Raw genomic sequence first — 144179 nt, 5'->3', positions numbered from 1 at the left:
GATGAGCAGTGATGTGTGTTGTTGTGTGAAATTAAATGTGTTACATGAACTATCAAACTTCATTTAGAAAAAAAGTCATTACTAACTGCTGATTTTGCCTAAACATAGCACTTGGAGGGAAATACATACCTTGCAAATTCAGAAGCTTTAGCCTTTCAATCGACGCACACCTGAACTTGAGAAATCAGAGAGAAAAACGATACAAAACCGTCAGATCCTCCATCTAACAACTACGAACTAGGATTTCGGTGGAAAAGATAGAATCGACTCACACACCTGAGATAATAGATATGATCGGCCTGTTCGAGAAACACAGGGAAACGTTCGATCTTTGCACTCCAAAGCACGAACTAAGGTTTTGGTAAAATCACCTCACACACAAATCGGTCACAGAACAGAGACGGACGAAAGCAAATACAACGGAGATTGCAAAGAAAAACCTTGTACGATCATGGATTTATCAATCTTGAAGCAAATCGACAACACCCAACCTTCGTTTCAAAGGAATCGCCCCTCAGTCGCCTCCAGAGTGCAAAGACGAAGAAAGAGAAATATTCTGCAGAAATGAGCTAGGGTTTCTAAAATTAGGTCGTATATGTGATCTGCCGCTACAGTATAACTTGATTGGTTTGGACAGGCTGTTTTTGGTTTCGCCTTTTGGTATGGCCGCTACAGTGTTGAAAACACCCAATATCACCATTTTGGTGATATGGGTTTTGCCCTAAATTTGAAAATGATATGGACCTGTTCAAAAACATATCAGCCCACACTAAACGAGATATGGGCCCAAAACCGAAACCAAAACACCAAAACCAAAAACATTTTGGCCTTCCGAACAGGCCCTAAGTCTTGTACTCCTGTAATTATTTATAAATGACTACCCTAGCCATTATAATCATGTACACAAACCCAAGCGCACGTTAGCATAGTTGAAACTGAACATGCTATTTCACAACATTTTTTTTTTACCGTACATCCTAATAAGTAATAACCAAATCTGAAATCCCCTAAACCCCACACAGACCGCACAGTGCGCGCGCGCACGCACACACAAAAAGACACTGTGGAGCACGTTATCATGAAGATTTGGAAATAAAGAGAACAGAAAAGTAGAATGAATATACAAAAGCATATATGTATATGCATTTATATACCTGTTGTTGGAGAGTAAAGATATGACTAACACAACCATAAACAGGGTCTCTAACCCTAGCGAGAGCCTCATAACAGAGCGTGACAACAGCGTCGAGATGCTTGTGAGCCGGTGTTCTAAGAAGCAGCTTGGAAGCATTGCTCGCCCCAAACACCTTGTGCATTGCAGCGAAGTGAGCCGTGCCTTCGTCCAGGTCAAAATATGGTGCAAACATGCACCCTTTCACACACTTACGCCTAAGGAACTCACATGCGCCACAAGGTCACCTCCATTATCATTACCATTCATCTCACTCTACACACAGAGATTACATCTTAATAGTCCGTTTGAGAGAGAGACGAGTATTTAGAAAGGGATAGGGGTTTTGTGAATTATTACCTCCGTCCCATAATAGAAATCCATATTTAGAAATTGGCGTTTTTAAGAAGACATGCAATTAATGTCAAATTGTCCTTTTTAATTTAAATATATATAATTATAAAATTTGAAGAACTCTATTAGTAAAGAATGTTTATATAGAAAGAATTGGAGGACAAGCAACGCGAGTCCTACCATAATTTTACAATCTTTTGTATATAAATAGAGGCTTAGACCTCCAATAAAGGGATTAAGCAATTCTACACTTCGACATATATTGTTCTTGTTTATTTTTACTATTGATTGAGTGAGTTGTTTTATTTTTCTTAATCATTATTGGTTGAACGAAATTTTGCACCTACACTTTTGGCGACCACAGTGGGAGAAGGAAGCATTGATCAGGGTCATTCGTTGCAATTCGGATGTCTTTGCCTGGGATCACTCGGACATGGTAGGGATCAATTCTACGGTCTCATGCCATAGTTTGAGGGTTAATCCAGAATTCAGGCCAATCAAGCAGAGGCACCGACGGTTCGCACCTGAACGGAATCGCATAATAGCCGAGTAAGTAAATAAACTATTACAAACAGGATTCATTCGAGAGGTGCAATACCCACAATGGCTCTAAAATGTAGTAGTCGTTCAAAAGAAGAATGGAAAATGGAGGGTATGCGTAGATTATACCAACCTTAACAAAGCTTGTCCAAAAGATAGCTTCCCTCTGCACAATATTGATCAAATGGTGGATGCTACAACAGGTTATGAGAGGCTCACATTCCTCGATGCATACTCCGGCTATAATCAGATTCCCATGAATCCTGAAGATGAGGAGAAAACCGCTTTCATCACAGAGACTAACACTTACTGCTACAGAGTGATGCCCTTCGGTCTAAAGAATGCCGGAGCCACCTACCAGCGACTTGTCAATAAAATTTTCAATAATCTACTGGGGAATACAGTTGAAGCCTATATCGATGACATGGTGGTCAAAAGTATACGGAAAGAGGATCACCCGAAGCACCTCCAGGAGGTCTTTGATACTCTCAAAAGGTACAATATGAAGCTGAACCCCACCAAGTGCTCCTTCGCCGTCTCTTCAGGACAGTTCCTCGGGCACATTGTAAATAAAAGAGGAATAGAAGTAAGCCCAGCTCAGGCAAAGGCACTCATACAGAACCAAGAGCCAAAAACTCGCAGGGAAGTGCAAGTTCTAACTGGCCGAGTTGCGGCCCTCAGCCGGTTCATATCCCGATTATCTGATAAGTATAAACCTTTCTTTGATGCTATTCGATCCAAAAACAAAGATATGTGGGGACCTCAGTAGCAGGAAGCTCTCAATCAATTGAAAAGCTACATGACAAAACCCCCAATCCTTTCTGCTCCAACGCCCGGAGACTCTCTCATCCTGCACTTGGCAGTATCAGCTGTAGCAACAAGCGCAGTGTTGATCAAAAAAGGAGGCAAGATTCAGCATCCAATCTTTTACCCAAGCAAAACGATGACGGATGCCGAGACGCGGTACAGCAGGACGGAAAAGATAATCCTGGCGTTAATTTATGCCAAGAGGAAACTTCGACATTATTTCGAATCTCACAGCATAGTGGTACTTACAAATCACCCTATACGGGCTATCCTAGCTAAACCAGACTTGTCTGGTCGAATTACAAAGTGGGCTATTGAACTTAGCTCTTTTGATATCACCTATGCACCAAAGGTATCTCACAAGGGGCAGTCAGTAGCGGATTTCCTACTGGAGTATGAAGATCAATCTGAGGAGTCGACACTTCAAGAGCCATACTGGGAGTTACGAGTTGATGGCTCTTCCAACCAGAAAAGGGCAGGGGCCGGGATTGACATCACAACACCCGAGGGTACCAAGCTGCAGCAGTCAATTTGGCTAGATTTCCCAGCTACTAATAACAAGGCCGAGTATGAGGCGTTACTTGCCGGACTTCGGCTAGCTAAACAGCTACAGGTACGGTGCTTAAAAGTTTTTAGTGACTCACAACTTGTAATCAATCAAGTGACAGGGCACTATTATCCCAAGGAGGAACGTATGAAGTCATACAAAGATGCTGTAGAGAATGCCATCCGGGAGTTCGATCAAATCGAATTCCATCAGGTACCACGAGATGAAAATGCCGAAGCAGATCGATTGGCGGCAACCGCATCATCTTCAGACGAAGAGTTGATTCGGCTTGTTCCAATCGATGTCCTCGAAGAACCTAGCATTAATCCCCGGCAAGAGGTGATGGTGATCCCGGAAGTTCCACGCGAGCCATGCTGGATTGATCCAATCAAGGCCTACCTTAAGGAGGGAGTTCTCCCAAATCAAAAAGCTGAGGCAAGGAAGCTTAGGCTTACCGCAGCTAAATACTCAATCATCAATAACCAGTTTTACCGAAGGTCATTCTCCGGTCCTTATCTCAAGTGTTTAACCCCTACTGAGGCTCTCACAATTTTAAAACAAATTCATGAAGGAGATTGTGGAACTCACTCGGGAGGAAGATCCCTTGCACACAAAATTCTAACCCAAGGCTATTTTTGGCCATACTTGGCTCGGAATGCCGAAGAATACTCAAGAAGATGTGACAAGTGTCAGCGCCATGGTCCAATAAAGCATCAACCTGCCGAAGGTTTGCACGCCATGGCCAATCCATGGCCGTTCGCCCAATGGGGGATTGATGTAGTAGGACCGTTACCCAAAACCGTGAGAAAAAAGGAACATGTGCTTCTGGCTACGGATTACTTCACCAAGTGGGTAGAAGCTGAAGCCTTTTCTAGCGTCACCCACGAAGAAGTAAATCATTTCATTTGGAGCAACATTATTTGCCGGTTTGGGGTACCAAAAGTCATCGTAATGGACAATGGTAAGAACCTCGATAACAGAAGTACAAGAAAGTTCTTTAACGAACATGGAATCCTGCAAAAATTGGCTGCAGTTAGTCATCCACAAGGCAATGGGCAAGCTGAAATAACTAATCGCACGATATTTGGGTGCTTAAAGAAAAAATTGGAGAAATTAAAGACAAAATGGTACGAGAATCTCCCTCAAGTGCTCTGGGCCTATCGAACCACTCCAAGACGACCCACGGGAGAAAGCCCATTTGCTATGGCATATGGATCCGAAGCTGTCATTCCTACCGAGTCCATAATCCCAACCCTTCGGACATCCTTGGTACTGGAAGGGAACAATGAGCAACAACTCGAACATAGCCTTGATCTTGTGGATGAAAGGAGAGATGCAGCAGCAATTCGGCTCGCGGCATACCAACAGCAGGTGTGTAACAGTTATAACAAACGCGTCAGATTCAGGAGCTTTGTGGTAGGCGATTGGGTTTTGAAGTAAGAGACAGCTCATGTAAAGAAACTGGAACCTAATTGGACCGGACCCTACAGGGTTACCGAAGTAGTGGGGAAATGAGCATATCGTTTGGCCGAAGTTGACGGACGTCCCATTGCGCGTCCTTGGAACGCAATACACCTTAAAAGGTATTTCCATTTGATAAGTTTGTCAATTTTGTTACAAATTCTTCACAAATAAGGCTGAGTATGTCCACAGTCAGCTAAAATTTTCTTTATTTTGCTTCTATATTCAGTACAATTCTACTCTATTTATTTCTTTCTATAAAAATGGGGGCCATACTACTCTATGATTATGCAACTTTTATGCATGCGTCGCATTAGGCAATTTTTATGTATGCCAAGTCGCACTATGCAATTTTTATGCATGCAACTTTTATGCATGCGTCGCATTAGGCAATTTTTATGCATGCCAAGTTGCACTATGCAATTTTTATGCAAAGCAATGTTAGAAGCAAGTTGTTAAAAAGCATTAGTCACAATGATTTTTAAGGAAAAAAACATGAGTTATGGCTTATGGTTAAAACTTTCTATTCCACATCGACAAAAAAGTATGTGCTACATTCTGTTATATATGGGAATATTCAAATAGTTAATTGCGGTGTAATGAGGGTCCACTGGTATTTAAGGCTGTCAAGCTCAATACCAGAGGTATTCCTTACACCGACCTTTTTGACAAAATTTAGTCTATATCCCACATCGGATAGAAATAGAAAAGAAATGCGGTTAATATATGCGTAGTCCACTACATTTGGTTGTTGTGGAGGGAAAAAAACTCCCTCCAATAAGAAGCGTACACGTCATCACTACACATATCTACATTCTAAGGACATATAAGGCCCGTCATGCTCAAGCCCAAATTGAGTGTATTTTTAGCCCAAGACCATTGTTATTTGTCTTTCAACCTCCATCAAGGCCGAATCAAGAGGTCATCAGCCCAACTTGTTAATATTGAACATCCGGTCCGTTACTCAAGCCCAGCCGGATCAAAGTATGTTCAGCCCAGTTATTCAAGAATGCACAAGTCCTACCAGTTGAAGGATTTACCGTAGAAGGAAAATTCTGAGATAGGAAGTTCTGTACAAGGCAAGTTCTATGTATGGAAAATTAGACAATGGAAAGAGCTCTATTAGTAAAGAATGTTTATATAGAAAGAATTGGAGGACAAGCAACGCGAGTCCTACCACAATTTTACAATCTTTTGTATATAAATAGAGGCTTAGACCTCCAATAAAGGGATCAAGCAATTCTACGCTTCGACATATATTGTTCTTGTTTATTTTTACTATTGATTGAGTGAGTTGTTTTATTTTTCTTAATCATTATTGGTTGAGCGAAATTTTGCACCTACACTTTGGCGCCGTCTGTGGGAAACGTATAAAAATATACTCCCACTTGTTCTTCAAATCAAATCCTTAGTCGTATCTAGAATGTCAAACGGAGAGTCAGCCATGAATCAACAGATAGAATTGATGCAAAAGATGCGAGAGGAGTTCTTGCACCAATTTGAGACACTCCGGCAAGCAAACAATACGAGTGTCACCCAGATAGCTGCGCTTCAGCAGCAAACTCATACGCTGCACACGGCAATGGCCAGGCTAACGCCACAACCACCACCAGGCGATGCTGCAGCACCACCCCCCACCCAGAATTTACCTCCAGTTCACGAGCCTCCGGCCAACGGGACACCACCCAACGGGGCTCGAGCTAATGAGGTTCAGCAACAGCAAGGGACGAGGTCCGAGGCGGTTGCTTCGGATAATCTCCCTTGTCGCACACAGGACGAACAGGCTGAGTCCAGCCATAGGCTTACGGTATGGTCCAATGGCGTTCCAGATGGCGCATGCGTACAAGATGCCTTCGACGAAAAGAAGCTATTAAGAGTTCAGACACCAGTCGAGATGGCTAGAGAGCACAAGAACTCCTTAGTCAAGACCCCCTTTATTGACGATGTGTACCTTTTGGAAAGACCAAGGAAGTTCACTATGCCATCCTTCACCCAGTTCGATGGGGTAGGAGACCCCTCTCGGCATCTCGATCATTATGCGCAAAAAATGGCACTGGACGATCATAACGATCCGTGGATGTGTAAGGTTTTTCCTACCAGTTTAACCGGAACAGCGTTAGAATGGTTCAGGAATAGGCCACACAAGTCTATTCCTGATTATGAGACCTTGTGCACTATGTTCTTAGCCCAGTATTGCGGAAATAAGAAGTAGAAGAAAAGTATCGCCAGCCTTTTCACCATAAGGCAAAGGAAGGGAGAAACTCTGCAAGATTTCTTATCCAGGTTTAACATGGAAGCCTCGGAGATAGCAGATTGCCACCCTGCCACGGCAATCGAAACATTTAAGTTGGCAATGATCCAGGGAACCAAGTTTCACACATCCTTGATCAAATATTCCCTCCCGGATATGCAGACTTTGAACGCTAGGGCACAAATCTACATTCGGTTGGAGGAAAACGTAGCCCACCGTGCACAGCATGCTACCCTCGTCACAGTGGAAAACAAGTCTCGAGAGAAAGCTGCAAGCACAAGGATGCAGAAGGTTTCTCATGCCGCCACACAAGTCACCCAAGCACCTGAGAAGAGGCAAAGGACAGAGGACAGGCTTACCCCTCTCCGTACTACCTTAGCGCGCCTATTCCAAGAGAATAAGACGAGGTTCGCAACTTCTCAGCCCATAAAACAACCCTTGGAGCAGAGGGACAAAAGCAAACATTGTGCCTACCATAGAGACTATGGGCATACCACCAATGACTGCAGGTCCCTTCAGCGACAGGTAGAAAGTATGATAGCGAGAGGAGAGTTGGTGGGGTATCTCGCCACGAAGGAGTACGTAAAACCTCGGGAGGTTAACCCTCGACGGGTAGAGGGCGGTCAGGTAAAGGTTATCCATGCCATACACGAAAGATCAGAGGATGATGAAGAGTCTGAAGAGTTGTACAGATCCAGGCTGAGAGAGGCTCATAAGTTACGAAGATTGTCTTCGGTAAACACGGTTGTACCAGGCAGCATCAACATTGGATTCGGTAACAATGATCTGTCTAGAGTCCAGCGCCAGCATGAGGACCCCTTGGTCATTAGCCTCCTAGTAGCGAATTATATGATCAGGAGGGTGCTGATAGATCCGGGAAATAGCGCCAACATCATTACAAAAGCAGCCTTCGATCAGCTGGGGGTTTCACCATCGTCCATCAGGCCAACTTCCAGCCCCCTAATGGGGTTTGATGGTACTAAGGTGAATCCGCTTGGGGTGATCGATCTATCCGTTACTGCAGCAAAGAGGACTCTAAAGGAGAACTTTGTCGTGACGGAGATTCATCCATCTTATAACCTCATTATGGGGAGAGGTTGGATCCATCGTATGAACGGAGTCCCCTCTACCCTTCATCAAGTAATGAGGTGTTTATCCCCAGATGGCAGGGAGGTCATCGACCTCTGGGGAGACCAAGTTGCTGCAAAAGAATGTTACATGCTAACGTTATATGAAGCAAAGAAGGCGTCGAAATCACCTCAGTCAGAGGCGAATCCCAAAGACGCAATCAAATAGCAGTTACAGTATCCTCTGACCAAGTATCTCAAGGCAGAGGAAGAAGCCGAGGCTGAAGCACCTACCGAGGAGTCCCTCGAAGCTATAGAGGTAGTCCTCGGAGACCCTCAGAAGGTCACCTACATTGGCTCATCTTGCACAGCCGAAGAGAAGGAAGCATTGATCAGGGTCATTCGGTGCAATTCAGATGTCTTTGCCTGGGATCACTCGGACATGGTAGGGATCGATTCTACGGTCACATGCCATAGTTTGAGGGTTAATCCAGAATTCAGGCCAGTTAAGCAGAGGCACCGACGGTTCGCACCTGAACGGAATCGCATAATAGCCGAGGAAGTAAATAAACTATTACAAGCAGAATTCATTCGAGAGGTGCAATACCCACAATGGCTCTCAAATGTAGTAGTCGTTCAAAAGAAGAATGAAAAATGGAGGGTATGCGTAGATTATACCAACCTTAACAAAGCTTGCCCAAAAGATAGCTTCCCTCTGCCCAAAATTGATCAAATGGTGGATGCTACGACAGGTTATGAGAGGCTCACATTCCTCGATGCATACTCCGGCTATAATCAGATTCCCATAAATCCTGAAGATGAGGAGAAAACCGCTTTCATCACAGAGACGGGCACTTACTGCTATAGAGTGATGCCCTTCGGTCTAAAGAATGCCGGAGCCACCTACTAGCGACTTGTCAATAAAATTTTCAATAATCTACTGGGGAATACAGTTGAAGCCTATATCGATGACATGGTGGTCAAAAGTATACGGAAAGAGGATCACCCGAAGCACCTCCAGGAGGTCTTTGATACTCTCAAGAGGTACAATATGAAGCTGAACCCCACCAAGTGCTCTTTCGCCGTCTTTTCAGGACAGTTCCTCGGGCACATTGTAAATAAAAGAGGAATAGAAGTAAGCCCAGCTCAGGCAAAGGCACTCATATAGAACCAAGAGCCAAAAACCCGTAGGGAAGTGCAAGTTCTAACTGGCCGAGTTACGGCCCTCAACCGGTTCATATCCCGATTATCTGATAAGTATAAACCTTTCTTTGATGCTATTCGATCCAAAAACAAAGATATGTGGGGACCTCAGCAGCAGGAAGCTCTCAATCAATTGAAAAGCTGCATGACAAAACCCCCAATCCTTTCTGCTCCAACGCCCGGAGACACTCTCATCCTGCACTTGGCAGTATCAGCTGTAGCAACAAGCGCAGTGTTGATCAAAAAAGGAGGCAAGATTCAGCATCCAATCTTTTACACAAGCAAAACGATGACGGATGCCGAGACACGGTACAGCAGGACGGAAAAGATAATCCTGGCGTTAATTTATGCCAAGAGGAAACTTCGACATTACTTCGAATCTCATAGCATAGTGGTACTTACAAATCACCCTATACGGCCTATCCTAGCTAAACCAGACTTGTCTGGTCGAATTACAAAGTGGGCTATTGAACTTAGCTCTTTTGATATCACCTATGCACCAAAGGTATCTCACAAGGGGTAGTCAGTAGCGGATTTCCTACTGGAGTATGAAGATCAATCTGAGGAGCCGACACTTCAAGAGCCGTACTGGGAGTTACGAGTTGATGGCTCTTCCAACCAGAAAAGGGCAGGGGCCGGGATTGACATCACAACACCCGAAGGTACCAAGCTGTAGCAGTCAATTTGGCTAGATTTCCTAGCTACTAATAACGAGGCCGAGTATGAGGCGTTGCTTGCCGGACTTCGGCTAGCTAAACAGCTACAAGTACGGTGCTTAAAAGTTTTTAGTGACTCACAGCTTGTGATCAATCAAGTGACAGGGCACTATTATCCCAAGGAGGAACGTATGAAGTCATACAAAGATGCTGTAGAGAATGCCATCCGGGAGTTCGATCAAATCGAATTCCATCAGGTACCACGAGATGAAAATGCCGAAGCAGATCGATTGGCCGCAGCCGCATCATCTTCAGACGAAGAGTTGATTCGGCTTGTTCCAATCGATGTCCTCGAAGAACCTAGCATTAATCCCCGGCAAGAGGTGATGGTGATCCCGGAAGTTCCACGCGAGCCATGCTGGATTGATCCAATCAAGGCCTACCTTAAGGAGGGAGTTCTCCCAAATCAAAAAGCTGAGGCAAGGAAGCTTAGGCTTACCGCGGCTAAATACTCAATCATCAATAACCAGTTATACCGAAGGTCATTCTCCGGTCCTTATCTCAAGTGTTTAACCCCTACTGAGGCTCTCACAATTTTAAAACAAATTAATGAAGGAGATTGTGGAAATCACTCGGGAGGAAGATCCCTTGCACACAAAATTCTAACCCAAGGCTATTTTTGGCCATACTTGGCTCAGAATGCCGAAGAATACTCAAGAAGATGTGACAAGTGTCAGCGCCATGGTCCAATAAAGCATCAACCTGCCGAAGGTTTGCACGCCATGGCCAATCCATGGCCGTTCGCCCAATGGGGGATTGATGTAGTAGGATCGTTACCCAAAACCGTGGGAAAAAAGGAACATGTGCTTCTGGCTACGGATTACTTCACCAAGTGGGTAGAAGCTGAAGCCTTCTCTAGCGTCACCCACGAAGAAGTAAATCATTTCATTTGGAGCAACATTATTTGCCGGTTTGGGGTACCAAAAGTCATCGTAATGGACAATGGTAAGAACCTCGATAATAGAAGTACAAGAAAGTTCTTTAACGAACATGGAATCCTGCAAAAATTGGCTGCAGTTAGTCATCGACAAGGCAATGGGCAAGCTGAAATAACTAATCGCACGATATTTGGGTGCTTAAAAAAAAATTGGAGAAATTAAAGACAAAATGGTACGAGAATCTCACTCAAGTGCTCTGGGCCTATCGAACCACTCCAAGACGACCCACGGGAGAAAGCCCATTTGCTATGGCATATGGATCCGAAGCTGTCATTCCTACCGAGTCCATAATCCCAACCCTTCGGACATCCTTGGTACTGGAAGGGAACAATGAGCAACAACTCGAACATAGCCTTGATCTTGTGGACGAAAGGAGAGATGCAGCAGCAATTCGGCTCGCGGCATACCAACAGCAGGTTGTAACAGTTATAACAAACGCGTCAGATTCGGGAGCTTTGTGGTAGGCGATTGGGTTTTGAAGTAAGAGACAGCTCATGTAAAGAAACTGGAACCTAATTGGACCGGACCCTACAGGGTTACCGAAGTAGTGGGGAAAGGAGCATATCGTTTGGCCGAAGCTGACGGACGTCCCATTGCGCGTCCTTGGAACGCAATACACCTTAAAAGGTATTTCCATTTGATAAGTTTGTCAATTTTGCTACAAATTCTTCACAAATAAGGCTGAGTATGTCCACAGTCAGCTAAACTTTTCTTTATTTTGCTTTTATATTCAGTACAATTCTACTCTATTTATTTCAAAAGCATCCACTACAGTAGGACTTGGGGTAGGAGGAATTGAAGCCGCAGGGGCAGAAGAGCTAGGAGTACCCTTCAGGTGCGCCTTCACCATCTCGGTAAAGCGGATTTCAGCTACAAAGCCTGTGGCCCTTCATCATATGGGAAGTGCACCCCCACCTGCTTGTCAAAAGCGTCCGGATCCATCGTCCTAGGGCCTGAGCCCTGATTATAGCTAGACCAGAACGCTTTAGCACTAGCCAGGTGTGCCAGACAGGAGTAGCGCCCCTGCATTTGCTTCCCGGCCTTGAAGCAAGTAGTAAGAGCCTCGGTCAGGAGTTGAATTTCGGCCTGAAGAGAATCCACCTTAGCCTCAGAGGCAGCCAACTGCCTCTTTTAGACATCCTTGGCTTCAGTAGCTATCTTCAGATTGGTAGAGGTAGTGGTGGCTCTCTTCTCTGCATTTTCAAGATCCTTTTCCAGCTTCTTGATAGAGAGGGATTGGGCTTCAGCAGTGGCGCAGAGGGCCATGGTGTGGTATTGACTCTATATAACAGAGGAACAAATATGAGCATAAATGGAAACATAAGTAAGCAAGAGTAACATAATTCTGAAGGAGTAATGCGAACCTCTATGGCCCGGACCGGGGCAGAGGGGAGTAGTTGTTCCAACCCCATTTGGCTGATGGCTTCCTCGTCCTTTGGGAGCCACATCCCTCGGGCCACAGCCAGTGCAGCTGAAGGGTCTGTGATCACAGAATCCCCTGAATGCAGGACTAACTTGTCAGCCCTGGTGAAAGAAGGAGTCCAAGGAGCCCCAGTTTCAGCCAAAACAAATGCCCTGACTTCATCTTCAGGTTCGGCCTCTCCAGCCTTTTTCCCTATGTTTTTAGAAGGGACCTTGCCCTTGCCAGAGGATGGAGGGTTGAGGCGAGATTTCTTCATTGGTGGTTCCTCAGCCTCCACCTCACCCTTAGTAGATCTAATAACAACCAAGGGTTGGGCATCTTCGGCTTTCTTTTTTAAAGCCTCAGCCCTCTGTATCTCCTCCTCAGTTATGGGGAAACTGTCAAAGGATGGTAGAGACAGATCCATGAGGTCTGCAGCAACAGCACTGGAGGCAATATCCTTGAGGTTTGAAGAAGTTAGCAGGTCCTCGATAGGCGAGGGGTCACTCTAGACTCGTTCCTCAAGAAAAGAAAGTCTGTTCCTTGCTGCGGAGGATGGGAATGTAGCTGAAAAAACACCAAGAAACTCATAAGTACGGCGAAACATTAAGACTTGGCAAGGAAAACAGCCAGAACACTTGGTATGAAGGGAGGTTAAGTATTCTATACCTAATTTCCCAAACTTGCGCGGGATGGGGAGCGTAATTGATTGGGGCACGAACCATTTTCCTTTAACTATAACCATCCTTTCTTTCCACTTCTTCTCGGATGAAGGAAGGTTCGTGCATATCCTCTGATGAAGGGGAGAGGTAAAAAAAGAAGCGATCAGGCTCGGTCCCATGCTTAGATATATTGTAAGTAAGCAGAAGGTCGGCAAAGGTCAAATCCAGAGCCTCTAATTTCCGGCGCACCAACAGTGCCGAAAGGATGCGAAAGAAATTAGGATTTACCTGAAGGGGGGCAAGACCTAATTTGTTGAAAACTAAATGATAGAAGGGGTGAAGAGGGAACCGGAGGGCACTAAGATGCCCTACCGAAAGAAGCAACTCACTCTCTTCAATTCCCTCGCCGGAGGTAAAATCGGCACCCTCGGGATATTTTACAATTTCTACTCCCTCAGGAATATCAAATTCTTCCATTACCGAAGCAATAGAGAACTTGATACGGCGAATAGAGATGATTGATTTCCTCTCTTCATGAGTAAGAACATTATCAGAGCCTGAGGTGGATGTCTCGGCTGGAAGGGGGGAAGTACCTAATTGATTCAACGAAAGACGATCTGTAGAAACCCTAGGAGGGGGAGCCCTAATGCGAACGGGGGAAGACGAAGGTATGGATTCAGAATCCCCAATGTCTATATGTTCGGGAGCAGATGAAGTACTCATAATGAAAGATTGAAGAGAAAGATGCGAAAAAAAACTAACCTGACAAGGCGATGGGATGAAGAACGCAGGAGTGCAGCTAGGGCGAATGTAACTCTTGCAGAATCTTGTACGACGGAGTAATAATAAAAGTCCTTGAACCGTCTCTGAAGCGAAGTAAAAAATTGGTTTCAATTCCCTCTTTAATGGGAGCCGTCACTCAATTAAAAATGAAATTTGGGGCAAAGTGTGGAGGGAAAAAAAACTCCCTCCAATAAGAAGCGTACACGTCATCACTACACATATCTACATTCCAAGGACATATAAGGCCCGTCATGCTCAAGCCCAAATTGAGTGTATTTTTAACCCAAGACCATTGTTATTTGTCTTCCAACCTCCATCAAGGCCGAATCAAGAGGTCATCAGCCCAACTTATTAATATTGAACATCCGGTCCGTTACTCAAGCCCAGCCGGATCAAAGTATGTTCAGCCTAGTTATTCAAGAATGCACAAGTCCTACCAGTTGAAGGATTTACCGTAGAAGGAAAATTCTGAGATAGGAAGTTCTGTACAAGGCAAGTTCTATGTATGGAAAATTAGACAATGGAAAGAACTCTATTAGTAAAGAATGTTTATATAGAAAGAATTGGAGGACAAGTAACGCGAGTCCTACCATAATTTTACAATCTTTTGTATATAAATAGAGGCTTAGACCTCCAATAAAGGGATCAAGCAATTCTACGCTTCGACATATATTGTTCTTGTTTATTTTTACTATTGATTGAGTGAGTTGTTTTATTTTTCTTAATCATTATTGGTTGAGCGAAATTTTGCACCTACAGTGCCCTTAATCATAAGATATGGATCATTCAAGGCAAATTAGCAAGGTGTTCTGTTCAAATCCAAATTTGAAACTAAACTTCTCTTCATGATGATAGATGGTTGAAAGTTAATGTAGATCTGACTTTTGATTCACTCCATCCGACTTCCAAATACTGTGGAATGAAAAGAACGTGGAAGAAAGGAGGGGTAGTGTGGGAAACTAACGAATTACGAGGTTGTTTTGGTAAAAGCATATGCAGAGGTTGAGAACAAAATTAGCGAATTTGAATCTTTGTCGTCGGAAAAGCTGCAACCGAACACAAATTAATTTCATCAATTAGGTGACAAATTAGGGTTAATTACAGTAAGTTGAGCGTATTAATGTGAAAAGTGTTAAATGTACGTTGGCGATGAGGAATTCGTTGATGAAAGGACGGTGGACGTTGTAGGTGTCGAGGAAGGTGACGCCGGAGTTAATGGGGGTGTTGGATGAGGGCGATCATGTCGGACTTCATCCTCCTCACTCTCTCTATCTACTCTCCTGTATAATATATATATATATATATATATATATATATATATATCGATATAGTGGTATTTATAAAGAGAGAGAGAGTGAAATTGTGAGAGACTTTATAAAAATTGGTAGGAGAAGGCGGACATAAAAGAGTAAAAAAGTTGGGAGTTTTAGAGGGAGCTCCACGGTAAGCTTCTGGTGAGACTCAAAGCGAATGAAAAGACACGTGGAAGAAAGGAGGGGTACTATAGGAAACTGAAGAATTACGAGGATGTTTTGGTAAAAGCAAATGCAGAGGTTTAGGGCAAAATGGGAAATAAAAAAATTTGAACCATTCCTCAAATTGTGCGTGTCATCCTTGCTCAGGGGCTGTGCTAATCTTCTCTGTAAGGTTCCAATTCTCTGTAATCTTCTCTGTCGTCTGAATTCGTTTATTATTTTAAGTTTAATACAATTTTGTTATTTCACTAGTAAGAAAATACTGTAATTTTTGAATTAGGGAAAACATTGTATATTCTAATTGACACATCTAGTTTATTTATTTATTTATTTTACAAACAAATGCATAATATTGGTATTTTAATTCGTCATATTCAATCTGAATTTTGAAAGGATGTCATGTGTTACTGTTCTTTGTATACAACACTTATCATGAAAATGTCCGAAGCATTTGAAAAGTGTTAATCATGAAATTACTCTATTTATGCAAGAAATTAAATAAGAGAATATTATTATTAACTCTAACGAATTGGCTCTAGTGACTAAGTCTTGGGAGTTAGTGTCTCGGAAAATATAAAATTTAAGTTTCGAATCCTTTTGAATGCGATCAATTCTTTAAGTGTCACAATCGCAGATACAATCTGAGATTTATTTAAATCAATGAAAAAGGTTAGTTTGAGAATGTTACAAATAATTATTAAATCAAATCAATGTAAAATTTTAGTTTGAGAATGTTATTGTATTGATAAGAATAAATTTTTAAAATTATTTTTATTAAAAAACAAATAAATACTTTGTAATTAATGCACAATACACTTGTTAAATCAAATTAATGTAAAAATTAGTTTGAGAATGTTACAAATAATTGTACATTATTTTTAGAATGAAACGTTTATTTTGGGACATTTCAAAATAAATATATGAACAAAAAATTTAGGACGGAGACATTAATTTTTTGTTTCACGATGTGTCATTACATGATTAAATAATTCACGTCCGAGTCATAATACACATTGGTCAATGTAGAATTAATGGACCGGAAATATTAGTCAAGCCCCCACTGCCTAGCAAGAGAAATGTTGTTAGACCAATGAGTAATGACCATGTGTATGTATCCGTTGAGACACGTGGCCTATAAATACCTCATTTAAAATTTAATTTTTTAACATTATTATTTTAACCTTCTAGCATAACAAAAAATAATAAAACTCAAACAGATTTTCAAAATGAATGTTTAATTAGGTAACAAAAAATAATAAAACTCAACAGATTTTCAAAATGAATGTTTAATTAGGGAGTTGGGACGAAAAGGTACAAGCTTAAAATGTCTTGTGTAAGGACTGAAATCCAAGAACAATTTAGAAAGTTAAAATTTGGACATCTCAAAATGAAAATTGAACACTTTTGATTCAGGGAAATTTTTTTTGAACACTTTGGGACATTCAATAAAGAAAAACAGTCACAATATAAAAAATTTACAGGAGCAATTTAGAAACATTTAAATTTCTAACATTATTCATTTAGGTATGGACTATAACATGTAAAAAATTTGGCCCCAGCAGAGATCGATTATTCATTTATATTTTTTTCTAAAATGGCGAGACTAAAAAAATAAAAACACATTAACGCACAATATGATATCTCATGAAGTCGGTCTCTATTAGATCTAAATTTTTTATATGTTATGATCCATATGTAAATGAATAATTTTAAAAAAGTTCTTACAAATATTTTGAATATTTTATCTTTTAAAAATAAAATAAAATTGGTGAAACAAATTATTCAAATGTGTAAAATTTATTAAACGTTATATTTTATTTAATTAATTTTTAGGATATTGCCTAAAATTTATTGAACGTTATCCTTTATTTAATTAATTTTTTATCCTAATAATTAAATGGTTCCACTAACTATTAACGCTCTAAACGGAAGAAGTTAGCAATATATAAGCAATAATTAATGCCAACGGCGCAAAATTGTACGTACTTTGAAAACTGAAGCGTAACAGTGCGCCGATGTCCAGTCCGTTGCCCAACCAATCAAAAAATATTGAAGTGATGGCATTGCCCTCCCTTATATATATATATATATATATATATATATATGACTATATAGTATATACTTAGCTTCCCTTTGAAGTTAATTTTTGAAATAAATTAAAAAATTATATTATATTATTATTGTAATAATTTTTATATCATATATATCATTATTTTACTATTTTATCACGAGAGTATTCATATAATTTCAAGATTACTAGGTAGACTTCTGTTAGAATATTCGCGAAGTGTTCGAAAAGTATCAGTGAAGTGTTGGCGAAGTATCTGAAATAATAAAATTAATTTTTATTTATGAACACATATATGAAGTGTCGAACACGTATTCAAAGAGTGTCTGACATCGATATAACACGAGTATGTCTCCTTCATAGAAATGTTTGTCCTTCTTAACTTTTGAGTATTTGCCCAAGAACTTTATGCTACTTGATTTCATGTATAGAAAATAAGAATATTAAGATATATGATTGAAGTACGTGGTTGCAAAAGAAAAAAAATTAAAGTAAATGGGAGAGATAGAATACAAATGAAAGTGCCTCAAAAAAAATTGAGAGCAAGGCATTGAGAAAATTAAAAGAGATATACGATGAAAATATATATGAAGGAGAGGTCACTTTTTATTATTATTATTATTTTTAATACGTCTAAATATTATTGCTTGTAAATAAATTCCATCGTTTTTCTAAAATTTATAAAATAAAAAAATTTAAGTTGTGCCCTTCTTCAAAGGGAATCGGGGTTCGAGTTTCGGTGAAAGTATGGAATATGAATTTGCTTAATTCTCAAAAAAATAAAAAATAAAAACACACACACAGAATAAAAACATTTGCTTAAACAATAAAAGGTTACATACATGTACCGTAAAAAATAACAAAATAAATTTGAAAGTTTTTTTTTTTTTTTTTTTCCTAAATAAATTTGAAAGTTGACATGGTAAGAAACATGAATCTTTCAGGCCTGTAGGTCCTACAACAAATGGGCTAAGCCCAATATCCAACAAACCCAAATCTACAAAACCAACTAGAACATTACAGATCCAATAATCCAATTACAATTTATACTATTTCATTTAATTACAAAAGGCTTCATATACATATGCGCCAATTTGTATAAAATAATGAGACTATATATATATATATATTTTGACACCAACGAAAAACCATCATACTACCATAGCATTAAGTAATATTTCCCCTGTTCCATATTAGTTGTCAACTCCAAAATTTTGACTCATAATTTTAGTATATAAGTATATTAAAGGAATATGACTAAAAATAACATCAAAAATAAAAGGTGGTAATGAATCAAAGTTTTTCAAATTAACAACTATTATGAGATGGAGATAATATGACAAATATAATTAGAAAGAAAAACGTCAAACAACCACGGACCAAACACTTTGCTCATAATCACAACATTCCGTTACGAGGCTCATTTTGCTCAACAAGTGAGCTACCTTAACGAGATTATGGGTCAATCTATGTGCACATAATATCAATACTAGAATAAGATTTTTATTATTATCATTTTTTTTATATGTTTTTTTAGGAAAAAGTTACATTTTTTTTTTCTTTAATGATAAACTATAAGTCGACCTACCTCCAACTTTCTCTAAAAATAAAAAAGAAAACTCATATTGTGCATGCGCACTCTATCTTTATTCATTGTAATAAATAATAAATTATTAATGTAACATTGCTATTTTACAAATTAAATAATTTGCAATTTTCACATTATAAGTTATATTTTATTTAAAATTAATAGGATTAGTACAATCACATGCAAATGTATTAACTTGTTAACTTTGTCTATAAAAACCCATACCGCCACCTAGAGAGACGTTGATAAGAGAATTCAAAATTAAAAAAAAAATGAAGAAATCAAAAATAGAGAGAAGAAAAAGTGATGGAGATCAAGCTGAGTCTTCTACGTGTATCCCTCGCTAGGACAGAAGCAATGGAGAATGTTACGAGCAATGGAACATTTTAGTCCCATTGCAGTGTTCGAATGCTGCTTAGATCGTCTTCTTGCTAAATTATTGTTTTCTTTTGTTACCTATTACCAAGTTATGTTTTAGCTTTCACCATATCCCATAAATACAGAGCTTGGACTTGGTTTCTTGGTGAGTAGCAGAATCACCTCCCACCCTTATTTATAGGCAAAGATATTTACAAGCTTCACAAATCCAATGGTTTCCAAAAATCCAGAATTCTAAAATACTCCAAAGGATGTTTAAGATATTTTGAAGACTATTTGCATAATTCTAAAATATTTTAGATAATAGTAGACAAGTCTAGGCTACACACTCTTACGTAATTCTTTATTAGTGTATAATATTCTATAATGGTGGAGTTATAGAAACTAATAACTACTATGTCATTGAGGTTGACATAGATCTAAGCATTGTGGTTAATCTCTTTATTCATTAACTCACTTAAGAGGTCGAGTGTGTTCAGGATAGAATTAAAGCTTAGGTGGCCAGACAAGGTCAACATGGGAATATAAAATTTTCTTAGGAACACTCTAAAAAATTATGGGCTTCGTTTGGGTGAATTAATGAAATGGGGTAGCATGGTAATTTGACTCATACAGTGAAAGGTTATTTTCGACCACAAATTGAACAGTGAAAGTTCATGTCCATGTTATTAATTTAGTCAACTTTATTTTCTCAAAATTATAGGACTTTTAATATTGTAAGTATAGGTCCATAAAGTCCATTTATATGTAAAAATTTCTTTTTTTTTATTATTAAAAATACCAATCATTCGTAGTCAACGCTTGGGAAGCGGTCAACTTTCGATCTCCTTCCAAAAATAAACTTTTTTTCTCTCACATTCTAGCTTTTTTTCTCCCTTTAGAGATCGGAAAAAAAAATTCTGATTTTGAAACCAAAACTATTTTCCCTATTTTTGCTCTCCCTCCCTCACCAATAATTTCCCTCAACAATACTGAAAGAAGTTTTGGATTGTTTTCAATCTCTTGCTGCAGAAACACAGAAAAAAAGCTGATTTTTTTTAAAGGAAGAAGTTGGCCACTGCTGACCTGTTTGAAAGAAATGGTTAACCACGTCTGACATGGATGCCCTTTATAGCCAATAAATATATATAAACATAAACTCAGGTTTTGAATTATAACAAGACTATTAACTCAAAACGAAATATATATTGTTCAGGAAGGACTCTCATAAAAGCAGTCATTCTTTGTGGAATCAAAGGCCAGCCAATAAACAAATATTTTCGGTTATCAAAATTCGAGACAACCAAATCTTTTAGTTATAAACAAATATAATTTTAGATTATACAACAATTTCTTCACAATGTCATTACTAAGAAAATTTAGCATACTATATCATCATGGTATGCCAAATTAATGGACATATCACTAACGTTACTATGTTTTATTAATTGAACTCTAAACCCCCTCAACTTTCTTCTCTCATTCAAAAAAAGTTTAATCTCCTAAACTATTCAAATTGTTACAAAATGTTATTTTTGGAATCATTTTAAATGGTATGTGTTATATGCAAAGGAAGGGTTCAAATTCATTATCGTACCCATTTGTTGTCTATGTGTCGGGAACCAAATTTGTGGAATTATGATCAAATTCTAATGATACAAAGCAAATTCAATACAATCACCCAAAACCAACAAAGTAATGAACAAACAAACAAACAGCAATTAAGGCAAACAATAATAATAATAATAATCTAACAGCAATTAGTAAGTGGTAAAGCAGCTCTCATCTTGTATTGAGAGAGTATAGGCAAGAACACGAGATGGTATGGAGCATCTGCATGCGATGGCTAACAATTCCAGTGTATATGCTTTTCAATTGAATGAAATCTGTATGACTGTCTATTGCACAAGGGTGGATGTAGGGATGGGCTCTCGTGGGTTTGAGGTCACTCCAATTTTTTTTTACTATACTAATTTTTGCCCAACCAAAAAAAAAATTATTAATAAAATTAGTCCACCCAATCAAGCCAAAGTCAACTCAGCCATTATACTAAAATAAAAGGCCCAAACCAAATATACCCAAGGCCGATCATGACCCAAGGCGACAAAGATGGTCGTCTAAGGCTTCAAAATTTATAGGCCCATGGATGATAAGTGGTGAGAGAGGAGAGAATATGGTACAGCAACGTTTAGTTTGCTCACTGCAAGGAAAATGCAATTTGAGATTTTTTTTTTTTTTTTTTTTTATTATTATAAATAAAAAAAGAAAAGAAAAAAAGAAGCAACTTTCAATAAGAAACAGAACAAGAAATACACTCAAGCTGAGACAACAACTCTTTTTATATCATCCAGCAAAACTTGAGTCCCAACATCCACTGCCAGGCTGAGGCCAGTGGTTTTTGTTTTGTTGTTTTTGTTTCTCTTGTTGCTTTGGTTAAAAAATAATAATAATAATAAATAAATAATTAAATAAAAAAAAACATCCACTGCCAGGCATCAATCACATAACAGCTTAACATCAAATCCCCGCCGCTACAATAGTTTGGTAGAAAAGTAAAAGCTTGTACCTTTAGTAGATTTCCCTCCCTTTCTCGATCCAACGGTTGAAGGGCACATCTTCAATACAATCAGACTGGTGGTATATGGTGGTTGGGCGATGCAATGAGACCTCTAGTGGCTTTGTAGTACACAATTCGGATTGAATTGATTTAAAAGTATTTTAAAGTCGAACTCTTCTTAGCAGTTTTAAAAAAATTAGAACCAAATCGAACCACGAAATCAATGGAACCAAACAGAACAAAATAATGAAAAAATGATTCGGTTCGGTTCGATTCGGTCCATGATTTTACTTTTTCCTATAATTCAATCTACTACAGTATATAATATAAACTTTCAAATATATATTATAATTTTATGTTATAATATTATTGTTTATTATATAATATGTAATATATTTGAGTGCTTAAAAGTAAAAGACAAATCTTATTAATTTATAAAACAGTTCGATTCGATTGGGACTAGTCTTGTAAAATCTCAAATCGTAATAAACCCGTTTATAAACGATTCCACATTTTCAAAACCGTAACCAAATCAAGCCTTACAAAAACAAAATCAAACCAAATCTACCAATTCGATTTAGTTCGATTTGATTTATCAGTGCAACCAATTTTTTGTGCGGCTACACGGAAGAGTTGATTGGATTTTTTTTAGATTGGGCCATTGGTCCTTCTTAAAGCCTGTTTGGCTGGCCCTTTGTCTAGACCAGTTTGTAAATTCCTTTTTTTCTATTCAAATGTTTTTTTTTTTGTTTTTTTTTTGATGATCCAGAACTCCCTGAAACAAGGCCCTTTAGGGACTCCACCCCATGGCGCCAAACTGGGGGTAATGTAGCACAGCCTCATAGTCACACACCGGATGAGTCGAGAACATAGGAGGCTTGAGAGGTTCGAACACTGGCCTGTGGAGTGCAAGCGCCGAACTTCTACCTGCTATGTCCCGGGGGCCTATTCAAATGTTGTTCCGCATTAATGTTTATTACATTTTTTTTTTTTTCCTTACACAATATTTATTATATAGTGCTTTAGTTTTTGGAAGAGATTTTACCTATAAATTGTGAAGATTAATAGTTCAACTCTCACGTTTTAGTATAACAAGGTATAACAAGGAAAAATTAAAAAGATATTAATTAAACTAAGAAGACAACAAATACTGAAAAATAATCATACTTACAAGAACAAATTAAAAAGTTATTAATTAACAAAGTTATGAGTTAATGATCGGGATTGTCATGTATATGAATTTGAGACTATTGATTTCAGGCAACCATTGACATGTAATAAAAAGTGAAACAAAACTGAATAAATTTTACACGTTCATTTACGTGTCAATTGATGATTTTTCTAATCTATTCTTCAGTACTGCCAAACTAATTAATGAATAGTTTTTCTAAAAAAGAAAAGGCATTAATTTATTTTTCTTTATGCTCATAATATTGTTGAAACAAACCAAATGCGATAGCTTTCCATATTAATTTTTTTTTCTTTTACGCAAGAAAAAGAACTAAAGAGAAAGAGATATAATTTGTTTCCTATTTTAGAATTCCGTTAATGGGACAAAGAGACTGTACATGGCAATAGGATGGGTAATTTTTTTTTTTAATAATTTTGATAATAAATATATAGGAAATAAAAAAATAAGAGAAGAAGAAGTTGGACTAAAATAGAATACCTAGAAAGTGGAATTCATTCGGAATTAGGAAACAAATAAAAGTAGGATTTCCTCGTATTGCTCTCTCTATATAAATAACTAGCACATCTCAAATCTTCTGGTTAGGGTTAGGGTTAGGGTTAGGGTTAGGGTTAGGGTTAGGGTTAGGGTTAGGGTTAATTCGTTTCTCTCAAATCTTCTGTTTGGGCTAGGGTGAATTCGTTTCTCTGAAATGTTGAGGTAGGATTGATGAGGCCACATATGGCTAAGAAAAATATTAAACAAGATTATTGTTGGTCCGACCTACCAGAAGAACTGGTGGAGTTGATCATGGCACGTGTGAACCCAAGCTTGGATCTTCTGCGATGTCGTGGTGTATGTCATTCATGGCGTTCTGCTGCAGTGAAGCTAGGTACTATCCCAATCCCATGGTAAAAATATTATTCCATTACTACTCCTTTACCATAAGGGTGACGCATACACAGATGATAGCCATGATAGCAGACTCTTGTGTCTAGGTGAAAACACCACCACCACCAAGGAGTATACGTACCCTCCACCAAACATCATTAAGTCCTGCCATCTGGACAGTTCCTTTTACAACGAGTCTACTCCCGCCGACTTCATAAAGAAGCAAAATATGTTGCACGGCCATCCGGACGGTTCCTTTGACAACGAGTCTACTCTTGCCGACTTCATGAAGAAACAAAGGATGTTGCACGGCCACCACCGCCATTTTGGTGGTGGCAGTGGTGTTGGTGCTCCCAGGTTTATTGGGACCTGTCATAGATGGCTACTATTTTATCTCTTTTTCAAAGAGTCACTCTATTTCTTCAATCCCCTTTTAAGAATGGTTGTCGAGCTTCCACCACCGCCATTTTGGAAACCACTGCTATTTTTATGGAAAATGTCCCCGTCCATCCTTACCGATCCCACTTGTAAGGTCTACTTGTATACCTATAGTGAGATTGCTGTTTATAGACTTAGTGACAGGAAATGGACACAAGCTTTCAAAACAACAAACTTCATACGGGGTAATTTCTACTCAGTTGATGCAGATGGTGTCCTTCGACGTTGTTTGTTGGATGATAATTATTCCAGCTGCACAGAAGAAGTAATATTGGATAGTATTAAAGTAAAATTTCCTTGCAGTGAATTCAAGTACTTGGTGGAGTATGGTCCGGTGAATTGTTGATGGTGGTGAAGATTTTAGAAACATATCCTGATTTGGATAGCAATCTGAGAGTAAAAACCAAGTCTTTTGAGATTTTTAAGGTAAATTGGAGGAACTCTGAATGGGAAAAAGTGAGTAATTTCGGTGATCATGTCTTATTTTTGGCATTTTTGGTTAAGAACAGTTCAATGTTTGTATGTATTGGACAAAATTCTAAATACAAACACAACTTGATCTATTTCATTAATGAAGTTAAAGGACTTATTAACCCATGGTATGAAGATTTTGGAGTTTATAATTTAAAAAATGGGAAGATTAAGCCATTAAATCTATCTAAGAGACAGATAAGGTATTCATATAATGGATGGTTTCAACCAGTCCTATAGAGTAAATTGATGATTTTTCTTATTTTCAATTTAAATTTTGGCATGTTTAATTAACAAATATTTTGTGTAATCATCTATAACAACAAGAGTATTGGTTTAATTATTATGTTTGGTTCTGATATTAATGTTAAAAGGTTTATTTTATTTTTCAAATGATTAATTATTGACTGCCTGTGTTTTTTTCTTTAAGCACCAGAAATTTTGTTTGGACATGGGATTTTTGTTACTCCATTTGAGACCGGAGCTGTTATTAATCAAAGTTTATGTTTGATACATATGAAAAAAAGTAAAATATTGGCTTTTAGCGTGGAAAAGGACTGCTTTGAAGCAATTGGTGCAATAGTGAGGATTATTTTACTTTGCTTTGACCGCTGGCATGGCTTCCCATTGAAGTAGCCCATTTTAAATGGTCGAGTATGGCCAACATTCTAATATATTTTTAAGAGCAAACTGATTTATTCATTTAGTTATTTATTTTAGGGTTAAATGTAAAAAAATTTCCCTAAACTATTGGGATATTGCAAAAAACCCCTCTGAACTACAAAAAAAAAAACCTTGAATTATTATTTTATTACAGTTTACCCCAATAAGCTACAGGTAGTCCGCATCTTCACAGACATGTCTATTTCACCGAGCCTCTCTCCAGTAGCTTACCGGAAAGAGTAAAAGACTATTTGACCCTTGTTATAAAACGACGTAGTTTCAATCCATAACCTCTTAAACCTCACAGACCAATCAGAGCTTGACAAGTCACCAACACCAAACACAGACCCACTGTCTACAACAACGCATACATACACATACAAATATATGTATATATACACAAGGTATATATCTAAAATTTGGAGGAAAATGGAGGTGATGGTGATGTTGTCGGCGGCGACGGGGGTTGAAGTCAGAGGAGGAGATGGATCTAGTGGTGGTGGTGGTGTAGCGGCAACTTAACGGGTTGAGGTCAGGGGAGGAGAAGGATCACCATGGATAGGAGGTGGCGGTGTTGTTGTGGCGGCGGCGACGGGGGTTGAGGTCGGAGGATGAGACAGATCACCATAGATAGGAGGTGGTGGTGCTGTTGTGGCGGCGGCAACGGTGGTGGTGCTATATCTGTTACAGATCTGACGAACAGGCAGTGCAAGGACAGCGGCGTCTCGCGATCACGATTCTGGAAGAGGCAAGGAAGGAACCCACCGGCGTCGAATAAACATGGTGATGAAGTAGTGTGTAGCGACGACGAGAAGTGATTTTGATCGGTGCGAGGGCGGAACTTCAGTGGTGGCGCTAAAATGGCGGCAATTTGGTTATGTGCTTAGGTTGCAATACTGGGTTGGGCTACAGAACCTTTTTTTTTTAAAAAAAAAAAAAAAATTAATTCCATTTAATTAATGGGTTTTGTTTATATGATTAGATTATTGGATGGTTTTGAACGAAATTCAAATTTTGTGTCACAATTCGTCCTATGGTTCACAGATTTTGAGGTATATGCAATTGATGTTCACAGGATTTCTTTTTTCAATCATTAAGATGATGAAATCGAGATTCCTTGTGAGTTCTTTAAGAAATTTCCTATCACAAACTCTGGTTAGTTATATATATCCTAATTAGAATTCTCATGAATTCGGATTTCATATTAGCTGAATTGTTAGAAATAGAGAACCACTTGAATTGAGGAATAATATTATTGAATTGAATTACTATTCTATAAATCTTCAGAACTGTTCATTTATTGAATTGAAAAACCAAAAAATACATATTATACAGATAGAGGGAGGGAGAGAGAGGGGTTTAGGTCACAGTAAGAGAAAGATGAACAGTAACCAGAAAGGGCGTGTTTGGGCGTAACAGGGTTCCATAAGAGAGATAAGCATTTATACACAACACATATATCATATATGTATACAAAATCGCACGACATATATATATATATATATACATATATATATATATATATATATATATATATATATCAACACAAAGCACAACTAACCCAAATAGAGAGGGGTTCATTTCGAAAAGTTTTTTATTTATTTATTTATCAGAATGGATGCCTTGTGAAAAAGATGAACAGTGCATATATATGTATGTATGTGTGTGTGTATAGAGTTGTTTGGGTGCAAGATCTGTTTGCTTGTAATAGTCACAACAGGGGCAATAAAGTATTTTTGCCCTTATAAGGCATTATAGTCATTAAATCAAATATTGTGTCTCCCGTGAGCGCACGTGGCATTTTAACGGCGAGTTTCCACCGGTGCCGTCACCAGATGGGGTCATCTGCAACAAAAATAATAGTTTAGGGGTTTTTTTTGCAATTTTTGTAGTTTACGGGGGTTTGTTGCTAATTAGCCAATAGTTCAGAGGGACTTTTTGCATTTAACCCTTTATTCTATGAAAAACTTAACTAATGATTTCATATAATATGTGTATAATATCTTACCTTCATACATGTCTAGTCACAAAATAAAATAATATAAATTTAAAGAATTTTCAAAATAAATTAGAGAATTTACAATTATTCATACATATTTTTACAAACTTTTATCCATATAAAATAAAAAACTATAATAATAAGATTATCCAAAATAATAATTTTCTTTTTTAAAAAAAGGGGTCATAACGGGTTGACCCGGCTCATTTTCATACAACCCATATTTGACCTTACCAAAATCCGACCCAACCCGTCCGTTTGTCACCCCTAAACTCAACCCTATATTAACTAGGTTAAAAAAAAATATGAAACAATATTTTTTTCCTTTTAAATATTTATCATGCATAAAGGAAAAGGGATATTTTTAAATAAATTAGAGAGCACCTTAAAACCCAATAACATTCTCCATCCTTAAAGAAGAGCAGAGTGGGTTCAAGTCTAGGTGGTAGCAAAAAAAAAAAAAAATCTGACCTTGACTACCATAATTTCTCTTATAGAATATTTGTTTCACTGCTACTTACAAAGTATCGTGGGAAATATTTCATATTACAATTGGCTTGACATATTGCTGGTATCAATTTGCTTGATCTGAAAGGACCAAATTAGACCTGGGCCGAGCCAGCAAGATCAATGGGGTACTGGGCCTATAATGGCCCAGTAAATATTGTCCTGCGCCCAATTAAGAGGTCCAGTGGTCTCATTATGCTGAAACCAGTCCAACCCGCTCAGCCAAGGATGAGGCCTGGCAACCCCTTGACCCAGCTGCGTACACAAGGGTATACCTCCAACCGAATGGACCCAAAGGATAGAATCCGGCCCATCACTCCACAACTTGAGCACCAAGGGAGAGGCTTGGGGCAAAATGTGAACTTCTATAAATAGAAGTTAGAGGGAGAAGGAGAGGCAGGTTGTTTGGAGTGTAAGAAAATCCTTTCTTAATATAAAAGAAACGTTTTCTTGCATCTTCAAAAGTCACTAATTTACCTTTCTTTTCTTTTCTTTTCAATTCATCACTGCAAACAAAGTCTCATTTTTATCCAAAGGAAAGAGGAGATGCAATTAAAGCTAATCCTTGTGGTGGTATAAGACACTTGACAAATACCAATCGAACAAAGTCTTATGTCGCTACGGTTGTTCTTGAGAGCCTGGTTTCAAGTCATAACCATGGATGTTAAAGCATCTTGGCCAAAAAGATCTGATTGGTTCACCTATTCTCAGCTCACTGCTGGAAAATGAAATACTACTGTGCAGAGAGAAACTCAAAATATGGCAAAACAAAATCCACGAGCCTTAAAAACAGAACTAACCGCCACTACAATTGTTTAATAGTAAAGTAAAAGCTTGTACCATTAATAAATTTCTAGCTGCAGAAAAAAAAGCTATGTCCATCCCAATATGATCAAATGTAAATTTTTGCTCTCCCTCCCTCAACAATAAATTTGTACAAGTTTATGCCCCCATCAAAAAATAGACCCCTATGTCCATCCCAATATGATCAAATGTAAATGTCAGTCCCAATATGATCAAATGTAAATGTCAGTTGGGTGATATTGTTTGAGCGGAGCACCCACACTCTCCTGGTGTAGATAGCCCATACCCCAGCCGAAACATGGTCCAAGACGGTCATAATCAGTACCCTGAAATTTAAAATCAATAAATATATAAATTTATGTATTAAAAGTAAAAATTAACGAAACTTAAATCCATTATTAATATAAACCCGCTCGAACTTGTACAGTGGCTCAGTAGGAATTATGAGCAATAAGTCATCAGTGGTCACTTAGTTTCCTCTAATATCCTAATATCTTATTATAAAAATCCTATTATAAAAATGTAATAATTTTCTAACATCCCAAATTCCTAAATGATTGTTGCGTACCTTTAGAGTGGTTATATAAATGGTGGCCGCATATAAGTGATGGCAAATTGTATGATTTGTCATGCAGCATATCTAAAAATGAAAAATAAATGATACACGGGACATGTGGTTTATGCTGGGTCACAAAATAGGGAACAATTTGACTTAAGTTTTTGCACACTTTTGGGCAAATTGTATGATTTGTCATGCAGCATATCTAAAAATGAAAAATAAATGATACACGGGACATGTGGTTTATGCTGGGTCACAAAATAGGGAACAATTTGACTTAAGTTTTTGCACACTTTTGGAGTTGCATGTAGCAGACTTGTGTTGAAATTTTTTTTGTTGAAGAATGCTAGAGGACTCTTATTAGGGTTTTCACTCCTTTCCAAACTTGATGAATTGGAGAAATTGATCTTAAATTGCTTCGTGATTTGCATTTTTGTAGCGCTATATACAACTTCTAAACTCCTAATTAATTAGTATTATAAATACACGAGAAAAAAAAAAAAAATTTAAAAAGCCTAAAAATTCATATCATTTTATTGGGGGAGAAAATGTGTTGAAAATTGGCAGTGAATTCAACAATATGGAAAACAAAATGGCACTTTAATAGCTTGTCATTTGTATATGTTGATAAATTTGGAGTTGCAAAATTGGAATTTAAATTGGTTCAAAATATATTATCTCTTACATCATCAAACTTTGCATATGTCATCGCTTACATCAAGCTTTACTTATATCATCGCTTACATCATCAGGTTTTGCTTACATATCGCTTACATCTGCAAAGGGAGATTTGTTGGCTATAAATAGCCCTTGTATCTCATAGTTTCAAGTGTGGATCGATTCGGATCAAGAAGAGAGAGAGTTTGAGTGAGCAAAGAGAGTTTGGAGAAAATAGTATTTATTTTCTCATTTGTGAGCTTTTTGTAACCCTTTGAGTTTTGATATTAGTACATTAATCTTGAGCTCCTGTGGACATAGCCACATTGCCGAGCCACGTAAATCTTTGTCTTTCTTTTATATGTTTGTTTTCTCTTATTTATTATTTTATGAGTGCATTTTTCTTATGTGTGTGAACACAATTATCATTATTTATTTGTTGAGCCCCGCACAACAGTATAATGACATGAAAGGCAATGTGGGAGATACATAAGAATGAGGGCCATACTTGGTCATGGAAGCGAAGAAAGAAGTTGCAATAATAAAATAATTGATATTTGACCAAATCAGCAAATCCTAAAAGTTCGTGGCTTCATTCAAACCATCCAGCACCACACCAACAACAATAGTAAAATTCAATCACAATGTCAATTGTTCTTCAATTGTATTTAACCTAGGATTTGCATCATTAGTTTCTTCTGTTTAGTCTCCAATGGCTATTTCTTTTTTAGTTATTTAATTTTTCATTGCAATTTATTTTCAACTCATAGCAATTTCTTATGCAAGCAGTTTCTTTTTATATTGTTTCCATCACAACTCATTTATTTCGCATCCATATCCTTTATTAATGTATTGGCATAGCAATTATTTATTTTTATTTTTTTTACTTTTAAAAGTCCTTGTATCAAGACACTGAGAACACTTCATAAAAGTTTTATATTCTCACTTTTTTAATAGCCTAATTTTATTAACTTTTAAAAGGATAGTTGTGTTCGACTTTTCTCTTGATTTTGTAACAATTTCGGATACGCTAAACGACGTCATACATTAATCGGCTCGGCCGTGTCCATTAATTAAACGACCAGAAATAAATCTATTAGTGGATCAAATTTTGATTTGAATTCAATCTAAATTCAAACCAATAATTCAAATATAGATTAAAATATTCAATTCGATACTCTCTTAGCGATCTAAATTGACAATTCTTTAGCTAAACAACACACGTATATGAATTATGATTAATTTAATAGAATAATAATATGATCTGATATATGATATACTATAAATATATTATTTCATTGAAGGCAAAATGGTCATTTAATGTCGTTATATCCATTGTTAGGTCTATTACGTCCCATTAGTTAATAATAAGATCAATTAACAAAGCTGCGTTGAAGTACTAGGAATTCCACTGTCCAGCCTGAAAGTGGAAGAGAAAGAGAGTAGAAAAAAAATTTGAAGCAACGACTGGTCGCAGGACTGGACGTGTCGTGGTTAGTGTCCTGCGACTCCAAACTCCTTTAAATTTTCAGGTCCCTTTATACAATTTTTTTTTTTTTTTTGCTTCCTAAAGCTATCTAACTAATTAATTAATGACAATCAAAAGCTACTTTGCTATATGTAAAGGCGACATTGTCTAATTTTAAATTTAGCAAACAATTACACTCATAATTAATATATATATATTATTTTACGATTCTTGGGTGTTGGTGCTTCTAGGTTTATTGCGCCCTGTCATGGATGGCTACTATTTTATCTCTTTTCCGAAGACTCACTCTATTTCTTCAATCCCCTTTCAAGAATGGTTGTCGAGCTTCCACCACCGCCATTTTGGAAAATGATCTCCCCTCCATGGCAAATTAGATTGATCACATCATCCATCATTACTGATCCCACTTGTAAGGTCTTCTTGTATACCTTAGATTGTTGTTTATAGACTTAGTGACAGGAAATAGACTCAGGCTTTCAAAACAAACTTCACGGATTTCTATGATATTTTCCAAGGGTAATTTCTACTCAGTTGATGAGCTTGGTGTTCTTCGACGTTCTTTGTTTGATGATAATTATTCCAACTACATGGAAGAAGTAGCATGGGATAGTATTAAGATCAAATTTCCTTTATGTGGATTCAAGTACTTGGTGGAGTCATGGTCCGATGAATTGTTGATGGTGGTGAAGAGCTTAGAAAATTATCAAGGTTTGGATAGCAAGCATCCGAGAATGAGAACAAAGTCTTTTGAGATTTTTAAGGTAAATTGGAGCAACTGTGAATGGGAAAAAGTGAGTAATTTCGGTGATCACACCATATTCTTGACTAAGAACGGTTCTATGTTTGTATGTGTTTGAATTCTGAATACAAATACAACTCAATCTATTTTGTTAATGATATTAAAGGAATTATTAACCCATGCTATGAAGATTTGGGGGTGTTTAATTTTAAAAATGGAAAGATTAAGTCATTAAATTTATCTGAGAGACAGATGAAGTATTCATATAATTGATGGTTTCGACCAGTCCTATAGGGTAAATTTTGGCATGTTTAATAAGTATTATGTATAATCATCTATAACAAGAAGCTAGATTGGTTTGATTACTATGTTTGGTTCTGATATTAATGTTAAGAGCTTTATTTATTTTTCAAATGATTAATTATTGACTGTCTGTGTTTCTTTTTTTAAGTAGCATGAAAAAATTTTATTTGGACCTGGGATTTTTGTGCAATATTATTCCTCAAGGTTGTCATTTTATTTTGCTTTGACCCTCACCCGCAGGCATGGCTTCACATTGAAGTAGCCCATATGACAGACACTAATTTGACCATTCACTTTAAAAATTATTTGCTTTATAAATTATTAATAAATTTTTAAAGAGTCCTGTTATTTAGTGGGACAAATAAAAACTAGTACTTTATATAATTATTTATCTGTCAAATATAATAAAGTCTTTCATATGGAAGGTAATTAATTATTTAGAAAGTTGCAATCCTTTTTTTAGGTTTTATAAGGTAATTAACTATTATCTTTTGGATTGATGCGAAAATTGTAGAGTATTGGAGAGAGAGTCGGAAGATTCTACAATGTCGAAGACTTTGTAAAATTTCTAAATATGTGTAGAATTTAGAAAAGATTCTAAAAGTGCACCCTAGAGCCTATAAATAGGTATCCTAAGGGTGCAAACACACAGCAGAGAAAGAAACAAGTTGTGCCTATGGGGTAATTAGTTATACAAAATGACTGACTCAAATAGACAATACTAACTAACAAATAATTCAACATTTGCAATTCAAATAGCACAAAAAGGATTTTCCTAAAAATGTCATACAAAGTAATTCAAAATATTTATTTAATTTATATTAAAATAAAAACACAAAAATAAAATACTTACCAAACAAGTACTTAGAGAATAAGTTTGGAGTACCCTTTTAATTTGTGTAGAGTCACTAGTTATTAGTTATTACGCTTTTTTTTGGTAAAGAAAATGTGTTTGAACCCCTCCAATTCAATTTACAAAAAAGCCCATTGGGATTTGGAATTCTGAAAAATAAATAAAAATAAATTGGGATTTGGGATGACTTCAAATGTAGTGATGTGAGCGGAGACATGAAAACATCTTTATTCACATATTAAAGGATCTTCACTTTTTTTTTTTTGCAGACACGATTTTTGACCAAGATAAAGTTATTTATTTAATTAAAATTATTACAGTAGTAGATAACATTATAATGATGTTAATTATATAAATTTAGTCCAATAGCTTTTCGAGATGGACTGATTATAAATTAATAAGATTTTTTTTTCTTTAAAATTTAGATAAAGTCATATTATAGTCACTAAAAAAAAACCGACAGTTATAGTCGTAGGAAAAAACTAAAATGTTATCCATTCACAAAGTGAATATTTTGGGCTCTCGCTATATTTCGTCTGAATCAAAATTCAATCAAGTTGAACAATAAATTCAATTATTGAATTTGTAACAAAAGTACTTAGTTTATCAAAATCAAAGTAAAATAAGAAGAATAGAGTTTTCTGATCTCAAAAGTTGTAGATAATTATTTTTATTTTGCTCATCTATACTACAGACGAGTATTCTTTTATGAAGATAAAGAACGAATTATTTCTTTCATGTTGGTCTCTTTTATATATATATATATATATAATACACAACCAAAATTATCATTTACTCGTAATTGTTTTTTTAACTAAAAGATAAAGACGATCCACTTTATTAAAAAAATATAAATAAATAATTTAAAGATGAAAGACAAATTGGTAAATTTAAAAATAAAATACACAAAGCTAAGATACTATAATTTTTTTATTTTTTATGTATTTGAGTTTTATCAAATAAAAATAACTTATACCAGTACGTTAATTACTTCAATTTTTTACGAAATTATAATAATTTGTTTTTTTCCCCTCCAATCCCCTGTACAGTTTACATACATCTAATCCACTTGCTTAACCTTCTGCAGAAAAGAAAATAAGTAAGTAAATAAAAAAATTTTAAAAAAAATGCGGTACTTAAAGTCCTTGGAGATTTCACTTTTGGAAGTAAGAAAATAATAATAATAATAATAATTATTGTTATTATTATTATTATTATTATCAACCAACCATAACTTTTTGTTAATTTTTGACCTCGTTCTTTTTTTTTTAAAGAAAAGAAAAGAAAGTTAACAATAACCTTTATTCTTGTTTTGAAAACATAAAAGAAAGAAAAGAAAAGAAATGTTAAGAATTAAATTACCATCATAACATTTTATAAAATGTTATAAGATAGAGTCAAATGTTATAAGATGGTAGTTTTGGTATAAAAATACTACTTACTCATTTTCCTTTCTTTCTAAATCTTTTCATTTTTTTTAGAGGATAGCACATAAGGGATTTGAAGGTATAACCTCCAAATGTTTTCTTTTTTCTTCATTAGAAGCTATCCAAACATCACTTTAGAATTCTTTCTTTTCTTCCAAAATCCTTCCAAATCACTTAATCCAAACAAAGCTTAATAAGAGATTTGTATAAATGAGGTATAACTTTTCAAAAAGGCGTTGGGCCAAAACAATCCAGCCCAATATGAGAGGCATGGCCACTAGGTTAGATAGAGATTCTCTATCTAAAAAGAAACTTAAATTAAATTCTAAGTAAATTTTGTAATTATATATCGAAACTGATTATAGCTATCAGAATAAACAAAGTCTTTTTATTTATAATAAATAATTCAGTACCTATAACCCTATATAATGGTTATAAAATCTATATACGTCAATTACAATACTAGTTGAGAAAAAAAAAAAAAAAAAAAAAAAAATTACAATACTAGTTATTCAGATAATTAATGAATGGCTGTTGGTTGGACCGTTGGAGTGGACTAAATCTAAAATAAAAAAATTCTTAGAATTCATGATTAATAAGCTTGGTATGAGGACTCCAAACTCCTCCTTTAATTTTTCAGGTCCCTTTATATAATTTTTTTTTTTCGCTTCTTAAAGCTATGTAACTAATTAATTAATGACGATCAAAAGCTACTTTGCTACGTGTAAAGGCGACATCGTCTAATTTTAAATTTAGCAAACAATTAAACTCATATATATATATATATATATTATTTTATGATTTTTGGGATTTGATTATCATGGGAGAAGTGAAAAAAATCCGTAGGTGTCACTCCTACGAATGAGTGGTCTTTTTCAATTTTTCATAAAAACTCCATATATGCCGCTTTTATTTTTGATTTTATAAAAATTTCAACCGTCCATTTTTCACATTTGAAGATGAAAAAAGACTACTAAATTACAAATGACATGCCTTCATATCCTAAATAATAATACCTTCATATATTAAAAAATAAATACTATGCACCAACCAACAGTTATAACTTAGTATTATTTTCTCACCTTCAAAGTAGAAAGTTAGTATCAATATTATAATAATAATAATTGTTATTTTTTTTTTTTTTGGGTAAATCAAAATTTATTGGGCGAATTGCAAATAACCCCCCTCGACTCTCACCTGTTAGCAATAAACCCCCCTTATGAATTATTTTTGCAAGAAACCCCCCTCAACTATCATGAGGGGGGTATTCTAACTGACCCCGTCTAAGTAATTTTTAAGGCAATTTTTTGGACCAGATTACCCCTTAATGTTCACTGTTGAAGAAATAGCCGAAGCTCATCTTGTTCGAAAGAACCGAACAAATATATTTCTTCAAATGTTCACCGTTGAAGAAGTTGATTAAGCAAAGGTCTCCATCAGCCGCTCTCTCCACGAACCCGACCTTCTCCCCCGACCGCTCTCTCCACGGCCTAGCCCGTCCTCACCACCGTCCGACCTCACCGTTCCGAGCAAAGTCGCAAGTCAGCAGACTTCTCCTTACCCGCCGGTGCAGCACCGCAAATGTGATACCCCTAATTTCTAAAAGGATATAATTGGGATTTAATTAATTGTTTTTGGTGCATTTTAATTACTTAATTGATTATTTGTTTTATTTGCATTTAAATGTGATTATCTGGCTATGTGGTTAGTTGTAATTGTTTATTTATTTTTATTTATTTTAAATTACTTGTTTAATTATTTTTATTTAATTTAAATATTTGATTAATGATGTTTTAATTGACGAGTCTTTGGTAGATTATATTTGGTAGCTTTTATAATTTGTTTGTGTTGTAGGGTTTTATAGTTTTGCATAAGTAGGTCGCCGACTTATATTAGGGTTTAATTAAAGCCTATAGATATACGGTTATATCAGACTTAAGATTGAAATGCCTATATATATTTTCTGATAGTCTGCTAGGGTTGAAAAACCTTACTCACGCAATAGTCTGGAGAGGGGAAAAACAGAGGCTCTGGAATAGTTTTGAGAAATAAACAGAGAGGGTCTTGAGATTAATTAAGGGAGTTGCTTGTGGGTTGAGCCAAGAGACAACAGAGGAGGAGAACAGTGAGCAAATGAGGAGAACTGTCATGGGCTTTGCCGGAACTTAGAGACGGTGGTTTAAGTTTCAAAACCTAAACCTAAAGGCAAGTTTCATTCTATCTCTTTCCTGTAAACCTGTGTTATGTGCATGCCTAGCTAGACTCCAGAGTTTAAATACATGCTAAAATTGATTAACCATGCATGTTTCACTGGTTTAAAACAGAGGGTATATGTTTTAAGTTTCATATTTTTATTTTGAATAATTGTGGAAGTGTTGATGCATAATTGAAGTTTAGGTTTAATTCTTGCATGTTAAAACACTTAAAATAACTTAGAATGGACGTATAGGGCTTAGGTTGAAGCTTAGAGGCCTTAACAATGGAGTTTTAGGGTTTACAGAGGCTGAACCGACGGAGAAGACGGTGTCAGCACGAACTCAGCCGACTGAGTTAAGAACTCAGTCGACAGAATAGGGGACTCAGGCGACTGAGTTAAGAACTCAGCCGACTGAGTAAGTGACTCAGCCGACTGAGTTGGCAATTCAGCCGGCTCAGTTGGACTGCGACCTATATTTTAATTTTAAACGCCCAGTTTTGCGTATGGTTGGTTTTTTGGTTGTGTTTGGACTGTATAAAGCTTTGTACTTCAGTTAAACTATTTTAAGTAATGTATATAATGTTCACAGACCTGTAAAACAATAGGAAAACATAAACTCATAACTGGACTGGAATAGAGGTTGTTTAGTGGGGTTTTATATCACTGATATATATTATATTTAAAGCCTAGGAAGTTGGTTTTTACTGTATTATTAGACTTCATGAAATTTTAAGTAATAATTTACATGTTGTCTCGGAATATGGAAGGTTTAATGCTAGTGGTTGTTTTAGCAAATTAAACGGACTAATAGGAGTGTGGTTATGGAATCTGAGTGTAGGTGCTCAGTTTATATATCTATATATCATTATATCATACTCCGGATTATAATTGGGGATTAAATAGATGCCATGAGATTTAAATACTAATTTGCATGTCGACAAAGATTGAGGAGGATTTAAATGCTAGTCTTCATTTTAACAATATAAATGAACTAGTATGGATGTATTGGTTGGGAATTCTAATATTTGATTTCGATTATGTCGGACTCTGGATATACTTGATGTTTCTAATGAATATGCATCACTTGTGGATTGATTGCATTGTATGTACCGGTATGGGACGATGACATATCAGGGATGGATTAGATCAAAAAGTTAAGTCATACCCCTTCATATATACGGAATGGATTAACTAAAATAGTTAATAGTTAATTCCTACATGGATGCATGTCCTGTCAACTTAAACAGTTTAACGATATAACGGATGGTTGCTTTACTTTTCTGTATTATAAAGGATTAAAATATATATTTATGGTGCTGTGATACGAGCTTGAGTCTTCTGATCACGATTAGGGTGCGTATATCGCATTGGATGGAAAACTGGACCTAATGACGTTCCCTGGTAGGTCTAGGTGCATTGACTACGCTACGTGCATTTTGCATATTACCTTCTACTCAGGTGTGATGACTATAGGTTAGTGGGCATCCTATAATGTGTATCTATATCTATATAGACTACCTTAGCTATTGTTGAGCTATCTAGGATGTATCTGTGTATTGGGTTTATGTATAGATTATGGTAGTATGGAACTTGCATGTGGGCCTGACGCACTCTTATTTTTCAGGTGATCGTCAGTACCAGGCTTAGAGCTTGATCGTGGGGATGTAGATACAATCATTCACTCTACCGAATAAATAGGATTTTTCTTTCTATTTTTAGTTTTGGTTATTGATTCTGTAATTTTTATCATTTAGGATCATTAGGGGTCCACTAGTTGGATTCCCGAGTTATACGGATTGGAAAGTTTAAATATCGTTAAAGTTTATCAAAGGAGGTTTTACATTTAGATTTCTGTTCTGCGTATTAATTTATTTTAAATTCTTTTATACTCTTGCTTGTTTACATATTAATTATTTGGTATCCTTGGGTCTGTGCCCGGACTTGATCACATGTGGCTCTACAATCGAGGGGTATTACAGCAAGCACTGCCGATTCAATTCCAAGCTTGCCGGATGTTCCTCTCACCGTCGAGCTCCCTTTTGCTTGCCGCCGATTCATTTCAGCCGAGCCTTCCATAAAGAGATATAGATATAAAGAGAGAGAGAGAGTCTGTCAAATCGAGTGACGAAGGGTTGGGTTTCTTCTTTTTATTTTATGGTCGCGAAAAGGGTTTCAAAGAAAAGAGAAACAACAAAAACAAAACCCGAGAGAGAGAACCAAAAACCTAAGTTGAGATACATACAGATACAGCAGGCTAAAGCTCAGACTTCAAAGAAAAATTCTCTCTTTCTTTGTCTACTTCTCTCTCTCTGTGTATCTATATCTCATCATCTGCTACCGTCAAATCTTTTAATTCTTGATAGTTTCTTTTAAAATCATTATTTTTTTTGTTAATTTCGTGGCACGCTAGATTTCTCGAGATCTAAATTGATTGTTTTGAAGACATGCAGAGTTTTGCAACAACTTCTTCAAGTACAATGGTTTCGGATCCGGCGGGGCGTCAATCACTGAAACAGGATTCCAAGAGTAGACACCTATAAATAGGTTTCCAGAAGTGGTTTCATAAATAATCTAGCAAGTAACAGGCACAATAGTCATTTCATATATAACCCTGCATAGCAACAGGCAAGGACCAAGTTTGGTTAGAATATTATGTAAGCCAAAATAACTCCATCCCAAACCGTGAAGGCTTGAAAGAATTCATGATAGACAGATCGAGATGACACTCTTGCACCAAGGCATATATGCCTTTATTGCGTGGTTAGCTCAACCTAAGTTGAGATACATACAGATATAGTAAGCCAAAGCTCAAACTTCGAAGGAAAATTCTCTCTTTCTCTGTCGGCTTCTTCAACAGTGAACATTTGAAGAAATATATTTGTTCGGTTATTTCAAACAAGACGAGCTTCGACTATTTCTTCAATAGTGAACATTTAAGGGTAATCTGATCCAAAAAATTGCTTCAAAAATTACTTGGACGGAGGTCAGTTAGAATACCCCCCTCATGATAGTTAGGGGGGTTTCTTTCTAAAACAATTCATAAGGGGGGTTTATTGCTAATAGGTGAGAGTCGAGGGGGGTTATTTGCAGTTCGCCCAAATTTATTCAAATAAAAAACAAACAATACAAGGCTGCCCAAAAAGGCAGCCCAAAACAATCAACAAAACAACGTATGATACCCCTCGGATCCGAGACACGGGTTGATCAGGTCCAGGCCCAAACCCGAGGGAATATCAAACAATTAAAGTATTTTAAAACGAACACAGATGACAAAATGAAATAATAAAGATGGAATAACACTGAAAGAAACATTAATTATAAAACCCTTCATGCATAACTGAAATAATAAAACTCCAATCCTCCTAAAACTTCAAGGTTACAACTTGGGAATCCACTGATGGACCCCTAACCAAAAGTTCAACTGAAACTGAAAACTGAAAATAGATAATGCTAGAAACATCGAGAAAAGTCCTACGTAATCAGATGAAGGTGAGACTGTTGTAATACTCCTAATTTTAAAAAGGATATTCCTGATATTTAATGGAATTTAATTTATTATTTAAGTGCATTTTATTTGATTATCTGCCATTATTTTTTTTATTAGGTGCTTAATTGTTTTTTTGGTGGTGATTTAATTTATTTCTTTTGTGGTGATTTAATTTATTTAAATGATATTCATTTTTAGTTATTTGATTGGAATTACTTGTTAGTGTTTTAACTATTTAATTGGTATTGATGATTTAAGTGTATTTGGTTTAGTTATTTGATTGGAATTACTTGTTAGTATTTTAATTATTTAATTGGCATTAATGGTTTAAGTGTAATTAGTTTAATTATTTTATGTGTGTCTTATTTTATGTGTGTCTTATTTGGTTTAATTGGGTTTACTAATTATTATTTGGTTCAATTAGATTATTTGTTAAGTATTTAATGGTGAATAGGGTAATTAGGTAAATACATCTAACTAGGGTTTTAATTACAGTATAAATTAGGGTTTTATATTATAGCCGTCGTAGGTTTCTACGTTAATTGGATGGGCCGGTTAGGATTGTGAGTTGGACTTAAATGAACCTAGGGTTTAGGAAAACTCTATAAGTATAAGGTAGACGTCTGTGTAGGGTTTTTTTTAAACAAAGCACACGTTTTGTGGAAGTGGAGAAGGAAAAACGCAGTTTTTCACATTCTGCCAAGGTTTGATCAAAGCTCCGATCCCGCTTCGTCCGTGGTCCGATCGAGCTGAATTTTGGAGGAGAGGTTCATGACTCAGTGATGCACAATCTGAATGGTGGAGATCAGAGTTTGACCTCGGGAACAGTGATTCGTACTCGTGAACAGTAACTGGGTCGCACAGGTTTTTTTCCATTCTGCCCAGATTTCATCAAACATCCGATCCCGCTTCGTCCGTGGTCCGATCGAGCTGAAATTTGGAGGATAGGTTCATGACTCAGTGTCGCACAATCTGAACGGTGGAGATCAGATTTTGAGTTCGGGAATAGTGTTTTGTACCCATGAACAGTAACCGGGTTTTAAAACTCGCCGGGATTTTTTAAGAATACGACGTTGAAACTTTGAACAAAAGTTTCTGAGGCAAGATTCTATCCTTACTCTTTCCCTTAGGCTTCATACTCTTTGCACTCTTAAATGATTTCAGGATTAATGAAGATTAAACCAAACTAAAATGATATCTGTTTTGCTATGAAACTGGTAGTTACAGTAGTGTTGTATGCTTGTTCAACCTAGACTAAGCATGTTTGTGGATGTATTGTGGTTTTGTGGTTCACGTTTTTCCTTACCACTGCTAGTATAAATTATTGGAAGGATGGGTCTAGATGATAGCTATCTTAACTTCTGTAATAGCAACTGTTGGAACTTAAATACTAGGAGGATTTGAGTTTAATACTAGATCGGTTTTGTGGAACACTATAATTTGAGCATATCTACATACATACTGTGAATATTGTTTTGATGCTTACATTATCATAGTTAGTATCAACTGTGGAGGTTAGGATTTTGTGATACATACCCTACATATCTGTATGTCATTTGTAAGGTGTTAAATGGAAGTTTTAATTAATTCTGTCTTTATATTAGACTAAAGGGAACAACTTAAGTTGGGCATGTATATGTTGTTGTTGTGACCCTGTTTATCAATGCTTATTTTATCACTGCTAACATTGAATGTTGGATGTTGGAATTTAGTTGATATATACTTGATTTATTGGTATTATTGACTACTGGAGGATTGGAAAGTAGGCACCGGTATGGGACGGTGGCATACTAAGGATGGGTTTGGTTTTTAAAACAATATCATTACCCACCTACTTGGAATAAGGATGGGATTAACTAAAAGTTAAGTCCCGTGGATTTGTATTGTCATGGCAACTACTTGTTGAGCGGCAATACCAGGGATTTTGGATGGATTTTATATATGTACTGTTATGGTGCCTCAGTATGAGCTTGAGCCTCAGGACCGATGGCTAGGGAGCGTATATGCATCGGGATGTGTAGCTGGCTACGATGGTTGGAGGTGTACCCTGTTTAGGTATAGGTACATATGCCCACTTCGTGTGCGTTTTAGCATGTTACTTCTATTCAGGTTGAGACCAGCCTGTAGTCCAGTGAGAGTCCTTTAGTGTGACTATATATATATTTACGGACTATTAGCTATTGTTGAATTGATTAGGATGTACATGCGTATCGGGCCTCTATTTGGATTGTAGTAGTATAAAACTTGCGCGTGGGCCTGACCCACTTCTATTTTTCAGGTACACGACAGTTCCAGGCTTAGACGTATTCGTGCTGAGCAGAGGTCTCTATTCACTCTTCCGACGATGTAGGGCTCTCTCTATAGTTTTATTTCTGGACATTTATTACAGTTGTTCTATCTTCCGTTTGGATGTTTAATAGGGGTCCACTAGAGATGGATTCCCAAGTTGTAAACTGATGGAGTTTTGGAGTTTGGGTTTGAGGGATTTTAATAATTATAATATTTTGCGGATTCTATTTTTAGTTCCTTCCAACTTTAATTTCATTTCTTAATTTATTTTGTATTCCGTGTTCATTATAAAATATTAATTGTTTGATATTTCCTCGGGTTTGGGCCTGGGCCTGATCAACCCGTGTCTCGGATCCGAGGGGTATCTCAACTGTCCTCAACAAGCACGATCAAGCTCTAAGGCTGGAACCGTCCTGTACCTGAAAAGAATAATGAAGGAGTGGGTCAGACCCACGAGCAAGTTCTAATCTAACTGCAATCCATACAGTGACCCGATACGCAGATACACCGTAAACACCTCACAATATCTATCTAGTCCATACGTATAAATATATCCACACTAAGGGACATTCACTAGTCTATAATAGGGGTCTCAACCTGAATAGAAGGCAACATGCGAATACGCACCCAAAGGTGGGCATAAGTACCTAGACCTAACAGGGTATACCTCAACCTATTATAACCAGCTACGCATCCACTGCATATACGAACCCTAACCAATAAGTCTGAGACTCAACCTCAACTCGTGGTACCATAAACATATATATAAAGTCCATCCAAATCCAAGATATGTAGTTCAAATATTTAATAAATTGACATACAACAAACCAACTGGTTAGTCACTCAACTTATCCAGTTGATGTGACTTAACCACCGTCCATTAATCCAGGAAGCCACTCAACTTAGTTGCAGTTGATATGTCTTAACCAAAATCAGGATTCAATATTTATAAATCCATTCCTTTAATCCGTTAGGTTACGTTTAGGCATTTTGAGCTAAACCGTTCCTAGTATGTCACCGTCCCATACCGGTACATACCATCCTCCATATCCAGGTAAATTACAATGTATACATAATAAATAAGTAATCTACAGTCCAAAACCACTACCCAAATAATTGCAGAAAAGTATTTAAAGTTTTAGCAATTTAAATCCAAGAATTTAACCATATAGTTGCAGGAAAACAATTTCATAATTTAGCAACTAGCCTCCCGAGCATGCATAGATCAAACTTAATAATTAAATGACCTTATCATGCATTTGAATGTATTTTAAAACAAATTTAATAAACACATTACATTCCATCAAATTGCTGAAATTTATTTCAACAATTAATTTAACTTCCATTTGTTAACAACATAGGAAGTGTCTTAATTTTAACACTGTTTGTCCCGACAATTTAGAATTAAACTTTAATCAATTTAGGGTCTTAATAACACTCAAAATTCATTCCTTAATCCCTCTGTAGAGTTCCAAATTCACTCAAATAGTCTCCATGCTCCAACAGTGAACACAGTACGTAGAAAATAAAAAAAAAAAAAACTTAAAATAAATCAGAAAATAAAAAGGGAGCCTGCTCCAAAATTTGGAGCAGGCTCTTTTTCAGCCTAGAGCCGGCTCTAGGACTCCCTAGAGCCGGCTCTACTTGTTGTGGGAGCCGGCTCCCACATCCATGGAGCCGGCTCTCACCTCCTTTGAGAGCCTCTGTCCCCGTTGCTTCGTTTCAGTCCATCCGCTCCTTCTCTGATCAGTTCCTACCACTCTGTTGGTTTCTAAAAACTAATCTTAGGAACCTTAATTTAGTCTAGAAGCATTCCCCAAGATTGTTTACAATAATTTTGGAAACAATTACAGAGTTTAATCAAGCCATTTAAACTAGCATTATTGAAGAACAACACTGAAACTAAATTGAAACATCAGTTTCATCCCAACCCCTCTGCTCTTCCTCTAATTTAAATTTGAAGTCTTAAATTACATCTAATATCCAATCAGACCTTGGGTGATTTCAGTAAGATTCAAAATTAAAATTAGAACAGTGGGACGTTATGCCAACACAGAGTCAGGAAAAACATACGTGTTATAATTGTTTTGTAAATAAATTTTTCACAGATAAAACGATCAAGTAAAACATATATAAAACATGCATGGTTCAGTTTAAAGCCAATTAATCTCCTAGAGACTGTCTAGGTGCACAGAACACAAGCCAAAGGGAAGGAAGAAGATAAGAACTTGCCTTTGAGTTTCAGACTTGAAACTCTAAATTCCCAATTTCTGTAGTCTTCCTTGAACTGCTCTGCCAAATCCCCAGTTTCACGCTCTGTTTCTTAGCAGCCCTTGGTGATACAGATGTAACTTTATGTTTTCTAAAACCCTAAACCCCAGTATGTATATGTATATATAGGCTTCAATTTACTCAACCCTATTCCAAGTCTGACTATAAGTCGGCCAACAATAAATCCTAAAACCCTAACTTTAGATAAATAAAATAATTACCCCGTGAAAAAATTAAACATTTAAATTAAACCAATTAAGTTAAATAAATTAAATTAAGTCAATTAATCAATTCTAACAACACCAAAACCAATTAAAATAACAATTAAATAAAATCACAATTAATTCAAACATTCCAGCAAGCAAATAATCAATTAAATAAAATAAAATGCAATTAAACAAATAAATAAATACCAATTAAATACAATTAAATACATGTCACATAGGTAAACAATTAAATAAAATAATTAAACCAAATAATCACGCAAAAATACAATAAAAATAACAAATAAATGCCGAGACTATCCTTTTTAAAATTAGGGGTATTACACGACGGCACTAAGGCCCAAACATAAGCCTAGAGGCAACAAGAAGCTCCATACAAGGAAACAGAGGCAACCAAAACACAGGGAGACAAGCAAGACGTAGAGCTCACTCAGTAGCATTATTGTTATCAATGACCACACTAGGCAGTCTCCAATCAGCAGCCACTCTCCGAGAAATCTTGGAGTCTTTGAATCTCAGGGAAAGAAGACGATTACGAATGCAGTCTTTAATGAGCTTCTAGATAACTTGTGGAGATGAAGATTTCCCAGCATAGGTACATTTGTTTCTTTTTTTCCAAATGAAATAAATAGCAGCAGTAAAACATAGCCTAGCTGTTGTCACATCCATAAAATTACACTTATCATTCCATACATTGTCAATCCATCTAGCAATGAATATAAGGCTACGCTCACCACAGTAGAATCCACAAGTATGTTGAACCATATCCCAAATAAAAGACGAGAAGCTACACTTAAAAAACAAATGTTCATGAGTCTCAGGCTCACTCATATATAGAATACATAAGTGAGAATCTCCCCTTTGACCTGTGAAGAACCTGTCTTTAGTATAAAGTCTGGTGTGAAGAGCAAGCCAAGTGACAAAGGCATGTCTCGGAATGTGTTTGGAAAACCATATAATGGTGGTCCAATTAGACAAAGGTGCAGGAGGCAGAAGAGCATTACAAGCATGCTTTAGACTAAATTTACCTGTAAGAAATAGGTCCAAACAACACAATCTATACTATTAGCATTGATAGCTGGAGGATCTTCAACCAATAGAGGTAATCTCCACTGGCCATGTCTGATAAAACCCTTAACCTTAGAGTTAAAATCCCACATAGAATTGGAAATAACCTCACTACCAACACTAAGGTTGAGCGGGCCAGAAGGCAACCAATAGTCAAACCACAGAAATGTAGCAGAGCCATCACCCACCTGATGGTTGATAAATTACCTAGCTAAACCCCTCAACTTAAGGAGCATTCTCCAGTTCCAAGAACCCAGTTGATTGGTTTTAATGTTCCAAAAGCTTTTTTTTCCTTAATAAGTATAGTGTGAGCCCACTGATACCACAAAGATTGGCCACAGTCATTGAAAATATTCCATATATGCTGTAGGATTGCAATTCTATTCAGTGCAGCAAGGTTAGGTAATCCAAGACCACCATACTCCTTAGGTTTGCAGACAGCATACCAATTAATTTTGGTATCAGAATCCTTCAACTCCTTCCTAGTCCATAAGAATTTCCTTAACACTGCATTCACTTGGTTAGTAACCTGCAAAGGGAGGATGAAATGTCGACCCCAATAGGCATGAATGTTGACAAGGGTAGCTTTGATAAGTTGGAGTCTACCCGCATAAGATAGGAATCTAGAAGTCCAGCTAGATATCCTAGCAATGATTCTTTCCACCAAGACTTTACAATTAGCAGAAGTAAGTTTTGAAGCAGTGATGGGAAGACCAAGATATCTAAATGGAAGTTGGCCAACTCCAAATCCAGAGATGCTGAGCATATTATTCTGAATGTCTTCACTCACCCCAGCAGTAAAAATGCTACTCTTAGCCAAATTAGGCTTCAAACCAGAGAGGTTAGAGAATAAATCAAGGCTCTTTATGAGAACAGACAGAGAGTAGGGGTCCCCATGGTAAAACATAATAACATCATCAGCAAAACATAAGTGACAAACTTGGTTTGCTCTACACCTCCAGTGGTAGGAGAACTAAGAGTTATCATCAATGAGTTTACTAATATTGGAGGATAGTACATCCATAAGAAGAACAAAAAGGAGGGGAGAGATTGTGTCCCCTTGCTTTATACCTTGAGTTCCTTTAAAGAAGCCCACCATTTCACCATTAATGGACACAGAGAAGGCAGGAGTGGTAATACAAGCAGCAATCCATTGAATGAATGAAGGTGGAAAATTAAGGATTTTGAGACAGTTAATCAAAAACTCCCAACAGACAGTGTCATAGGCTTTATGGAGATCAACTTTAAGGGTGCATCTGGGGGTGGGAACATGAGCTATGTACCCTTTCACGAGCTCCTGAACAATAAATACACCATCCCCAATTCTTCTATGCTTAATAAAAGCAGTTTGGTATTTGTCAACAAGATGAGGAAGGATAGGTTGGATTTTTTTTGCTAACAACTTGGAAATAACTTTATAAATAGTGTTACAGCATAAGATAGGCCTGAAGTCCTGCATGGAAAATAGATTAGGGACCTTTGGGACTAAGGTTATATAAGTAGAATTGATTTCCTTCAACAACTGGCCATTAACAAAAAAAACTCTCTGACAGCCAAGGCTACATTATTACCAATCATAGGCCAAGCTTTCTTAAAAAACACTACATTAAAACCATCAGGTCCAGGAGCTTTTTTGTCACTAAGGGCAAAGAAGCAACTTCTAATCTCCTCCACAGTTGGAATGGTGGACAAAGAATCAATGGATTGGTCAGGAACAACTTTATTAAACACATTCCTCAAGGCTTGAATACCAGGATAGCTATGAGTAGTACCTCCCAAAATATTCTGAAAATGCCTTACAGCATCCTCTTTAATAATAGAAGGCACCTCAGAAGTCTCACCTGAAGCAAGTTTGAGCCTAATGACCCTTGTTCTGTTACATGTAGCATTAAAAGCCTTCATAAAATAGCTAGTGTTCTTGTCCCCTTCATTAAGCAACTTAACTCTTAACTTTTGCATATAAAATTGCTCCTCAGCCAAAGACAAGTCATGGAAGTTTTGAAGTAGGGTCTTCTCTTTGTTCCTGAGCTCCACATTAGCAGGATCACCGTCAAGAGATCTTTGGACAGTACACAAACCATCCTTAACTTCAATAACTCTTTTAGAGATTTTACTATACTCTTTTTTATTCAGAGCCTTCAGCTTGGTTTTGAGCATTTTTAGCTTGTTAACCACCTGAAACATGAGAGTACCATGCATATTTTGCTCCCACACAAAAGCCATAGTAGTCAAAAAGTCCTTATGATTTGCCAAAAAATTGAAAAATCTAAAAGGAACATTTTTCTTAGGAGGTTCAATCCCTGAGTTAATAACCATTGGGGAATGGTCAGACACCCCATGAGGAAGAAACTCACAACTGGAAAGAGGAAGCTTGGACAACCAACTGTCATTCACCAACACTCTATCAAGTTTCCTAGAGATATTAGTGTGACTAGGACTCATATTAGTCCAAGTAAAGTAAATACCACTGTATCTCAACTCATACAGCTCAGCATCAAAAATACAGTTATTTATATCAATAATTCCTGAGTTCCACTTACTAGAGCCACCAGCATTTTCATCTGGATGTCTAATAATATTGAAGTCACTACATATGACCCAAAGACAGGGAGAGAAACTTACAGCTTGGGACCTTATGTCATTCCACAGGGAGTTCCTTTGCATAACAGTGTTGAAAGCATAGATGACAGAAACAAAAAAATGATTATGGTCCTCAATAGTGGTGATGCTGCAATGGATGGCTTGGGCATTGGAGGACATCATCTGAACCTTGAGTTTTGTGGGATCCAATAGGATTAAAATCCTACCAAGATTAGAATAGGGATAGTTGTGAAGAAGTTGCCAAGAAGTGGCAATGTATCTATGTATGTCAATAATATTAGGTTCTTGGACCTTAGTTTTTAAAATAGTAATAAACTGTGAGTTAGAGTCAGCAATAAAATGCTTAACTTCCTTCTGTTTTTCAGGGGAATTAAAACCCCTGATATTCCATGCTGTAAGAATCATTAAGAAAGGGTTTGGAGTATTACCCCTGGAAACCCTGAAACAGGTACAATAGAGTATTCACCTCCCTTCTTCTTCTTTTTCTTAGTTTTCTCCTGTGAAACCTCAGAGTGCTCATTGCCATTACATTGGTTAGAGCTTGAAGAGCAGGTGGAGTTGGAAGTGGAGTTGGAGCAACTAGGAGAAACATGAGCTATAGGAACCTCCAAAGGAAGCACCTCAGGTAACACAGACTCCATCCCACCTTCAACCTTCATCCCATTAACATGATCATCTTCACATGTCTTTAGATCCTCTGATCTTACCACCTCCTCAGTGGTCACTTCTTGCTCAACACTCCCTTGAGCTTGAATGGACACATCTTGTGTGGGCTAGCTCTACACCATTGACATCAGTATTACCATCAACAACACCATTAGTTGGGTGGTCCTCATGGCTGCCATCATCCAAGGCAGTTGGTTGAGTGTTCTTCTAGACAGTTTGCCAGACATTCTCTTGACTTGAGTTCTCCTTAACTAGCTTGTCAAGACTTTGCTTTGTGGGGCATGTAGTGGATAGATGACCAAAACAACAACAAAAAGAGCACACCATAGGTTTCCACTGAAATTCAGCCTTGATATCAAAGTAGCTTCCATCATCTACCTTGAACTGGAAAGCTTCAACAAAAGGTTTAGTGGTATCTACTTTAACACATAACCTAGCATAGCTGAGCCTTGTTTTACTTTCAGTGAGCTTATCAGCAAAGAGTGGCTTCCCCACAGCACTAATCGCATGACTAAATCCCTTAGCTGTCCAGTACTCATGAGGAATATTATAAAATCTAACCCACAGGGGTATCAATCTACAAGATTCCTTAGTAAGTTCCATGCCTTTGTGCCACTTTTTCATAAACAAGGGTTTTCCCATCACCATACAAGGGCCATTAGCAAGTATGTTATTGCATTCCATCTCTGTGGAGAATTTGAACATAAAGAAGCCCTTGTCATCAGCCAAAACCTCTTCAAGACCATCATCACTACCCCACATTTTGGTAACTGCATCTTTAACAAGGGAGAAGGGTAACTTCTTTTTGGATAAAATAACCAACAATATTATAAGTTTTCTTGATTTCTCTCTTCTATGAATCTTATGCCTACCTAATCCAATTGATATCTAGGTCATTATTTACCTTCATAGGATTAGCTTGCTTAAGGACTTCTAAATACAGAGTGAAAATATCCATTTTGGATCCAAATAATCTCTCACATTGAACTTTAATGTAATATGAATAAACTATATATATGAAAAGGCTAAATTATCTTAGCACTCTATCAACTTTTCAACTTTCACTTTGCTTAAACAATTTACAATCCCAGATTCTGAACTCACTATTATTCTATTGAAGAATTTATTGGAAATTAAATCGAAAATTTTTAATTTTTTTGTTATCACAAATTGTATATTTTGTTTGTGAGTTGTAGTCATTTTTATTTATAGGTTGAATATGTCTATCATAAAGTATAACTTGGAATATAAAAAAAAAAATTGAAAAAAAAAAAAGAATAGATAAACTTATTCAATCTCAAAATAGAGTTACTGAAAAATTTGTAACAATTAATAATCAGAACATTAAAAATCAACAAATGAACAACCAAATTCAATTTTTATTTTTATTTTTGCCTAAGGCTTCAAATTATATTGAGCCGCCCCTGTATATTTGTTATTTTTCTCCTTTCTCTCCTTCTATATCTCTATTAATTTGTTTTCTCCACATCTTACACCCTCACCCTCTAACTATGGCCATCTCCACCTCTTACACTTCCACCCTCTAGCAATAGCCATTACGCACCCCTCCCCTCTCAACCTCCTACCACGACCTCCCTATCCACCAACCACCATACGTACATATCTTGGTAAAACTATACACCTAAACTTATATGTATAAATCTAATTTAAACAAGAACCAATATATCCATGATACACCCGTGATCAATCAAATATATATATATATATATATATATATATATATATATAATATCACACATTCTTCTTCTCTATTAAAAATCTTTTAATTTTTTTCAATTAGTTTTCATCATGCTATTTAAAATAATATGCAAATAGCACCTTAATTAATTTTAACTTACAATCAACTATGCCTCTAAATGTTAACATCACATTTTATGGTACAGAATAAATCCTGTGATTTCCACCACAGTAGGGATCCGAATCCACTATGAACTTTATGTATAAAAAATTTAGTGAGTTATTTGTTTTATTTTTGAGAAAAGAAAATGAGAGAAAAAAATAATGAAATGAAATACTACATATATATAAGAATATTATGTTGGGTGAAACTATAAACTGGTCCAACGTAAGCAATGTGGTTCCACCTCAATACGTGGCGGTCAAGTGTGTTAGTAAAAATGACTCTCTGTCATTGCTTCTTCTACACACCACACGGATTGGACAAACACCGGACGGCGCGGTGATGCGCCGTTACGAACTGTTACTGATTTCACGACCTTTTTTCTAATTTATAAATATTTATTTATGTTTATACTCGTATGTACGAGTATATGTTACTAATAGTTTCAAAAACAGTGAAACAAAAAAGCGTTTCTTTTTCTTTGTTTTTCAAAGCTCCCGGCGTGTGGGTCCCGCTTATCAAGTTGTGAGCTCATCACCTCCCCCGGCCGTTACGTTCATCCTCACCGACTTATACGTGGCGGAATTTCATTGGAATTCCACTGAAAAGGTCGATTAGTGCTTTGAACGCCGAACTTTGTTTTTGACTTTTTATTAGCTAGGAAATCAATAAGGTTTGAGCATAAATATGTTACACCTCATCTATAATTACTTTTTTTTATCGTTGTTTTCTTTTAGTATTTATTTTTGTTTTTAACTTTATTATTATTATTATTATTTTGGATTAAGTTTTTAAAATTGATTTCTTAGTTGGGAATGGAGGCTAAAACTTTATCTAACAATCCCTTTTTGCTTTTGAGGTTCATTGCTTTCTAGGATGACATGTCAAAAAACAATATATATGTATTTGTGGGGTTATATTTTAATAATGAAAGGCAAATAATTTCAAAATTCAAAAACTAACCAATACAAATTAAATTAACATCAACATACATTAATACATTAATCATTATATGACCACATGACCACTTTTATTCTTAAAGTTAAGTGACTTGAAAGTGTAACTTCATATATATACATATATAGAGTTCACATCAACAACGCCATGTTAAAGTTAACGTTTACACACTACACACCTTAATTCCTTCACTTGGGAAAATTTAAGCTAATTAATGATATGCGCCATAAATTTAAAAGTTTTGGTCTGCCCTAAAGGCCAAGCAATAATAAATTAGTAAGCATACTTAAAAATAGAAACCAATATATATATATATATATATATATATATATATATATATATATATATATATATATGTCAGGCTTGAGAATGTAAGTTGTTCTAATCAATCATCAGTACTCTTTTTAGTGATTCCAGCAGTTGTCATTGCATAACCATTTAGTCTCACCAGATTGTGCAACCCTCTAATCTCCACGTTATTATGATGTACATCTGTTGATCTAGATTAGTTCACATTATCAATTTTGGTATTCCGTGTACTGGCGAGTTTGATCACGGATTTTTCATTTCAACTTGCACTTAAATTACAACTCAATTTTTTTATTTCTTGACATTAAACTTATATGTCTCTGCAGATACTTAAACTTGACTTGAAAAATAAAAATTATCGATGTTATACAACTCTTGATTAACTCACAAGTTGACATTGATGAGAAATTATCCAAATGTTCGACTAAAATCCTTCTTCAATTTATCTTCCTTCTCAAACACATGCACACATTGATTGAACAATTAATTAATGTCCATAACAATAAATTGATACTCTAATTTAGTGGTATGGGGGCAATAATGTCTTTCTAGCCACTATTACACACTTACAAATGCAGAGCCGTTTTCTTTACTTGTTTATAGAATTAAAGAAGAAAAGGCCGAGTCTTTTTCAACGTAGAGAGAGAGAGAGAGTGAGAAGAGAGTTGGCGTCTTTTGCCCTCTACGCAGCTTAAAACACGCTAGAGGCATACATAGACAGTCCCACTGACACGTTTCGACTTCTAAAACCCCCATTCTTTTTGTTTTGCAAGGTTAAGAATATATCTGATGTATCTAAAAATTAAGCAAACTTGGATGGACACACATATACATATACATGTATATTATATACATACACACACATATATATACACTATAGAAAGAGAGAGGGGGTGAAACTAAAGAGAAGAAAACATGAGCTTTGGAAGCTAAATTCACGAGATTGAAGGTAGATCAATAAAAAACTGTTGGCTTATCGCATGTTTGCTTCACGCAAGCAGCTAAATGGGGTTTGCTTCATCGCGTGGCTTTAAAGACTTCACTTAATGCTTAAAACCCCCAACCCCCCAAAAAAAAAAACCAACAAACAAACCCTCTCTCTCTGTTTCTCTCTCATCTTCAACATCGACCCCCACAATCCCTAGCTAATTGTATGATTTACAATCCAAAAAACAAAATTCCCCGCTAGAAAATGAGTGCAAACCCTAGCAGCAGCAGCACCACCGGTGGTGGTGACGGCGGTGTTGGCGGGAACAGCGGCGGCAGCAGTGGTGGAGGGCCGTGTGGGGCTTGCAAGTTTTTAAGGAGGAAGTGCGTGGCCGGGTGCATATTCGCGCCGTACTTTGACTCGGAACAAGGTGCGGCTCATTTTGCGGCGGTTCACAAGGTGTTCGGAGCGAGCAACGTGTCCAAGCTTCTGCTTCATATTCCGGTCCATAAAAGGCTCGACGCGGTGGTCACCATATGTTACGAGGCACAGGCTCGGCTTAGAGACCCTGTCTATGGTTGTGTTGCTCACATCTTTGCCCTCCAGCAACAGGTATGTACATGCTCCACTCTTCATTTTCCGACCTCCTAATTAATTTGTGATATGAAGGTCACCGGTTCAAATTAAGAAAATAGTTTAGTAATAAAATTACATACTCACTTTCCAAACCTAGAATGACCAGAGTTTAATTGGGCTTGCTCTTAATAGTCTTTAATTTGGACGCACTTCCAAGGAAAAAAGAAAAAGAAAAAGAAAAACAGCACATACACACACCCCATTTGTCACCATAAAGTGTAGGTTTACTCATGGTGCATGCTCACTTAATTTGATCTAAACTTCGTATTATAAAAACAGCCCTCTTTTCTAATAACTTTTGTTGTTTCAATTTCTATTTCTTTCTATTGAATCCTGTCGAGTGGTTCATATCTTGTGTGTGTAGTGTGTACGTTACTTTAGGTTTGTGTGTACATTTGTGTGTGATTGTCCTTTTCAAGCTAGGGTAGGTTTAATTGTCATTTTTGTTACTTGGCAGAGTGAATTTTACATGCTATATCACATTTTGGTATATATCTAAAAATGCCCAGTATTTTTCCTTCATAAAGTGCATATATGTATACACGCGCACTTTTCTCTCTCAGACACACAAGTACGTTACAGTATGTGAAATCCATAATTTACGGGATCATGAAGAAATTTGTATTGGTAGAGTTAATGCTAGCTTGAAAAAAGAGAAATATGATATCACTAGATTGAAAGGGAATATGGTATGGAACAAAACGTGATATAGTGATAGAAATGTATATGGGATTAATCTACATTGATACTAGTGGTGTAAGGGATCTGTCCTTGGTTGTTGAATTTTTAAGTCTGATTAAGGTTACATTGAAGTAAACTTCAAGAATTGTGTTGTCACTGTGTCACATATATGTATATATGTTGATTTATATATACATTTATATGCATGTGTATATATATACATATATGTATATATAAATACTATATACTTATGTGTGAAGTGTCATTTCTATTGTATATTTGAGAGGGGGCCGGGGGTTGTGTGTGTGTGTATATATATATAATTTTTTTATTTTTTTTATTTAGGAGGGAAGAAAATGAGGGCACAAGAAAGTGTGGACCAAGATGTGCTACATTGGGGGAACACTTTCATGCTTTGCTGAAATCTAGAAGGTAGGTTTTGATTGATTAAGTTATGATATGGTCGGAGAACACTACAATACTCAGGGGGTACAGTGCCCCCACTTTCTTTTTCTACACTCTACAAGTTTTGCAGCTATTAAGGAGATGGTCGGTTTACTGTTTTAAGGGTCACCTCCATTCCTCATTTTCTTGTTTTTGGGTTTATAAACACATCATATCAAGTTGTATATATATATATAGGGGTAGCCTACACCATCTAGCATTAATATTACCTTTTTATTAGGTTGTACCGTTACACCTCATGACTGTTTGCATGTACTAGTATAACATGCGTACACAGGTTCTTTGCATATGTACATATGTGTGTGTATATATATTCATATAGAATACTAGTAATAATTTAAAGAAGTCCACTGAGTGTGGATTGTCACGGTGACTTTAGCTTATATTCAAATAAAATTAGTTGAAAATCAATAGGTTTATGACTTAGCGATATAAAGTCTTTACTTTTTAAAAAGAAATCAGGAATTTGAACTTCAGTAGAGGCAATGTGTGTGAGTACCAAGTAGAAAAAAAAAAAAATTAGTTGAATATATTAATAACCGGACTCTCTATTATCACTCATGTATATATAAATTATGATGGTGGCGGACTTTCTTAGAGCACCTTATAATTTGTCACCCATCAGACTATCATATGCAGTCTTGTGTTCTTGTTCTTGTTCTAGATGTACTAAAAGATTACCAAAAAAAATTATCTAAGAGTGGCCTCAAATTGAGTCTAAAATATGCAATTATTAGAAAAATGTATTTTTTTAAATAAAAATATAAAAACACCTACTTTATATCTGTAAATATTTACACTATACTGTATTCTTCCCCGTCTACATGCATCTTTTGTGCATACTTATAACAATGCATGGCCTTCTTTCTTTTTTTTTTTTTTTTTTTTTTTAATGTAATAAGTTACAAAAATATATATTTATATATGTAAAAGAAACATGCATAAAACACATATATAGTTTTGCAATTATTTTTCTTTGTAGGTATCTAATTAGGCTGAGTTTATACAATTAAGTTAATTACAATGCAAATATTTAGGTGGGTGGTAAATATCTTGGGTTAAATTAGAAAGCTGTTGCTCCACTTGCCCTCTTATGGATAATAGAGTAGTACCACATGCTATAGAGAAAGAGAGAGAAACTTAGAAAATGATTAAGGCCATCAAGCATATAAGCCAAAAAGATTAACAATTTCAGGCGTCATCTTGTTACCAATTTGTCCACTTCTAAAACAACCTTATATATACTCCATGATCATGCACATGCCTTTTGTACTATTATAGATATATATATATGTTTTGAATACAATGTATATATTCTTAGCGTTCAATTGCTTCTAAGGTAAGCCACTCTCCCATTGAAGTGGTTCCAATTGAAAAAAAAAATATTAATAATTCTTTGAAATTTGTAGACATATTGCTTAACTTATTTAAAATTTCAATTCTCTTTTTAAATAATTACAATGTAGTTAGTTTAGTATATATTCTGTTTCTAAAATCATTTAAAGAAAAAAGAAATACAGTGAGTGTAAAAAAAAATTATATAAAAAATATGCAAAAAACACTCTTTTTATTTAGTATGTATATATAAATTCCTATAATTTGAAATTTTGTAACAAATTGTTCCCTGATTTTCTATTTTGATCATTTTTTTAATATAAACCTCAAAATACCCTTAATAAAGTTTGTGTATATAAGTATTTTTTATTTTGTTTTAAAGGCATTTTAGATATTTTAGACTTTAAATTAAAAAATGTTCTTATTTTCTCAATTTGAAAAATGTAGGAATTTTGTTTTTAACATCAGTAAATTTTTGCACATTCAGCATAAAAATGTTTTTATTTTTGCATCCTGGCATTACACTCAGGTGGTGCATTTACAAGCAGAGCTTTCATACCTACAAGCCCACCTTGCAACACTAGAGCTTCCAACTCCACCAGCACCACCTCCACCACCCCAAATGCTCCTCACGCCGCCATCCCTTTCGATAGCAGACCTCCCACCGGCGTCCTCCGTGCCCGCCACATACGACTTATCATCGCTTTTTGAGCCAATGATGCAGGCTTCGTGGACTATCCAGCAGCCTCAAATGGATCCACGCCAACCCGGTTGCACCAGAAGTATGGCGGAGATGTCATCATCAGTCAGTACAGGTGGTGATCTACAAGCACTGGCACGAGAACTTCTACACAGACATGGGTCTCCGCCAGTTCCATGCACTGATTCTCCTCCTTTGCCACCCCACTGCAAATGAGACATACTGACCCAATTAACTGGTATTTGCCCCGGGACCCATGACATTTGGGTCCTTCTTTGGATTTCAATTCCTTTTTTTTCTTTTTAACTTTAGTGGGCAAGTAATTAAATTACTGATCCCTTTTTCTTTTTTCTTTTTTTTTTTTTCCTGAAACAACAGTGAAATTTAGAGTATTAGTTTATACATGTAACTTTGCATCATGTTTTGTTCCATTTATATGTGTTTAGGAGTTAAACTATTGTTCCCTTTATAATATGTTTAGGAGTTAAACTATGTCCATGGATTACATTCGGTGAAATTACGCTATAATGGTTCTAAATTACATTCATTTCTAATCTGAATTGCTGAAGTTCTTTTATTTTTTTAAGCAAATTAATTCTAGGATATATACTTGGTCCTCTAATTTCTTGTACGTGGAAGTGGTATCAATGTGGTTCAGTTTGATGTTGTCATGGAGGTATAAAAGAATAGAATTCATGTAGCGGATCCCAACTAGCTAGAAAAAGTTTATTTGTTATTGTTGACTACAATATATTTAGTGAAAAAAAAAAAATTTTAAAAATATTATGTGAAGAACACAAAAATGAGGGCAATCCCTACCAAGTCAAATAGAACAAGTAAGACATTTAGAGCAGCAAAAGGGTATTAGCATGTGTCAAGAAAAACAAAGTAATTTGCCTACAATTGATTAAACGAATTCAAAAAATGACAACCAGTACCCAAGAAATAGATATATATCAGATGAACATTGAGCTCACAAATAAAGTGTCAAGCCTCAAGCATTTATGGAGGTTATGCTCTAGATAGGACAATTTATGGGTGGCTTGGACTTACAGTACCTTATTAAGGCTAAGAGCATTTGTACTGTACGTCAAAACTTCCTCACCGAGCTTAGACTTTTGGAGAAGACTTCTCAAGCTGAGAAGTATGGCTAGGGCACTAGTAAGGCACAAATTGGGGTCTGGAGATTGCACAAGCATGTGGTTAGACTACTGGCTACCAAATGGTCCTATCTCACTTCAATTAAGACTCACTTATATAGAAATTCTTCAACTGGGCCCGGCCTCAAGTCAAAGTTGATAGCCTAATTTTCAATAATTAGTGGGAAGTTCCAAGCACGTTACATCATGTTCCATTCTTCCAAAACCAATCCTTCATCACACAGCTTCAGAATATCCCTCCCCCCATCAAATGATAATGATCAAGTAGAATATGGCTACCAAGTGCATCCAAAGATTACTCACACAGACTTACAATGGCGTATTTCACTCCTCCTTCACTGGTTTTTGCCTGGGATCACATCTTTTGGTTCAAACACCACATTCCAAAGCATGGATACATTGCATGGCTTGCACTCAAGGGGAGATTATCCACTCCAAGCCAATGTTGAAGAAGCATTACACCAATGCCTATTACTTGTGTCTTTTAGAAGGGGAATCAATTGACCACATTTTCTTCAAATGCAAATACATAAGTACCATTTGGGTCTTCATCCAGCATGCAGCGGGATTCTACATCAGGCCAAACAATTGGAGAGATTTGATTGCTTGGTGCTCATCAACATGGACTTAGGATCATTTCGTAACTCATAAACTACTCCTTTCAAGTGCCATCTATTTCATTTGGTAGGAGAGAAGTGCAAGAGCATTTCGAAATAAGTCGACTGTAGGCAACCACATTATTCACCTCATTAAGGGATGCATCAGAGCAAGATTTGCTTCACTTTAGCTAAAGAATGGTGTAGAGATAAGGAAGATTGGTACACTTGAGGCCATGCAACAACTCTTCATGCAAGGATGTTCATTTGCCAAAGGCCAATCATGGTTTCTGCTTTGATTCTCCTCATACTTAAGCTTTAATTTGTTTTTGCACTTCAGAAAATTATGATGTTGATTATTGTCAGATTTGTTTGCTTAGACTTGAAATGGCTAGGAGTGGTTTTTCTTTAATTTTCTGCCAAGGATAATGTTCCTTTGGCTTGTGGTGTCCTTTGATGGACCTATTTTGTACATATTTTTTCCTTTTATAAAGCTTACCCATTTAACCAAAAAAATAAAAAAATTTATAGGATTTTAAGAAGTCATGCAAATGTATATTGTGGGTTGTTATCAAATGTGGTTTATATATATTAATGTTATGTTTGACGGTATCAAATCGATGCTCTCAAACATAACATAAATTGAATGAATTGGATTAACTTGTCAAGTTGTGAGTGTTAAAAAAACATAAACAAGCAATTTATAATTACAACATGGCATATTTACAGTAACAGAAGAAATGTATATACAAGTAAATTTAATTGAGTATGTAGAATAAATCTTACTCTTCTGAATTTTCAACAACAATAGTTCTATAATGTGCAAGTTTAGAGAGAGAATTTTTTTTTTTTTTTTTTTTTTTTTTTTCTCTCTCCGGGAATAATAGAGAGAGTCTGAGAGATTTTGTTCTTTTAAAGGAGAAAATATACCATATCAAGGATATTTACTATGTGATACGTCCAAGTAATAAACAATCATGTTTTTTTTTTAAAAAACTTATAATTTTTCGTATAATAAGCCAAATTGAAAATTTTTAATGACTGCGTTAATTGAGATGTATTAAATACCCCTCAGGGAGCAGGAACGAATTGCACTGCGTTGTGAATCCTGTGACTTGTGAGTGAATAAGGGAAACTTAGAAGTGAGATATATGGGCCGGATGGAGCTTTCAGCCCAAGTCCCTCCACTCATTCTTGGAAGTTTTGGTCTCGATGTATGGCCCACTTGGATATCTTTAGCTTTCCTGACCCAATTTAACCCAGCTTTATCCTGGACCTGGACAATATACAGTTCTCATATGGTTTGAGTTTGAACCCAAAAAAGCTCAAGTTAGATCTTTACACGCAACGTTTGCTTCTAGTCTGTCAATAAATTTGCATAAATAACTTTAAGTTTTGGAGGTTGAGTTTGGTTATACAGGTTAATATCATTTTTCTCTTGTGTGGGGTTTTACTAATAAAAAGGAAAAAATAAAAAATATAGAAGAAAAATAAATTTCATGTTTGATTAGTAACTTTTTTTAATTTATAACTTGATAGAAAAAACAATTCAAGATGACGTGCTTCACTAAAATTAACGAGAGTAATGTTTTTGTATCTTATAAAATAATTATAAGATACAAATTATGAAAAAAAATATTAGTTTATTTTATTTATTAGATAAAGATACTAATCTCACACCCACCGGGGGCACAAATTGATAGTGAATGATGGTCACTGGAGGAGACATGCGTAGAATAGAGGAAATCGGCAATTATTGTCAACGTTGATTATTCATGCAGACATGGAGATTGGAGCGCGATACGGATTCTCCAAAATGCCCTCCAACTTACAGCATTATTACCGTTCATGAGAAATTGAGAATATTCAAAACACGTGTCAGCACAACAACAATAAGAACCGGTATAATACTAATAATAACAACAATAAAAATACTAATAATAATAACGAAAAAAAGAAAAAGAGAACAACCACACAATTATAAGATTTCCAAGCAGTCTATTTTTCATGACTTAAAATGTCATAAGAAAAGGAACTAGTGGGATATCATTGAGCTAATTAATGTCATAAGAAAAAATTTAATTTAGTTATTTATGTAACATATTAGATAATCAACCCTCTTATTAAGAATCAAGTATTGATTCTGGATATACTATTTTAATGCCTGCATTTATAAAACATATATGGTTTTTATATTTTTATTACATTTAATTACTTTTAAAAAAGACATTTTACAAGATTATGCAACACAAATCTATCAATCTTTAACAGTCAAGTTTTTATGTTAACTTGAGCAACAAATTCGATTAAAGCATTATTATTCCATTAATGCATAGATCAATAAAGGTCCTATTTGTGAATCAAAACATTTGACCATGAATAGGATCCCGGCATTGAAATTGTGAGTCTGAAACATAAAATTGGTGCGCGCTTTATTTTGAGGCAACTTTGTACATCTTAAATATTTATATTATCATTAAAGTATGTGATACAGTATTATCTTTATCTCTTTTTAAAGTGAGAATTATAAGCTTCAAGTCTCTCTAGAGTGGGAGTTTATTAGGAGGAAAACGTATAAAAAATAAAAAAAAGATTTAACTTGAAGTAATAAGTTAAAAGGATGTGTAGTTGAAATGTTTCGCACCAAAAAAAATAATAATAATAAAAAAAGAAAAAAAATTGTATATTATAAAACTAAAAAGCCTCAAATAAAATATTTTCAAAATCTCTTCATGTGAACCAACAATACAGAAGCTTAAGCTTTGTGTGGTGCTACATACTTAAATCCATGAACTTCTCTATTTGGATTTAAAAATGTGAGAATTCAAATTCGCAAATTAGACCACTCTATCTTATTTAATGAAGGCTACTTTGATATCAATTATAATCCGTTGAGCTTTTGCAATTGATACCTCATACACGTGGCCACAATCTTTCTCATTTGGATTCAAAATGGGACAAGAAGCCAGCATTGCATTGCTTATATTTAACCCTCCCGCGATTGGTGCACTATTACATAATAGCAATTTTTAATTTTGAAGTTGCTTCATTTTCCGAACCCAAAAAAAAAAAAAAAACTAATATTGAACCAACAGAGAGCGAAGGGTATTTTAGCCATTATAACACCTGGTAAACTCGGACTTTCGACCAGGAAATAACAGACGGCGGACGCGCTCTGCAGTTTCTTCTCTACCCCTTCTCCTCTTCCCCCCCTCTCTCTCTCTAAACGAACTTCAAACTACTACGTTAATCCACTGATTCGATCTCTCACTGTAACCACCCCTACTGAGCTCATTAAAAAGACTAAAAAAACCCTCAAGAACTCCTTAATTTTCAGTTTCCATCGAGATCTCTCACCCCTCGGGAATGGCTTCTTCGGAAGCCGATTCCCGTCTGAATCAGGTCCTTATCCCAGCCCTAGAGAAGATCATCAAGCAAGGCTCTTGGCGCAAGCACTCCAAGCTCGTCCACCAATGCAAATCCCTCCTCGAGAGACTCACTTCGACGGAGAAGCCACTTCTCTCTCCCACCTCCCCCGACGACCAATCAGAGCCCGACACCTCATCTCTCCCCGGCGTCCTCGGCCCCACCGCCGAATACTCCCTCGCGGACTGCGACTTCATACTCACCCCAATAATCAACGCCTGCAGTTCCGGCAACGTCAAGATCGCTGATCCCGCCGTCGATTGCATCCAGAAATTGATCGCCCACGGCTACCTTCGCGGCGAGGCGGACCCCGCCGGAGGCCCCGAGACGAAGCTGCTATCCAGACTGATCGAATCGGTGTGTAAATGTCACGATTTGGGCGACGAGGCAGTTGAATTGCTGGTGCTCAAGGCGCTGTTATCGGCGGTGACGTCGGTATCGCTGAGGATACATGGCGATTGCTTGTTGCAGATTGTGCGGACTTGTTACGATATATATTTGGGGAGTAAGAATGCGGTGAATCAGACGACGGCGAAGGCATCTCTAATTCAGATGCTGGTGATTGTGTTTCGGAGGATGGAGGCGGACTCGTCTACAGCGCCGGTGCAGCCCATTGTGGTTGCGGAGCTGATGGAGCCGGCGGAGAAGGCAGAAGCTGACGCCAATACGACCATGTTCGTTCAGGGTTTCATAACTAAGATTATGCAGGACATTGATGGGGTGTTCAATCCGGCAACGCCGGGGAGGGGTGCTGGGTCGGGAGGGAGCCACGACGGGGCATTTGAGACGAGGCCGACTGTGGAGTCTACTAATCCGGCGGATTTGTTGGATTCCACGGATAAAGATATGTTGGATGCCAAGTATTGGGAGATTAGTATGTATAAGACAGCATTGGAAGGACGGAAAGGGGAATTGGCAGACGGAGAGGCAGAGAGGGACGAAGATTTGGAGGTTCAGATTGGGAATAAGTTGCGGAGAGATGCATTTTTGGTGTTTCGAGCTCTCTGTAAGCTATCCATGAAGACGCCGCCGAAAGAGGCATTGTCAGATCCACAGTTGATGCGGGGCAAGATCGTGGCTTTGGAGTTGCTCAAAATTTTGTTGGAGAATGCAGGTGCTATCTTTAGGACCAGTGAAAGGTACTTCTATAACCCGCAGATCTATGTGCTACATTGTGCTAGTTTGTGTTCATTTCGTTAAATGTTTGGTGACTTTTCCATGTTATGAATGTAAGTAGCATTCTGGGATTTTCGCCCTTTGTTGGTAAATTAATCATAGCTGTAGAATTACCGATGCAAATCTACAAATGAACTCTAAAAAATTCATCTTTCTTGAGTTTTGTTGATTAGTGAAGAATTATATGTGTATAAGTGATTTATCATCCTCCAAATGAAATGAAGACATCTTTACAGGGCTTTAACTGTCTTTCCTTAATTATAAGTGTTCAAGATTTAAATTTCAATTATATGTATGATATCTAAACCATGTTCGTAAATGAAGTGGAATCTTGAAATTTAGTATGATATAAAAATATTTGAATGTAAAAAATATACTGGCATTTCAGGCGTTCTCAGTTATGGACTAAGGCCATTGCTTAGTACAATGCCAGATCTTAGGTCATCAAGTATGGAAAGATGGGTTGAGTTCATGAGGAGATACTTCATGCAAAATAATGTCAATAATTAGGTTCATAATCTTCCCAACACCCTGCATAATAGGGATTCAATGTTGTGAAATGACCACTTTTTAGTTGTTTATAAAGTTTTTCAGATTGAATTTTTGGGTTATTAAAAAATGCTCAGGGACAGGTGAGTTGGAGAGTAGTTGTTGGCTCATTGTGGTTGATGGGGGATTGAATTATGTGACGGGCTAGTAATTTGGAACTTGTGCATATTCAAATTTGCTGTTCAGCAGATCATGCTTGCTTCGATGTTGAATCATTGCCTATGAGCAAACAGTTCTCACCAGGGGTGGGGCTACACATATCTATAAAATATCCATCTTAAAATTCCTTTTTTCGCCATCAGAAACTAAGGCGTCTAAAAAATATTAAGGTGTTCCTGTATATACAATTTTGATTTTAATACAGTGCCACCTTACAGGAGACAAAAAGAAGCAAGCAAGCTGGCTCCACCTTACTATTTTATGTGCACAATGATAGTTCTATTGTATGATTCAACCATTTATTTAATTTTTTATTTGATTTTTTTTTAATACTCTTACTTTCCAGCTATACTTTGCAACAAGGCTAAGTTTCAGTTTTTAATTTCTACTAATCAAGTCCCTTGATTATGAATTCAGTCTTCTGAACTTTCTTGTGGTGAAACAGATTTCTAGGTGCCATTAAGCAATACTTGTGTCTTTCGTTATTGAAGAACAGCGCTTCGACCCTTATGATTGTTTTCCAGCTTTCTTGCTCCATTTTCATTAGTCTGGTGTCAAGATTTAGAGCTGGATTGAAGGCAGAAATCGGAGTATTTTTTCCTATGATTGTTCTAAGAGTTCTGGAAAATGTTGCTCAACCTAATTTTCAGCAGAAGATGATAGTACTTCGGTTTCTTGAGAAGCTCTGCGTTGATTCACAAATTTTGGTAGACATATTCATTAACTATGATTGTGATGTCAATTCATCAAACATATTTGAGAGGTATCTATGTTCAAGCTTTTGTTGTTCAAACTTGGTTTATGATTCAATTATGCCAAAAAATTGAAATAAATTTTTAAAATTTGATAGAACAGCTCTTTTGGCACATTATTTGCCTTCTTAATAGATAGAGCATGTTGGAGTGAGTTTGATTTGGTCAGGTTTTGTGTATGTTTCCTATTTGCTATCTTTATCCTTACAGAATGGTCAATGGACTTCTTAAAACTGCTCAAGGTGTCCCGCCTGGTGCTGCTACAACGTTGCTGCCACCTCAGGATGCGACCATGAAACTTGAAGCTATGAAGTGTTTAGTGGCTATTTTGAAATCAATGGGAGACTGGATGAACAAACAGTTGCGCATTCCAGATCCTCATTCTATAAAGAAATCGGAAGTGGCTGAAAACAGCCATGAACCTGGAAGTCTTCCGATGGCAAATGGATATGGAGATGAGCCTGTTGAAGGACCGGAGTCTCATTCCGAAACCTCCAGTGAAGTTTCTGATGTTTTGGCAATTGAGCAGCGCCGGGCTTACAAGCTTGAACTTCAGGTAAATAAAGATTGAAGTGCTTTCAGTGCAAACAGTTATTTTCTCTGACTTGTTTCATTTGGATTTTGCCCATGGGATCTAATGTAAAATTCATGGCAGGAAGGTATATCTCTTTTTAATCGGAAACCAAAAAAAGGAATTGAATTTTTGATAAAGGCAAATAAAGTGGGGAGCTCACCGGAAGAGATAGCAGCGTTCCTGAAAAATGCATCTGATTTGAACAAGACTATGATTGGTGATTACTTGGGGGAAAGGGATGAGTTATCACTGAAAGTAATGCATGCATATGTGGATTCCTTTGAATTCCAAGGTATGGAGTTCGATGAGGCAATCAGGGCCTTTCTACAGGGCTTTAGGTTGCCTGGTGAGGCACAAAAGATAGACCGTATTATGTTGAAGTTTGCTCAACGTTATTGCAAATGTAATCCCAAGGCTTTCACCAGTGCAGACACTGCATACATCCTTGCTTACTCCATTATTATGCTCAATACTGATGCTCATAACCCTATGGTTAAGAACAAGGTATACCATAACATTCATTTGAACTGATTGGATAATTAACACATAATTTTAATGAAGTTCTTTTTGTTCCTTTTTTGTCATGAAAATATGTAGATGTCTGCTGATGATTTTATAAGAAATAACCGTGGTATAGATGATAAAAAAGATTTACCCGAGGACTATGTGAGATCATTGTTTGAACGGATATCAAGAAATGAGATCAAAATGAAAGATGACGACTTGGATCTTCAACAGAGGCAGTCCATAAACTCCAATAGAATTTTAGGCTTGGACAGTATATTGAATATTGTGATACGCAAGCGAGGAGAAGAAAATCGTATGGAGACCAGTGATGATCTCATGAGACACATGCAAGAACAATTCAAGGAAAAAGCTCGCAAGTCTGAGTAAGATTAAATTACTCTTCTTATGCTACAAATTTATGATTGCTTTACCTGCTGCTAGTTACAATTACTTGTATTTCTAATAAGGCATACAACTGAACTAAGCCTATCCCAATTACTTAGAGTTTGCATTAGAACCTTTATGCCATTCTGCTCTTTTTTGGGCCATATTGTATGTTAATTCATGAGGCATTGGTTCTTTTCTCACTGCATAAATCCATGTCTTCTTGATTCTCCCCTTTGTCCTTGCAGTGCCCTGGAAAGAAGCCATACCATTTCTTGCTGCTCTAGTCATCTCTTTTTTTCACATGAACAAACGGTTAATTATTGCATGATTTTAAATAATGGTATTGCTATTGTTATTATTATTACTATTATTATTATTATTCACTTGTTTCTCTCAAAAGGAGTGACTTGGTTCAAGTTGAGGATGTCTTAGAACAAGAGGAAGGGCAAAAAGTGTTGAACTACCAATTATTCCAAAAGCTTAAAACTGTTGAGTGGGTCCAACAATGTATATCAAACTCCACGCCCTCCCTCATGACCAACCCCGTCTTGCACTTGGTGAGACAAACAAACCAAACTAACAAAGTTGAAACTTACTAAAGTATGGAACTAATGTATTTATGGAGACTTAGACCCAAAACCTCCCAAAACAAAATCTGTGAGACCATGTTAGAATACCAATTGCTCCAAAAGCTTAAACTGTTATAAAATGGACCCAACAATGTATATCAAGCTCCAACAAAAAGAAAATGAAATGATGCTGAGACAAAAGGTGTGATTGCCAAAGACTGAGTGGAAGATTTTGCTCTAAATATGGATGTATGGTGTTTATAGAAATCATGTAGCTGTGTTCAAGTAGTTGAAGTTGTGGTTTTGTTGAGCCTTTTTTTTTTTCCTTCACATGCTGACTGTCAAGTTTAATATTTCATTTTGACTATGCTAGATTTTCCTCTTGATATCTAAATGATTTGGTAATTTGTAGGTCCGCTTATTACGCAGCAACAGATGTGGTGATCCTTAGATTCATGATTGAGGTTTGTTGGGCTCCTGTATTGGCGGCCTTCAGTGTTCCTCTTGACCAAAGTGATGATGCAGTAGTAATAGCCCAGTGTCTTGAAGGCTTCCGTTATGCAATCCATGTTACTGCAGTAATGTCTATGAAGACACATAGAGACGCTTTTGTGACTTCACTAGCAAAGTTCACTTCCCTTCACTCACCTGCTGATATCAAACAAAAAAACATAGATGCCATTAAGGTTGGTATAAAATGTTTTCTCATTTACTTGAATACTTGACAAGAACAACCTAGAATGTTTTACTGTGAGGGTTCCTACTGGGGCTTTTGTGATGTTAATAATGAATCCTATGTTTTAAAATTGATTTCCTTCGATAGAAAAGATCCCTTGCATTTGATGGTCGTAGTCTTGTAGAAGACTATAATCTCTTTCAGTAATTTTCTTGTATTTTCTTTACCATAAGAAAAAACTGCAGTATTTTACTGCCCTCTTCTATTGTTTTGTGAGTGGGATTTGAAGTCATTTATTATTTTATTGTCAAAAAACACAATTACATTACAAAGTGGAAAAATAACACGGGATTACAGGAACAAGGAAGCATCATTCATGGAACAAGGGTAAGAAGAGGAAAGAAGGTACAAGAAAGCAGAAAACATGAACAAACACCTGGACAAACTTAATTAGGGTCATACAATCTATTAAAATGTTCAATAGTTTCTGCCCTCAAATGGCTGCCTTGAGGATTCTATATAAGTCTACATCAATCACTCTAGAAAATCCCAAAAGCTCCCTAGTCAAATGAGCAATTTTTTTTTTTTTTTGATAAATCTGAGTCAAATGAACATGGAGTGGTGGGCAGCCCACTTTACACCTTTTATCCATCTAATATCAACTGAGGATCACCTCAGCAAGCATACTTTTAACCCATAGAATGGGTGTCTTGAATGTCTTTCAAAAGAGCCAAAATCTCTACTTTGAGCGAAGAAAGAATAGGATGGTATAATATGCTTACATGTTATGAATATGATTAGACCACAAACCTTCATGATGAATGCTCAAGTTAGTAAAAGACAATCCTACACTAGCCTATAGACTTAAAACCACTATCATCATTTCCTTGATCCCACTCGAGCCTAGAGATTTCAAATTCACCGTTTCCATATACCAAAGTCTCATCTCATACTCTTACTGAACAAAGTGTAGTGGTTTCTTCAGTGTGATGACCACATAGAATATTTTTCAGTACAATAGAATGTGTTTCACTAAGGTCCCTTGAAAAGATCCAAAATCTCAGCTTTAATAGGAGAAGAAAAGGTGTGATAAGTTTATATACAATGAAAATGTTTGAATGGTTTCTCTCTGATGTCCAGATATTTGCTATAATTTTTACCACGAAAGCTCAGGTTAGCAAAAAATGATCCTAAGCTAGTGTAGAGATTTGATTCACTGTTTCTAATTGAGGTCCTTTATCAATATTATTGTTGAAGAAAGTGAGTGGCTTCTCCAGTATAGGGACGATATCTCATGGGCTTTATTCTAATTTTGTAATGAATCTAAAGTTACCATGAAATTATGACAAAGGGAGCAATAGAGAATGGGTTTTTCCTTGTATTGATTTCTTTGCTTTAGTCAATGGATACTGCTCTGTAATTTATTTGTCTGTTACAATTAATGACCACTTGTTGATTTATCTTCAAACTTAGGTAGGAAGGAGAACTTGTAGAAACTCCTCTCTTCATTTTTTTCCTAGTTGATACTCACCCCCTCTCCCCACTCTTCAAGGAATTGTTTGCACCCAAGAAGATTCAAACCTTAGACCTGATACTTCTGAAGGGACCAGGGCAAGTTCTTACCCACTTGAGCCAACCCCTTGGGGTTTCTCTTCATTTTCTTTGCAACATCCTTCGAAAAGGCGTCTAATACTGAATTTATTTGGACACCGTACACACACACACACACACACACACATGTATATAGATAAGCATTTTGCAGGTAAGTTCCAAAAGGAGACACAAACGGTTTAGACTGGACATACACAAAATCTATATCCTTGTATCCCCAAAAAATCTACAAAAAGGATCTGTTAAAACAACTTAAAATTATTTTTTGCAACCCAAAAACAATTAACTTGGATGAGGTGTTCTAATTTCCAAACTGGCAACTTTACCCCTTGAATGAATCAGCTTTTCCTTCAAACTCTGAAGACGTCGCAGGTGGCATAATGAAGTTGCCTGGCACACTGCTCTGACTTGCCTACCAATTCGGCATCCAGGCAGCTCGTCAAGGCCTCAGACGCAGAGGTGGGCATCAGCCACTGTACAAACAAAAAATTGGCATAGCTTACAAATTTGTCTGCACCGGGTAATGATACAAACTGTTCACAGATTCCTCATCCCTCCCATAAATACAAGTATGCAACATAATTTGTTTAATTTTAGTGAAGGCATTTGAGGGGGAACCTTTGCGCAACGGTAAGGTTGCTCACCTGGAGGTCACGAGTTCGAAAAAAATATTTCACAAAAGGAAATAGCGTCTTTGCATTCGGAGGTAAGGCTGCATACATCTGACCCTCCCCAGACTCCGCAATGGCAGGAGCGGAGCCTCGTGCATTGGGTTTGCTCTTTAGTGAAGGCATTTAGCAGTTTGATACCCTAAATTTTGAGGATGGCATGCTGAGGGGGTTTGAGACTGGGGCAGTCAAGGGAACTCCTTTGCTAGTTGTCCGCTTACTTTCTGCGGATGAAACTAGTATTCTGATCAGCTGATGTAACTCATATCTGTGCTTTTACATGTTAAGAAATGTATTGGTTGAGGGTAGATTTAGGGTAGAGTTCTGTTTTGGTGTGTGAGGTGGATGATGATAGCAGATTGGCAGTATGTCTGGGGTGTTGGGTTGTGTCTCTTTCAGTTACTTGGGGCTCCCCCTTGCCTCCTCCTTTAAGCTTAGGTGGTTTGTTATTCAGCATGGAACATTTTGAAAGGAAATAGTTTGGTAGGAAGAGGTAATATATATTAAGGAGACATACTTGACTGAGGCTGTGGCCTTAAATAGAGTAGAATGGAAACATAGGATTCATGTAGCGGAGCCCAAGTAGTTGGCAAAAAGGCTTGGTTGTTGTTGTTGTTATACTTACTTTTATAAAAAGTACTCTTATGTTATCTATTTTACTGGCTTATGTTTGTATTCTCGATTCCAGTCCCAATGGCTCAAGAATGATTTTCTTTGAGGGCACTGGGAATGAGTTCAAATATCACCCGGTTGATTGGGCCATTATTTGTTCTCCAATGAAAGCTGGAGGGTTGGGAATCAGAAACTTAAGCCTCTTCAGTCAAGCTCAAATGGTGAAGTGACTTTGTAGAGGTATTTAGAGGAATGGGATAGCTTATGCTGGAGATTGATTGAGAAATATGCGAGTATTTTTTTTTGGTGGGGGGTTATGATTGGCATGAGAGACAGACTTGTAAATTAGTATTTCCTACGTGATGAGAGTGTGGGAGTCTATTAGGAAAGGGTGGGTTGGATTCTCTTAGCATATTATATTCAGAGTATGAAAGGATTTGAGTTAATTTTTGGCATGTTCATTGCTGCTGCTATTTCCTCTAGAGTCGTTCCCATGCCTGTTTAGCTTTGTAGTGGATAAGGATGCTATGGTAGTGGATGTTCTAAGATGGCAGCAGCAGTTCTGGCATGGGACGTTAACTGGAGCATCACATTATTGGTGGATTTAGGTGATAGTGCTTTTTTAGCGTTACTTTTTTGACTTCTGAAATAGACATCTGAAATTGTCTGATTTGATGTTGAGTCTGTTTCACTAGGATAGGAGGCTACTTCAGCTTCAATATAATGTTATGCTGTGTAAAAAAATGAGCGATTTTATGAGGAGGAGAAAGAAAGGGGTACAAATATTACTGTAATTGTAGTCCTGGCAAGAGGAGCATTGTTGGGATTTTTTAGCCTTTAAAATACATTTACATCACTTAAAGAACCACTCCCAAACTTAACAAGTGTAATAGATTCAGAAAACTGACCATGCTTGCTCCATTATTATATTAATGTCTGAATATGGTATTCTCAATGACCGGGCAAGGTATTTGTTTATTTTTATGATTGTGATAAATAAAAAATAAAAAAAAATTATTTGTGGATAATAAATGTGTTGAAAGAATCACATCATCAAAACTTTAAGATTGAAAAAGAATGGTTTCTATAATTATTTATGGTCTACTTACTGAGAACTGCTTTATGGATAGTGACCATGTAAACAAGATCTGTAGTTAAATTGAATTGTGTAATGATCTCTTCAACTCTAAGCTAATGGCCATTTGTTTGTGGATCTGACATTGTGATTGGCATTCTTTAATCAACAGGCAATAGTTACAATTGCAGATGAGGATGGGAATTACTTACAGGAAGCCTGGGAGCATATTTTGACATGTGTATCCCGATTTGAGCATTTGCATCTCTTGGGAGAGGGCGCTCCTCCAGATGCTACTTTTTTTGTGACCCCTCAGAGTGATTTAGAAAAATCTAGACAAGCCAAGTCAAATGTCCTTCCTGTTCTAAAAAAGAAGGGACCTGGGAAGATTCAGTATACAGCTGCTGCTGCGAGAAGGGGTTCGTATGATAGTGCTGGTGTTGGTGGCAATGCTTCGGGTGGGCTTACATCTGAACAGATGAACAATTTAGTCTCTAACTTAAATATGTTGGAACAAGTTGGAAGCTCTGTAATGAGTCGCATATTTACTAGGAGTCAAAAGTTGAATAGTGAGGCGATAATTGACTTTGTTAAAGCTCTCTGCAAGGTCTCTATGGAAGAACTGCGATCTACATCTGATCCACGGGTTTTCAGCCTTACGAAGATAGTTGAGATTGCGTATAAATCATCCCATTTCCATCTTGTTACTACCTTGAGCATACGTTATTGATGATTTAATGTTGCTATATTGATGCTGCTTTCCAGTAATTGTTTAAAATATTAATTTGATTTCTTCTTTTGAACAGGCACTATAACATGAATCGCATCAGGCTTGTGTGGTCAAACATTTGGCATGTACTCTCCGATTTCTTCGTGAACATTGGATGTTCTGGAAACCTTTCAATTGCAATTTTTGCAATGGATTCTCTACGCCAGTTATCAATGAAATTCTTAGACCGTGAAGAGTTGGCTAATTATAATTTCCAGAATGAGTTTATGAAGCCTTTTGTAATTGTTATGCGCAAGAGTGGTGCTGTCGAAATCAGAGAATTGATCATCAGATGTGTCTCTCAAATGGTTTTATCTCGTGTCAATTATGTTAAATCGGGATGGAAGAGCATGTTCATGGTATAAAACCTTTATGATCTTATATTTTTATGTTAATTTTTTTCTTGGTGTCATTATGATGGACTGAGTGGGGGTTCTGGTTTTAGTCTGTCATTTTGATTATCAATTTTATGTGCTTGACTTTCATGCTTCACATTGTGAATATTTTCTTTTTCTTTTTTGACTATGTATTTTCCAGGTCTTCACAACAGCAGCTTATGATGATCACAAAAGCATTGTACTCTTGGCCTTTGAAATAATTGAGAAAATTGTTCGAGACTATTTTCCATATATTACTGAGACTGAAACCACGACCTTTACTGATTGTGTAAATTGCCTGATTGCATTCACCAATAATAGATTCAGCAAGGATATTAGTCTCGATGCAATTGGTTTCCTTCAATTCTGTGCGGCAAAGCTTGCTGAAGGTGATCTAGGCTCATCATCAACAAACAAGGACAAGGAAGGTTCCGCTAAAATTTCTCTTCCTTCACCTCATAAGGATAAAGACGGGAAAGAAGACCACAGGGAGTTGACAGACAAGGAAGATCATCTCTATTTCTGGTTTCCATTGTTGGCTGGTAAGAAAAGTGTGTAAATTGGTTTTCATTGTACAAAGAATATTGAATTGATTGAGAATCAAACTTCATCTCCTTTTGCTATCCTTCTTTATAATTCTATTCAATTTTATGTGCCCGATTTGTTAATTTATAATAGTGTTTCTTCTCTTTGCCCAGGATTGTCGGAACTTAGCTTTGACCCCAGACCTGAAATTAGAAAGAGTGCCCTGCAATTCCTCTTTGATACTTTACGCAATTATGGTCATCTTTTCTCTCTACCTTTGTGGGAAAGGGTGTTTGAATCGGTCCTGTTCCCAATATTTGACTATGTGAGGCATGGTATTGAACCTTCAGGTGGAAATTCACCTGGGCAGGGGACTGATAGTGACACAGGAGAGCTTGATCAAGATTCATGGCTCTATGAGACATGCACATTGGCCCTCCAACTAGTTGTAGATCTTTTTATTAAATTTTACAGCACTGTCAATCCTTTATTGAGGAAAGTGCTGGTGCTATTGGTAAGTTTTATCAAGCGTCCTCACCAAAGCCTTGCTGGTATTGGTATTGCTGCATTTGTCCGATTGATGAGCAGTGCTGGGGCTTTCTTTTCTGATGATAAGTGGCTAGAAGTGGTTATGTCCCTAAAAGAAGCAGTTAACACAACATTTCCTGATTTCTCCTATATTTTAGATGTAGATAATATGGTTAGAAGCCATGACGAGGCTTCAAGTAGAGAAAATGATGGAGAGGCTACTGCATCTGATACGCTTGACGACGATTCAGAGAGCCTAAGGAGACACAGTCTCTATGCTGCTATTTCTGATGCTAAGTGCCGAGCTGCTGTACTACTTTTATTGATTCAGGTAGTTACATATTACTTTAGTTTCAGATATTGTGAAATGTTCTTTCTTGATGTACTTATAATCATATTTATGACTAACTAAATTTATCCAGTATAGTAGGTCTGTGTTGGCATTCTTAAGTTATCTGCTTTTAGCCTTTTATAAACCGAGCCACTATGATTATATGATGTAGCCACTGGATTTGTTGAACTGTTGAAGGTAGGCCTATGGTCTAGGTTCAATAAAGGATCTATCACTTGAATTGGAGTGATTATAGCTAAAGCTTGGGAAAGAAACTTCATAACGATTCCGCTTGAAAATGGAATTTACATGGAGCTTGGAAGCAAATAACCACTTAAGCATAAAGAATGTTAATTTTTTAATTGAGGAGATCATTGACGATCTATGATGCGCTGCAGGCGGAGTATGAGAATTATTGATCATTTGACCTAATTGTGTTCTTAAAATTTTATTTCATTTTGATTGCTGTAGCTGTTGTAGTTTAATTTATGAGGTTGAAGCTGGTAAATGCTACTTGGATTGTCAAGGGACTTAAAACTCAATACGTGTTTTAAATTATAGTAAAACTAGATGTAAAATGATAAAGCAGTCAAGATTTAATGTGGATAATTTTCATTTTCTGGGCTCAGTTATAGATAATGATCGAATAAACAGAGAGGATCTTATGCATAGAATTATTATGGGATGGGAGTGGACTCATAAAATGATTTATGATGAGCATATTCCTATGAAACTGAAGGTGTTACTTATAAGAGGATTATACTAGTAGCTAGGTTTTATGAGCCAGAAATGCTAGGTGGTGTAAAAGAAAAGTCTTCAATAAATGGCCGTGGTTATGTTGATTTGAGTTTGTAGCAAGACAAAAGGGACTATATTGGACTAGAACAAATTTGTGAGATGTTGGAGTTAGGCACCAGTTGGGGACAAGCTGAGAGAAACTGGTTAAGATGGTCTAGGTAGAAAGTGTTGCAGGGCTGTTTTCAATGGCAAAATGGACGTGCATTGATGTAGGATGGAAATAAAAAAAAAAAAAAAAAAAAAAAAAATTGTACGGAATAATTTAGGAAGTCATAAATTGAGCACCTATAAATATCCAGAACCTGTTTTGTAATTGTAAAAGCGCAATAGCAATTCAACAAGTTGGCAATGATGCCAGAATTTAAAAGTCTCAAGTACTTAGAAATATAGATGCATGGTCATTGGCCATGTCTATATAGTGAATGAGTAATGCTTCCCAAAAGAGATGAAAAAGTGGCAAAAACAGGCATGTAAATTCAGAAGTCCAGGGCTGTAAGTTACCGAGCGTACTTGGCTTCGCCTTTGCTTAGTGCGTGTTGAGTAGAGGCTCTGGGTGTACTTGAAATTGTGTTCTAAATTTAATATTTTATTTCACTCTTTTTTTAGTTCGAATGTTGTGCAAAAAAAGTTACAACTATTAGAAACTTTGAACTTTGTTAGTTTTATGGAGTTGAAGTCTCCTCATCCTTTGTACTTTCCTCTCTTTAATGTATAATTTATTTCCTTTTAAATTTGACATAGGAACATTATATGCATGACTAGCCTTTGATGGTCTAAATAAAAACTTATATTTAATGTAGAAGTTATTATTCTCTCGAATAATGCACATCACTTAATTACCATCATCATTGTCATTACGTAAATAGTGGGTTTGCTCGTCTCAGTAACTTTTTAATTGAGACTGGGACAGTTGTACTCATGAGACGAGGCCTGCCATATTTGTATATATTCTTCCCATCCAACACGTGCTGGTGTGCATTACAAGCACAAAACACACAAAAGACCAGAAAGACAAAAAAGAAATAGATTGAAAAAAACTTATTTTGAGTAAAATGAGCGAAAATTTACAACTTCCAATCTTAGCCAGAGTCTCCATTATAATTTAGCTACCATATTAGTTTTCAGAGCATTGGAAATGAGCCTTGTCATTGAATTTTGCAGGCAGTGATGGAGATATACATGATGTACAGAGCTCAACTTTCGGCAAAAAACACCTTAGTCCTCTTCAATGCTGTGCATGCTGCGGCATTTCATGCTCACAAGATAAATAGTAATGCTACTTTACGTTCAAAGCTACAAGACCTTGGCCCTCTGACCCAAATGCAAGATCCTCCATTGTTACGGCTCGAGAATGAGGCTTATCAAACCTGCCTTACATTTTTACAGAATCTTACACTGGATAGGCCTCCAAGTTACGAAGAAGCTGAAGTGGAGTCTTACCTTGTTAACCTTTGCCAAGAGGTGCTACAGTTCTATATCGAAATTGCACATTCTGGACAGATGTCCGAGTCATCTCTCAGTAGGCAGCCCCAGTGGTTGCTCCCCTTGAGTTCTGGAAAACGAAGAGAGTTGGCTGCACGTGCACCTCTTACTGTGGCAACCATCCAGGCTATATGTGGTTTAGAAGATTTGTCGTTTGAGAAGAACTTGGTTCGCTTCTTCCCCCTACTTTCAAGCTTGATAAGTTGTGAGCACGGGTCAAATGAGGTTCAGACAGCACTCAGTGAGATGTTCAGCTCATTTGTAGGTCCCATTTTGTTGCGATCGTGTTGATCTGACCTTCACATTCTGAGATGTATGATATTTTTATCCAAGCCTTGCAGTTTCCTTTTTGCTATTTTATAATCAATGTTGGAAATGTAGTTTTGTAGGATATAGAGTGAGTATTGATTTTTGATTGCGAACCGTTTAGAAATTAAATCCATAAATGTTACCAGTAAATTTGAGGATGTACATTAGTCAGGTGTTCTTTGGGCGAATGAGTTTTAGAACAATAACTTGGTGTAAGAACTGCTTATTTATTTTTTCATTAAATTCATAGTTTATTGCTATTTTTATTTTTTTGGACTCTGGTTGTGATGTACCTTTTTGCAGATGGTGGCCGATTTCAAATTTTCAAAGGCCATTTCTTGAACATCGACTCCATAGAAGGATGTTATTTTTATGAGGTGATTAGTGCTGATTGATGTTTAATATTTTGAGTGATTGTGAGCACAAATTGACAAACCCAAAGTTTCTTTTTGATGCCCATCTAAATGGTGAAGTGCAAAAGAATATTCTCCTGTTATATAGTGAAGGTACAAATATTTTCATGTTTGCTAAAAACATGAAAATTGAGCAAATAAGAACATATTTTGACGGTCAATGATCAATTTGTACATCAATTTGTATATATTTTTAAATGAGCAAAGTTTCTTTTTGATGAGCATTTATATGCACATACTAAGATATATACTACTATATATCTATTTTGCACTTTACCATGCAGTTAAATCATGATTCAAACTCATTTGTTCTATGTTTGCCTTGTTAAAAATAATAATAATAATAATAAAATAAATAAATATTCATTTGTTCTATATTTTAATTCATAGAAGAAATGTGTTAAAACACAATTAATGTGTTGAAAAGAAATTTCAACACACAACACATCGTTAGAAATTTAGAACAAATATGTTAAAAATAGATTTAAATATGTTAAAAAAAAATTATAATCCCTCTGTCCCAAAAATATATGTTTATCAAACTTTTTATGGTAGTGGAATTTTAATAATTTTTTATTATATTGATAAGAGTAAAGTTTCAAATATGTTCTTACTAAAAGACAAAATAGTACTTCATGCAGTTGTTTAATTAAAATGATAGTTTGGAAAAGTTATAAAAAATAGTACATTTAATTTTGGAATGGAACATATTTTTTGAGACATCTTAAAATAGAAATATAGAAAAATATTTTAGGACGAAAGAATAACAAGAATTTCGTTACAGGAGATGATCCAGACACACTTTTGTCAAATCGGATATGGATTATGCTGATCCGATCCGATCCGATTGAAATTATATTATCAATAATTTTACACATATATATATCAATACTCTTATTAAAATTGTATTAAAGGTAACCCAAAAATCCAAAATAATAATAATGTTATATAAAAATATTGTGGTGTTCTCATCCACATGCTAATAAATTTTTAGTACACATACTAATAAAATCATACTCTTTATAATTATATATGTTAGTAAATATTAATTTAATCCGATTTCGAATCTGATCCGATCCGAGTCCGAGCTAAATAGGATATGGATTGGGACATTCAGTCCGAGAACCCGTTAGTGATCCGAATTTGATAATCCGTTTGCTTAACAAATAGGATATGAATTTGATCGATCCGATCCGAATCCGATCCATTGACAGGTCTACATCCATCCAGGCCACAGGAGTCTCATACATTAATACCAATTACAGCCCTGGTGCCTAAGTTGATTTATGAGAAAGTGAAGAGGACAATGGGAATTAAACCTACTAGAACTATAGGACCGATATGTTATATTTGGTTGCATCCGGACCTTCACCTAGATTGTATGAGCTCTCTTTTGCACACGTGTTGATTTACCTCCCCAAATATATAGAAAGTAGTATACATGAGTTGGGCTTTACCTTGTACACTTACAAACAAATAACCACGGGATGTGCTTTCACCTAAGTATATGGTGGCCTGGTTTGGTTTGATTTTGCTATATGTGATTGTGGCCAACCCAGCCCAAACCTGTTATTGAAATAGAAAAACCTTGGTCTATACCATCATCCTAATACTTTTTTCAGCTAATCATCATTTAAAATTTTAAATATTGTACTTTCGAACTAAAAATAATAAAAAACATTAAGGTGAGAGAAAGAAAAGTTGATGTTAGAAAACTCAAATGGAAAAGAAACTGTGCTTAAGCTGTTTTAAGTAAACACCAAGAAGGAAATTTCAATTTCAATTTCATTAAGAAGATTAGTGTGATATTCAAACACATTTAAGTGATTTCTTCTATTTGTTTTCCTTTTCCCTCTCTTAATTCAAATTCGTACAATTTGAATACATAATATAATATGTTGACTGCACATTCTTTATTTTTTAGATTGACACATATATAATATCTAATCTGAATTTGGTTAAGGATGTTGTATTGGACATTGATTGATATCTAATTATCTGCCATATTGAATATATATACTTTACTTCTATATTTAAATATTTTGTATAGCTCATCACTTTTCAGAACATCTTTAATAACACATTCTGATTAAATTAGTTAACCACTGTTTTTTGAAGACGAAAAAAAAAGTACAAGTATGCAACTCATCAAAGGATGGTTTAGAGACAAGCCCTCAATATGTTTTCCCCATTATATTACTTTTTAATTTAATTTAATTTTTTTTTAATTTCTATGGATTATGTAAGCCCCAATCCCAATGTATATGCTTGCTTATATATATGATGATGATAATGAAATACAATTAACTTATCTTTAAAGGAAACTTTTAGCATTGTTGGGAGATCTTAACTGGCTTGTTTTAATTGAATATTTTGTCAATCCATTTGCCTAGTTTCTATATCCTAAGTTGGTTTATCCATTATTGATTGTTTAATTGAGTAATTAATCTTAAGCAAGTACATAAAGTTTGATTTTTTTGCACTCTCTCTATGATTATTATACCAATACATATGTTGATTGCAATCATTTTGTTTTCTTTGCACTAGTTAAAATATTGAGTTTATTTAATCCGACTACTATCGTATTTATCTTCTCTGTCAATTAAAGCCTATTTTAGAACACTGTATTTAATTTAGTTGATGACTTTTAGAATGTTAAGAAATCATATAAACAATTCCCTAAAGCCACAAGAGACCAAATCTTTACCTTGGTAGCATATAAATGCTTATTTTTTTAGTCAATTTCAAGATTTAAAAACTAGTAACATTTTTAACAATGAACATAAATCTAAAGCTCTTTCTTATATTAAAATAGTTAAAAATTACTTTTTGCAACTCCAATGTAATCCATTATTACTACCTAAATCTTTAATTTTTTTCCGGAAGGTTCTCAAAGATAATCAGCAGTACTTCCAAATAGGTTGGAACCTAGTTTTTTATGCTTTCATTTGATATAAAAATATGTCACTGCACTTATAATGTAGCTGATAAGTTGTTCTTAACTTCATACAATAGTCCCATTAATTAAGGGATAATTTTTTATTTCCATTTTGGTGGTTTAAAATGGATGTGGGAAGAAAAAAGAAAAGAGTTTAGTTTAACATATGTTATCAAATCTCATATCAGTACTTGTTGAAAGAAATTTTTGTAAGCCATCTCATAATAGAATAATAACATGAGAATAGAGTTCATAGGATTGGATAAGTATGTTGATTAGTTAATTGTTTTGTGAAAACCATTTCAAAGTGTTTGAAAATTAGCTCCCCACTAAGATAGAAAGATGAAAGGGACTCGATGGATAAAACATGTAGAAAGTAAACATTAGTGGAGGGAACAAATTAGGGTTCTCTCCGGATAAACTAATAGATGGGAAAAGACGGTTCGATTCCTCTGTGCTGTACAACGTTAGACGGCTAAGGTCAATTTACACAAAAGTAGAGCACATGTGTTGTACTGCAGAGGATCCCAATTCGGAAAAAGAAACACGAGGAAAGTAAACATTAGTGGAGGGAACAAATTAGGGTTCTACATAAAGAATCCCAGATAAACTAATAGATGAGAAAAGACCGTCCAGTTTTCTGTGCTGTATAGGATTGGACGGCTAAGGTCAATTTATACAAAAATAGAGCATATGTGCTGTACTGCAGAGGATCCTAGCTAATTCGGAAAAAGGAACCGTTGACATAATAATGCCTTAGCCAAATTGATATGGCATTTCGTTCGAAAGAGGATGAACAAGCAGGTAGAGGCAATGATTCCCCACCGATGACTATTCATCACGTGGTGACCTCAGTTTGGTCGGCTGTTTAAATCTCTAAAAAAATGGCAATTTGGATTAATTAACTCTAATTTGAAAGCTACCCCAATTGGTCTTCCATGGAGGACAAGATCGAAATGGAGTGGAACAATCTCAAGCCACTCCAAACAAAAAAGGGGCTCCCAAGAAAGTGAGAACATGCAACATTGTGCTAGATTCGAAAACCATAGGTGCCCATCACATGAAAGGCAATACTATTAATCTTTCTTTCTTTCATGTGGTCCATATTATCCACCCCATTACCAATTGCATATATATATATATAATTGTTTATTTTGGAGATGGTTATGGGGTTTCATTAGTTTAATCAAAGGGAGTTGATTAAGATAAGCATTACAATATACAAATTGTTTGCACTAGCCAACAAAGATGTGCAACACTTTTCTATGCTTTCAACCATTTCTTCTTCTCTCTAAAGGGAAGACTATGTCTTCCTTGAAGACTCCACTTCTAGTGTTCACAAGATTCAACAATTGAGTCATTTTTTAAGGGTTTCTTCCACTAAACCACTTGATCAACTGATCAATATTTGTATATATATATGTTGGTAGGGCTCTTTTTCTATAATAAGTTGTTATATTAATTAAAAATATGATAATCATTTGACTTTTAACAAGGAGATTTTAGAATTAAAAGAGAGAGAAAAAAAAAAGGTAACGATAAATGAAATGGTCTAAAACTTTTAAAAAAAAAAAAAAAATGATGAGAAAAAAAAATTGGTTTTTTTTTTTTTACCTTGGCAAACTAGGAGGATGGTGAGGAAACTTGATCACACTCACTTAAAAAGTTGAACACTTTACCAATTCAGTCATGAATAATACGGGAAAATAATAATAATAATAATAATAATAATAATAATGGGTTATGAGCTTATGATAGTGAGAGTTTATAGTAGTTTTGATATATAATGAGGACATGAGTTTCAGTACCTGGGAGAGAAGGTGGTGGGGGCACTCTTGACTGCCCTTAAAATGATGGTTTGTTTGTATTACTATTACAATTGCGTTGTCATTATAAAGTTTCCTCGTATGCTTTGTGTGTGTTTCTGTGTGTGCGTGTGTGAGAGAGAGACTAACATGGAGATACATTTCAGAAAAAAAAAAAAAAAAAAAAAAAAAAAAAAAAAAAAAAAAAACATGGAGATGAGAAGAAGGCGGGCCGGTCGTCCCGGGACCCCTCTTAATGCAGATTCCCCTTTATCCAATCACTAACCATATTTATATACTTGTTTAGTTGTTTATATTAATTCTCTCTCTCTCTCTCTCTATATATATATATATACCAGCCTTCCGATAAAAAAATAAAAAATAAAAAATAAAAGGAGCTTTGCTTACTACTCTATTTGAAAAGGACTTGATGGATCCAATCTTACCTTTACCTTTGCTTCTGAGACAGGGTCATGCATTTTGCCAATGAAAATGCTACTGTGTTAATTTTTTTTTTTTTTTTACCAAATTACTTGTAGAACCAGTAAAGGAAAAGGGATGTGAATATATAAACACTTAAATAAAAAAAAGAACTCGTGTCACTTCACTTATTGAATCAAAATATCAAAAGGAGAGTACCATGAGTTTTCCAACTACCAAAATCGTGTTTTGTTCTGTATTAATTTCCCGTGCAAGTTTTTGTTAAGAGCATAAATTCATATTCCTTTGGCATACAAAATCTCATGAGCTCGGTTTGGTAAGATAAAAATAAGCAAAAAATAATAATAATAAATAATAAATGAAATAAGAGGGAAGTGAATGAAAAAAAAAAGTTATTTTCTAACATGCATTTAGTTAGTATGAAAATTTATTCAAGAAATTATAGAAAAATATTAGTTTGTTATTTTGGATAGAATGAAAGTGAAAAGAAAGTGATTGAATGTACCAAAATTACCCATGATTTCAAATACTAATAAATAAATCAATGAATTTGTATTTGATGATGTCTATTCTTAGCAAAGAAATAGTAAAATAATGGATTATTAAATTTAATTAGAGGTATTAGAACTTTGAAGGGAAATTTTACAATGAAGAGGTCCGATTATATATATATATATATATATATATATATATATATATATATATAATACAAGTTTGTCAAAATTTGAAATAACATACTATTGTTGTGTGAATATATTATTTTTTTAATTAACATAATGGCAAAAATACACTCACACTTCTACTTTATTCCTATATTTTGTTGTGTAAATAGATTATTCGAATGAAAGGAGGTGCTTATTTGATGTTTTAATTAATTGTTTTATAAATTTGGAATTAAGAAATTTGTAAAAATAGTCTAACTTTTTTTTTTTTTAGGACAATGTTTGAGTCCTATGCAGGGAGGATGAACTTCATCCTCCCCAATAACTTGGTTCAATAGAATTTCAACAAATGTCCAAAATTAAAAGTTAAAATTAGGATGGGTATTGCCCATCTATTCCGGTTTAACCCATTTTTTTCATTTTCTTTTTCCTTCTTGCTCTCACCTCTCTCTCCATCTCAAACCTTGATTCGCCGATTTCCTCCTTCCGCCTTCCTCCTCTCCCGGTGGTTGCCTCCATATTTCAACAGCAAGTTCACTGGTGAGATCGTTGAATGCACGCTGGTCAAAGAAGGTGGCGGCAAGATTATTGATTCAGATGGACCAATAATAAATTGACACATTTTATTTTAATTATCAAATTATAATTGGTAATCAAATCACCATATCTGATTTGATAAGGGAACTACCCACTATATTGAATAAGGAACCTACACACTATACTGAATTCGGTAATTAAATTGACATGTCCATTTATTATTGATTCACGTCAACAGATCTTACTAGTGTAAACCAATTTCTCAACAACAATGATGAGGAATACACAACTCTTTATCTAAATAAATAATAATAATACTAAATAAATAAATAAAAACAATGTAAAGAGCATCATACTCCTACATATTGCTCATTAGTAACAGTGCTTCATGAGAAGTTAGTTTTTGAATAAAAAATGGAATAGGAATGAGGAGGAGTGTAAGAGACTCTGAAAGTGAGGATGGTTAATTGGACGGACCTGAAGCTGACACCGAGCTTGACGACGGCCGCTCGTGCTGTCAGTGGGTGTCAGCGCCAGCCACGCACCTCCTCTTCACGCTACCTCTGCTACACCTGCTTTCTCATTCCAACTACACCAACACCCTTCACGATGTGGTCAAACCTTGTGGCTCCAACTCCATTACAATTCTCAATTTCCTTTTTTGGCCTTACCATGTCTCAATATAATGTCATCACTCATGAATGAATGCTCTCTACAACAATTGTGAATTGTGTTTGGATCTTAGTGTGTTTTGATATAAATTTTGAAGGGAGAGAGAGTGAGCGCTCTTGTTGGTAGCATTATTAATGAATTTAGGTCCAATTGATATCCAGGAATGGAATACGATAATTTTATTTCTTCTATTTCCTTGTTTGATATGATATGATATGATATTTAAAGTATGAATGATGGTATTTTTGGAATGAAAATTCAATTCATGCTAAGTAATGAAATTCTTGGTCACCATTATCGCCACCGCCTTCCACCATTAGCACAACCACAATCATAGCCTTTGCCACAGTTATCGCCACCGTCTTCTACCGCTACCGTTGCCACCATTGTCACCGCGTTCCACTACCGCTATCTTTCACCATCACCACTTAGAATGATGATTATTATTTCATTCACAGCTTTCAACAAGGTTAGTGTTTTTAGTGACTAAATTGAAAGGCTTATTAAATGACACGTGGACTTTTTGCATGTCTCAAAAAATTGTCTCAATCTCAATAACTTAATGATGGAAATCATGAAAATTGAAATAATTTAAGATGTGATTTTTTATTCTAGCACTAGTTGAAAATTCCATATATAAAGCTTACTATTATTATAATGAAGTGTATAAAAGTAGAATTGCATTGCCTTCTATTCATTCATTTCAATTAAATGTAACATTTTTGAAGGTAAACAACCTAATGTATGTGAATATTCTAATTATGTAAGAGCATCTCCAATGATTATGTATATATTTTTTTGTGTAAATCTGATGAGTCATAATAGATTTGCACAAAAAATTTAGATTATTTATTTTTAGTTCTCGCGGTTGTTTTATACATTTTGTATAAAAATATATCCTCCAATAATAGTCAACCAGTGTAATGCCTAGACCACACAAATTTTTTACAAAACTACTTAATGTAGGGTTGATTTGTTAATTGAATGAAAAAGAGGGAGGAGAAAGGAAATATACTGATGTGGCTGTGTAAAAAGGTTGTGTAAAATACACAACAATTTTATACATTGATGAAGTGGCTGTTTATTTTAACAGACTGCTCGAGACAAAAAAAAATTTACACATCACAAAAATAAAGAAAATTAAAGAAACATTCAAATATATATATATGTTATGTTTGGAAACATTGAATTAAAATTGGAGTAATATAAAATTTAAACTCTTTAATTTGAATTTTAAAGCACCAATTTGAAATTGGAGCACTTTAAAGTTTAAAATCTTTAATTTTAATTTAATTTCGCGAACACAATAATAATTTATAATAATTTGTACCCATTCATATATATAGGACAAAAGTAAAAATATGATATCATACCTTGTAACAAGTCCTCACAGCTCTTTAACTAAAAAAAAAAATGTCCTCACAGCTGATCTCATACATGTATATATAAAAAGAAAAAGAAATTGGTCAATAAATTAAATTTGAAAGTTAAAGTCAGACCACTAATTGCTAGTAGCTCGAGTAACGGCTTTAACTCTTGCATTTGCCTGGATCACGTGGTTAAGAGGTTAGTCACACGACCAACTCGTAATAATTATAATATATATGTTATTATTATTATAATTATTATTATTATGAAGACACAAGTTCAATAAGAAGCCATTCATCACTTTATGCATATGGACGGGTGACAAATTATTTGGTGATGGAACGACTTGAATACGGATACACTGGATGCGACGCTCTGTTAATTAAAGAACTGAATTTTAAATTCGTAATATTAATTCGTGTTTTGGAACGCAGTTATTATTGGACTCTATATACGTACATATTCCTATATATATTGTTTGTTTGATGATGATGACAACTCGAGACGTGAACGGAAATCGCTTTAGCATGAAGCTACTTCCCTTAGAAACTGGGAGGAAATCAATCCGTACTTCAATGGAAAGGAACAGATATTGATTGAGATAGGAGATACATATCATCATATCATCACCGGTGACGGAATATTCCGTTTCCGGATGCCGTTATCCTCTGTATGCACGTGCACATGAGTTGGACACTTACGTGGGAACATCTTAAAACTGGGAAAGATCCAACTGTCTCTGACGTCTTATCGGCAGATTTTTCATTTTCGTAGGCTGCAACTTTGACCCAAATTGATTGCCGTCTATTTAGTGGATGGTGTTCACCATTTCTACCGCTACTTTAACGGAAGAAAATTGTTTAAAAAAAAAAAAAAAATCAGGAAAATGTTATTTATTTATTTATATTTCTTATTACCTACTCAATAAATTATAAATACATACACTCACGCACAATTTGGTAGTGCAATTTAAATATGACTAAAAAGGGTAGGCTCCATCTGGTTTGGAAGAAAATAATGTCGGAAATTAACATTGGTGCCGCACGATTCCAGCACGCGCGTTGATGGAGTTTTGCGTGACAATAATCACTCCTGTACTTTGAACATGCCATATAAAATTACTCCTTAAAAATGAATATCAACTTAAAATAGATCTAGGACAATCTTAATCACAGACCCGTCCTAATTAGACTGAAATCCTAATTAATTGAAGGGAGGAGTCCTAATTAGCAAAATTTCTAAACTTAGTACAGTGATTATAACTATAATGGTCTTATGGTAGTAGAATTTCTTGTGGGATGACATTTTTGACTTTCCATTGTCAACCTTGGAAGCCAAAAAGGGACATGAGATTTAATCCATAATTAAAGAAATCTCAAAATGAACATTCATGAATGGGATAGCTAGAAATCAAGGATTGATTTAATAGTATTTTTCTTATTTTTAAAAGTTAAGAGTGTAAATTCGAGTCTCTAAAAGAATAAATAAAAATCTTAACAAAAATAAAAATAAAAAAAATAATTGGAGGAGGTATCAAATTTTTAGAGAGAGGCGCACGTGGGTCATGGGAAATTGGAGCGGACCCAAACAGCGGTGTCAGAATGGTCAGGGACAGTGTCTTAAGGCTCCTCTCTCTGAAATATAAATACAACGTACATACAATTATCAGTGTCTTAAGCTAGGAACGCTGTCACTCTTATTATACACTAATGTTAAATGTCCACTTTCTTACACGAACTTACGAGATGTCACGCTGTTATAATGGTAACAAACCGTTGCCGAGCCACTAATTTGAAACTCTCTTCTTTTACGGAAAAACTTATTTGTACCGTGCAATAAATATATTTAATTGTATATTATCAGGCGTATGTATTACATGAACGTTCGGAATGCCCCCTTTTCTGCTTCTTCACCAACACCGTCCAAAGCCAACAATACGTTAACCCCTAATTTGTAACTGTTCTTCTCCACCAACACCACCTCAAAGCCAGCTAGCTATTTTGAATTGTATTTTGTCTTGTGTAATTTATTTAGTCCAAATCAAGTGCACATACAATCTCTAACATAAGTGTTCTTTGTTTTCTTAAGAGAGTGAAACGCGCACACACACATATACATATATAAATATACAGATGTATACATAAACACCAAGGGTGAGAACATTAGTGATTAGCTATGATAGAAAATTACTTGCAGTGGTCAATAATTTTCACATATATGCGTATACACACACACACACAAAAACTTGATTTTATACTAATATTTAAAGACGAGTTGATGAGGAGGTCCATTATCATGTATGTTTCAAGTAGACATTAATGGACGTCTATGTTCAAACCAGAATTCAAGTGGGCAAGTAAGAATAGGAAAGAGAGAAGAGAAAGGGCCTAGAAGAGAAGATGAGAAGTAGAGGTTTGAACTAGCAAATAGCAAATGAAAGACAAGATGGTATATAATGGAGGGTCTTAGTCTTATTCATGAGAGAGAAAGAGAGAGAGAGAGAACGTGGGATGTTGGGGCCCGTGTGGGTGAGAGACAAAAGAGAGAGAAAGGAGGGGCCCCTCCCACCGCCCATGCGCACGCTGTCTAACCAAAACTAAACCAATCATCGATCCAATCCCTCCTCTCTCTCTCTTGACCTAACCCTAACCCAACACTAAAGACTACTTAAACAAACATAAAAGGATCACACCCCCCAAACCCTCACCTCTCTCTCTCTCTCTCTCTCATTTTTCATTTCTCCCAAACCCTCACCAACAGCAACAAAAAGCAAAACTGATCAACACCAAAGAAATATTACCCCTCACATGAGATTAGACCCAAAAAAATATGGCTAATTCAGCTGAAAATTTGGTTTGTGATTCCAAAAGGCCTTTCCAACTCTTTCATGGTGAAGTTTAGTAGCATTTGATTCATCAAAGCAAGCAAGGAAAGAAACCCATATCCAAGAAGCTCTCTTAGTTTATGCACACTTGAAGAAATTAGGGTTTGAGAAAGTAGAGAAATGGATCCAATTACAGCACATGGCCGTCCACTTCCACCTCCTTTTCACACCAGAGATCTTCAGCTACACCATCACCAATACCAGCACCACCAGCAGCAAAATTCAGAGAACGAACAAAGCGGAAGCATCGGCTTAAATCGGGCTCAGAAACGGGAAGATGACAACAGCACCAATAGCTCGGGCGGTGGTGAAGGCAAAGAATTAGCTCAGCTAACCGGATCAGACGGGGATCAGATCACAAGAAGGCCCCGAGGCCGACCTGCCGGCTCCAAGAACAAGCCGAAGCCGCCCATCATCATCACTCGTGACAGCGCAAACGCGCTCCGATCACACGTGATCGAAATCGCCAACGGCTGTGACATTCAAGAGAGTGTGTCCACCTTCGCGACGAGGCGGCAGAGAGGGGTTTGTATCTTGAGTGGAAATGGAACTGTCACCAATGTTACCCTAAGGCAGCCGGCCTCTCCCGGAGCAGTTGTCACCTTACATGGAAGATTCGAAATTCTCTCCCTCTCCGGGTCCTTTTTACCACCTCCGGCGCCGCCTGCTGCCTCCGGATTGACCATTTATTTAGCTGGCGGTCAAGGCCAAGTGGTCGGTGGTAGCGTTGTTGGTCCTCTTGTTGCTTCCGGTCCTGTGGTCATTATGGCGGCGTCCTTCGGAAATGCGGCCTATGAGAGGCTTCCGCTAGAGGATGAGGAGGCGCAGGTTCCGGTTCCGGGAAGCGGCAGCCTTGGGTCACCGGGAGTGGTTGGCCAACAGCAACAGCAGCAACAACAGCTTATGAGTGATCCTAACTCGTCTCTACTTCATGGGTTACCTCCTAATCTTCTAAATTCATGCCAATTACCAGCTGAGGCTTATTGGGGCACAGGTCGGCCTCCTTTCTAACAAGGAACTGTTTTTTTTCTTGGAACTTGATTTCACTTGTCTTCCTAGTGATCTTACTACATTCTTCTTCTTCTTATTGGTTTATAAGATAGTTGTGTTTTGAGATGTTAATTAATCTGGTTATTAATTAGCTAGCTAGTGTGCCTTAGCTTTGAAAGAAGAAGAAGGAATGTACAAATTCATGAAGTAGTACTTGTTGGTGGATTTGATTTTGTCAGCATAGCTCTTGCAAGTCACTCCATGTGATAAAAGCTAGGATTGCAATCTCTCTTTCTCTCTCTCTTCATCATTTTCTGTTGCACCTCTGGTAACTTGTCTGATAATTGTTCTTTCACTCTGAAGAAAAAAAGCTACCACTTTTCAATTAAGCCTCTTTTTCTGTTCTCTCTATATATACATACATATATATATGTATATGTGTGTGTGTGTGTGTGTGTGTCTTCATTTTTAGTTGTAGCTCTGGTCATGACTTGTCTGATAATAAATTGTTCATTCACTCTCAAGAAGAAAAAAACGAAAAAAGGCACCATTTTTTTAGGACTCTTTTTCTGTACATGTATAATTGTTTGTGTACTTATGTTTGCTGTACTGGTAAATCATTAAAGCCCCTAAAAAAACAATTGAAAACAACCTTAAAAAGACATGTTTTAGGAAACCCACAATATATTTTGGATTTATATATAGATTTTCCACTTATATATTTATACACCCATTTAATTCTTTTTTTAGAAGGGCTTATATAGATTTTCCACTTATACTATACACCCATTTAATTCTTTTTTTAGAAGGCTTTCACTAGTACTATTTCTATCTGGTTTATGATACTCACATAAAGAAAACTACACATAAAATTAACTTATTACTCCTATTCCCACACCACCCATCATCAATCTCACCCTTTTTCTTCACATACTCTCTCATAATTAATCACAATAATAATAATTAACTACTATTAATATTGTCATGTTAATTACTAGCTATGGTGTTAAGTAGAGGACTTACATTTGAGTGAGGTGTGATGGTTCTCGAGGTTGGGACATCTTTTTTAACATGCAAATGGGTGATGAATAGAGAGGTATGGGCACTACTCTTTTCTTTTCTTTTTTTGACTGTCTTCTTTTTTAGGGTTTTATTATGATGTGATGAGACTCGACATAAATATTGGGTACTGGGTTACACGTGCAATGCTCTGAACAAGCTCTTTTCGAGGCAACACCCAACCCAACAGTACACTACTTCCATATAAAGGCAACAACAGCAACAACCCACCGGGGACAAACAGACTCGAGCGTTAAAGTTCCTCTCTCTCTATCTCTCTTCCTCTCTCACACACTCGCACACACACAACTGTTATGACAGAGAAGTAAAAGCTAGCGTGGGGGGATCAACCAGTGAGGTGAGTTACCAGTTCGTCTGGATTCAGAGATGGGTTGCTAGCTCTTTTAAACCTAGGTCTGGTTCACTGCATCGAATAAACAAAGCCCACCCCCACCATATCAGCATATATTTGCTTCCTCTCTCTCTCTCATCAAATATATATCCACAGGTAAACCGTTTCTTCTCCTTTTAGTAAAAGGTCACATTTTTCTATTTTGGTAGGCCTGGCTCAGACTTTTGTTGCTTGTAGGTTCTGTTAGATCTTTTTTTTTTTGCTGTGGATCATACATATATATATGTGTGTGTGTGTGTGTGCACACACACACACACTATATATATATATATATGTGTGTGCCCGGATTCTCTGCTGTAATTTTTGGTGCTATAAGGTTTTTATAATATTTAATTTCAAACACATTTATATGTACTTATTTTAGCCATATTTAATGTTGAAAAACAGATATAATGTATTAAAAATCAGTGTTTTGAAAATTAGGAGGGATTATTTTAGCTATGCAATTCACTGTTTTGAAAAGTTGGAAGATTACAGGAGATGAATCGAGCTCATATATATTAATATATATATATAGTACGTACGTTAATTTCTTTAATTCCTTTCTCTTTATTCATTTTTTACTGTATATATATACTTATTAATTAATTTATTGGATAGGGTTCTAAAGTCTTGTCCATTATATATATGTTCTTTATATATATTTTCATGTACATGCTAGAATTTCTCTATTAAATCTCAAGAAATATTATTTGTTTCTTATTCATTAATCTCCTGCCAAAAATTGGTTTATTCTCTGGCTGTACTCCACTCAGCAATTTCTACTGACTACTGTCATATATTTTCAAACCCTGTAGTTAGGAAAGAGTTTTTAAAAAAATTAGGTATCAGTCAATGTCATAGATATGGTAATTAGCTTGAAGGGTGATTAATATACCAGTATGTTTATAGTTTCAATTCCATTGTGGCGGCGAAGGCAATCAAGATCATGAACATTACAATATTCTTAAGTTCAATTAAAGTAACATTGATGTGCAAGACACTAAGAATCTATGCCTTGTATGTACATACTTTTTAATTTTTCCTTCTTAATGTCTTCTTTATTGAAAGAGCTAGCTAGATACCAAGATTATTACTTTAATCTATCCTTTTCTCTTTGCATTGTTTTCGAGTATTCCTTCATCCTTAATTCCTTCCAATGGCGTGGGGTTGTGATTTGGTGTTTACAACCTTATGACGTCCCACATTGATGAAAAAATCAAAAAATCAATATATATATATATGTGTGTGTGTGTGTGTTGTCCTTTTACTAATATTTTCTATGGTAAACTTTGTGGGCTTTGTAGCTTGTAGCAGGAATATTATAAATTATAATATTGCCCTTAATTCTACACTCTTTTTTTCCCCCTAGAAATCCCTATTGAATATATAACAGTGAAGACATGCTAGAAATTCTTTATTACTTAAAAATCTCTATTATATATGCTACCAATTCCATCATCTTTTGGGTTAATTAAGAGCAGTACAATATTGTTCATGTCATTCCAGTACTATTTTGATTGTATGTTTGCGTGTGGGATGGTGGCGTACCACTTATAATGACTCCTTGAGTAGTGTACGGAGCAGTATAACCTCCTATTCTCAAAGATGAGAGGGATTCAAGCGGGTAAAAGGGAGTGTGTGTTTGCTTTACCATTCGAAGAAAAAAAAAAAAAAAAAAGGCGTATATGAAGCACTTTCTTTAAGTGTGTGAATTGCATGTGAACTAAGCTTAAGGATAGTGCAATTAATGTCTACATATACTGGATAATGATATTGACTCTTTGAGTTTGAAGTTAGGTTGCTGTAACCATCACACTCAACATGTAAGTGCCTTTAGATGCTTTATAGACTATAGTACTAATTGTACTTTAATTAACAAAGATAGCAATCGACCAAACTTTGTTTACATCAGAACACATTTGGTATCCTCTTTTTTTTTTTTTTTTACATATATTAATTTGTGGGGAAAATCCATTAAAACAGTATATCATGCATGTTGGGTGTTTTTCTTAGATCGATCTTTTTTAAAAAGAAATTCCTTATTATGATAGAAATTGATCGGAAACTAGCTTGTCCATCAATGCTAAAGTTTATGGTTGTGATTGCAAATGTACTATTAGAATATTTATATATTACGTCAGTGAATAATTTGTACAATATGATCATGCATGATACATCAGACAAGGTTGCTATATTAGATCATACATATGGTCATTCCAATTATGAGATCGAAAAGGAAGCTAGCTTTTAAGAAGTGTAATATTGTCACCATATGTGTTGGTAGTAATCATCAGTAATTAATCATATGACAGCTGAGGTTTAATTTTCTTCCCTGAACCATATTTCCACAGAGCATTTACACAAAATCTTTCATGATGGTTACTTGGACTAGAAGATTTATAATATCGAATATAAAAGACGACTTGGTGATTTTTTTTTTTTTTAGGTAAAAGGGTAAGCTTTGAATAAATAAAAATAAGAATGTACAGGAGGTCCAACTAGGGACATTACAAGCAAAGGCCAAATCTAGTTGGACCTCCTTTCTGATGTTATTTGGTGATGATGCAGCATTTTGAATTTCTATGGATAAGTAGTCTATCCAAGAGCCAACCTTTTTCTTTTCCGACTAAAGGGCAAGTTTTGTATAAATAAAAAGAGGATGTGTACAAACGAGAGGCACAAACGATTAATGCCGATTTTCATTGTCATGCAAGAGCAGTGTCAGTGATCTGTACATAGTGAAGCTAATCTATATCTTAGAACTAGTGTCATTGTTTAGTTGAATATTGATCGAGTGTGTAAGGGAGCATTTGCCTTCGAATTAAGGCGCTTGAATTCCAATCCATCCACAAATGATATCGATAGGCAGCTGCGCAGATTGAGAGAATTAGCTTGTGAACTAGAAACTCCTTTCTGCTGCGCCTGCGCGCGCGCAATTCGAGTGGGACAACTAGGTATTTCCATGTGTCTGCAGGCATGAACAAGGCTATGTTTCGACAATGATGGAGTTCAAATTTGAGTTGAGAAGGGGACAATGAAAACGAGATGATTAATAGACTGAGGGACTGTCTTGAGGCTAGCTAGCCATAGAATGAAGCTAAACCTAGGAATGTACAAAATATATATATATAGGTGTGACCAATGAACAAATTAAAGAGGGGAAGGAGGTGATAAATAGGAAACAGCTATACTGTGGGAGAAACAGAAAGAAATAAGAATGTGATAATGGAGAAGGCAACCAACTCATTAATTTGATCATTGCGTCCAAGCCACAGCCCATTACTCTTCTTCTTCTTCTCACATATCTGTCTAGTAAGCCTTACACATGTTAAGCCACTAAACCTTTTCTTTCTTTTGAGTTTTGAATGGTCCTATTAAATTGTTCAGAATAAGATTAGGTTATATGCATATGTGTGTGTGTCTGTGTGTGTATATATATATATATTGATTCATATAAAAGGTTTGTGCATGTCTTTTGCCAATATATATATAGTAATATTTACAGTGGGCACATGTAGCAATGGGTTAGCATGGCGCATATTAGCAATACAAATAATATACAAACATAGCATTATTCAATTAAGTGTTAAATGATTGAATAATATAATTCAGTACAATGGATTAAGAGTTTATTCAAGAATTTAAATATCACTCAAAATAGTAAGCACCGTTTAAAATGAAATATAATTTTAAATAATTAGGACATCACTTATCAAATAAATATAAAAAATTATTCTTTAATAAAAGTTTAAAATCTTTAACTCTTAAAATTTTCAGTAGTTAATTTATTTAGTTTTACCATAGTATCTTTTAGTTTCAATTTTCTTGTTTTTGTTCTTATTTTCGCTTTTTTGTTTTTTACCCGATATGTAGATGTGATTTATAGGGAAAGAACTGTATGAAAGAAGCGAAGGCCCAAGCCCAAACAAAGCCTAAAGGCCCACCAATCCATCAATCTTGGAAAAAGCACAAGACCAACCGCTAAGGTAGAAGATGGGCCCAGCAAACTAGTACCAATGGGCCATTAGCCCAATGGTATATAACTTTTACTGTTTCGTTTCGGTTGAATCACAAAATTTGGGCGTTCAAGAGCTACAGTGCGAGCAGCTTGAGGAATTCGTTTTCCAGTTCCGCATTCAATCCCAATTGTGCCGACAAGTACGACAGGTTTATTCTGATTATTTATTGATTTATTTGTCTTGATGTTCATCGCATTGGTTTGTTTTCCATTGTCTCTGTTTGGTTGCCATGAAAATCGAGCAAAGCTAAAGGAAAAGTTGATTTTATTCTTTTCATTTTCTTAGATTAAATGTATAGGTAAATCTTCTATTTTCTTACATATTTATCTAATTCTAAACCTGTTAGTGGAAATTATGCTTTTCAAACGTTTTTATTCTAGTTTATTTTTTATTATGTTATAGATCATTTAATTATTGTGTATATTGGATGTTCTGCATAAAGTTTCAGGCTTTTTCACAAGTTAAAATACTAGGTAAATGCTGGAAAGTGTGAAGCAAATAAATGCATTGTAATAAATCACTATTTCTTATCTCCAATGCTTTGTTTTGAAGTTAAAAAAAGCTCTTCTGGATTAATTGCTCGTGCTAGTCATAGGACTTACCAGTTTTTTTTTTTTTTTTGTAGGACTTCCTTCTTTTAACAATATATATATATATATATATACACACACACACACACAAATATTTTACTTCAAAGAGACAGATTAAATTATTGGCTAAATTTGGCCTTTTGGAATTGGTAATACAAGTTCAGTCTAAGATTTGATAATAACGCAAAATACGCTGTTGCATTTACTTGAAACCCTAGAAATTTAAACACAAGAGATGCTAAAGGTTCTCTTAGTACATAGCAGGACTGATCATATGTAATGTAGTGTTGCCCCACTCCACCAGAACTAAAACCGTTTCTTTTTATGTGGTAGATACATTTGGGAAGTACCTATCCATGTTTATGAGTCTTAGAATGTGGTAGCTATCAGGTAGCTTGCAACTTTTGCCTTCTTTTTTATTTATTTATTTTTATCTATTTTTCTTTTTCTTTTTTTCATTTGTGGTGTAAGCCCCACTTCGGTGGATTGATTTGTGTGCTCAATTACTATGAAAAAGTGAATGGAAAATATTTCAAAAGATTTTCTGCCTCTCAATAGTTTGTTCAAATGCTTGTGTCCAGAATTCATTTGAGCACTTCAAAAGTTTTTTTGTATGTAATATTCAATAGCATCTACAGTAGTTCAAATATGGTTTTTATTTTTTTTTCTTTTTTGCAGATTGTATTTCAACTTATTACAGTCTTTGTGATTTCACTTTCCTTGCTATCTCCTTATCCACAGAAAAATTATAAAAAAGTTGCTGTCATGTTCCAGTGCATAAATGTTGAAAATTCCACATTTACTTGTGCCTTCGATTGAGTGGCTTTGTCATGAGCCAAACTCAATTGGATTAAACATAGCTCTGGTTCTGCTTGGAGCCGCCTGATCAGTTCTCTGGCAAAGTACAATCTGTAAAATGAGTGAAGAAAAATTGGCGAAAATGGTGTTCCTCGATGATGATGACTTCATTTTGTGAATCAGTATTAATTGGTGGTCTATGATCAAGAGCTTGATTTGTTTATTATTGCTAGTTTGTTTTTTACCTTATTCTGAAACAGTGAATACTGTTTCTTAAATGTATATCTTTGTGTGTGCTAAATTGTTGAGATAAAAACTTCTACATCATTTTACTATTGACATGAATATCAGCATTCCTTGGACAAGAAATATATAGCGCTTTATGTTTCTTGGGTTGCATATTACACAATGCTAGCTTTCGTTTGGTAATTTTGTCTTTGTATCAAGTGATGGATTTGCAATTTCATAAATGCCTTCTAAATGGTGGCAGTAGAACCAAAGTCAACCACAATGGGCTCATTCAATTTCAATTGTCTTGCAACTCCTTCATGCACATATGCAGATGCAATCAGCAAATACATTGTTGATTGTTGATCTAACATAGCACCGAAACAGTATGTTGCAGATTTTGGCTGGTATTGGTGTGTCCTGCAATTAGTTATTCAGCATTTCTAATGGGCTCTTTTCAAAATAGCTATCTGTAGCTTTTTGCAAGTAATCTTCTTTCTGTGGACAGCATCTCAGTGAAGAACATGAAAGTGGCTCAGCTATATGCCTTTCAACATTGATTCTTTTATTTTCGGGCGTGCACAGATGGAAAATGAAGATTCTTTCATTATCTTGAAGACCCTTTCACCGTCAAGCCTCAAAGGCGTATTTAACAGGTAAGATTTAGTGTTTAGTTGAAATTTGATGTTAAAAATTTTGAACTGCAGCTTGCAACTTTATCTTTTCAATAGAATCTATGGGTGTTTACATAGCAGTGTGTCTGATCAATGCAAAGTATATACTATCTCATTCTAGAAATAATATAGGCTGGCTTACTGATTTCAGAGCACTGCTGCCTAAGCATACATCAAGGGATATATCTATTGGTGGATTCGGTTTCACATGTTTTTAGATTTCATTTATCGTGGCATTCTAATGAAGCATGATGGTGGTTAAAAGGAAAAATGATGTGTGTGACAGATTGAGTCACCTCTTTTAATGATAAAGTAGAATGTCCTTAGCATTTACCAGTCACCTACCTCTGCTAGAGCATGAAATTCAGAAACAAATTATTATTAGTAGTAGTATTTTGGTAGATAAGTCATACATAAGTGTGTATTATTAATGATCTCACTGGGGACTCGAACCCTGGAACTTGCATGCATTTATAAAGAAGGGATAGAAGGGATATACTACGTAGCTTAAGCCCTTGGTAGAAACAGATTATTCTAATCTAATTCATAATTCTACTTTATCTGAAGACCCCAACAGGTGCCCTCAATTACACACTAACACGACCCGATAACACAATATATAACCATTAAAAATTATTTATCAATATCAAATTTCAATTATTAGTCATGAAAACCATAAAACCCCCTTATTTATCCCGTTAATTAAAGTATTTCAACAAACTCGATCAAACAAAAACTAAAAAGAGAAGCTAAGACTTCTGTCAAGAAGAAGAAATAATAGGACTATATCTTCTTCTTCTGCATAGTTACATATATTGCTATTAGCGTTTGTTGTTGTTGCTATGAGGCATTTGGTTATGAGGATAAGATAGCTTTTGGAACTGAGATAGCAAGACTCTGTTCTCTTGGTGAAGAAGAACAGCTTTCTTTCTCAGCTTCTCGTTCTCTTTAATGATGCTTTGGTTCTCCATGTATAGCTTCAAGTTCTTGATTTCCATCTCTCTCCTCAACACCCCTACCCTTGCCTTCTCTTTTGCTTCCTTGGACAATCTTCTCCTCCTGTTATATTAGAAACTATTGTTAGAAATAACACACACATATATATAGAGAGAGAGAGATTGCAAGAAACTGACCTGTTTAGCCGGTGAACTCGAATTTTAGGTCTCTTTGATGGCTGTTGCCGGAGAACGGTGGAACATGACGACGGATATGGATTCAACTCTGAGGGATTTGTGCACATTTTTCCCTTTAAATTTCAATATTTTTGGGAGTGGGAGAGAGAGAGATTTTGGACAGTGGGTAAGAGAGAGAAATGATAGAATTTGAGAGGGATTATAGGTTGTGGGTAAGAGATGGATGAGTAGAAAATGAGAAAACTATGAGTTATATATAGCTGGGTAGTTGTGCTCATAACTTCATATGTGTGCATGAGAGAGAGAGAGAGAGAGAGAGAGAGAGAGGCTTTACATAGCAATGATGGCATGAAGACTCATGATTTCAAAGACCAACAAGTAGCCAGCCCCGTTCCAAGAAGAAGAAGATGAGGAAAGAGAGTTCTCATTCTCTTTTTGGACTTTTACATTACTTTCTCACCCCAAGACTCTTAAGATGCATGGATAGGCACAAAGTAGTACTCGACCAAAACGCCTCGCAACTTGAAATTTCCTTTTGAATTTAAGATCATTCTCATTTCGTTTTCATTACCGTTTGTGGTCTTGTATGATACCCTAGACTCCCTAGTAATTTGCTATATATATATATATATATATACTGGAACAATAGTCATGTGAAGTAATGAAATGTTATCATTGTGTTTGAATACAACTTAATTGATGTTACCTTCAAACTGTAGGCAAGGTATATACGTACTTTCTAAGGTCGAAAAGAGGAAACGAACTTGATTAGGGTCACTATTTGGTGCATGTAGTCGTAAAAGGATTGGTTGCAGTGCGACAAGTCACATTCTGAGTCTAAAGCTAACCCTCACTTGTCAAAATTCATTAAAGTACATTGCTCCCTCCATCCTTTACGCACTGATAAATTACCTTTTCAAGTTGGACTGGTGTCATGGGTTCCAATCCTACCTCGGATCCGAATACGCTTATACAAGAGGGTAGACAGTGTGACCTAATAGTTAGTTTAAGTTTTTTAATCGGATAACAAACGCCTGACCCATTATCAGTGGTATCAAAATAAACTCAATCTTTGATCCGGTGTAACATTTGTGCCCACGTGGATGACTGTAAGTGGTATCAAAATAGGCACAAAATCAATGTAACGTTTGGGGCCGTTGGGGTGGACGGCAACGTTTGTGATATATTATAATATTATAAATTAATTTAAAACTCACAAACTAGTTTAACCAAATACCGGAATAGAAATAATCATAGCATTTCATCGTAACCAAACAATGGGATTCTTAATACGACAATTCCATTATTGCACCATTTGTTCGCATACTATTTTCATTTTATTCATGCCCCCCAAAAATAGTCGATCTAATTTTTTTTTTTTTTTTTTTCCCCTTGAAGTTAATTAATTTGAAGATGCATATGATATTTTACTATGAGTAAGGTATTCATGTCGTGAAGGGGTTGTCAAGAGTACTTTCAAATAAAATTATAAGAGATAATCAATCAAATTTAATAAAAAGAAAGAGAATACAAAGTTTTGACATGGTCTACTCTTTAATAAATTGGGTAAATTTTACTTATCACTGGTTGTAATCATTTCACATAGACCCCTTCTGCGTTTTATAATCCTACTTACCTCTCTTGAAGTTTTAGTTTATGTATCAGATTTCTCTTGTCATTAGACACATAACGGAGATAAACAGAATCTATTAATATCAGTAGCAAAAAATTGATAGAAGGTTAATTTTGTCCTTCTAATACCTGGAGGGGTCATATCATTTGCTCGTATCAAAATGGCCATGTCAAAAGTACCTTCGAATAAAATTATACGAGATAATCAACCAAATTTAATCAAAAGAAAGAGAATTCAAAGTTTTGACATGGTCTACTCTTAATAAATTGGATTTATTTTATACTTATTTCCACCCAAGGTTTGTAATTATTTCACATAGACCCCTTCTACGTTTTATAATCATACTTACCTCCCTTGAAGTTTTAGTTTATGTACCAGATTTCTCCTGCCTAACGAATATAAATAGTATCTATTGATTTCAACAACAAAAAATTAATAGAATATTAGTTTTGTCCTTCCAATACCTGAAATAATAACAAATATTTTATGGACAAAATGTAAAATAACACATTACCGTTATCAAGTTTGATAGTTGTTATTAATAAAGGAGCTATATTATGAATCGCTGAAGGAATCTATGTGAAATATTGACAAACTTCACAGAAATTAAATAAATTTTGATACAAAACTAAAACTGTATAATCTTTGGTAGATGTATGATTCAAAATTTAACATAACCAGGTCAAAAAGCAGCAGCTCATGGGTGTTCTAACGCTGTCCGCGTTATTATAGTTGGATAGGCAAGCATACAAAATTTGACCATCTAAATTTATTTCAACGTGGGAGTTATATGCGTAGGTTATTTAAATTTAATACTATGAAAAAGTGAAGGAACCAAAAGTTACCATTGTTGTAATTACTTTGTGGTGGGTGACGGAAGGTTGGAGGAGTCAATGTGGTTAGGTTTCTTCTTTTGTCCCTTGCTCCATGTAATCGAGTAGCAGAGCTGTCCTCTTTAATTTGGAAAATGAAACGCCCATTTTGGCTTCATCTTCTTTCTCCATCATCATCACCACCATTCCTCCCCCCCCTCTCTCTCTCTCACACACACACACACAGTCAATATAGATACACACACGCTAACGGTGTAATGATGAAGATGGTGATATTTCTTCAATTTCATGTGATCACACATGGTTTCTTAATTGGCCGGTTGAAATTAGCTATGTGCTACATTGTAAATTGAGGAATATTTCTCAATTTTTGGATGGAAATTAATCAATATAAGGTTGAACTATGTTTATGAGTCATGATGGTGGTACCACTAAGAGCAGGTCCACTACACTTCACCGATTTTTTTTGGAATTATTACTAGTGACTTAACACAATTTAACTATATTATTTAAGTAAATAAATGGATATGTGAGTGAATTTTTTTATTAATGCTCCGAGAAGGGAAAAAAAAATGAAAAAGAAAATGAAAGGAACTGGCAACCTTCAATCGTTTCTTCCATTGATTTCGTTTTTAGCTATTTCTTATTTTATGAATTCAAGGAGTGCTGAGGGGAATTTTGTTCGTATTCATTTATTTATCTTTTTCGTATTTTCTAGATACTCTATGGATTTGATTTTTTATGGGAATTTATTCACTTTTTTTTTTTATTGTCGTAAAGAATCTCTCTCCCATGGGTGTTTCACAGTATTGTTTGAATCTCTTGAAGCACCTTTGTCCGTTTTGGCAGCATATAGAGAAATTATTACATAATTTTGGCCAATCATAACTCGAAACGTAAGTAAAAAATAAGTAAATGTGACATGTTTACTTGCGTGTCAAGTTATAATTGGCTAGAATCATGTAGTTAGGTTAGAACTGCACATCAACCGCCAAATCCAATACTTAGTAAGGGTGGCAATTGGGTGAGTTTTGAATGGGTTAGGTATGAATGAGTCTCAACCCATTACAGGTTATAAATGGGAAATGACTTAAATGAGCAGGTTAGAAACGGGTCAACCTGTTCTAACCAGTTTTTTTTTTTCTTTTCCAATTGTTTTTTTTTTCCCCTTCTTTGACTACCATATTAAATTGAAAAAGACAAAGATTCACTTAATTTGATAAAATAGTAAAAATATTTATTTATTTAATAATAATAGGAATAAAAATATGATAGTGATTTACCTATAAAGATATATAAATGTGTGTGTGTCCTTTTTGTATACAATAGCATGGGTTTTAATTGAGATTTTTTAAAAAAAAATTATTTAATTTTTTTTTGCACTAATTGATGTTATTAAAAACTAAGAATAGTAAAATGGTGAAAGGAAATGTATTATTAATCTCACAAATTTGACAAACATTTTTTTTTTTTTAAGAGTATAAAGGCCATTAGAGTTCTCACTTCATGAAATTCATGGCTTAATTAAGCCTAATATCAATACTCCATTCGATAATTAGATCATATTTGGTATTTGTTATATATATGTGTTTGTGGAGCCTACAATCTTAAGTCATCCATGATGACATTGTTGGCTTACGGAGAAAGCTCAATTCTTGCTTACAGTGAAAGCCTTATTATAACTTGTTTGGGAAGCTACAATTTTGAGCTTATAAATACACGTGTATATACTGCTTGTAAGGACACACTTGAATGAAAAGCTTTTCATTCTCTCTCTCTCTCTGTGAAAGATTTATTTCTCTGAATATTACTCTATATATACATATATATTCATTACACGTTATCAGCACGAGACTCTATCAACTGAGAAGAAAATTCTATTTTTCATTCTCATTTCAAAGGATAAGAAAAATAATTATTTATATTAAACTGTTGTTCAAATTTTACATATAATTAAAATTGTTGAGCCTGTAATCTCGCAAATACTTATGTATTTATGTATATTAGAATATTTTTATCCATTCTTTATAGAAAAGTAAATTGCTGAGCCCAAAGTCTCGCAAATACTAAATTATTTATATTTAATTGGCAAATTCGAAGTTTTGCATATATTAATATACTCTTTGTGAGCCTGAAGTTTCACGAATATTTGGTACAGTATATTTACTAACAATTCATATTATATTTGCTAAATATCTAGTTACAATCTTTTACATGTTACTTCATGTACATTACTGTACATATAAATTGGCTTACATTTGAGTACGTAAAAGAAAAAAAAAAAATTACCACAAGATTCGAATCGTGGCTTTTTAATGCGCAAGTTGAGTTAACGAGCCACCAAGCCGCTTGTTCCATTGTGATTATAAATTGACTATTATTTATATATATGGTATCACCATTATGCAAATCATATTATAGTAACTGCAGTATTTTTATAATCTCAAATTGACTACTCTTTTTGTGAAATAATTTAACTATGTTATTTTATCATTTATAATTCATAATATCAAATATTACCAAGCTTGAATTTGTGGCACTTGATATCTCGGGCAAAAACTACTTGTCATGGATCCTTGACGCCGAGATCCACTTGGATGCCATGAATCTCGGAGAGACAATTAAGGAAGAAAATAATGCGTCCCTGCAAGACCGCGCGAAAATTATGATCTTTCTTCGCCATCACCTCCATGAGGAATTAAAAACAAAGTACCTCACGGTTAAGGATCCACTTACACTGTAGAAAAATTTGAAAGAACGATATGATCATCAGAAAACTGTGATCCTTCCAAAAGCTCGCTATGACTGGATCCACCTGCGATTGTAGGATTTTAAAAGTGTAAGTGAGTACCATTCAGCCTTGTTTAAAATTAACTTACAATTAAAATTATGTGAAGAAAAAATTACTGATGATGATATGTTAGAAAAAACATACTCCACATTTCATGCCTCAAATGTGCTCCTACAGCAACAATATAGAGGCGCAGATTTACCAAATATTTTTGAGCTGTTTCTTGTTTGTTGGTGGCTGAACAGAATAATGAACTTTTAATGAAAAAATACTAGTCTCATCCAACTGGATCTGTACCATTCCCAGAAGCAAATGTGTCCTCATTTCACGACCATGGCCGTGGATATGGTCGCAATTAAAATAATTATAATAATCGTGGTAGTCATAATTCCTCATTGATTCCCAGAAGGAACTCCACACCGTCCCACCAAAAGTGGAATTCAAATGCCCCTAAGCAAGCAAAAGGAAAAGCTTTGCAGAACAAAGCTCCTAAGATATATGATGAGAAGCCTTGCTATAGATGTGAAATGAAAGATCATTGGTCGCGTACCTGTTGTACACCCAAACATCTAGCTGATCTTTACTGTGCTTCAATGAATGATAAGGGAAAAGGAAAAGAAATTGAAATAAATTTTGTGGATGACGACTTACCAGTTGATATTACTCATCTTGATGTTTCTGACTTCTTTGCTAATCCTAGTGGTAGTATTGATCATTTGATTGGTGATAGAAATGTCCACATCAATTAAATTGAAAAAGACAAAGATTAACTTAATTTGGTAAAATAGTAAAAATATTTATTTATTTAATAATAATAGGAACAAAAATATGATAGTGATTTACCTATAAAGATATATAAATGTGTGTGTGTATCCTTATGCGTACAATAGCATGGGTTTTAATTGAGGTTTTTTTCTTTCAATTATTTAATTTTTTTTTTTTTGCACTAATTGATGTTTTTAAAAACTAAGAATAGTAAAATGGTGAAAGGAAATGTATTATTAATCTCACAAATTTGACAAACAGATTTTTTTTTTTGTATAAAGGCCATTAGAGTTCTCACTTCATGTCATTCATGGCTTAATTAAGCCTAATATCATTACTCCATTCCACAATTAGATCATATTTGGTATTCTTTTTTTTACTTTGTATTTTTTTTTAGCTTTGGACTGATTACTGTAGCGAAGCAATGGTCTTGCGGTAAAAGGCAGATTTGCAACAAATTTGGACCTTTTGAATATAAAGATTATCTGCGCAATATAAAAATTGATTTTGAAGATAAATATTTAATATTTAATATATAATATTTAATGGCCTAATTTAAATAGGGTTATAAATTATATTTATATATATAATAATATTATATTATTATTTTATTACCATATAGAAGTTTGAAGAGTGACACACAGAATTATCACTGAAAAATAAAAAGGTATTGTTTGAAAGGGTTAAGATGGGCATTCACTCTTAACCCACCATTGACTCTTAAATTGTATTGTGTAAGTACTCACTTTTTACTCATTATTGACCCACTCACTTAAATTTTAGTACTCAAATGATTTGATTTTATTGGGCGGAATTGGGTGATTTAATAAATTTGGGCATAAATTTACGCCCCTACTTTTAAATACCAAGGACTTGAACCCATCCACACAGCTTCCACCCAACCCGACCCATAAAAAAGGATATGAGAAAGAAGAAAAATATACAGACCAAGGGTTCAGAGGCCACTTCTATTTACAGCTTTTCTCCCTTGTTAAAACCAAGAAAAAAAATAAAATGGAAATGAGAACTTTGTGAATCCATTTACATTCCAGCTATCCAAGTGAATCTTCTTGTGTAGCTTCATCTACATCATCCATTGGATCATCACATTTCTGCTCACCAGCTCTGTCACTACCCTCGGTTTCAGTATCTGATATTGATCCACCTACAGCATTTACTCCATTATCGTCATCACTGTCAGTGCAATCTTCCGTGTCTGAGTTAGAAACACATCCTTTTCTGGCACCCTCCTGATCACAATCATCCACAACAGCACCACCAAACTGCTCCCTTAGTTCAGGAGCGACAATCCCGATCATCTCACTCAGTGCCTGACGTTCTTGGCTACGTTTAGCAGCAGCAGCAACAGCCGCCACAGAACATGGGGTACTCTGACTCTCGGCCGCCTGAACATTGGAATCATGTGCAGTCGCAGGATCTTCCTCATTGTCTCTACCTGCAGATTCATTCTCTCCATGGACTGAAGGAGCTGTGCTGCAAGCCCAGCTCCCCGCAACTTCAGAAGTCAAAAGGTCTGCTGTTTTGATTGTGCCATCAGCTTCAGTATCTTCCATGGTGTCTTGAATCTCAACAGGGTTATTTGACTGGGAGTGGTGCAAAACCTCTGTAAGTGTCGTCCAAACCCGCTGCTCAGTTTCTTGTACATGAGTTTCGTCATCCAGCTGCATTGTGTCTTCAGCTTGGCTGCACTTGTTCAAATCAATATTTCCGGCAACACAGGCCCCAGGGCTTTCAGTTTCAAGGACTCGCTCAGTTCCAATGGTATCTCCATCCAAAACAGGTTCTGTGCCAACACCAGCAATGTCAGAACCAAAGCCACCCTTAGCAGAGTGGTGGTCCATACTGCTGAATTCTGCTTCCTGGGTGTTCTGATCATCTTCTTGGTTTCTGATATCACATTCATGCTTCTCAGTAACACTGGCTTCATTACTTGATGTCTCAGCTTGATTTCTGCCACCCCCGTGGGCAGAAGTGGCAGAGCCTCCCTTAGCAATACTATTGTTTCGATAGCCTGACGCTTCATTATCTCTGGCTAGTGTCCCATCAAAATTTTCAAAATCTTGATTGAGGTCAATATCAACTGATGTGTTCTCCTCGTCTTCCAGTGTCCTTTGCATTGCCTTCAGTTGTTCCTGCTGCTTTGCAAACAAAACTGAGATCTCCTCAGTTGTGGAATAAAATGCCCGTAGCTGTGTTTCCCTGCAAGGAAACCATGTCGCAACAAAATGACCTAAGCTTAATCCTGATACTCCATCAGCAATTATCATTTGCAAAGACATTTCCAAGCAAACATTAACTGAGCAACTAAAGTATGATATCAGTCTTGATTCTAATCTGCATGTTTCTTTTAAAAAGCGGCAGTAGCTGTAGGTTACATATTCATTAAAAGTAACTGAACTGGAAAAATGCAGACTTGAGCTAATATTAGAGCAAACATTTAAAAGGAAGATTAAGTGAATTTGGCTAAACATTTCACTCCAGATAGCAGGTGCAATTCCTCTTTCTTCATTTATCTCGTCTAATCTCTTTTTCTGTCTCCCTTAAAGAGGCAAAGGAAGTAGCCCATCAGTTTAATTCAGTAACCACCTTGAATTATTTGGTACAAACACCAAAGGTTTATGCCACAAGCAACATAGGAAATGCTTTGGCTGGTTGCATCAGGGGTGGAAATAGGATAAATTGATGGGCATAGAGGGGGACGCCACATGCTTTTTCGTAGACAATCTGGAAAGGGATGGAGAAAAGAATGCTTAAATATAAAGAACTGCCAACCATCTTTGGTGGCTTCGTGGGGAGGGGTGGGGGCTGGGTTTTTCTTTATTAAGATTTGGTTTATTTAGCTTTCCAAGAATTTTAGTTGGTGCTTCGGTAGTTTGTGTATACCCCAAATGTACATAGCTTTTTTTTCTTTATTTTCTTTTTTTTCCTTTCATTAAAATTCTATATATTTGAAAAAGTTCTAGTAAAAATCAAGTTCCCAAAGGGCCATATAATAACTGCCACTTGGGCTCCTGTTAATATTTCCATACCACATCAGAATAGGATAAAAAAAATAAATAAAAAAAGTAAGGAATATCTCAACTATAATGTCCTCTCAGATTTTGCAACAAACACCGCATGCATGCAGACTCCCATCACACTGCAGAAATTAGGGCCATTAAAGAATCCGATTCAGAGCTTCACCAAAATATCCAAATTTGAATTCAATTCTATCATCTGAATCAGATGGATTCTTCGTAATGCCAGCTGTCCAAAAAATGTAAGTTGAATCCAAATCTGGGATTAATAAAAAAAATTGGATTTAAATTAATATTATATAATATATTAAAAATAATGGAATTAATCTCAAAAAACTTATTAAGTTATTTAGAATAAAAGTTGGATCTTAATTGGATCAAATCTATGTGGATTCAACTTGGATGTGGTTGTAACAGGATATCTTAAGATGCAGATTGGAACCAAAGTATGTCAATCAACATTATGTGATTAAAATTTTATTGGAACTATTTGGTGCCCTAAATTCAGTGACCAATATAGGAAAAATAAATGGTTCTAAACAAAGAAATTGGAAACAAAGCACACCAAAGAAAATAGACAGCAACTTTCAACCAAATGGAAAAAGACGTTAGAAAAAGCTATTATTGTCCCATTGGGGACATCCTCCTATTTTGGGGTAGATTAATCACACATGCCTCAAACCCCACAACCTTCCATTTCAGAACATTCATGTTCACATTTAACAAATGATTTCGGATTATATTGTAATACACACAAAGATTTTCCAATGATAGAATTATATGCCAAAAGCAAGAAAGCAATTATCCAGAGTTATAGAAGGAAAACAGTCTACTAAAGCAGGCTTGGCATTGATGTGTATGCAGACACACTTCAGTTACCAAGAAAACTGAAATCCCATAATAAATACGCCAAAGAGAAAATGTAAGTAGAAAAGAACTTGATTGATATCTATAACATGTCAACTCTTACCTGAGCATTATTCTTTCCCTGGCACCTTTCAACCTGCGTCTCTCAAAATCAAGATCCCGCATTGCAGCATTTATCTCAAGCTCAAGTGCAGAAACCTTAGCCCACGCTTCTTCCCGAGCTGCCTGCTACCAACAGCAAGAAACAATCTCAGTTCAAAATTTAACTTCTTTAAGAAGCCTATAGGGGTTTTTATGTCCAGAGATAAAAGAGAATTTTGAACTGTACAGAATTCAGATCTAACAAACATGAACTTCACTTAAATGAGTAAAAAGCTACTACTAAAAAATTGCAATTAAGTAACAAAAAGATGTATAAACAAAAGAGGGAGAGGGATGAGGGCGAGTAAGTTGGGGGTTATATCTTTGATGCTAATATAAGTATCTCTGCAATCACAAACCCATGCATTCACTTGCTGCACCCACAACCCAATTGTCACTACCACTAGGAGGCGAAAGAGGGAGAGGGAGAGGGAGAGGGAGAGGGAGAGGGGTGGGTTCTTAATTGAGTTTTATTGAAGCTTTAAAAATGAAATTATAAGAAGGTCATCATTTTTACCTTTTCACTCTCAAGCTCATTCCTCAATCTCTTCATTCCATGCTCAAGTTCTTCTACTTTCTGTAGCAAAATGGATGGCAGCAAGATAGATAGTATCAGCTTCTCAAGAGAACATATTGTTGGTCATATTCAAATATATACAGGCAGCAAAAGGCAGGCATACTTTTCTTCCATTCGCAGAAGATACTTGTTCCTCACAAAGTTGGGATTCTAGCTGGCGAACTTTATTGTCAGAGTTGAACAATTTTTGCCTAGTTTCTTCCTGTTGCAAATGAAGATCAAAGAAGATAGAATCTTCTGAAGATTCAGATGATATATAGAAATGTCATCATTTATAAAGGAGAATGTAATGCCAATTGTACCAATTTTGTTCTCAAAGTTTCCACTAATGAACACCTTTCTTTTTCTGATTCCTGAAAATGTAATCAAATAATATTTCAATTTTCAACATTCTACTTACTTTAAGATATACAGAGAAGGGGAAACCATAGATACAGCAAAAATAAATTACTTTCAGACCTGAAACTTATTAATTACTTCTTGCTGCTCTCTCTCTCGTCTCAACGTAGCATCAGACAATCGTTTGATTTCTTCTTGAGCCTCCGCCTGAGCTTTCTGAATAGAGGCTCTTAAATCTACTGCAGCCTTTTCTCGTTCTTCTCTTCTCTGTTCTCGCTCTTCATCTAATTGTGCCTTAAGTTCAGATATAGATGCTTTCTGACTATAAGAAAGAAACCAAACATTAAAATGTTTCGACACAATTAATCTTCTTCTGATTAGCACACACACTTGAAAAGGACAACCACGCAGACAAATCATCATTCTTCCTTAAGAATTATCATTTTTTAATCATAAGAAACATAGGCATGCAACAGACCAGAAGAAGTGTAGCCTTCATGGAATGAGGAACACATAGTACTTTAAAATAAAGAAACAGAAAAGGGTGGAAAGAAAGAAAGAAAGGCTCGGTGCAATTCTTTATAAAGAAAGGCTCGGTGCAATTCCAAAAAAAAATAGCCTTCAACTGGTAAAACAATATTAGCAAGCAAAGCAGTTACTCTCTTACTTACAAAAGGCTTATGCAACAACACTTGGTAATATAAAACAACTCCATGAACTATTTGCACAAGTCTCTCTTTTAACTCATCATATCTGAGGGCCTTCCCTTTGTTCAAGATAAGAGTTGCATGGTTAGAATTTTTTAGCCTCGACTACTTGATAATCAGAAGTTATAGAAGCAATGGCTCTACCAACCACCAGAACTTTATGGCTATTCCTAGCCACTAACCCAATGGAAAATGCTAATCAAGCAAGTTCTTGAACATATTCACGTTCCATCTTTGAGTTCTTATTTGGAAGTGGAAAATGCTAATAAAAAAAGGTTCTTCAAATTACTTAAATCATCCTTCATCAATTTCCTCATTGAACTCAATAACAATTCACCGTTTGCAAACATCATCCACAAAGTGCCGACTACATAAACACTTATTAAGTAGTAGAGATAGAAAACACCTACAAATCATCTTTTCAAGAATAAAAATAAAAAGAAAGAGGAAAAACATCACCTTACCAAGAAGTCCACCTTTCTTCATTTCATCTATTTAAAGGCATGTGGTTGTTACAGATAATGTTGGTTTCAAAGATGACATACTTTATGCAAAATAACCCAATGCTTGAAACTAAATATGCCACTTTTGTTGTATTTGTCAAAAAATAAAATGAAATAAAAAGTGCCAATCTTCTTATATAAATGCATATTATTCCTCTTTTTCATGTTATGTCATTGTGTTTCAAAAGTAGAGCAAATATGGAACCTTTTTTTTCCCTTTTTTTCAAAAAATTGTTATTATTTTTTAACTAAACAATGCAAATGGACTCACCAATTTGCCAAATCAAAAGTTAGAACTCCAGAAGTCAACTTCAAACATAAACCAAAGCCAAAACCACAATCAAAAACTAAATAAAAACGGTTCCTACAGTAGAGACTAACAATTGGCAGAACATAGCCTACACAGCCACATAAGCTAATTTTACTAATACATGAAGCAACTTAATATTTGGAAGGAATGAAAAGATAAAATCTGTCATAACAGCAGTATTACACTGATATAAAAAGAAAGTGTCTTACCTATTTATTATTTCATTTGCTTCAGTACATGACTGAAATGTTGAAGAAAGTCTTCCATTCAGGTCCTCCATAGCATGCTTTTGTTCTGCTGTTATTTTATTAATCTCCACCAGTTCCTTCTGTTTAACCTCCAATGAATCGTGCAACTCTTTGAGTTGGTCAATATAAGATTTTGATACCGATTCTCTCAAATCTTTGATTTCCTGCAGAACAGAATGGAAAGTTTATCAAGGGTGATAGTTGGTACAAGATTTTGTCAAGTTGAGTAGTGAAAACGACAAACACAAACACACAGACACACACCCCAAAAAAAAAAAAAAACCCTTGAATCATAATAAATTAAATACCCCTTATTAGTAAACCATGCTGATAAAGAGTGAATCTATGTCACGCAAAGACTTTGAAGTATGCACTACAAATGTCAGTTATGGCATGGTCTGTGCATAGTATGCATTATTAGTTCGTAAAAGAATGTAAGAGCAAAATCCAATGTTTCACAAAAATTAGTTGGGTCTCTGTGTCTCTTTGAGAATGATGCCATACGATTCATAAAGACAGCAGGCAAATTATGATCGTGCTCCCTGTAGGAAAAATGAATTAGAGCTGTGTATTTCCAAATATAAAAACAAGAATCAATAGAAGATAACATAGAAGCATTTGATGTCAAAATAGTAATAATAATAATAACTAGAGTATGCTAAGATAGAGATAAGCAGAAACTCCCATCCACAAATAGCAAAATTTGATTCAACCACATCAACTAACTGCATACAAACATGCACATAAATGAGAGAAATAAGGTCAACATAAAGAGAGAAGCATACACTTTCATGGCGCTCAAGAGCCACACGATATTCATTGCGCAAGGAATCAATTGTAAGGACCTGACTTTCCAATTGCTTCCTCAATTCCTGGAGGTGTGCATACAAAACATGTGAAAACAAATTGGCTGGGCATTCTCAACTGACTTGAGAAGAAATATCTACTTTATCAATTTTACCACAATCCAATATTTGAAAATAGGATACCGTGTTTGATCGTTGAAGGCTCCGAAAATCATCAAGCGAAATAGGACCTTCAGGAGCACCTATACCAATGCCTTTTACTCTCTTGCTTTCAGAGCCAAACTCCTCTACACAGAACAATACACAAGCCATTAACCTTATGAATATAGAGACAAATCCAAACCTCAAAGGCTTAAACCATCTAAATTTACAGCATAGATTGGAAATCAAGTTACAGACTGGTACACACTTAAAATAATTTCAAATCTTGATGTCATAGATTTATCAAAGAAGCTGACTGGCAAAAAAGAGTTGGGCCTGAGGCATGTTGATCAGAGTTCCTCTCCCCATAACTATCTTTTTAGGGTGAATCAAGTTTACAAATAAGAACAAACTTTGGATCTTTCTTTAATCTCTTCCATCTTTAAAGGGGCTATCTTCTACTTAAGGTAGAAGATTCGCAAGAGAAGCTTCTCAATAAAATTTTGCACGCATATATTAAGCATTTTAAGAAGACTAGGAAGCACGGACACTCCAAAATGGACGAAGAATCCGTGTCCGACACGTGTCGGACATGGACACGCGTCGGACACGCCCCGACACGTGTCGGACACGCCAAAAAACGTGTCTGGAATTTTTTATTTTTTTAATTTTCGGACACGGCTCGGACAGCTCGGACACGGCTCAGACACGGCTTGGACACACTTTTCTGGAGTTTTTTTTTTTTTTTTTTAATTTTTAATGCTGATATGTTAATTTTTTTTTAATGCTGATATGTTCTATTTTTTGTTTTGTACTACCCTAAAGATGCTGATATATATATATACTAACCTAAAGATGCCACAATTCGCCGTGTCCGTGTCCTAAAGATACTGATATATATATATACTAACATATCAGTGATATATATATATATATATATTCCAACCTAAACATATCAGTGTTTTTTTTTTAAATTATTAATGCTGATATATATATATATATATATATATATATACCATTCGCCGTGTCATTGTCCTAATTTTCTTGGATTTGCCGTGTCGCCGTGTCCGTGTCGTGTCGTATCCGTGTCCCGTATCCGTGTCCGTGCTTCTTAGTAAGAAGATTAAGAAAAATACCAGATGCACAATTAGAATCAAGTGCATCATATCCATAAATCTGCTTGATAGATATGTTGAAGTATTGACATGAATAATTGAATAAAATGTATGATAAACAAATATGAACTTGTATGTTACACATAGTATGTAAAACATAATAACATGTATACAAATATCAACATAAAAGACATGATAAACACATGAAGCTAATGGGCCATTGCCCTGTGTAATGGTAAAAAGCTCAAAAAGACGAGAGAGGTTGCAGGATCGAATACAAGAGCAGCCACCGTGTGTAAAAATATGTCCAAAACGTAAGGTCCATACCAGTCTTCCCCTTCCAACACCCTGCTCAGATGGGACATAGTCTGCCTAATGCATTTTTTAACACATGAAATTTGTAGAAAGCCTATAAAGAGATGAACAAAAACCATGCTACAGTGAGAAACACTGCGTTCCTTTGTAATATACTTTAGTACTTGTAGGTGTAAGCCGCCAAAAGCTTTAGAATAAGCATATATTCAAGTATATCCATTGTCCACAATGTTGCAGAACATCAATATTCGCATTAAGCTTTCAGAAATATTATTTAGTTTTTTCTTTGGATTAGCAAGAGCTCTGTAGTAAATGTGATAGGAATTCAAGTACACAAGCAGAATATATGATTTCATAGAAAATCAATATCACATGAGTACATAATATGACAAAAGAATATTAAATACATGATACAAATGTCAGAATGAATATACCTGCTTTTCTTTTCAAAACTGGACCATCGGACAAGGAAGTGGACTTGAGAACATCTCGAAATACAAATGCGAAGGAGAGTTCTGCAAGCACCAAACAAAGTTGAAATATTTAGTCACTCTCATCAATCTGATGGAATGAAAACCATCACAGATATAACTAAATAAATAAATAAAACTTTGTAAGATCTTTCAATTAAAAATTCGAAACCCTTTGCAACTTAGCGACTTGCTCTTCTAGTTGATTATGCCTTGAATGGTTTGTTCAAACAACTACTAAGATAGAGAACAAGATCATCCAAATATTGCATCGAACAAATATATATATATATAGAGAGAGAGAGAGAGAGAGAAAAGATGAACGAGATTCCAAGAAACCAGTGTATGATGCACAGATAACAGTTAGGGGGCTTATAAAATAAATAAATAAATAAAGGTTCCATGTCTGAATGAGTGAAGAAACTGATAAAAAGAAGGAGAAGAAAAGACAACAGTGGCCATATCTTGGATAAAAAAGACAAGTGAGAGGGAGAGGAGGCAGGCATAAGCTTTTATTCTCTAGCCTGTCATCTATTTCCTTTCCTCATAACTTTCTCCTAACAACAAATTAAAGAAATATTTTCTGTAGCTCTGCCAAGAAAAGGAACAGTTGCAACAAATATGTTATAAAAAAATAATAACAACATTATAAAATGAAACACACATTTTTTTAAGTAAAAAGAAATAATAATAAAAAAAAAAATAAGAGGAACGAGGAAAACTTTCTTTAAGATCCTTTTTTAACAGATTATATGGCTGGCATAATAGGTGAGCAACGTAAAATGCCATGTTCAAAAGTCATGTCTATTGTCTTTTATAGGCACTACAAACTGTTGGAGTGATCCGAGAAGTCGGAAAAATTGTAGGGGGTATTTCACTTCTCTCTGTGCAACTTGGAGATGGGCATGAAACTAAAGTTGGCACAACCTCCCCGTTTTTCAGAGATGTCTTTTAGTGCCATCATAACAGGCCTAATGTAGATCCCTTTGTTCCTTCTCACTTTCATTCCAGATCCTAATGTTGGAAAAACACCCCTACAGTTTTTTTTTTTTTTTTTTTTCAATATCCTTTCACGAATACTGGTATTATACAACGAAAGGAGAAAATAGGAGCAGAAGAATAGCTAATACTCATATTCAGCATACTTTAAGAAAAAGGAAATTAAGCAAAAATATGATGAATTATACTAAATATTTCAAAATATGAAAGACCAACTCTTTTCTATATGAGGCAATAAAGGGTTAAAAGCCCCAGATCTGAAAAAGCTTTCATATCATATTACCATGTTGAGGAGGGCACGCAAATGAGATAATATCTCCATGATGTAGTTCAGCTTCAGAACCATTTTTTGTCAACTTCTCCCAGTTGAGGTATGTCCCATTTGTACTGCATAAAACTTCATACAGTCAAAGTATTTACACTTCCCTATGCATCAAATAGCTCCAGAAACAGTACATAATTTACCTGGTATCTTTCAAGAATACAGTTTTATATAAGTTGGACGAGTTCTCCACATCTTCAGCACCAACCCTCCTCCTATAAATTTTGCAATGATTTCCACTTACCGCAGTTGATATAATCTGAAAACGTGTATCATCTACCAATCGGCCAATGCAGTGCTCATCAGAAGTCAAAAGCATATTTATGCCCTGGTTTATCAATTCCATCATCAGCTTAAATTCATAAATAATAAAATTAAGTAATAAAAAACTAACACTCCAACAATACAACGAAAATTTAGGTTTTATCAATTCCATCATCAGCAAAAAAAAAAAAAAAAACGATAAAACGAAAATTTAGGTTTTTAGCAATTCCATCATCAGCTTAAATTCATAAATAACACATTTAAGCACTCAAAAAACTAGCACTTCAACAATGTAGAGCATGAATGAATATGAGATGCTACAATGTCAATTTCACAGTTCAATCGACATTCACAATTCAACAAATACATCATCCACAGAAAATTTTTAAATTATTTCACGGAACTCAAGGTAACATTCACAATTCGAATAAATACACCCAAAAAAATTATAAAAAGTAGAAAAAAAAAATAGGTTTTAACCTGATGACGCTTGCGGGCATTGTTGGAAATGCCAGTGAGGACACCCCAGACGTCGGGATCGGAGTATCTGAGAGGCTGAGAAGCGATCTTGGAGGCGACGGAGAGTATGAAATCTTCGGGAGTGAGAGACTTCTTAGGGATTGAAGAGGTCTCCTTGTGAGTGTGAGGCGAACTGTCCTGGGAGACCATGCGAGGAACTTCGTTTTTAGTGTTTGGACTTGGCTTTGAAGCCACTGGAGTCTCTGGGCTCTCGTCTTCTTTCGTCATTCAATGGACAAACACAGATTTTTTGCAGATAAATATTATCTATATATATGTGTGTGTGTGTGTAGAGAGAGAGAGAATTCCGGTGGTTAAAACTGGCGGGGATTTTAGAACCCTAATTTGCTGCTCCGTATTCAGGGACGATGAGGCAGGAGGGACTCTATTCTACATGAGCCCACACGGGTAGTCGACAAGCCAATCACTTCAGGCTTCGTTTGGTTATTAAACTCAGTAACACACCCCCAATTTGTTTCAAACATATATTTTCCCTAGACTCTGCTGCTAATTTAGAGAGTTAAAAAGAGAACCAAGACCCTAGCTGATTTTAATGATTAATGCAATAATTTAGATTTATAATGTAATAATTATATAAATGTGTTAAAAAAAATTTATTTAATAATATTATCATACAGCATAATATAAATATGTTACACGTTTGTTGGATGTCCTCAGCAAACCTTATTATTAATTAATATTGTCTCTATTGATTTAACTTGTAAAAATTACTAACAATAACTTATATCATTATTATTTTTATTGAATGGCCGCCGGACATGCCCAATAACAATTTTAAAATAAAAGTGATCCAAGTTCTTCAAAGAAATATTACTAGATTAACTACACTTTAAATTTTTTTTTTTTTTTTAAAGATTAAACAAACTCATGCAATCATGTCTTCGATAAGGCTCAAACCAAGCAAAATCATACACCCATTCCTTCGTTGAGGCTTGAGCCAAGCAAAACACACATGTTGTCACTGAAACTCAGAAGTATACAACCATGTTTTCACTGAAAATTTGCATCCGCTAAGCTATTGCCCCTAGAGAAAAGATAGGAAAAGATTTTGTTTTATTTGCCGAGTCATTCTTTAAAACCAGAATTCATTTGTTAGAAGTTAATCTGCAAGTCTGCAACACGCCAACACCTGTTCGGTAACAAAACAGTACGCCTGGACGACGACGACTTCAAGTCGTCAAGCTTTCCATAGCATTTGGTCTGCCAAGAAATGAAGGCACTCCTCCATTTTAAATCACTACTTTTGAGCAAATTATGTCTCTGCTTGCATGCATCGCAAACAATAAGATGGTATTTTTAGCATTCAAATGCAGCAAATATTATTGCGGTTAGGCTCGGGTTAAGGACTTTCAACTTGAATTGTCAACCCAGATTAAGGGTTCATATTTTTTGACAATCAAAAGGCTGAATTCACTGGATTATTGCCAAAAGAATGAAGAGGGCTCACTTCCAGCTCATAAACCAACATTGCCTTCTTCAGATAAGTTCCATAATTTTAAGAAGAGACGATGAAAGACTTATAGAACCAAATATACTAATTTAAAATGCAACAATTTCATTTTCATGTGGTCTAAAAAAAAAACACCCTTGGCAATTGATTCACCACCTGACAAGTAGTAAACAGTAGTCATACATAATTCACCAATTAAAAGGAAATTTCAGGATCTATATGAGTTCCTGCTATACATAATTCTGCAGGCAACAACAATAGAGTTATTTACCGGTAGTTCAAATCTACGAGTACAAGACGGCAGCCAAAGTTCACATCCAATAGCAGCATCACATTCGGATTAATGCATACTAGGCAGAAACAAGTTATACAAGTTTTTTGCTATAAAATAAGTCTAGCCAGCAAGTGGGTTAGCATGTATTGTCACACGATTTAGCCTGATCTCTGCAAGAGGTCGATCCCCTGGTCCTGTTTGAGTCTGCATAATCCCAGAAACAAGTAAATGAATGATATCTTCACAACACAAACACATATATTGTCAGGGTATTGATAAGCACCATAAAACACATATATTATATGTCAGGGTGTCGATAAGCACCATAAAAGATGTGAGACAAATCACTACGTTGATGGTGAGAGGACCTCACTAGGAATTCATCAGTCTCCAGGTGATCCATACTGGATCGTTTTTTATTTTCTACACACCCAACCTCTTAAAAGTAATCACTAACATAACCAAATACCAGAGCCAAGAACATACCTTTTCCATAATATCAAGAACTTCAAATCCATGAATCACCTTACCAAACACAGTGTACAATCCATTCAGATGAGGTTGCTTTGCGTAAGTTAAAAAGAACTGACTTCCATTAGTATTAGGCCCACTATTGGCCATTGCCAGTATTCCCCGTGCATTATGCTGGACAAAGAGCCAAAAAGACAAATCATGATTATGCTTAAACATTTTGTATTTAAATTGTTTAATATAGCATACCATCAACATCCCAATTTTCATGATTTATAACATAGATCATTCCAGGAAATTAAGAGTAGACTTCAATTTTACCCAGAATAACTTGCATTCGAAAGCCAGGAAGCACAGAACACATTCCTAAGGGGGCTATTGCAGTGGCTAATACATGTCAGATCAGACACAATCCAGACCCACACGAATGTTTCCCATAAATTCTTTTTAAATTCATTAAAACTTGGACACAACAGGAACACAAGATAGACATATGGACAAGGTTTGGGACACGACTTGTAGTCCTTGTGCAATTTAAAACTTTGAATACGGGGATCGTTTGAGGAACTTTAGAATTTGGGGCAATAAAAGAGTTCTAATCAGCCTCTTGGTTGCCATGGTGGTGGGGGAGAGAAGAAGCATCTTATCTTGCTCATAGAACAAATCCCAGCAGCTTCCTTCCATTATGGGATGAGCTAGGTCATCAGCTAAAACGAAATGACGTAAGATACGAACTCTTCTTATTTGTCTCAATGTGTTTCTACTTCAATGCAATAAAGGTTAAGATTGGAACCCTCTTATCCCAAACCCTTTTGTGTTATTTACTTGAAGTACCCTATTTTTATATGTTACACCACCTTTGACATCTCAATTATTAAAATTATGAAGGTACCCCGATCTATTTCTTAGTTATTTTAGACAAAAAACATTTTTCCCTGGATTACATGATGAAACATTTTTTTCCCTTCCTTTTTAACCTGGGGAAAGCGCCCAAATCTTTTGTTATTTTATATCTATGATTCCTGTACTCTTTTACGTGTCAAGCGTACTCTTTTACGTGTCAATCGTAACATCTTCCAAGAAATTAATGCAAGCCTAAAATTTTATGTTCTTTGTAATATATGTAACTAGAACACGATGTTTAAGCTTTATTAAGCCTGCTCAACCAACAACCAAAGTGCAGCATCCCAATGTCTCACCCACACGACCCCAGATAAAACTTTAAAAATAGAAAAGAAAACATAAAGGGGAAAACATCAAAGTCAAAAGGTGAAATTTTGGAGTTTGACAGGGAGATCTGAAATTGCATAGGCTTGATTCGATCAAGCCGCTGTGTATTGGAATTTGGAAAGAACATACTTTCAAAATATGTCAAATATGAATCTGTCTGATTCATAAAGGAAGAACTTTAATCTAGCCACACAGAAAAAATAAACAATAAAAAACATAATACTTAGAAACAAGTGTCCACCCAGTATAGTAAAAAGGTGAAAAAAATAAATTGCAAGAAATAAGCCAAAATATCATTGAATATAATAGGCAAATAACTGACACCCAAGATTTCTTCAAAAATTTACCTTGAGAGATTCTCTTATTTCATCATTGAACTTTTTGCCCCATATACTGGTCCCACCTTTGCCTGTGCCTGTTGGATCTCCACCTTGGATCATAAAACCTTTTATGTTTCGGTGAAATACTGTCCCATCATAATAGCCGCTGGCACATAGTGCCAAAAAATTCTGTATCCAAATGAAGTATTGAGTATTATAAACAAAGAAGTAAAACAATAGCAAAAGAACTGTTTATGAAGCATAAAAGAAGCCCTCATTGCAAGAGAAAGGTAGTGCCTAAATAAATATGACGTACTCATATAATCTAGTTGACAAAGTTGCTAACAGCAAAAATAACTTCATGTCATAATATTAGCCAGTGAGATGAGCAATGGCATAAAGATAATGTGATCTTTGCAGCTGTACACGTAATTATGTAACCAAACAGAAAGGAGCAAAATTGCCTCTAGTTCCCACTGAAATAGGCAAAACGTTTATGTTTCCTAGTGAACCATCATGAAGCACATGTGAAAAACTGAAATTCACAAAATATCACTAAATAATAAAGAGAATAAACCCAATGGTTTTCGAGAACAACAAAACAATAATTCTACACCAAAAAAGGTTTTTCAACATAAAATATACAAAACCCTCAAGGATGTCGACTGGAAGAAACCACCAGCAAATCTAATGTAGGAGAGACCAATCTGAAATCCAGCTAGTAGATTTAAAGCTTTCTCCTTCCTCCATTAGGAACAATCTCCTAAAATTTCAGCTTGGTCAGAGATAAAATAACCTTCTACTTGATAACAATGATCAGCAGGACAAACTAACCAAGAGCATCAATGTAACTAGAATCGCTATGCCACAACCACCACCACTGCCACATTCAAGTCTGCCATTATGACACCACCACTCGCTGTTGTGCTACCAACCTCACCATCACCACCACAACCATGTAGCATCATTACCATACTCCATCATCGCTGCAGCATCCAGGACACAATCGCCATCGACCGCTTTTGCCACTACCTCCATGGCAGTTGGTATCATAACTAGCATTGCTACCAGTGCCGCCACCACCATATAGACATTGTCAACACTTTATTGCATCCAATCAAAGCAGCCGCTGCTACCACTACCATTGTTCTTTTATCATTAAGGATCCTTCATCACTTCCGCTACCACCGTGAATCTCATGTTGGAGTCTCTTCCCTAGACCCCAACTACTTGTAGGAGCACCAGAGATTCCACAAACGCCTTCTCATTTCTCGAGGATTTTGGAAAACAAACCAACCCAACTACCGAACACAGACAATTTGCGAAAAGGTATTTGAGAAGTCACACATACATAGTACACTGAAAGACTCTGTCGGATAAGACTGATGATAAACCACCAAGAAGACTACAATTGTACAGGTAAACTACAAACACCAATGGTGAAAAAATTTCCTAGAAGACTACTATATACCACAACTTACTGATACACAAAAATTGACCCCAAAAAAAAATTGTGATTTCACATGTGGGAGCAAACTGGCCAAAGGGCAAGAAATTCTGTCAGCAATTGTATCCAATGACCCATAACCCAATACCACAAGTTGCTTATACACAAAAATTGACAAAAAAATGTGATGTCACATGTGGGATCAAACTGACCAAAGAGTAATAAATCCTGTCAGCAATTGTATCCCATAACCAATACCACTTCTTCAGTCAACTTAGCTATCGGAACCATCATATGCCTTGTTTACTCTGAAATTAAATGAAAAGGGCATAACAGATACACCGAGCTAACATAATCCTCATTGACCCACAACTATAGTGTTTAGCTAAGGTAAGCTTTCATTTAGTAAAATTAAAAATTTTAAAAAATAGACAGCATAATTGATGAGAACCCAAAGTTTAGTTTCTTTGTGTGTGCGCGCGCGCGCGCGTGTAAGGGAGAGAAAGAGGAAGAAGTTACCGACCTCAGCCGTCTTGGGGACCTCGTCACAAGCGATCTCGCACTTGATGTCTCCGAGATTTGTATGAAGTGTCACTGACTGCAAAACCACAAGCATGTATGTGCGAGTGAGTTGCGTATTCGAATATCCAATAGATGAAGCTAAGTGTTCGACGAAATGACGCAGAGAAAACTCACCATTGCGTGTGCGTTCTCGCTGACAATCGCTGTTAGTTTACGTGAATAATGCGATTTCGCTGTTACCAAATAAGCAATTCTCGCGCTCTGTCGTCACTGCCTTTGGATTTCCAGATGTTTCTCGAAGCCAAACCTCTGCATAGAGGCGTTACCACTGTCGGTTCGAATAAGGTCAGGGTACGTAATTTTCATTCACCATTGCGTGAAAACCTTTTGTTGTGTATTCAATATTTACACCCTTCTATTGGATCTGTTAAAGAAGTGGATCCTAATCCGAATCCGATTAGTGGGATGTGAATTTAATAAAATCAATAATCTGATTACGATTCGAATCTGATAATCAATTAATTTAATAAATCGAATATGGATCAAGTTGATCCGATATGATAAAAATTCAATCCAATTCGATCCGATTAAAATTATATATATGAATAATTATTTATCAATTATTTTACACATATACATCTATATATATATATATATATATATATATATATATATATATATATATATCAATCCACCTATTAGAATTGTATTTGAGGTAACCCAAAAATTCAAAAAAAAAAAACATAATGTTATATATATAATAATGTGGTGTTCTCATTCACATACTAATAAATCTCTTAATATTCATACTAATAATATCATACTCTTTATAATTATATATGTTAGTAAATATGATTTTAATCCGAATTCAAATCCGATCCGAGTTCAAACTAAATAGGATATGGATTAGGACATTCAATCCGAGAATCCGTTAATGATTCGAATCTAATAATTCTTTTGCTTAACAAATTGGATATGGATTTGATCGATCCAATCCATTGACAGGCTTACTTCTATTTAGTATTTACCCAACAATAAGTAATAAATTACACCCATCTGCTAATAAGCAAAACCTGATTAATTTTAAAACTACCTATTTCAGCAATAATATATATATATATATATATATATATATATATATATATATATATATATATATATTTATGTAGAATATGTTACTCTTCTTGATGTGTATAAAGAAATAAAAAGAAATATTTAGAACTTTGAAGGTAAATTAGAAAAACTATGACTTCAATTAAATAACTAATTTGGGACTCATCAATAATAGACATGTAAATGAATCGAATTATGATTCGAATCCAATCAAATTATCCGAATATGAATTGAAAGAAAAATTGGATAATTCATTACCTTAATAAATCGAATATGAATTATAGGTAATCCGATCCTCTAATAATCTCATCCGTTTAAAATTTTATATATATATATATATATATATATATATATATATATATAATTTATCACTATATACATTTGGTAGCATAATTTATATTATGCACCATTCTGTATACGTTTAACCTTATAAATCACTGGATATGATTTTAATCCGAATTTGATCATATATGAATTCGAGGTAAATAGTATATAAATTAAAACATTTAATCCGATAACCCGTTAGCAATTTGAATTCGATAATATGTTACCAAATCGAATATAGATTTTATCGATCTGATTCGAATCTAATCCGTTTACAGGCCTAATTGAGGGCATGCACTCCATCAAGGGTTACTGTGGTGAGCTTGTAAGCCGAAGTGTGTGGACGGGTGCGGGACATTAACAAATTACAATGAATTGCTTAAATGTGATAGACTATTAGTGTAATCTCCAAATGGGCCAAAGCCTTTTGGTGGTAAAATTCAGCAACAAAATAGTGGGAACTTTTGTCCAAGTGAACAATATTTATAAGAGTTTGATTCTTTACGTAGGGATGTCAATTTCTCCCAACTCGCCTCGCTTTTAATGGGACGGATTTGGTAGTCCTCTAAATAGGTTTGAGGTGGGTATAATAAAATAATTAAAAATTCGAATCGTGTTTGGAGTGGAGGCGAATTTAGTGATAAATTCACCCGCCCTGATTATAACACGTGCCTTTAATATATATATATATATATATATATATATATATATATATATATATATATGTATAATATATTTAATATTTTTAAGAACCTTATTACTTTGTTACAAGTGTCTGACACTATATTAATATTCAACCGTTAGTAATTTAAAACTATGGATAGTTTATTTATTTGCCCAATTTGATTATATTCAGCTATTTTTCTTTTACTAAATAATAAAAGTGACATAATTAGTTCGGCCCTCACAATTAAATGGAGTACGTGGAGCAAAATCGATACTTTGTCTGTTGAAGTAAGAGTTTGTATACCAATTATAAACCCGTCCTAAAATAAGAGTGAAATTGGTACAATTTTCTAATGGGACATAATAGGGTTCAGCTAAACCCGCCCGGGGATTTCCCTAATGTTTTCAAAATCCTGAACAAAAATATTGAAAAAAACAAGGGACAATATTTATAAGAAAATATGAAAAATAAATTAAATTTAAATAAGGGGAAGGAAAAAAATTACACGTCTTGCGTGTACGTTCCACGTGTACGTAGTCCCCCACGCAATCTCCAGAATTAACGACTTCGTGCTTTACCCTTCTCTCTCGTTCTCTCTCGTTCTCTCATCTATTTCGTGCTCTCCCTCTCAGTAGTTGCAGATTTGGAATTATTAGGGTTCTTTCTCGGATTTGAGTTACATTAAGCTTTGTGGAGTACTATTGTGTTATGACTAACAATACGAAGGCTAACGAGACTGTAATATTGGAAGAGAAGATTGAAGTGGAAGATGGTTATGGAGATTATATGAGATTGGAGGATTCAAACAATGGTGAAAATGGCGTTATTCCAGAAGTTGAGACTCCAAACCGTAGAATCGGAAGATCGCGGTGGTTTTGGGCAAAATGGATTGCATTATGTGTCTCTTTTGGGGTTTTGATTGTAGTCACGGTCAAATGGGCTGGACCCTTCTTCATGAGGGTGGTACGTTTTCGATAAAACGATTGAATTTACATCTGCTTTCATTCTTTAGAATGGATGATTGTATATAGATCTCTCTCTCGATCTGAATCTCTTATATTTTGTCTGTTAAAAATGTGTATATAAGTTGCCTTAGTTTTTGTGATTCAATTGGTATGGACATGCCAATAAAAATCATGTACTGTAATTGGTTTGAACATTATATTTGTCAATTATCTCAATATAGAAAAAATAACCTCTGTTCCTCTGTTGTTCCCAAACTGCCCTTTCTATGTTACTGTTTGTCTGTTTATTTTGTCCCCTCCATTTTTAAGCAAGGATTGGTTTGATTCTCTATTTTTATTATTTTTTTTTTTATTTTTTTAGTGGCCTATTCACTAAGAAATTTCAAACGAACAAAACTATAATTTGCTTATGAGAGTTGGTAAATACTATGATTTTTTTTTTTTCTTTTTCGTATATGATTTTCATTCTTGCAGTGGTATACTAAGGAGCTGCAGTGGTATACTAAGGAGCTTTAATATGGAGGACTGTTGTCTAGTGATGATGTCTAGGATTCTGGTGGTCATGAATCTTTAGTCAACTTTCACTTTTAGTGGGTTAAGCTAAAGGAAATTTTTTAGGGGCATTAAGGTTGAGAAAGGACCTTTAAGGTTTTAGTTATCTATGGAATTTTGTTCTTTTCAAAATTTGAGTTTGTTTTAAAGTAGTAATTAGCTAAATTAAGAGCAATCATGTGTAAAAATCGCACACTGCATGGACCCCCTATTTATAATTTGTCTCAAGCCATTTCAATTACAACTCCAAAGTTTATTTAGTCGAAAGTTTTTGTGCCAACAAATGGCATGTGAAATTGGTTGCTACTTGCTTTGCATATTATTCATAATTTCATATCAATTCTTGCTATGATGCTTGTCTTGAACATCTACAGGAAGTTATCCCTTTTATAAATTGGGAGATGGAAACTTTCAGCACTCCTGCTTTGGCAGCTATCGTAGTTGCGACAGTGGCATTATTACCTGCTTTATTTTTGCCAACAACGCCTTCTATGTGGGTGGCTGGAATGACTTTTGGATATGTGAACGGGTTCCTACTAATCATAGCTGGGGTGGCTGCGGGAGTGTCAATACCTTATTTCGTTGGCTCTCTGTTTAACAATAGAATCCAGGTAAGTATCTAGTGTTCTAAATTTCTTCTCTCTCTCTTCATTATAAAATTATCTCATGTTCTAATTGATTTTCTTTTTTTACTCAGAGATGGTTGGATAAGCATCCAAAGCAGGCTTCCATTGTAAGACTAGCTGGAGATGGAAATTGGTTTCATCAGTTTAAAGCCGTCACCTTGATTAGACTTTCCCCATTTCCATATGTTCTATTTAACTATGTAGCAGTGGCCACAGATGTGAAGTATTGCCCTTACTTATTGGGGTCGTTGTTGGGAATGGTGCCTGAAATATTTCTTGCAATCTACAGGTTGGACTTCTTCTCCCATACATTTGTCATTTTTGTGGACTTCTAGTACATTACTAAATACATTAACATGCAAGGTCATACATGTCACTGCAATAGAAACCATTGTCTTTCATTATATAGATTTTTTATTTTTTATTTTACTATGGGCAACTGTAGTGCTTGTTGCATAAAGCCATAAAGCATCCATGACGGTACTCAATTTTAGTTCATGGCTAATTTAGGGCAACATAGACATGTCATTTACTGACATATTTTGGAAAATGGTGTTAGTTCTGAGTATGCTATTACTTTTTAGTGATTGCGTGGGGGTGGGTTGACCTATGCGCATGTTGATCAACTCTTATCAATGACCATTCCTTTGACAATTTAACAAATTTGCTGAATCTTTGCATTTCTAAATTGGTAGTTCGTGCAAGTTATATTCGACTTTTCTCCTGAAAATGCAGCATGTAGCAAAATGATCAGAGGAAATCATATGCCAGCCAAACTAGTTATGATGAAAGCTTTGATGAGTTGAGTTGACTTAATGTCACAACTTGCAAATTCAGGAGTCTTACATATAGCATAGTGCTACACATTTGAAGTTTTTGAACTAGACGTAGTACACTTGCAGAATCTACAAAGAATTATTATAGTTTTGGTACAAATGTGGAATAAACAAATAATTTTGCTGATTTAATATCCTTGGTAAATCACTAAAAAATCACTAACAGAAGCAACCTGGTCAAATCTATATCCCACATAAAGCAAAGCCAACCTTTGGATGCATGCAACTACCTGAAGCCACATGTAACAGATAAGTCCATAAGCAATCGAACTCGAGAAATCTTGATTGTCACCAAGAGACTTTAGCCAACATAGCTGCTCTATTGGGGTTAACCTAATCTTGTTTTAGAAACTTTATTTTATCTATGTTCATTTTATGAGCACATTTTCTTTTGACCGCTAACAGACTAAAATGGGCCCATATTGATGAATTAGTACTCTCCCTTGATCAAGTCAATCCCCAGTATGCTTGCTGTATTTGAGGTTATGATATAACATATTAATAGTACACTAAATTCTTTGCTGCTTAAGATTTTGAACTATCATGCAAAACGAAAACTATCACGTTGCCCCCTTTCCGTGACGGAACCGTTAAGTTGTTGCAAAATGAAAATAATGCCCTTGATAGTATATTATCATTTTATCAAATTAAATATATTTTTTTCAAAACCCTTCGTCCAAGATTTATATATATATATATATATATATATCTCTTCTCTCTGTATATAGGAACTCCATTGCTGCCCATAATCCCACCGGTGAAGAGCACCACAAGGACCGCCGGCGCAAAGCACCACAAGGTCACCGCCGCATGATACCACCAGCGTTGCCGGCACCAACACCGACGCAAAGCACTGCCTACGCAGCTGCCACCATCCTACCCTATTTTCATCACCGCCACCACTGTATTTTGGCGATGAACCACCACCTCCTCATCAAAACCACACCTGCAAAATTGAGGGCACGACTACCACAATCGGTGGCGCCAACACCACTATAATTGTGTATTTTAGAGAATAAACCACCACCACCACCACCACCACCACCACCACCCCCACCCCCACCCACAGCCTGCCTAAACCTAAACCGAATACCCACAAATCCTACAAACCGATCGCGGAAACCAGTCAAAGAACCCAAGACCCAGCACTGTTCGCCTCGTCGCAGCACTGTGCCTTCACCTTTGCCGAAATCGGGTTACCATCATAATCCATTCATCCTCAAACACATGTCAAATCTGATAGTCACTGGTATCCATGGAGCTTCTATAGTCGCCGATGAGATAATCACAGTGGTTGGTCACCGGAGTCAATGGACTTCATGGTCATCAGAATCCATGAATCTTCAATTTGTAAAGAGGCTAAGAATAAAGCTTATCAGTCATTGGCGTTAGATGGAATTGAGACTATGAATCCATGGATGGAGTGACTGATCAACCTAGGTTGGGTATACAAAGATTACCCCAGTCATCTCTTTAGCCCTAATCAGTGTTGCCACAAAAGGAATCAAAACCAATAGCGTAGGAGGCCACGTGCAACACTTGTGGTGTGGGAAAAGGGTAGTTTAGTCATTACGTCATTACAAGGGTATTTTGGTCAGTTAAAATTAGGAAGTGCTGCACGTGATAAGATCCCGTTATTTTAGACGGTAAACTAACGGGGAGGGGGTGATATGATAGACTTTTAAAAATATCAAGGGGTAATATGATAGTTTCTTTAGTAGAGGGGGTTATTTGATAGTTTTTGTTAACAATGGGGGGGTTTTATGATTTTAGCCCTATTTATTTTTTTTATAGAACTACTCTTGCCAACTGGAAACACCTAACACAAATTTTAAGATGGTGTTTTGGGTTTCAAATGCCTGCTTGCTACTCTCACAAGCTAAAACTCCAAATAAAAACTTAGGCCATGGTGTCTTTAATTCTTGTGTTTTACCTGCAATGTCCTTTATATAACTTGCTTTAATTCTTGTGTTTTGAGTTTTTGGCCAACCAATGACGCTGCTCCTTCATATTGGGCAAACCAATGAAATAATGCCTGCTCTAATGATGAGTAGAATTTGTTGTATGGATTCACTCCAGAACATCATTCCCTTTTGCTCTCTTCATGAACTTGGCACTAAAGTTTGTGTGTACATTGTCACTCGCAGTTAGGTTTTAACACTTTCTCTTCTGGATCCATAACTATTGTTTCGGTCGCATTTTAAAATACAAATTTTCATTAACTCAGCAAGACATTTTCACTGTATTTTGGATTTGGATATGAGATACTTATATTTTCTCCCTCTGAAGTTGGGGTCGCAACCTCTTCAATCACAAATTACACTGTCTCTCCACGCAATTTTAACTTGATTTCCTTTGGGCTTTTTTATTATTATTATTATTATTATTTTTTTTTTTGCTGTGCCCGTAACTTGGTCCAAGTTGTTGCTCATGACTTGGGCAGCCATTGGTTTTTCTTGCAAATGATCAGTGTGTTCGCCAACTTTCTCTCATCTTTAAACAGCTTCTATATTACGTTAGTAAAACCATCATAAGTCAGAAACTGGAAAAGATGCTCAGCTGTTAAGTTTTTATACATGAAGGTCCAAATGTCAGTTCAGAGATGGCAAATAACTCAATCTTTTAAGGCTTCTTTGTTTCCGTTATTGACTGTGATGTGTGTCATTTTCTTATTCTTCTCTTCTGGTAGCAATATCTTACAGATCTCACACCTTTGTGGACTTTTGAGTAAAATATTGTTCATTTCTTTTTACCAAATGTTCTTTTTCTGCCAAGGTCTTTACTATCCAGGAAATTCTTCAAAATTCTGTTGCCATTCAATATTGGGCAGTTTTGCTTTAAATGCTGTTGTAATTCACCCAGTCACTCGAATCATCGCTTACGGCTTACCTGAGTTGCACCACCTATCTAACTTTGGTCATTTTATGTTATCCAGTGGAATTTTAATACAGACTATGGCTGATGCTACACGAGGTCATAAATCCATTTCCACACTGCAGAAAGCATTTGATATTACTGGGTTTTGCGCCAGCGTCACTGCTACAATAGTTATTGGGATTTATGCCAATAAGAAAATAAAAAAGCTACATGACAAAGAAGAGCCACAACTGGGATAACTCTGAATTTTTAATACAGAGGACATACAGATTGCAAAGACTATATTGGGTTAAGACATCTGGGGACATCATATTTGTATTGTACATGTATGACTTGTAGATACTGTTGGTTTGTTATCCAATGAAGGATCTGGGAAATATATGGCCACAGAAATGTAAAGAAGTCTGCTTATTTTCTTTTAATCCTTGTTTAAAGGAAGCAATTTCAATTTAGATGGTAAACATACCATCATTTTGAGAGCGTTCGTAATCGGTTTTGCAATATATGAAAACTGGCCGTTTGCAAGCTCATGTTGGCGTTTATTCATGAACCTGACATTCGACGTCCTCAGGGAATGCTTTTATGATCTTTTCAATTTCAAAAAAGTGTTTGTTTCTGGAATGGAATACAAGTTACTTGTAATAATTTCTAAAAGTGTTTGTTCCTCTTACAATTTCCAGTTTCACCAACCATAATAAAAAAGGCAAAACATACATAAGCACATCATTCATCATTGAGCATGTTTTCCACCTTCGATTGCTGAATTCAAAATGAATCATTATGGACATCCGAGATTAATATAGCAACGTTAGGGAGATCACCGGGCGAATGGATGAAGAACATTCAAATATGATCTCATAATTGCAACTAAATTTCCTCAACTTTTTGTTTTTCAGATTGGGTTCGACCTGATCTAAACTTGTGTTGTCTGGGACAGATGTCAGGAAATCCAACCCCAATTCAAATCCAATCTATATTATTATTACTATTGTCATTTAAATATTAGTACCTAATTTTTTAAACCAGCCTCAAAACTTTTTTGTCAACTTGAGCATAACTGAAAAAATTTGCATGGGTTGGACATGGTTGTAATAGTCACACAAATTTTTGGTCCACCAATGTATAGAAAAAAAGTGTTCAAGATTTATTTAACCATATAGAAAACAGTGAGGTATTAAGAACAAAAATTTGGGAACAAGGAACTGCAACTGGTAAAAACGAAAGTACACTGTAAATAAATAATTTAAAACTGGTATTTTATCCGTCCTCAAGCATCTCTCTGTGGACATGCATGCATGAGGTGCTGCAGTATTTGTAATTATACCTGTGAAAAGGAACTTTACCGACCAATGACGCATTACAACATGAACAATTAATATCAGTTGTTACCACCCCCTTGGGCTGTGAACTGCTTGGTGCGACGTTCGTGCCAGACCATTGAGCATTGAGGGCTGCAATCCTTCTCTCGGCAGCAGCAGCTCTCTTTTCCCTCTCCGCAGCTTGTGCCATTTTCAGTTCCTCCTGATTAAAAGAAAAGAACACTTCAGTTCTTGTTGTTTGAATACTTCTGACTGGATAGTACAAAGGGGCTGATGGTTTTGGAAAAAATTCCATAGAAGTGATCAGATGAGTACGAGCACGCCTGCATGGTGTGCTGCAGGTTGAAACTATAATAACTCGAAACAAAGTAAAATGGAACATAAAAGAAGAGAACTTAGAGATCTAAAGGTTTAAACCAATGTACTTTTTGGTGCATTTCATGTGAAGACACAATTGACCAAAAAATTCAATCAAACCTCTTTAGATATGTGTGCTCCAGTACGAGATTGAGACTGTCCTTTAATGCCTGAGATAGTGGCCACCTGTTTCTCTGAGGCTTTTGGAGCAGTCTGGGATAGAGCAGCCTCAGTCTGCAGATTGATATTAAATGTTGTTGAAAACAAAATCAGATTATGGAAACAGAAAAGATAAAAAAGAATTTTTCTTAAAAAAGGAATGTTATATAAACAGGACCTTCTGATGAAATAATCTAAATATAAATTGTGGAAGACAGAAAATTTGTATATAATATATGAACAAAGAATATATATATACAAATTTGCAAATATTGTTCGTTGTCCACTTCCAGCACCGAAAGTGGTCAGTACAAATTTCTTCCAGAAGCCTATAAAAAATTTATAGCATTTATCGAAGTCCATTTTGAGTCATACAAGTATTCATAAATTTCATAATCATTTTCCGTGTAACCTGTCTTCATCTTCTGGGTAATGACATGTTCTTCCAAAACAACAAATTTTGCATTGACTACAACAGGAATTAAATGGAATCACTTCATTCCAAGGATATCCTAAATGCCCTTTCAAAAAAATTAATTGCAGAAATTTATAATTTTAAAACCACAAAAGCTTTGGACCAACAAAATTTTCATTAATATCCAAGCAAACATCAGCACTGGAATAGAAGAATGTGCACCTGAGCCTTCTTTTCTTTTGCTTTGCGTAATTTCTTCAATTCTTTTGCTCTTGCTTTCCTCTTGGCATCTTTCTCGGCCTGAGAAACCGGATAAAAGTTGTGTCAAATATTGGAAAAAAGAAACGGAATATCAATATTAAAACACAAAAGTTGGCACTAAAATCACATGAACAATGCCATAAATCACAAAATTCCCCATCGTAGTAAACCCACCTTGAGTGGTTTTCTCTTTGCCTTAAATTGAAAAAATAACCAGCATTCTCTCTGTATTTTAAAAATGCGCCCACCACATTATTCATTATGGATATGCAATGAATGTAACTTTCTCTATATTCTCATACAGAAACTTGATATTTCTAATGAATCACTTTCTTAAAAAAATTTAAAAGTTGATCATTTAAAGCTTCCTAAACTGTTAGAAAGCAGTCAAATCATTGGCCAAACAAATGCAGGAAATATAACTCTGCTTTGTCTCCCCGATGGAAATTTAATTTATATTCACTGAAGATATAATGATAATTTGAAATGGAAAATGCGAAGGTATAAATTTAAATCAATGGTCACAAACCCATATTTTTTCAATAATTTTGGGATATTAGTAATCCACTTTAAAGACGTTTGCTAAAATCCTGTTTTAGATCCCACTGCTTTGGCATGTAAAGTATCATAAATTTTCTGTGCATATAAGCAGAGACAAATAATAGGTGATGAAATATACTTCATGAGAACCAATTCAAGAGCCAAGATAATCCCTACTCAGTTTAGATGTCAAAGGAAGTAAATAAAAAGATCATTTGAATCAAACAAGCTCAGTTCTTCAAATTAGAGATGCTGAAATTATAGGGGTATAAAGCTGTAAATCAATCAGTAAAGAATTTCAGATTCACCTGCTTGGAAGCCTGAGATTCTTCCAATTCTTTCGTCAATGCACTGGGCACTTTAGCAACTTGCCAATCCCATTTGTCAAGGTTTGAGGCCATGAACCGCCTAAAAGTGTTCCTGACTTCCTTCTCGGTTGCAAGCATATATGGAGTCCGCCCCCTTTCATCTGTAATGCAAGGATCCAAACCCTGTTCTAGGAATTCCAATACTTTTTGGGCATTGCCAGACTTTGCTGCCTCATGCAAAGGCGTTAATGTGCCAATTACTTCACTCTCACTCTCACTTGATATGGACAAATCAGCAATTTTTTTGACACCTAAAGAAGCTTCAGAAGTTTCCCTACATTCCAGATTATCCCCAGCTTTCTCTTTGCCGGACACTTGGAAGCCATCGCTCATAATGCTTGCACCTAAAAGTGAATCCACTTTGATGAGAGGTTCAGTTTCCTCATCTACCTCATAGGAAACTTGTGTCAACAAATTATATATTCGCCGTGCTTCCTTTAAGGTAGGTCTTCGGACAGCTAATGGAACATTACGAACAACTCGATGCTGACAACTAAAATATGGTTTTTCTCCATCAAAAAGCAGTTGCCGATTGTTTGAAGGAGCATAAATGTAAATACAAGAGGAAGCATCAAAATAAGGCTTCCAAGCAACGAATAATTCTTGAATTTCCTAGTAATTGATGAGATGAAGATAAGTCAACAATTCTAGATTAAGACAGTGAATCAGAAGGAACAAATCTACCAAACTTGAACATTGACCTCTGGCTAAGGCAGTAGGAAAGAACTTTGACATTTGAAAGCATCATTAAAAAATAAAAAATAAAGAAAAAGAAGAAGAAGAAGAAGATGACCTCTGGCTAAGGCAGTAGGAAAGAACTTTGACATTTGAAAGCATGAAGAAGTTAAAATAGCCAAGGAAAAAAAAAAAAGACACACTCAAGCAAGAACAAAAATTGTGATCTTTTATTATATATCGTTTGTGTCATTAAGTGTGAAATGAATAAGTGTTAGAGATGGTATAACATGTGCATTCTAGTCAGTAGGTGTACAGATAAATGCAGGAAAAACTCTGTTAGATAAACTAAAATATGGTGCATGTGCACACCACATTTACTCTTTCATGTCAACATTCTACCATTCAATACCTTTTTCAGTGCAAGTTCATTATATCGACGAAGTGACGCTCCAGCAGAATGTGCAGTCTTGCCACTTGCATCTTTTGATGACTGTTTTTTGCCAGCCTTGGCCCTTACAACGTATCTACACAGAAAAGAAAAATGACGACATTTCAAACAAAATTCCCTCATGCTTTCTTCCTTCCAAAATAGTGAATAATGATATGCAATAAAACAACCATACATACATCAGTAGAATTCCATCACAAGTTAAAGCAAACTGCACACTAAATGAAAATAATAATACAAACAATAAATCAAAAGATGATCGAATGCAGGCTTGTGATCCCAGTAAGGGCTTCAACAAACCAAGGACAGCCATATTTTAACTACGCAATGTCCAATAATTCTCTGAAAGGACAAATTATTGATTTAAAATATAATCAATGCGAAGGAAAGAGAACAAAACTCAAGAAAGCTTTTATTTCCAAAATTTTGGATTTTTTTGTCATTCCATAATATATAAATAATAGACATTCATGACAATACAATAGCATTATATGCCAACTCATATGGCTAACGGCAATACAATAGCATCATACCCATGCGTAACAACTAAAAAAGACAGACGAAGTATTTAGTTCACCGAAAACCGGTATACCATGAATATAAGGCACATTATTGATTATACAGTAAGATGTCAAAAGGAAGATGAAAGATAAACACTGACCTGTGGAATGTTTTACGAGCAACAACAGAATTACCATCAAAGACACATCCAGCAAAGTGCCCACCACTTACAAGCAACACAACTCTTAAATGGGTATTATTTCTAGGCTCATGGATCAAATACTTCAATTTTTCAATCATTTCCCTCTCCGTCAAGTAAGGAATGCACCCGCCATTGTCCATTGCAACACTTTTATCCTTCTCAAATGAAATATTCTCGGATTCATCCAAAAGCAAACTTTTCAAAACTGAAACCCTCTCCCCTGTCTGCAGATACACAAATATTTTATTTTTACCACTTTCAATCAATCTCCTATGTACATCATTGCGGAGGGAGGATTCCTTGTCATCTTCATCTTCTGATCCTGATATACTCGATACGTCATAGTCTTTGAAAAAAGAATCACAGGTTGAATCATCAAAATCCTCCTCCTTCACAGTTTCCTTTCCAGCAATACTTAGCTTTATCTGAGATCACACGGTGACAAGTAATGCACTGTAAGTGGAATAAGAATACAATGCTTTCAACAATTTCCAATGTCAACTGGACGCAATATGACAAGGGAACATAGCAAAAATGGAGAATTTACATAAGATGAAGCTGCAGGAAACAAATGCAGCCAATATACTCCCAACCAAATTCATTGTGCTGCAATTGCATCGATAATTTGGTGTTTTCCAAAACCTTCACACAGATTATAAACTAAAAGGGGTGTTGTTAGAGGCGAACAATACACAGACCTAGCTTTCAACATTAGGAAAATACCCCCTGATTTGAATCTGCATTTTACTCTTGAAGCTCAAGCTTTTACTTTATCAAGGCATACTGATTTAAATGTGCATGATACAAAAACAGAACCCAAGCTCATATCCAATACCCTTTCCAGATTGAATATTACCAAAAAGTACTGACCGTGAGATAAAAAACAGAGTGCAACAGTTTGCTTCGTCCAACACAGCCATTATAATGAATCACATTAGCATGCCAAAATTATTAAACAATTCACACAACATGAGCTGAATCCAAGCTAGTAAAGCCACCCTGTTTCCTACTTGCTTTGCTATGCCAAAAAGTCAACAATAACCGGGAACACTCCAGTGCAGTTTTCCGTTGAATGCAAACATGTTCATACTATTTCAAGGTAGCTCATCTGTTTTAATCCAATCCTAACAATTCGACATCCACATGGAATATCATATTTAACTTCATATTGGATGCAAATATGTTCATACTATTTCAAGATAACTCGTGTTTTTATCCAATACTAACAATTTCAAATCCACATCGAATATCATATTTAACTTAATAACTCCAAAAACCCAAATTTTCATCTCAAAACAGATCAATTTCAGAAAATTAGTCAAACACTAACCTAAATCCTCAATAAGTAGCAAAAGATATCACCTTTTATTAAAAAATACAAAGGCATAAGATATCACCTTTTATTTAAAAAATACAATGGCGTATTATGGTAGTTTCGAATATTTATTAATTTTCAGCAAATTAAGTAATGATTTGCAGTGAAGGAGTAAAAAAAAAAAATCTAAATTCATCAAACACTTATCTTATAACAATAGATATCACCTTTCATTAAAATAAAACAAAATAAAATGGCATATTATAGCGGTTCCGAATATTGACTAATTTTCAGCAATTAAGTAATGATTTGCAGTGGAGTTAAAAAAAAAAATTAAAAAAAAAATCTAAATTCACCAATGACTTATCAAATATTAATCATTAAAAGTATGAGTAGAGAGAGAGAGGGGATTTTTTTACGTTTAATCGATGGATGTCAGACTTGAAATGAGAACGTTGGTCTTGGAGCGATTCGAACTCGGCCTTGCAGTTATTGCAGGACCATTTACAAAGATCATTCTTTGAGCTTCGCTCTTCGGTCTCTGCTTCATCGTTTTCTAGGGTTTTGGCAGTAGAATTTGGAGGTGTTTCGAGTGACTCAGAAGAGGAAGCTGGAGATTGAGAGAGACGGCACGAATCGAAGAATTCGGAGGGGACGTCGAAGATGGAACGAGGTCGTTTGTCTGGATTGGTGTTGCTGCTGGTACTGGTGTGACGAACACGAACCTCGCTTGCCATTGTCGTCGCTTCAAGTTCCTCTTTCTTTGGGTTCGTTGATATATCGGATTACGTTGCTTCATACGACGTCACTTCGTGACATTGTTATTACTTTTCACCTTCCTATTTTGGTTCAACTAAGGCTTAACCCGATATGTAAAATATTCCACCATAATCAAAACTTAAGTTGACCTCAACCTTAATTACTCGATTCGATTCGACCTTAATTTGTTTTAAAATTTTTAAATTTGAGTTAAAATTTTATATTAAAAAATTAAATTAATTTTAATTACTCGTATAGCCGGTCTCACTTAAACTTTAATATAATATTAAGTTCGCTCAAATTTGCAAACAAATTTTCCTGAAATTAATTCTCCGAAGTGTTAACATCCAATAAAATAAGATTTAAAGAAATGGAGTTAAAAAGAAAAAGTGATTATTATTTAAATAATATTATATTTAAAATGATATAGGTATACAAATAATGTTAAAATTTGGATTCAGGATTGATGATACCTCAATTTAAGTCCAAACTTAATTAAGTTTAAGTTATTATTTTTTAATTAAGTCCAATTTTAATTATAAATATAACTATCCAAGTTTGGGAAAAATTATATTGGACTCGATTTGACCGCTCAAATTAAGATTTAAAGAAATGGAGTTAAAAAGAAAAAGTGATTATTATTTAAATAATATTATATTTAAAATGATATAGGTATACAAATAATGTTAAAATTTGGATTCAGGATTGATGATACCTCAATTTAAGTCCAAACTTAATTAAGTTTAAGTTATTATTTTTTAATTAAGTCCAATTTTAATTATAAATATAACTATCCAAGTTTGGGAAAAATTATATTGGACTCGATTTGACCGCTCAAATTGCACTTATGAACACGTTAACCGAAGTGTTAGGAATGCGGATGCTTTCGGCCCAACACCAGTCGAAGTGTTGGGCTTAAAGAACGTTAGTCATTGCAATATATAGAGTGGCTTAAATAGCATTAGTAATTGCTTCCAGTTTCATATATCTACACAATTGTTGGCCTAGGATTCATTCACACAAAAGAAATACAATTCTTGTTATATGATGTTTCAGTTCTATCTTAATCTAATGATTAATAAAGAAAAAAATATAAAAAGATTAAATCGATATTGTTATTGATTACTGTATCCCATCATTGATTTAAATACTTTTGACAAGAGAAATTTCATCTTTATATGATACTGATTAAGAGTGGGCATGAGTAATTGTAATCGCAAAATAAAATCATCAATTGTAGCATTACTCTTAATAAAAAGAGTTCATGAATCATCCACATTTTAACCGGTTCCTATGATGCCGGAAAGGAACTTAAGCAACACTACATGGAACTTTGGTTTGAATGGTGATTGCTGTATAACCTTCAACTTTTCAAAACTGTTTCGAGTTCCAAGCAAAGCAAAATGGATGTGCGTGCATTCCTCCTTGGGTCAGTTCCAAGGGGCAAAATTGACAAGTGGTATTAGTCAAGAAAGGGGATTAAGGCTTCGTTTGTTTGAGCGTCGAAAAATATTTTATATGTTTTCTGATGTTTGGTCATTGTAAAATATTTAAGAAGAACAAAAATAATTTATTCTTCAATTTTTACAAATTATTTTACACATCCCATTCGATGAACTCGACCTCAACTTCGATCTAAACCTTTGCCAAACACTTAAAAATAAAAATAAATATAGAATATTTTATATCAGAACAAACAGAGCCTAAAAGCATAAGTTCTTAATCCTTTTTTCTTTTTTTTTGTATATATATTTTTTAAATTTAAACTTCTATACTTTACATAGACAAATATATATACACTAAAATAATAAGAATATCAAGAGATTAACACTTTCTGGAGCAACCAATAACGCGTATTGTGCCGTCCGGGCGGATCCAGACCTTTAGGCAAGAAGGGCAAGACTGAAAATTTATAATAATTTTAGGGAACATTAGTAATATTTTATGGGTATAATTTTTTTTTTAAAAAAACATGGTGTATTAGTAAAAAAAAATCAGGGGCCCCCTCACTTGCACATGGGGCCGTCCCTGAGAGCCATTGTTCAATGGTTCATATTTGCCACGGGTAGCTCATGCAATTGCTAAATTGGTCAAATGCTCGTTTTAGAAGCCTTTGTAAGGTGTGTTGGGACTTGGGCCTGTGTTTGTCAGGGAAAAAGGAAATTTGTGTTTTTTTTGGCCATAACATGAAAGAATTGAAAAAAACATAAAAAAAGAAAAGAAAAAGAAAGGCTATATTCTTCTTCCTTTTCCTCTTCTTTTCAAAACCAAACAGAACACAAGAAGGCTATTCTCTATTCAGAGCACAATTGGAAGGTTCTAGAATTAACATGGAGACAGAATTGGCTCCCACTCCCCCATCCACCAGACAATTTTAGTTTACTGCCATAATCTGGACTGTCAAATCGGTGGCTCCACCAATTTATAACCAAAAGAATTCCCCCCATATGCTTTTTCACGTACTTATTATTATTTTTTTCTTCTTATTTTATTTTAAATATTGAGATTAATAAATGGCGTCTGAAGACCCAATATTACACTCTTTTCTGATTATATCATATGCACACTAAAATGAAAAAATTATGTTTTACACGGACTAAGCACAATTTTAATTGGGGAATTTTTAACTATTTAATGGAATGGATGAAACCCGGTGTTAATATCTTTAATTGTATCAGAGGAATAAAAATTCTTTCAACTACGTAACATGGTTTAAAAAATAAGTTTAAACATAATTATCCATAATGCGTGTATAAGTAAGATTTAAAGCTCATTTATTAAACACTGAACAATATTTTCAATCTTCTCAACTAGACAATAAAGTTCGCCAAGGTGAAATAACTCATGATTCAACTAGTTAAGACCTCCGAACATATCTAATTTAGCTAATTAAACACAGGGACTTGAAATTCGGCTTGATTTTCGAGTTTTTCACAAAAATTGATCTATCTATCATGATAATAATCGTGTGTGAATAATTCTACAATTGCCGATGATTAATGAGTAAAAGTTCAAGTTCAAATTTAGTTTCATTTATATTAAGAATGTAGTCTCTCCGTCTCAAAAATAATAATGTACCCTCTTTGTCCTAAAAACAAACACTATTGGAGTAACACTTATGTAATAAAGACATAAAAATTCAAATAACAACAATTATTTCTTTGAGAATACAACAATTTATAACACCATTAAATATGATATCGTATTTCTCGATTTAATGATAACTAACACAAAAAAGACCATTAAAAGGACCACCCAAACACTCCCTCACCCTCACGTGCAACACAACCAACTCAGGATTCTATCACCAATTCACCATCATCAAGCCCAACAAATCACTAGATTAAATATAATAGAACGCGAAACACTCAATAACCCCACTCTTAAAGTACGCAGCTAATTAATTAAACCCTATAATAACAAAATATTAATAAAATGAAAAAATGAAAATTAAAACCTACTAAGCCAGTCATCGATAGAAACACAACGATAACTCGAAAAAAGAGAAAAAAAGAAAAAAGAAAAAACGAAGAAGAAAAAAGTAGGATGTACTACTTAACAAATTAACAAACCTGATTAAAATTACGATCTAGGACAATAAAACTGCAACAATAACTGACGCAGACACTGTGACTACGGTTTTCAACAATGCCGGAGCTTTTACGTCGCCGGCTGCAATATCCGAAGTGCTGTTCTCCGACTCAGCTGCTGGTCCCTCAGCCGGAGCTCTTTCCGGCGTCGACATCGGCGGCGCTGGAGGAGAAAACACAGGGGACGGAGCATTCGCATGTGCAGGGCTCGGAGAAGTAGTGGCCAGAGCCGGCGCAGGCGATGTCACAGGCTCTGGCGTCGGTGCCGGTGCCGGAGATGGCGATTCCCCGAACAACTCGGTTGGGAGAAGAACACTATCGACGGTGAAAATGCATAGCGGCGTCGTGTCAATCACGGTGGCGGCGACTCGGGACGAGTCAACTCCGGTGTCGAGAGTGACGGAATCACCGGCGGTGGAAACAGACAAATCGAACTTCCCGGCTCCGTTAGTCGCCAGCGTAGTAATCGGATCCTTCGTCGCCTTCAACGTTCCAATCGGCGTGTAAGTCGCCAATGCATGATACTGTAGGAGCGAGATCACCTCAGCGTTCGTGAGCTTGGTCAGATCTGGCATTCCCGGAGCCTTGAACGCCTCATCGTTCGGCGCAAACACTGTCAGACCTTTATCCAAAGCCGTCTGATACACCTTGATCACACCAGTCGATATAATCAACGACGCGAACGTCTTACACCCAGCCTTCTCCAACAACGCCGTGATGTTCACGTCGGAAGCCGACGGCGCATCCGCCGTCAAAATTCCCGGCGCGACGATCGGCTTGCTGATCTCGATCACCGAGATATTGTACGGCACTTGCTTCACCGATTTGGTGTAAGTGGAGTCGAGAGCCGAACCGGGAGCGGCCGAACCGAAGCCGACCTTGCCACCTTTGAGGTCGGTGATGTTGACCAACCCTAGGTTTCCAGGGGCATTTCCGGTAGTTTGGAACAATGTGGTGGAGAGGGTGGTACCTTTGGAGATCTGGTGGAGCTTCTGGCCGTCGTAGTAGTCGAGGAGGACGTGGAGGGCGAGGGCTTTCTTGATGACGGAGAGGGGGTGCTTGGCTGCGAGTGCTGACATTTCGCTGTTATTCAGAGCGAGGATAGTGATGGTCTGGCGGGTGTTGATGTCGTCGGCGAGCCTCGTTTGAGTGAGGTAGCTGTTGAAGAGACTGTAGTCTGGAAAAGGAGAGAGAATGTCTGTGATGTTGTGAGCTTTGGTGGAAATGGCAATGAGAGAGAGAGTGAGGAAAAGACAGAGGTGTACTGCACCCATGGTGAATGTTAGAACAGGGCCAGCACTGAAAGTCTGAAACTAGAGAGAGAGAGAAAAGGAAGAGAGAGAGAGAGAGAGAGAGATGAATGGAAATGGAATTGGGAGGGGTTTTAATTTGTTTGGGAGGGGTAAAGAGAGTAGGGTTTGCGGTTAACTAGAGTTTAACTAGGGTTAGTAGCAGTAGTGTTTTGTCTTTTTGGACACAGCTGGAAATCCAAAGTTGTTGGGAATTGGCATTATAACCTTCTTTTTGTGAAAAGACGAATATACCATTTTCTTCGTTAAGGGTTTGTTAACCCTAAATTGTCGTTTGTGTGGTTTCCGTTTAATTAATGGTGTCATTGCATGCTTAAGACCCCTTTACACTTGTTTGCACCACCTGGTTTTTAGTATTCAGATTTCAGAACTATCTTTTAACTCATTTTTGGTTGTGAATAGAGTGAACACACAATGAAGTAGTCTATTACTTTCATATATTCCATATAATTTTATTAATGAGTAAGTGCCCCTAGGGGCAGTCACGCCCTTCCGCAATCCGCACTTTTTATTGTGATAATTTCTATCATTGATGTTCATTCATGATATCTCCTACTTTTATGAAAATTAAAAAAATAACTATTTTAAGACAAAATTGCCTTTGTCCCCCTAGCGCACTCATTATTAATTTGTGAAAGTGATTTGTTTTCATAGCAAACAAACATTTCAAGGAATGTATAAAAGTAAATTTCACTTTGGTTTAGTTTAGTACTCGTCTCACTACCTTTTGACTTACACTTCGGATTAGTTGGTTGATTAATATAATGCTATGTTTGCTATGTTTGGGAAATACTGAGTCAGCACTTACATCATTCTAAGCTCAATCTTAACATAAGTCCATTAAGTTTAGACTGAATTAGAAGTTAGGGGGGAGAGGGGAAGGGGAATCGAACTCTGGACCTATAAGGTGGGGGCACTAAAAGCCTAACCCTTTACCATTCGAGCAACACTGCTACCCCTAGATTGGGTTTAAATTGCCAAGATCACATTTAAACCTAAATTTGAACTGAAATAGAATTAAAAATGTTCAACTCAAACCTAGTTCTAAATAACAAAAACAAATGAATGAATGATTCAATTATCCGTCTCTTTCAGAGTTTATAGATTGAACATCATTATTCATATGAATTTGAGCCTCAAAACAATCACCTTGTATAACCAAACATAAGATTGTTTCAGAGTTTATAGATTGAACATCATTATTCGTATGAATTTGAGCCTCAAAACAATCCCCTTGTATAATCAAACGTAAGATACATTTCGAATCCTCTCCCTCCAATCCATTCAAAATTGAGTTGAGTTCGAACCAAAACACATCCCTAGTTTTGCCTTGCTTTACATGGAGGAGCCAGCTTCAATATACGAAGTGTAATTATCATGTTTAACTGCCATTTTGTATGAATTTATTTTACAAATTTTTGATTGATTTAATTTAGATTCATCTACCCTATCGTAATTATAATATTATTCTAAATTTACTTATAAATATTTCTAGGCAAATTTATATCCAATTTTTTGAATAGGATCTAAAACTCAGGCATTGAATACCATGTTTACAAGTTCAAACAAAAATCACTAGAAATCATTCAAAAATCCAAACTATGGATTGCGGATTAAAACAGATGTAGCTACATTTCGGGAAATCTTTTAGTTTATACACTGTCGGCAACGCTATAACACCATTACTAAGTGGAACATAATGTAGAATGTCCTCTGTTATGTGCCATGTGAGTTTTGTGACAACGTGA

General features: G+C 35.6%; 9 protein-coding genes and 1 non-coding gene across 11 annotated transcripts; 4 read left to right on the top strand and 6 right to left on the bottom strand.

Annotated features, from left to right (window-relative positions):
• Positions 1-15478: 15478 nt before the first annotated feature.
• LOC132301826 (U6 spliceosomal RNA) lies at positions 15479-15585 on the bottom strand. The gene has a single exon (XR_009480652.1). It is a non-coding gene; the product is annotated as a U6 spliceosomal RNA (small nuclear RNA).
• Positions 15586-53759: 38174 nt separating this feature from the next.
• LOC132299097 (LOB domain-containing protein 18) lies at positions 53760-58095 on the top strand. The gene is made up of 2 exons (XM_059795551.1): positions 53760-54385; positions 57420-58095. The coding sequence occupies exons 1-2, from the start codon at positions 54038-54040 to the stop codon at positions 57804-57806; spliced, it is 735 nt and encodes a 244-aa protein (XP_059651534.1). The 5' UTR covers positions 53760-54037; the 3' UTR covers positions 57807-58095.
• Positions 58096-62343: 4248 nt separating this feature from the next.
• Positions 62344-77482, top strand: LOC132299096 (brefeldin A-inhibited guanine nucleotide-exchange protein 2-like). Its single transcript, XM_059795549.1, has 11 exons — positions 62344-63911; positions 65102-65419; positions 65619-65964; positions 66064-66486; positions 66580-66872; positions 67858-68131; positions 72260-72765; positions 72894-73215; positions 73394-73775; positions 73932-74617; positions 76577-77482. The coding sequence occupies exons 1-11, from the start codon at positions 62713-62715 to the stop codon at positions 77186-77188; spliced, it is 5361 nt and encodes a 1786-aa protein (XP_059651532.1). The 5' UTR covers positions 62344-62712; the 3' UTR covers positions 77189-77482.
• Positions 77483-88754: 11272 nt separating this feature from the next.
• On the top strand, positions 88755-90305 carry LOC132298601 (AT-hook motif nuclear-localized protein 22). Its single transcript, XM_059795001.1, has one exon. The coding sequence runs from the start codon at positions 89047-89049 to the stop codon at positions 89935-89937; it is 891 nt and encodes a 296-aa protein (XP_059650984.1). The 5' UTR covers positions 88755-89046; the 3' UTR covers positions 89938-90305.
• A 7993-nt stretch (positions 90306-98298) lies between these two features.
• Positions 98299-99377, bottom strand: LOC132299095 (protein LITTLE ZIPPER 3-like). Its single transcript, XM_059795548.1, has 2 exons — positions 98812-99377; positions 98299-98737 (listed from the first exon to the last, which is right to left on the bottom strand). Exons 1-2 carry the CDS (start codon positions 98916-98918, stop codon positions 98500-98502), a joined length of 345 nt encoding a protein of 114 aa, XP_059651531.1. The 5' UTR covers positions 98919-99377; the 3' UTR covers positions 98299-98499.
• Positions 99378-105756: 6379 nt separating this feature from the next.
• Positions 105757-116991, bottom strand: LOC132299092 (uncharacterized). Of its 2 annotated transcripts, none has more exons than XM_059795545.1 (13): positions 116476-116991; positions 115875-116059; positions 115693-115796; positions 114375-114455; positions 112553-112656; positions 112349-112435; positions 111525-111727; positions 109916-110117; positions 109759-109809; positions 109560-109658; positions 109397-109456; positions 108842-108966; positions 105757-107053 (listed from the first exon to the last, which is right to left on the bottom strand). In XM_059795545.1, exons 1-13 carry the CDS (start codon positions 116740-116742, stop codon positions 105886-105888), a joined length of 2736 nt encoding a protein of 911 aa, XP_059651528.1. In that variant the 5' UTR covers positions 116743-116991; the 3' UTR covers positions 105757-105885. The 2 variants fall into 2 exon arrangements, with proteins under 2 accessions (XP_059651528.1, XP_059651529.1); XM_059795546.1 differs by having other exon boundaries at positions 108842-108963; positions 116476-116990.
• Positions 116992-118101: 1110 nt separating this feature from the next.
• LOC132299094 (peptidyl-prolyl cis-trans isomerase CYP18-1) lies at positions 118102-122642 on the bottom strand. The gene is made up of 5 exons (XM_059795547.1): positions 122424-122642; positions 122251-122325; positions 120308-120469; positions 118746-118904; positions 118102-118463 (listed from the first exon to the last, which is right to left on the bottom strand). The coding sequence occupies exons 1-5, from the start codon at positions 122424-122426 to the stop codon at positions 118380-118382; spliced, it is 483 nt and encodes a 160-aa protein (XP_059651530.1). The 5' UTR covers positions 122427-122642; the 3' UTR covers positions 118102-118379.
• A 2267-nt stretch (positions 122643-124909) lies between these two features.
• Positions 124910-130737, top strand: LOC132299091 (uncharacterized). Its single transcript, XM_059795544.1, has 4 exons — positions 124910-125316; positions 126245-126481; positions 126568-126785; positions 130268-130737. Exons 1-4 carry the CDS (start codon positions 125062-125064, stop codon positions 130446-130448), a joined length of 891 nt encoding a protein of 296 aa, XP_059651527.1. The 5' UTR covers positions 124910-125061; the 3' UTR covers positions 130449-130737.
• A 593-nt stretch (positions 130738-131330) lies between these two features.
• Positions 131331-137536, bottom strand: LOC132299090 (uncharacterized). Its single transcript, XM_059795543.1, has 7 exons — positions 137192-137536; positions 135416-135882; positions 134716-134830; positions 133569-134240; positions 132682-132759; positions 132006-132119; positions 131331-131730 (listed from the first exon to the last, which is right to left on the bottom strand). The coding sequence occupies exons 1-7, from the start codon at positions 137507-137509 to the stop codon at positions 131467-131469; spliced, it is 2028 nt and encodes a 675-aa protein (XP_059651526.1). The 5' UTR covers positions 137510-137536; the 3' UTR covers positions 131331-131466.
• Positions 137537-140962: 3426 nt separating this feature from the next.
• LOC132299089 (fasciclin-like arabinogalactan protein 8) lies at positions 140963-142472 on the bottom strand. The gene has a single exon (XM_059795542.1). It carries the CDS (start codon positions 142393-142395, stop codon positions 141121-141123), a length of 1275 nt encoding a protein of 424 aa, XP_059651525.1. The 5' UTR covers positions 142396-142472; the 3' UTR covers positions 140963-141120.
• Between the last annotated feature and the right edge of the window lie 1707 nt (positions 142473-144179).

Source organism: Cornus florida, unplaced genomic scaffold (assembly GCF_030987335.1).
Source record: "Cornus florida cultivar Cherokee Brave unplaced genomic scaffold, ASM3098733v1 CherokeeBrave_3.0.0_Hap2_Chr03, whole genome shotgun sequence".
In the NCBI taxonomy this organism is placed as follows: Eukaryota; Viridiplantae; Streptophyta; class Magnoliopsida; order Cornales; family Cornaceae; genus Cornus; species Cornus florida.
Note: the sequence above shows the minus strand (reverse complement) of the source record. Positions and strands in the feature narration are given on the sequence as shown.

Excerpts from the sequence above, each read along its gene's own strand:
- LOC132299096 (XM_059795549.1), top strand. The coding sequence starts at position 62,713 with ATGGCTTCTTCGGAAGCCGATTCCCGTCTGAATCAGGTCCTTATCCCA. Across the intron at positions 66,487-66,579 it reads ACCCTATGGTTAAGAACAAG|ATGTCTGCTGATGATTTTAT; the intron begins GTATACCATAAC and ends GAAAATATGTAG. Across the intron at positions 73,776-73,931 it reads CTGGTTTCCATTGTTGGCTG|GATTGTCGGAACTTAGCTTT; the intron begins GTAAGAAAAGTG and ends CTCTTTGCCCAG.
- LOC132299094 (XM_059795547.1), bottom strand. Across the intron at positions 118,905-120,307 it reads AAATAAGAGAATCTCTCAAG|CATAATGCACGGGGAATACT; the intron begins GTAAATTTTTGA and ends CTCTTTGTCCAG. Across the intron at positions 118,464-118,745 it reads TTCTTGATATTATGGAAAAG|ACTCAAACAGGACCAGGGGA; the intron begins GTATGTTCTTGG and ends GGGATTATGCAG.
- LOC132299097 (XM_059795551.1), top strand. The coding sequence starts at position 54,038 with ATGAGTGCAAACCCTAGCAGCAGCAGCACCACCGGTGGTGGTGACGGC. Across the intron at positions 54,386-57,419 it reads TCTTTGCCCTCCAGCAACAG|GTGGTGCATTTACAAGCAGA; the intron begins GTATGTACATGC and ends CATTACACTCAG.
- LOC132299090 (XM_059795543.1), bottom strand. The coding sequence starts at position 137,509 with ATGGCAAGCGAGGTTCGTGTTCGTCACACCAGTACCAGCAGCAACACC. Across the intron at positions 134,241-134,715 it reads ATGAACTTGCACTGAAAAAG|GAAATTCAAGAATTATTCGT; the intron begins GTATTGAATGGT and ends ATCAATTACTAG. Across the intron at positions 131,731-132,005 it reads GAGCACACATATCTAAAGAG|GAGGAACTGAAAATGGCACA; the intron begins GTTTGATTGAAT and ends TCTTTTAATCAG.
- LOC132299092 (XM_059795545.1), bottom strand. The coding sequence starts at position 116,742 with ATGACGAAAGAAGACGAGAGCCCAGAGACTCCAGTGGCTTCAAAGCCA. Across the intron at positions 115,797-115,874 it reads GTATTCTTGAAAGATACCAG|TACAAATGGGACATACCTCA; the intron begins GTAAATTATGTA and ends AGTTTTATGCAG. Across the intron at positions 109,457-109,559 it reads CTTCTGCGAATGGAAGAAAA|AAAGTAGAAGAACTTGAGCA; the intron begins GTATGCCTGCCT and ends ATTTTGCTACAG.
- LOC132299095 (XM_059795548.1), bottom strand. The coding sequence starts at position 98,918 with ATGTGCACAAATCCCTCAGAGTTGAATCCATATCCGTCGTCATGTTCC. Across the intron at positions 98,738-98,811 it reads CGAGTTCACCGGCTAAACAG|GAGGAGAAGATTGTCCAAGG; the intron begins GTCAGTTTCTTG and ends CTAATATAACAG.
- LOC132299089 (XM_059795542.1), bottom strand. The coding sequence starts at position 142,395 with ATGGGTGCAGTACACCTCTGTCTTTTCCTCACTCTCTCTCTCATTGCC.
- LOC132299091 (XM_059795544.1), top strand. The coding sequence starts at position 125,062 with ATGACTAACAATACGAAGGCTAACGAGACTGTAATATTGGAAGAGAAG. Across the intron at positions 125,317-126,244 it reads GACCCTTCTTCATGAGGGTG|GAAGTTATCCCTTTTATAAA; the intron begins GTACGTTTTCGA and ends GAACATCTACAG. Across the intron at positions 126,482-126,567 it reads TGTTTAACAATAGAATCCAG|AGATGGTTGGATAAGCATCC; the intron begins GTAAGTATCTAG and ends TTTTTTACTCAG.
- LOC132298601 (XM_059795001.1), top strand. The coding sequence starts at position 89,047 with ATGGATCCAATTACAGCACATGGCCGTCCACTTCCACCTCCTTTTCAC.